Source organism: Aptenodytes patagonicus, chromosome 3 (assembly GCF_965638725.1).
Source record: "Aptenodytes patagonicus chromosome 3, bAptPat1.pri.cur, whole genome shotgun sequence".
NCBI lineage: Eukaryota > Metazoa > Chordata > Aves > Sphenisciformes > Spheniscidae > Aptenodytes > Aptenodytes patagonicus.
Window position 1 is genome coordinate 78,121,655 of NC_134951.1, and position 144,179 is coordinate 78,265,833.

Sequence of the window (144,179 nt, forward strand, 5' to 3'; positions counted from 1 at the left end):
ATTTTACAAGAGGGATGCTATCCATCCTGGTGCAAGCTTTGTGTTATCTTTGTGCCTTCTTCTGCTGTTGTCGTGGACAAAATTGCCAAGTTGTTAGAGGAGAATGGGAGTGTTGCTGCTCATCACAGATTGTGCAGCCAAAATCCTGCCTGGGCTCCAAGGGGCACTTCCAGTAGCCCCATGCCCCTGGCAGCCTTTGAACTGATTGGGAGACAAGCAGCAGACTGGGGCAGCGGAGAGCAAAGGGGAGCCCTGCTTTCCAGGAGCTTGCAGTGGAAGGGCCCGTTGAAACCCATGGGTTTGCCCTGGGCACCAGTGACAGATGGATCCTGCCCATGCAGGCAGATACACTCATGTGTGTGTGCCCTTGGGTCTGCCCTGAGGAGCCGTGGAGTCTCTCAGGGGGATCCTGCTGCCTCGGGAATCTCTCAGGGGATTGTTTCCTCGGCTACCTTCTCCTGCGCTCAGAGAGAGCAATATGAAGTGGGCTTAAAGGCACTTTCTCACCACTAAGGAAAGTGTTACCTCTTGTGATACCAACGGGCTGCTTTAACATCGATTAAACTGTGCAGCCAGGGCCAATGAAGTTAAAGGCCCCAGGCTTTGTAGAGGCGGCTGTGAGAAGTGCGTAAGGATGGTGCACGCTTGCAAGTGGCAGTCGGGAATGTCGCAGGAAAGATGTGGCTTCCAAGTATTCAGCTCTGTGTGGTGGATTTCTCTTCTGTGGTGTCCACCTCTTCTCTTCAATGGACAGTATATTTTCAATGCCTGATTTGACAGCAAAATATGCATAAAAAAGCAGTATGAGTCAGGTGACCCTGATTTTAAAGATGAGACTAACCAAAATTGTAGGTCTGTTAGCTTTGTGGCAATGTTATATTTGCTCTTTACTTTCCTGACATGGTTTTGAGGTACTGTATGCTTGATTTTAGACTGTCAGAAACACAGAAGTTACCTCACTTTTGAGTAAATAAAGAATGTGAATATGAAAACAAGAACAACTTGGAGGTGAAAATAATGTGGAGACTACAGTCATGAAAACAGCGTGGAAAGCCACAAGCTTTGAAGGGGTGTGTTTTGTTTCAGACAATGTCTTGCCACGGCAGGAGTTGCTCGGTGTGGGTTCACGTTCTGATTTTCTCAGGCAGGTTTCCTTCCCGTCACTGAACTTCTGACTAGGGCTAGAGAACAGCCTATACAAGGATTATCTAAAGGAAAACAAGCCCAGTTAACTTTATCGTGTGCTTTTGTCATGTTTGTGATGGCAGTCAGATTAAATTCAAACCTCACCACTTAAAGTGCCCTTAGGCTCTGATTTATCTCAGAAACTGGCTTAAGATGTTGTAAGTTGGTATTTGTGCTATTTCTGCAATTGAATGTCCACCGAAGCCAAGGAACGTGAGTTTCTTGCCCCCTAGGAAGGGTCGGAGCGTCACAGGAGCCGCCAGCTGAGACAGCCAGGAGTCCTGCGGGGCGGTGCAGTGTCAGCACTGGGAAACCTCAGGTGCATCTTGGGGGAGAAACACTAATATTCCCTTCTTCCTGAGGATGAGGGACTGAAGGGATGTGCGTGGAGGAATCGGTTGGGATCAATGACTTTATCAGGCCTGTTGACAGCTCATGCTATTTCTCTTTGTCATATGGACGATGTAAAAGAAGTAGGTTAGCTTTGCTATAAACTTGCTTTTCTGTTAAATCAGCCAGTCCCCCTTCTTGCAACCCAAATTTCCAGTGACAGGCATGATAAAGTAGAGGTTTCCACTGAAGCCAGGGAGGTTTGTGTCAAACCTGGAGTACCGCAGAGGTCCAGTCCCTCCTTACCCCCTTCCACTTTTAAGGTGGGAAAAGGTTAGACTTAAAGTCAGTAAACAAAGATTAAAAGTATACCTGCATATACATTTGAAAATCACTCAAATATTATAGGTTTGACATCTATTTGTTATCAAAAGCTTAAAGGCTGTAAGCCTAATTCTGCTGATGGTGCCACCTAATCCAGCTGTGCTCTCATCCTGTGACTGTTCGCTGGACTCTCGAGGAACAGCTGGAGTCAGAGTTGTGGCTCTGTCCTGCATGGAAAGACAAGTCCTTACGTTCTCAGTCATTTTGGCAGTACCTCTGGCCGATATAGTTGAGCCATGTCAAAGAGAACAATACACCAGAAATAAAATTGTTTTCGCCAGATGAAGAACTTCAAATACTTCAAATTTAAGCAAGCTAATAGTATCAGGTCCTTGAAAGGTGCATTGAAGAGAATCCCAAAAGAAAATTAGAAAGAGCAGATCTAGCAAGAAAAACAGAGTAATACCAACGTGAGTTAGTATTAGACAGCCAGGTGGAGGAGATGTATCTAGACAAAGGGATAGTTCGAGTGGCAGGTTTAAAAGCCACTTTCCAATGCTGCTTTTGAAGTAGCTGGTTTTAAAAACACTTGTGAAATGGGTCTGCCAAACGTTCAGCTTTTCCCATTTTTTGTTTATTAGGGAGTGGAGAACAATTGAAGTTTTTATGACATACAAAGTACATTCTTCACTAAATGTCGCTCCATTTTCTCTTAGCAATTGAAGATTTTGTTGTAGAAGAGTTACAGCTCTACATACTGTACCTGATTTTACAGTCTATGCTATATCCATCCATCTCCATCTCACTGCCTTATGCTTGTAAGTTTTCAGGAGGCCTGGTGCTGGAATGGGTTTCATGTTTTATTCTTCCAGAAGCGGCTGCTGAGTCAAACAGTGGGCTGTAGTTCTCCAGGAACTGAAACAGTGGCTTGATGTAAACCATGTGTTTTGGAGCCCAGGCCACACGCTTTGTGTGGGTGGCAGCAGGGAGCCCTGGGGGCTGGAGCCGTGCAGCCAGGAGAGCTCGCAAGCCTCCTGCTCGATTCTTCTGGACTGTCGGGGTGGGTTTTTTGTCATCTTGATGGACCTGAAGGAGCAATGACTTGATGCCTCTCCCTCCAGAGTGGGAGTAGGTTTCAAAATAAGCTGGAGACAGAGGGTGCTACCAAGGTTTCAGCTGGGAGTGCACCAAAGAGCTTTGGATGAAGTCTTGAATCAAAGAACTCAAATGCATGTGGTGAGGGATATTTTTAAGTGCTTGTGAGACAAACGTCAGTCTCCAAGTGACGATCATAAGTGAAAATACATGCTGTAGTGACACAATTACGTAAAATAAAGCAAAGGGGCTTTTCTTAAGGCATAGCTCTCCATAGCATCTCTTGAGAAGAGTGTGGAAAGGGAAAGATGGAAAATACAAGCTTTCCTTTTTTTAAAATTATATCAGTGGTGAATCTGGGAGCTGTATGGCTCAGAACGGATGGCTTTTGCTGTTACTGCTCTGGGCCCAGTTGGAGGAACTGTTCCCGTGAATTTTTTCTTGCTTGGTTTACGCATGCAGCAAAGCATAACTTACTGAGTCTCAATTCTCCCTGCCAACTGTCATGTTTTTACCCCCTTGTCATGCTGGCTGTTTGTGAGACATTATCAATGCCTTTTGTAGTTGTCATTCTGCGGGTAACCGGAGGTGGGCTTTAATCCATCCCTGTGTTTCTGTGCTTGGTACATCGTTGTTTTTGTCTGGGAGTCTTGGCTGACAAGCCCTTCCCAAGGGATGTGCTCCGGATGGCCACACTGATACAAATGAAGCTTTTCCATCTCCTGCAATGACAGTTCAAGCCAACCAGTCAGACCTACAAGGCAGCAGGGTTAGAGAGCGGCTCTGTCCTCATGGTGACTGACAAGAGGAGGACGTCCTGCCCTGGAATGTGCAAACCAGATACCTGTCGTCTCTTCCTCACGTGTGGTTGCAGTGACCATGCACTTCATTGTTTTGATGCTGGTGTTCTTTGTAGTGCCTGAACTTGCCTGATGAGCAATATGGCCACTGATTTATTCTTGCAGTTTGAAGTTTTTGGCTGTATAAATACACTAGCAGAGTTAATTGAGCAACATCATGATTGGGAGCAAGATACCAAGGGCACAGTCTTTAGGGAGAACAGACAGACAATTAAAACCCAATAAATCACTGGAAGGGAGTGACTTCTCTGTCACCACGTACAAGTCAGTTCCAGGTCCCTGTAGGGCATAGTATGGAAAAGCAATCTGACACTTTCTGTGCTTGTCCCTTGGGATCCAGCTTGGTTTTGCTAGCTCAGAGAGGCGCTAATTGTTAATCATGAGATAATCATGTTCAGCTTGAGAGACAGACCATCTTCGGTAAGCCTGGAACGCTATAATCTTTAAGCAGAGAATTTGCAGAGGAAAAAGGGCAAATCTCCCAAAAAATTACCGAGGAAAGAAATGAAGAGGCTTAGAGTCACCAGTACCAGATGTGGTAAAGGGCATAACTAAATAATTTGTATTTAACTACCCCTGTACAACACAAAGGAGAGGACCAACTCTTTAAGTGGACAACTGTATTTTTGGAACCCGTGAGAAGACTTAGGATTTTATATAACACATAGGGTATCTGTGGAACTTACTGTCGGTAGATAATATGGAATCGAAACAAGAGCTGTTGAAAAGGAAAGGTATTTTTGTAACTTCCTGAATACATTGCATTGCCCTAGGAGATCTAAGGAATAGGGTGTGTTGTATAGAGTAGAAGACTGCTGGTAACTCCTCAGAAAATACGTGGATTCAATAGGGAGTGCTCTTTGCAAAGATTTTGCCAGTGCTCCTTGTGGGAACTCCAGCATCCATTTGGCATTACGTTTTCAGAGACAGCCCATAGTGCCTCAGTCCCTGGGTGCTGTGATGCTTCTCCTTTCTTTGAGCTCTGAGGTCATGTTTTCTAAATCTCTTACTGTGTTTGTAAGTCTCCTCTTGACTTTCCTCAGTGGGCCTGTATCTTTCTTAAAACATAGTGACTGACTATGGGACACAGTTCTTACGGCAGTGAGTTTTCACTGCACAGTAGAGTAGAATAATCTCCAATTGATCCAGCCAGAATTATATTGATTTTTTTGGATGACATCGCATTGTTATTTTGGTTAATCTGTGAGCAACTACAACCACCAGATCCTTGTCTTGAATACTACTGCTTTGCATGATATTCTCCATTTGATTTTTACTTCTTTGTAGTGTCTTTTTTTGATTTTTCCAACATTTGTTGTCTGTTCTAAATTTCATCTGTGAGTCATAAATATGTTTTATATCCATGTATATATAACTACAGGGAAATGTTAAGCCTGCAAGCACATGCATATTACTAGAATGTCTTTATTATTATATGTATATCTTAGTTTTCACAAATGTTAGTGTTAAAAAGCCTTAAACAATAGAAATTCAGGAAACTCCAAGTTAAAGTTGCGGTCTTGTCCCCAGAGTGTTGCTGAAGTCTGTCCCAGGGGAGCTGGGAACGTCAAGTCCTCTGCCTGCATTAGAGGGAACATCCCAGTACTGTTTCTGCAGCAGAGCTCGTGGAAGCCTGTTCATGTGGTGGGTTAGTTACGTAAAAAGTCAGTTGAGGGTAAATGTTAAATTGTTATTATGATTTATGGAGCTGCTACCAGGCTCTTTTTCATGGTCTGGAATAGTATTTGGAATGATTTTTCTGGTGGATACTATCATAGTAAAAGTATGTACATCTATCATTTTGGATGCGTCAGGAAAGGCAGGGATGAAACTGTTGTCCGTACAGATGCTGTGGCATCCCACAGAGCCGTACCGCTCGCAGGTCTTCTGCCTTGTCCTCCAAGCTTACTGTTGTCAAGCCATTAGGAAAACATCTCATTTTAGGGCATGTGTTTGACAGTGGAGATGTGAAGCTTGCAGAGGAGGACGCAGACTAGTTTTGACTTTGAACATGATTGCTCTGCCAGCATGGGATGAATGAAGGTAATGACCAGGGTCGGGGTGTGAGAAGGGGATGTGTGATGGAAAGTATTTTGAAATGAACTGGTTGTGGCCCCTTTGCCCCCCTGCCCCTATAGCAGGAGTGCTTCTTAATCCCCCAGCTCAGCCCGGAGGTGAGGTCGGCCACGGTCAGTGCATCCCCGCACCTTTGCCAGCTGGTTTCGCCTGCTCTGTCCCCGGAATGAGCCCCCAAAGGTGATGTCACTCCAGTACCACCTTTCCTCCAACTCAGTGAAGAGGCAGCTGTTGGACAACAGCCCGGATGGACGCTTGCAGACCAGGGCCACAGCTGCAGTGTGCTCTCACAGCCCCTTTGAGGTTGCTGGGGATTTTTACCACCATGGTGGTTTGGTCACTGGAGAAGCCTGGACGGGAGACGTCCAAAGGCAGCGGGTGTGAGAGAGGAGGGTAGCCCAGGCTCGGTGGGCTCCCTTCAAAGGGCGCTGATGCAGAAGGAAACCTGTGCGTGGACATCAGTGGCAGAATGTGAAGCCCTCAATAACTCACTGTTGGTTGTTCTTAAGTCATAATACATGTATTAATTGTGTAGAAATACGTTCTTAAGTTTGGAAAATGCCCTAGTCCTACTGTGCTTAGCATTCAGAGGGCTCTTCAAAGGGAGCACTGGAAACTTCTGTTGACGCTGTCAATTTAAAGAATGTCCTCCGGATGCCAGGTAACTCCTCTACAGATGTATAATGAATCGCTTTGCTTAAATGAGACATTACCGTTGGATACTGGTCCTCTGCCCAAAACTCCTGGCTGGAGCCCGGTGAATTATGGCACACTTTCCATTGTGCTTTGCAGGAACTAAAGTGTTCCAGTCCCCGCTTTCTGCGCCAAGCAGAAGTGTGTGGAAATGTGCTGAGCGATTATTTTTTTTTCTGCGAGAAACAAAGGATTTATGTGTCGCTTGCCTCCACTGCTTTAACTGATTGGCTCATTTCCAGGAGGAGATCTGATGCGGAGTGTATAAATTAGTGGCATTAAAAAAGTTGATCAGCCCACATAGGGACAAGGTTTGTTGTCCCTATGTTGTGCGTTTTAAAATGCTAGGGGACCTACCAACCCGGTAAGCCTGAGGCTGGATTTGTTCTTCCATTTCAGTCCTACTTTGTCTGATCGTATACTTATGCTTTTACACGTGTTAACTGCTGCAGTGCTATGAAGAGCCCCGCTAGACCTAGTGCTGTGCTCTGTGCCACGGCTGGTCTGAAGTAAATCATTGAGCCCAGAGTCTTCTGGAGTTCGAGCAGTCAGCACATCTCGGTTCAGAGGGCCACATCAGCACTGTTTGAGCTGGCTCACCGACTGCAGGAAATGTCTTTGCAGAGTGAACCCTCCTCAGGATGGCCCCGATCCAGCCCTCGTTGAAGCTGGTGGAATTGCTCCCATTTTCTCAACAGAGCTTGGATCAAACCGTCAACTTAAAAAAAAAATAATCCAGTAATACTTTGCCAAAGTGACACGGTGCATTAATTTTTGGGTGGAAAACAAATATCCTCCTGTGGTATTTTGTCTGTCCTCTTTCTTCTTTTCTGCTGATGAGGCTTTGCGATAGCTGTATGGAGATAGGTAACAGTGAGAGCATGTGAAGGCGAGGAGCAAAGCAGCTGCCCCTGTGTGGAATGCTGGATGAGAAAGGTGGGATGTTCTCTTTCCCTTGTGCTGCTCAGTTATGGTAAAATGCCATTTTTCTTTTCCTGTTCATGAATAACAACTGGATTGAAAGCTTTAAGTTGCACAAAGGACTACAGAGCTTTAGATGCCTGGCTCTGCTAGTAAAGCTCTGCTTTCTCCTTTTTCAAATACACTCTGTTTCGTAATCTATTTAAAATCAGGTGAAAAAATAAAATGGTGTATCGGAATTGTCCCAACCCTTAAAGCCAATGCACAAAGTGATTTACCTGCTGGAAGATGGTAGAGCACCATGTGGAAAACAACGCCCATTGCGGGCATGAAGAAGGGATAGGTGATTATGTTGCAAAGTATTTTTGAAAACAAACTCTTTTTCCTGGTGAAGGGCTGGTCATGATATACCCCTTGGTACATGAACACTGCAGCCTGAGCACCGGGCTTTCTGCACCCAGCTTCCCTGGTGCCTCCTGTGGGGCTGGCGTCCCTCAGTCTTTCTGCACCCCGGGCGGATGCCTGTCTTGGTTTCACAAGTTGCCAAACAAGGGCAATTGTAGAGGTGCCCTAGGATGTGTTTGCCATGTGTGCTATGAACTTGAGTGTCACCACTCAAGCAATTGCATTTAGGAGAGGCCGATGCAATAGGTTTTAGGAGTGTGGATGTTTTACAAAGGGTCTTACCTCACAAATGGAATTAATTTTAGAGGTGCCAGCTGAAGAATCAAAATGTAGTGCCTCTTTTTTTCTGTTCACTTATTCACTATCATTTTTTGCTACAAGTACAGCTGCTATCTTCATGTGGTAGGGCTTGGACACTTATGAGAGTGCATGGTATACAGGAGTGTTATATCGCAAAGAAATAGCTCAGAGATCTAGGCACCACAGCTGGCTGAGGTACTTTTCTAGCCCTGGTGGTGGGTTTTGGGAGGGATGCTGCAGGGTGTTCGTAATCTGAGTTGCCCACCTCTGACACTGGATTGCTCTTGTAGATTGGCAGTGGTGCAAGGTTATTACCTCAGAGGACAATTGGTTGTGCTTAGGGAGCAGTTAAGGACTTCTTAAGACAGGGATCTACTCTTTGAGGAGGGTGAATGAACTGAGCAGTTTGACTTTTTTGGGTAAAAAACTGGCTGGACGGCCGGGCCCAGAGAGTTGTGGTGAACGGAGTCACATCCAGTTGGTGGCCGGTCACGAGCGGTGTTCTGCAGGGCTCAGTTTTGGGGCTGGTCTTGTTCAATATCTTTATCAATGACCTGGATGAGGGGATCGACTGCACCCTCAGTAAGTTTGCAGATGACACCAAGTTGGGCGGGAGTGTTGATCTGCTCGAGGATAGGAAGGCTCTGCAGAGGGACCTGGACAGGCTGGGTCAATGGGCCGAGGCCAACTGTATGAGGTTCAACAAGGCCAAGTGCCGGGTCCTGCACTTCGGCCACAACAACCCCATGCAGCGCTACAGGCTTGGGGAAGAGTGGCTGGAAAGCTGCCCAGCAGAGAAGGACCTGGGGGTGCTGGTTGACAGCCGGCTGAACATGAGCCGGCAGTGTGCCCAGGCGGCCAAGAAGGCCAATGGCATCCTGGCCTGTATCAGAAATGGTGTGGCCAGCAGGAGTAGGGAAGTGATCGTGCCCCTGTACTCGGCACTGGTGAGGCCGCACCTCGAATACTGTGTTCAGTTTTGGGCCCCTCATTACAAGAAGGACGTTGAGGTGCTGGAGCGTGTCCAGAGAAGGGCAACGAGGCTGGTGAGGGGTCTGGAGAACAAGTCTTCTGAGGAGCGGCTGAGGGAACTGGGACTGTTTAGCCTGGAGAAAAGGAGGCTGAGGGGAGACCTCATCGCTCTCTACAACTACCTGAAAGGAGGTTGTAGCGAGGTGGGTGTCGGTCTCTTCTCCCAAGTAACAAGCGATAGGACGAGAGGAAATGGCCTCAAGTTGCGCCAGGGGAGGTTTAGATTGGATGTGAGGAAAAATGTCTTTACTGAAAGAGTGGTTAAACATTGGAAGAGGCTGCCCAGGGAAGTGGTTGAGTCCCCATCCCTGGAGGTATTTAAAAGACGTGTAGATGAGGTGCTTAGGGACATGGTTTAGTGGGCATGGTGGTGTTGGGTCGACGGTTGGACTCGATGATCTTAGAGGTCTTTTCCAACCTCAATGATTCTATGATTCTATGATTCTATGACTCCATACCCTGGATTTGAGACTACTGCTGCTTTACCAGACAAAACAGTATGGAAGACTAAATAAAATGTGCCAATCAGTTTCATTTGATGCTTAGAACTTAATTTTTAAAATAAAAATAATAATAAAAAACAAAACACCACCCCCCCAACAAAACAAAATGAGAAAAAAATCCCACCATTTTGCTGTTGCAATGTAGACTATGATGATTTTTGGTAAAGTTGCCCATGACAGGATTTCATTTGCCAGCTGGCATTTTTGGCCTTTTCTAATGAAGGCAGTTGATCCCTTTCTGATGAGTTCGTTATCTTTAAGCAGCTACAGCTTCTCTCTTCAAGCTGTTACTTTGCCCATGGCTGTGTCATTGTGCTTAGCCTCCCAAACTTCTGCCTGAAGTGAAAAGAGGGGTTGGTAGATGTTTATAGACTATATGAATGTTGTCTACTGACTGTGCCAAATATGTGCCCTCTCTGCAGCAGAACATATTTTACAGGTCCGGTTTTCCAGTCCTGAAGTAATGGCACATAGAAAGAAAATGTAGAAAAATTTTTGCTGACTAGGGAAGGCAAAAGCAAACATTTTGTACCTAGACTTGTGGTGGTAAATTGAAGTGCCTGATATTTTGTGACCTCATATTTCAACTACTTTTTTGCACTTACATCTTAATAGGTTTGAGTTGCTTGGGATATTTTTACCCAGTTGTAGATTGATTACTAGGGGTCAGTACTTCCCTTTTCTTCTGGAGCTATTTTGTGTTTTCCTTTGCTAGATAATTGATGAGGCCCTCTGAAGAATCTGTGTGATTTGGCAAGTGCAAGCTGCCTCCTTGTGTGGTTGTTTAGAGGATGTTTTACCCTCAGCTTAGACCCCATGCTCTGGGCTTACATCATTTGCAAAATGTTCTCCCACAGTCCTGACATGCACAGAAACTTTGGCAATACTAGTGGATGTTTCAACTGTGAAAAGTCAATATCGATGCTTTAATCAGCCCTGCATTTTTGGGGCCAAGATACTATACACAAATTCCTGCAGCTGTAGGTAATGTTGGATTTCTGCACTGAAGAGAGCACAAGGGAGTGACTCTTTCTCATTTTCCAGAACATAGAAAAGGATTTGATTTGATTTTAATTGCAGGTAGCTCTTTAGATGAGGTCTGAAGATGTTTACCAGTTGATTTAGTTTGGCCAGAGCAGAGGTCCAGAAAACTGTTAAATCAGTTTTGGAACCAAAAGTGAAAAAAATCTTAGTGATATTTACAGGGGCAAATAGTGGGGAGATGGGGAAGAATCAGCCTTCAGTTCCATCAAGCACTTGGTAGCTGTTCCCAAAATTTATTAAGAAAAAAGGGGTTGGAAGTGAATGCATCTGAAGTCTTAGCTTTTTTATTGCTACTGATTTGGGACCTCATCCAGAGGTTGCTGAAATCCAGTTGAGTTCCTGGTGTGCCAGAGTAGGTGTTAAATGGGGAACAGAGAGCTGCAGTCCTGTATGCTTTCATAAAGGTCATATCTACTGTCTCTGATAGGAGAAACCACAGGCACTGTAGTAGCTGTCAGCTGTGCAGCTTTTGCGCTGATCCAAAATCTTGTCTTGGGACCCATTAGGGTCATCTTCCGCTGGGGATTCAGGCAACCTGCCCAAGTTTAGACTGTTGCAAAAGGTAGGGAGAGATGCCTGGCAGGATCAGACTGCAGCCTAGGGAAGCGGTGGAAATGTTCCCCACTGCTCAGGGGCCCTAAAAGTGAACGATGTCCTGGGCCATTTCTGGATGCCCATTTATCTGGGTTGGACTCAGCTGGCCTGGATGGAGCTGTGGTATTGATGCTGGAGTGAGCAGCAGTGCAATGTATCCCCCGCATCCTGTGATGCGGGGATGTGTTATGCCAGGTAGTGAGCAAGATACTGGGGTTTTGGTTTGTGCTTGGTCCTCCTGTTGGTAAATCTACCACTTCCTCCATCGCTGAGAGTGCGAACTCCCAGATACGGTCTGATGTGTCTTTTCTCCCTCTGGAGAGGATGAGGTTTTATTTACAGATCTCCACACCACTGTTGCTGAGATTGGTGTACTTGTATACCTAGTGGATGTTTGTGCTTAAGTGAGGCAATTTTTATTGTCACATTAATCTGTTTGGAGGAGGCTGGAGGATTTGTGCAAGGTCCTGTTGAAGGTGGATGAAGCTCAGCATCCAGTGGCTACAGCTCTGTCTCATTTCCACCCATGCTACTTCACTTTTAGCCTTTTCTCAGTCTCAGCACTACGTTTCTTCCCTGTCTGCATCAGATTTCCATGTGTGTTTCTATTTCCGTGTCACCTTTAATATTATTATAGTAGTTCTTTCACTGACTTCCATCTCCCCTGTTTCAACTCCTCCTCTCCACACCCCTTTCCTTGGACCTTTCTTGTCTCCCTTGGTCTAGGATTGAAATGATGCCTTCATTTTTCAAGAGGTTTTGCTTTCTTTAGCCCAGCATGGCAAAAAATCCGCTGCATAGTCCCTTGAGCAGGTTCAGATCTTGCCATCTCCAGGTTCACATCCAGCACCTAGATGGGCAGTGAATGGGATTCTAGTGATGAGGAAGGTGATGGGATGTGTCCTCGTAGTGCTTGACCTGTGGTGACAGCATCTTCTAATTCTTTTTTCGTTAGCTGTGAACTGTTCAAGACTATTGTTCCTGGGCAGTTCAGTGTCCCCACAGGAAGGGGCTACTTTGGGAACTGAATGACTTAAACGATGCATGGGATTTTTTTCTTCCTCCTCCCACCCCTTCCCTGATGAGTGTAGCTCGTTTAGGACAATGTTTTTGTTTGGTTTTTTGGGGTTTTTTTGAAGATGAATGAGCCTGGCCAGCAGGACCAAACTCTGGTCCTTAGGACACAGTGAGCTTTTCTTGTTGCTCAACCTCCACAGTCCCACAGTTATTCTCCCCATGGAAATCCAGACTGTTTCCTGGAGCCAAGACAAGAGGAGGAGACCAGGGCAGGAGAGTGCTCAGGTGCAGAGCCTGTGGCAGCAGGAGACAGTGACTTGCTGTCCCATGGGGGACTTAAGGAGTGGGAAATGTCCTGACTGGGGAGCGCTGGCCCTGCGGTGCGGCTGAGCCCAGCAGGACAGCAGCTCTGCAGGTGCTCGTAGGAGGTGGCGTGAGCCCAGCTTCACCTTCTTCCTCTGTGTGGCTGAGGTTAGGGCCTTCAGCCTTATCCCAGACCAGGCTGATGGCTCCCGGGCTGTGGGCAGCGGGGTGGGCAAGCTCCTTCTGCTGCTCTTTGTTTTTAATGAGAAATCCCTTTCTTGTCAAGCCTGGCACAGACTTCACACAAAAATACTGGTTTTGATGGATTAGCAGTTACCAGCAAAACCATTTAAACCATTTTCTGATAGCTCCATCCTGGATGTCTTCAGATTCCTGCTGGTCAAACTGTGACAAGGAAAGATAAATAGAAACTGCAGCTAACTAGTGAAAGGAGAACAATGGGCAGCAAAGTGTGGTGCTACTGTGAGGAAAGTAATCGAAGCCTTAGAAAGCCCTGGTCTTAAAATCTCAGCTGATCCCCTGCATTCAGCATTAGGGTCGATAAACTTCTCTTTGCGTAAAGCCACATTTGTTTTAAATTGAATACTTTCCATATGGCTCTCTGGCTGAGCTGTTTCCTTTTGTATCCTTTGTCCCTTACAACTCTCTATTTTAATTCCAGTTGGAAGCTGTGGCTTTGACTGAGGGAGCAGAGCTGATGGGCTGCAGTGTCCCTCCCAGCCACCCCGGGCCAGCAGGCTCTCAGTGCTCCGTGGCATACAGGGCCACCGAGAGGAAACCCGAACGGTGTGCTGGCGCTGCAGCCTGGCAAGCCGCGGGCACCAGGGAGAGCGTGGCTGGTCAAGGGGAGGTGTTACTCTCCTCTAGCCAGGGCTGGGCTGCTCAGGAGAGATGTTGAGATCTAGGGAGGTGGTGGCTACCTACAGCACGTGGGCTACAAGGAGAGGCTGCAGGAGCAGGTCTGGCTCAGTCTGACAAACAGGAGGATAGAGCGACATCCCACAGCAGCCAACTGCTACTTGATTGGGGCTGCAAGGAAGCCGCTTCTTGGTGGTGGTAAGCCATGTGTAACGCTGTAATGCTGGGCAGCAGCCACAAGTTGCTGTTTGGGAGGTTTGGGTTGAACATTAGGAAAATGTATCAGAAACAGTGTGGCCAGCAGGACTAGGGAAGTGATTGTCCCCCTGTACTCGGCACTGATGAGGCCACACCTCGAATACGGTGTTCAGTTTTGGGCCCCTCACTACAAGAAGTTGAGGTGCTGGAGCGTGTCCAGAGAAGGGCAACGAGGCTGGTGAGGGGTCTGGAGAACAAGTCTTCTGAGGAGCGGCTGAGGGAACTGGGGTTGTTTAGCCTGGAGAAAAGGAGGCTGAGGGGAGACCTCATCGCTCTCTACAACTACCTGAAAGGAGGTTGTAGCAAGGTGGGTGTCAGTCTCTTCTCCCAAGTAACAAGCGATAAGACAAACGGAAATGGCCTCAAGTTGTGCCAGGGAAGGTTTAGATTGGACGTGAGGAAAAATTTCTTCACCGAAAGGGTTATCAAGCATTGGAACAGGCTGCCCAGGGAAGTGATTAAGTGGCCATCCCTAGAGGTATTTAAAAGACATGTAGATGTGGTGCTCATGGACATGGTTTAGTGGTGGACTTGGCAGTGCTAGGTTGACAGTTGGACATGATGATTTTAAAGGTCTTTTCCAATCTAAACGATTCTATGATTCTATGATAAAAGCTTTCACCCTAGGCAGCTGGTGCAGCACTGGAGCAGGTCCACAGGGAGGCTGTGCCGTCTCCATCCTGGGAGGTTTTGAAGACTGAGCTGGGGAAAACCAGAGCTGGCCTCACGCATTGTTGGAGATTGTCTTTGAGCAGGAGGTTGAGAAGAGTCCTCCGGGGTCCATTCCAACTTGGATTTTGCCCTCTTTCAGTTCTCCATGGTGGTGCTGTGAATGAAGGCCATGTGGTGTGCCTACATGATCAGTGACTAATGGGCTTTTGAAATCTGTGTTGAGCAACTGCTCAGGAGAGCAAGAAAAAGAAACTGTGTGGGAGCAGGTGGATTTTTTAATAGAGTGTGTGACTGAGAACGTTCCTTGAAAAGTGGTCAGGGATCCTCATGAAAGCAACCATATTTATTGTATAGCAAAAAGCATTTATTGCTTGTGAAACACTCAGGACCAGATCCACTGCTGTGATCCAGCTAGTATACACTGCTCTGGCAACACAAAGTATCTGTAAAAACAGCTTAATTGGCTGATTAATCTGGGTTTGTAGCTGCTTCATTTTGCTGGGGTGGTGAGGAGCAGCCAGAAGAGAGAAGCTGCCAAAGTCCATGTGTTTAAACTGATGATCCATCTCTCTGTAGGCAAAATAAAAAGGCAAGGTTTACCATGCTGAGCTGCTGCCCAGTGTTTCAGTAGAAAAGCAGAGTTCCCTGGGAGTGTGCAGTTCTCTACATATGTTATACACCTCATCAGCACTGAAACCTTGCATTTCTCACAGGGATTTCAAGACAAGCTGTGCAAACAGCTTTGAGAGTTGCTATGATCCCTTCCAAAGGGTAATTTAATAGAAGAACGTTTGTTGGGAGTGTGTAAGAAGATGCAACCTTGTCAGCAGATCCAGACCTGTGAGCAGTTTGGTTATAGAAGGTGTCACTGAGCAGAAATATTGGAAAAGGAACTGCTTTCGGTATATATAGGGACATGCAGACATCAATACATACTTAAAGTAACATGTTTAAGTGCTGTCATGAATAAATATGAGCTCCTGCACTGGTGCTGGAAAGAGGATCTCACTATTGCTCTGACAGGGGGTACTTTGGTGCCTTGTCTTTCATTGTCTGTCTAGGTCTCTGGCAGCTGTTGTGGTCCCAGTCTCCTGTTCTCTTGACCTTGCTGTGATTGCAAAGACTGGCTTAGCCAGCGAGTGAGAGGGTTTGAATACAGCGTGTAACCTCTGTGCTGGCAGGTTCACGCAACCTTGTGCTTGGTGGAATGGCATTGCTAGAAGAGACTGAGAGAGACCTGCTTTGAGTGCGAAATGTAAAAGATGAGAGGCAAAAATCGCTACAAGTGTGGGAGATCTCAGTCATGGCTGGTGCTGCCAGCACCTTTCTTCCTGCTGTCTGCTCTGCTTGCAGCCTGCGCAGTAGCATGGTGCAGGTCATACGCAATGGAGAATGCCACAAAAACTGGAGATGCTGTTCAGGGCAACCAAACTGGTTGCTTGAGTAATCCTTGCATCAGTGTCACTTCTTAAAAGAACACTGCCGACTTGCCAGCAAATGTAAAAATAAACGACTTGCATAAGGTACCTGTTACAGTGCTGGATGCTCAAGGGATCGTATAATGGGAGTTTGGGAAGTCAAGAGTTGAAGCATGTGCAGAACAGACCTGTTAAATATGAGGATGTCGGAGAGCAGAGCCATTAGTGATGGGTTTAGGAGAAGAGAACCTGCTTTTAATGTGGATTGCTTTCTAAAAGAAAGTTTAAAAATAGTGAAACGGTTCCGTGCTTCATTTTACACTGACCTTTAGCACTTGCCAAAAAAATAATGTACTGGTGTGCCTAAACTAGGGAAAGGGGATTTAAAAAAAAAAAAAAAAAGGAAAAGATTAAACAGGAAAGCTACAAGACATCCCCAGTTTCTGGCAGGAGTCCTTGTATTACGATATGTTTTCACTTTCGGTGTCTTGCATGAGTCTGTCTGAAGAGCCTGGGAAAAGACACTATTGAGTATTGTACATCCCGCTTGGAAAACTTGTTGTTACTGCAGTTGGGTTTTATAGCAAAATTAAAAAATGATAAAATGATGCCCTTTAGTCTGATGTTATTTAACAGATGTGCTTGTAACAGACATATGTGGGCTGCTATACATGTCACGTGCTTCATAATAACTGTGATGGGGTTTGTGTTTGTGTGTGTTTGCTTATTTTTTAAAGAGAAGGATGTGCCAAACAAACCTCTGAGAGTGCGTACCCAGTCTCCAGACAGCAAGTTATCTTTTCGGTGGAAGCCACCTTATGGAGCAAGCTTCAGGGGTCCACGCAGCAGATCCCAAGGTTACCTCCGTGGGTATGGAGAGAGCAGCCGAAGGATGAGCTATGCTCCGCTGCTGCAAGAGCGACAAAACCAGGAAGTGAGAAAACTAGGTGAGTCAGATTTCCCTGATAGCATTTAGCTGAGCTAGCACACTTCTGTAATCCCCTGTGGCTGCTAGGTGATCACAGATCGCATGTTGTTGTAGCCATCAAAATGACTTCTTCCTATAAATGAAAATGCTTGCTATAGTTGCATTCTGTAACATGTTCTTAACAGAAAAATACGATGAGCAGGGTAGAAAGCGTAGCAGAACTTGATGCTGTGTTAAAGAGACACCATGCGCGAGTTGCTCATATTAATAGCAGAGGGAAGGGCTGGGGAGAAGAGCCATAGCTCAGATTCTCCTGGCATGCGGTGGGGCCGCTCTGAAATCCATTGTTTCTTGTCCTCTTACACTTTGTGTCCCTACATTATTTCAGGCCAGTGGAGAAAAAAATTAATGCTTTAATTACATGTATCCATGCTTACCATTAAAACTGTTTCTTGGGCTCCGTACTAGAGTGTTACACTCGTGTGTCCATGTTCTCTCCAGTTCCTTCACGAGGTCCTGATCACTAAGGGCTCTTGAGACAGTCAGGTTGGCCTCTTCTGTGCTCCCTGCCCTACCGTGCTGTGATGGTTTGCACTCGTGCCCTAGATCACCTGCCCTTGATTTAAAGGGTTTCCCATCTAACAGTATCAATGGGGTTTGCAACAGTTTTATTTCCCCAGAGGCTGAGCATTTCCCTTTGCACTATTTGTGTCACTTGCCTGTGTCGTGGCTGAGCTGTCTCTGTCCTGCTGCCTGAGCTCCTCTCGCCCAAGCGGGCGCTAGGTCTGCACTCATGAGTCTTACTTTGCTCCTGTGCTGTTCGGGTGTGTTTGCTGGAGGTTAGGCTTCTTTCTCTCAAAATCTCTCCTGTAGGCTGGAAGCCTGTCCCACGGATAGTCTGGTCTTGGGTTACAAAATTGGTAATGATTCCAAAATCAGACGTGGCTGCCAAAATTCCTGGCTTTGCAATGTAAATTTCCCCTTCTGCTTTGTGGGTTTTGTATTAAACGCACATCTTTATCTCCGTTTCTCCAAAGAGAGGGAACTCCTCAGTCACCTTTATCAGTTATTCCTCCTTTTCCTAACAGGAATCTCATACTTATTTCTCGTCCCTTTTCTAGTATTCACTTTTTCATCTTTCTATGCACTGCTTGCGCAGGGGACACTCTGGCATGTGTGCCGAGGTGACAGGGTCAAAACTTGTACGTGTCGGAGATGCTCTCCTGTTTGTTTGATGCTTAGCACATACCACTGCTCTGCAGGTTGAGAGCCTGTCCAGGCAGTACAGAAGCCAATGGAAGTCTTGTCACAGACTTAGTGGGAGTTCAGTAATGAACTTAATCTTGATGAGAAATACTGTGTAAAATGGTTTGGAGCATCTACTTCTTGTTTTCATTGCTTTTATACTATGTTTTTTTAAAGATGGAGAACAAGTGTTGTTTAAATAATCAAATTATCGGGAGAAGAACTCAATCCTAGAATATAGGACTCTTGTAATGGTCTTTTCATGTTAATAATTTGCTTTTCTGCTTCTAAAATACCAACTTTACTGTTCTTACTGCATGCATATTGAACCCTCTGACATAAATGCTGTGACTCTAAATAAATTAACTTTCAAGTAAGCTTCTCCTTTTGTATCTCAGAAAAGAATAAAACAGAGTTCTGCCTGAAAAGACTAAAATTTTTTTTCAATGAAAAAGGTTACAGGAAAGCCTCTGTTTTTTCCCTGCATGTACAGCCTCTGAGTCAGTTCATGTGGTTTCACTGCCATCAAGGAGCTCCCAAGGACGGAGCCAACCTGTCTATAGGTCATCTTTAACTAAAAGAAAAGTCACAGGTATGTTTCTTTCACATCTGCTGTCAATTCATGGAGACATTTGAACACAATGAGATAGCTTTGTGATTTTTAGACTGCAAGTCTTTTGGTGCTGGAGCTGCTAGATTTTTCTCTGTGCGTTAAAGAGCTTGATGCTCTGATTGCTTCTCTAATTCAAGCAGGGTTAATAAAATGATACAACTCTGCAACATGGTTGGTTGGGTTTCTGTTGTTGGGGTTTTTGGTTTTTTTTAATCTCCTCCTCTCTAGCTATTGGCAAACGTTATGCACTGCCATAACCACATGAGAAGACTTGATTACATCAAAGCCAGGGCCTCCACAATGGTATGCCTTCTTGTCAGATTCCATCCCCTTTTCTGAAGGGTTGATTCCCAGAAGCCTAAACCCGGTCAGCAAAAGTTTTCACTTTCTTTTGGAAAGAAGGCGTTACATACCGCTGCCAAGGCTAAAAAGGATGAGCGAGATTCTGAGTCATCTCCCTGCCAGCGCCGCTTTCTCACCCTGTTGCATTGCGATGAGAATGCCCTGGGGGTGGCAGAGCGTTTCGGATATTTTGATGGTGATGGAGAACTCCTTTGTCAGAACTGGGAACCATGGTGCATTGAAATCCCACCTCACACCTTTTCTGGGGAGGTGATGCCATCCACTTCTCATGCTCACTTTCTCTCTTCAGGTGCTCCCATTGCAAAACTTTGTGAATAGGTCCCCTAAGCCACTTGTGAGTAGTAGATGGGTCTTCTCAGCCACTATTCTGTAGTAGCTGTTTGGCTTGGAAAACCTGGAATTGTCTGCATTAAAAATCTGACTGGAAGAAGCAAAATGTGCTTCCCTGCTGCCTGCCTTCTGTGGGGGCAGTGCTGGGTTTCCGGGTAATGTACCACCCGCTGAAGAGAAGGGCAATCTTTTCCTGGACTTCAGTCATACATGAGTAAGCTCCCTAGAGAATGAAATTGTACTCCAGAGTTTACTGTCCCCTTTCCTTCCCCGAGACATCAATATTTTTCCAATGTTACTCTCTGTAAAACTTGGGTTGGAAAGTTGCACCTTGTGCATTCTGTGCCTCTGGAAGAGTTGGGAATGGTCACCCTGACACTAATAGAAAGAGTAATAAATCTTTCATGGGGCAGTAGGTAGACTACAGTGGAAAAACTCTGATGGACAGATAGAAAAAGGAGCCTCATCAAAATTAAAAACCTCAAAAAAATCAAATTTGTTTCATTTAATTTTAAAGTTTTGTAAATTATTTGCAAAAGATGTTCTGGTATGTCAAAACAGCCCACTTCAATGATTTTTTTTTTCTTTTTTTTAAATTTTTGCCTTATATACCATAAAAAATTGAGAAGCTGAATTCAAACAACCTGTTGGAAGCACTCAAAAATGTAAAATATGCAGGAATTCTCCCTTGTGAAGAATTTTTGACAGTCCCTGGTTTTATTGCCCTTCAAAATGAAACAAAATTTTAAAACCTCAAAATTTTTCATAAGGCAAAATATCTGCTCTCCAGGCAGCTCTAGCAGTGAATTTGCCAGAGACGATGAATGTCAGTATGTTAATAAGATATTTTCTGTAAGTAACAGTTTGGGGACTGATAGAATATTGAAGGACTGTAGAATGTATTAGTACTCTGGTCTTGTAAGCAGACAACTAACAGAAGAAATGATGTTTCCATGGGGTACCATCAGTCATCAATGTACTTGGTTTTCCGCTACCGCTGTATTTCTTACTCATCTGTGCTGTGTGTCTATTGTAACATCAGTTGAAGACAGTTACTGTTTTTTATGAGAACTCCAGTATTGTTATTGATGTGCTGTTTTGTTTTGCCATTTCAGAAGAGGAAGAGGTGGAGGTGGCACAAGACATAACTGTTCGAGTTATGTCCTCTCAGTCTGTGCTTGTTGCTTGGACAGACCCACTGTATGAAAAACAGAAGGTTGCAGCAAATAGGTAGTTAGCCCTGTGTTTTCTTTTCTGAATGCATACTGAAGGTGAACTGCTGCCAGCACACTACTGATTGCTTTTTCATTTATTTAATTACAGTTGGTTTTGGGAATAATTTAGTTTAGGGTGTAGGAATTTGCATATCCCTACTTGTGGCAGTGGCTGGTAGGGGATGCTTCGGAGAAGCTGTTAGAAACCTGACATGGGTGGATGTGGGGTGATGTACTCTCCTTGCCTCCCTGCGCCCTGATCTCTAGTATTTAGAGGTCTAAGTACTGGACTACAGGGGTTTAGATCCCTTCTGAATGTTGTCAGTACCAACCAGGGATATTTTTGGTATTCAAATGCTGGTATATCACCATGGTCGACAAATCCCCATGCATGCATGGGGAAAGAAGGGGTAGGGATGGGGCACAGGACAGGGCGCAGACTGCAGAGAGGCGGAGGCAAGATGTTGAGTTGGATTGTCAGAACAGACTACAGCTTCAAGATGACCATACTGTAGGTGAAGGAAGCATCGCTCTGCAACGGGAAAGACGCCCCTCAGTGCCCCCTGCATCTGCTGACCCTCCAGAAACCCGGTGCAGCTGAGGCTGAGCAGGTCGGGGTCTCCCGTGAGTGGGAGAGCTTGGCTCGCAGAAGCATGCCACAGCAGTTGGAGACCAAAATAAACAGAGAAACGGGCTGGAAACTACCAAAGGTCTGAAAGCACTGGATTGTGTTGCTCAGCCTGGGAACAGCAAAGGGCTGTGCAACCTGGGGCTGAAACGCCCCGAGTGGCACAGCAGGAGAAGTGGTAATTTTAGATGTTCTCAGTTTCGTTGTGGAAGTGGTTATCTGGGCAGACGCATGGGAACCGAGCCGCCAGCACTGCTCTGGGAGCGAGGGGCTCTCAGCTGTCCGGCCATGCTCGCAGCCGTGGGGCGGCGGGACGGTGGCGTAGAGCCCCCTGGGATGCCTGACTTGGTTCGGAAAGCCCTGTGGCTTCCCCCCGGGGCAGGAGGTGGTTTGAGTAAGGGGCTGGAAAGAGCGGTCCATCCCTTGGAGCAAAGGCAGTCAGACTCCGTTAGAGGAAGGCAGATGCTTAAAAGATGCTGTCTCTTGGTGCTGGTGGTGGTGGTACTTTGCATTTTGGTAGTTTCCCCAGTAAGCCCCAGCAGGCTAGCCGAGGGGAAAGCAGCCCTGTCTCTCTCTGATTCTGTTAATGCAAGTTTTGACAGGTGAATTTTTATTTTTGTGTGTTTCTAATCCCAGGCAATACAGTGTTCGCTATCGGGAAAAGGGGGAATCAGCAAGGTGGGATTACAAGCAGGTGTCCAACCGGCGGGTGCTGGTGGAGAATCTGCTGCCAGACACCATGTACGAGTTTGCCGTCCAAATCTTGGAGGGAGAAAAGGAAGGCAAATGGAGTGTGTCTGTTTACCAACGGACCCCGGAGGCAGGTATGCATTCAAAAGGTCCTTGGGGTGATGCATGTCTTAGGGTTTAAGCTGTGAAATAGGGCTGACTTGAGGGAAAGCCAGAATAAGTGGTTGCCTGGGGCAGCAGAGGGTTGGGAACATGGGAAAAGCCTCAGTCCTGCTGCCTGCGTCTCTGCAGCAGTGCCCTGGAGAGCACACCGGGACTGCTCTTGTGGCATGATGAGAACAGGGAGAGGTGGTTTGGGTATTTCTGGGGGACAGGTCCGCAGCTTGGACCCCTGCAGCTGGGTGTGCCCCTTCCTTTGGGAGGAGCAGCCTGGCTGCCGTCCCTCTCTGTGGGCAGCAAATTTAAATCCTGCCTCCACCACGGAGAAGCCGTGGGGCCCCTTTGGTACAGGGAGATGGTCCATAACAACCAAATTACCACATCGTTCCAGCTAAGTGACAGTAGCAGTCTCATGCAGTCAGCCTGTTCCTAAAAGTGTGGAATAAAATTTCATGACAGGAGTCTGATACAGAGATGTAATACAGGCACGCATGGACCTGAGCCATGTGTGCGCTTCACATTTATCTTTGAAATGGCCGTATAGGAATTTCTGCTATGAGAAGGAGCAAAAGGTGTATGCTGTGTAGGTCAACTTTTCTTACTTGCCTCTTCTGTGTATGGCTGTTTCACAGCTCCTGCCAGCGCACCTGAAAATTTGGATGTTTGGCCACTAAAGGGGAAACCAACCTCTGTAGCAGCATCCTGGGATGCTCTCCCAGAGAGTGAGGGAAAAGTCAAAGGTAAGTCATCACCGTTGGTTTTTAACCCCCTCAAGGAGCTGGTCTTCTCGAAGCCAGACTGCCGCTCCGCAGCAAGCTGGAACTGCTGACTGTGCCAGGATTTTTTCACTTGTTAATGGCTTATACCCAAGCAAGATTTTCTTGTTTCCAGCCCAGCGTCTCCGCACCGCTGCTGGGAAGCCATCGTCACCACGTGCCTGGGATGTCACAGAGCTTCCCGGCGTGTCACGCGTGCAAGCTTACCTCTTCTTCCTTTAATAAGCAGGTCGAAATGGAGCTCAAGAAGGAAGTTTCCCAAAGGATTTGTAACAGTTAGGTGAAGAAGGAAAAGTTGGGTAGTTGCCAAGAAAGTGAGTTGGGTTTATGTTGTGTTTTATTTCTAGTTTATCGCGGAAGGAAAGCCTCAGCTTAAGAAGCAAACGCAAATAGTGATCTCAACAGATATCATGCATAATCCTTGTGTACTATAGTGTTATTGTACATGGTCATAAAGCTAATTTATCAGTGGCTATTTACTTGCATAGGGGTTAAAAAAAAAAAAGCTTTCTGGGATTTTTTTTTTTGCCTTTTTCCCTCTGAAAATGAACAGGCTGATTTTTTGGCTGCTCCCCTTCTCCAGTGGTTGACGGGATTGTGTTCTCGAGTTACACAAGTTTCTGGAGGTGCCTTATCAGGACTGTAGCATCTCAGGATTTAAAAAACCTTTGGCCTGGAGGGAAGTGTACTGTGTCTGCATACAAGACCTACTTTATGTATTCTTCAGGGCAGTGGTGGAATTCCTTCCTCTTTGAAGTCAGTAGGAGTCTTGCCAGTTACTTCAATGGAGCTGCAATTGTGTCCAAGAATGATTATTTCTTAAAGTAGGGTTATGCAGGGACATTATCTGAAATTTCAAATCTGCTCCTAATTTTGAGCAGTCTGTAGCCCTTTGTCCATTTTTGTCTGCTGATCTTTAGATGATTCATCCAAGGCAATCATTTTAAAGATACCTGATATTCAAGGGCTGAACGTTTATACGTGTCTAGTATATCACTGTCTTTCTTGAGTATGAAGTGTTACAGGAGAGGTCTTATTTTTAAACTAAATAAATTACAAAAATTATATTTATACTAGCTAAATGAAATCACTGAATTAGCACTTCATAGTCGTTTTGATAGCACATGGTAATCAGGAATTTTTGCCTTTTGGTCCTTTTGTTTTTCAACCCTGTCCTTTTATATATTTATACCACATATTAAAGTAATGGGGGAAAATGCCCTTCAGTAGCCATCTGAGAGTTACCAGAAGTTACACCAGTGCCTCTGCAATTAAAGCAACTCTGTATCTTAAGTATCTTAAAACAAAACAAAAAACCAATCCAAAGCTTATCATGCCTTCTAATACATTGGGTTTTTTTTTTTCAACTGAGCATTAAATGCATTTGCATATAGAATATTGATGATTTTTTTTTCTTGATTTTGACGACATGGTTTATTTCTTAACACAATGAATATGGGCTCGTTTTCAGAAAAAATTAAGTTTCCTGGTTTTAAAGGTGGTGTTATGTTCTAGAGTTTTCCCATCATGGCACTGTGACTCCTCAAGTATTATTGTGTTTATCTGTGTAGAGAGAGAAAACTGGCAGCCCTTGGAATTTATTTTCAAAACCCTGTTTTGGTCTGATACCCATGCCTCTTACAGAGGATCGAAAAGAAAGGGAAGCCTGCACATGGCTGAGATCTTACCTGCACTGCTTGGGAGTGTAACGGGAAGACTCCTCTTCGTGTCTACAATTATTCCTATAGGGGTGAATTTGCTCTCAATACAGAAAGCTAATACAGAGCACAGGTACCACAGTAATCCTAAACCGAAAGGTGAGAGCAGGGTGAGTTTCTTAAGTGGCAACAAGACCTTGCTTTGCTCTGTCTGCAGTGGTGTCTGGCCCTGGCTATAGTTAAGCGCTCAGATTTTGATTTTGTTGGACAGGCGTGCTGTTGCTACCATTTGGCAATATGCAGTGCTGTTATTTCCTGGTAGAAGTGTCTTTTCTGAGTAAGAACCTCAATCATCCAGGCATAAATTTTACCTGCTGGCCTGTAGATTACAGCTAAAACCCCTCTAAAGCAAAGACTCAGCTGGAAACACTTATACTTGACTGCAGTAATATTGTTTCCAAGATTAAAGTAAGTGCTTTGGTGTTTTCATGGGGATGACCCTCAGGCTCCAGCACTGCTGAGGAATGAGTATACGGCCTTTGGAGCTGGTAGAGTTTCACCACAGTGGACTGGCAGAGCTGCTTTTGCATGACTAGGGTCTTAAAGTACAGAGCAATTATAGCTGTGTCAAGGCTCTGTTGGGAATGTAGTATACAAAAGTAATTAATAGTAATGAATAATGTCACCTGATTTTAATACTGATGTCTTGAACGATAATTATGTGAATACACCATTTTGTTCTTCTTCCAAATAATTTCTGTGGGAAAGAAAATTTTTTAACATGCTTATTTGCTGTGGACATAGCTACAGTCAGCATCATAATTGTGTGTTGTCCACCATTGTGAGCAAGTTATATTTTGGAAGAATATTCTCTGGATCATGTGTTGTTGATTGCAAATATCTTGGTAGCTAATCAGTAAGTTCAAAATTTCTCTTTCTCTTGGGAAGTCTAAAATCTGCTTGTGGTTCGTCAGCTGTAACAACACGGGTATTCTGATTGTAGCAATCCACACTGCCTAACATTAGCACAGTCTTTCAGACTAGACTTCCACAAGTAGTAGGACAGTGTGTATTCTCCTGGCAATGTTCGTACATGTTTTCTGCCTCCAGTGCATTTTATCTTTGTAGGTTTCCTCTGTTATTTCTGATTTAGGGCAGATAACTTTTTCAGAGGACTCATTTTTTTCCCTTTATTAGTTGGTGTCCAGAAACAAAAAAAGGTCTCCCGGTGCAGCACACCAAACCGCACAGTAGTTGGTGCTGTAACTTTCTTATGTCCCCACACCTTCTCTGGAAGTATGCATGGCTGTCATCTGGCTCCTCTTGGTGACACTTCACTCTGATGGGCATTGTTGCTTACATATTTTTACAAAGGTATAGCTAACATATTCTGTCTCAGTCATTAGGTCATTGACGTGATTTGGTTTTGTCTGTTAAGATGAACAAATGTTCAGCTTACCTACATATATATGTGTATATATCTCTCTCATGTCTTTGTACTTTATACTCCAGCTGTTGACTTGGCGTGCATTGCTAGTGTATTAATTTTAGTAATGCACGTTCTAATTCATCCTACCCATACAGTCTGTCCGCTGGAAACAGGACTGTTTTCAGTTTCCTCCTTCCAACCGTCTGCCAAATCATTTCAGAATACATTCTTTCATACGCCCCGGCTCTCAAGCCATTTGGAGCAAAGTCCATCACCTACTCTGGAGCTACAACATCAGCCATAATAGATGGTCTGCAGGCTGGGGAGCGCTATATTTTCAAAATTCGTGCAGCAAACAGGAGGGGACCAGGTCCTCAGTCTAAAGCCTTCAGTGTCGCCATCCCAGCAGGTGAGCACCAAGCCATACACCGATTGCGTAGTCCACCCATTCTTGCCTTGGTCCCAGTTATGTTAATTCTTACTGACTTAGCTTCCTCTGCACTCCATCTAACCCGTGGGATTTTACTTCCTTAATACTGTTTCTGTTAGCTCTTTTCATCACTATATTGTCCAAGGAGATGCTTGTAGATAAGCAGTTGTCACTCTGCAGCATGTAAAAGGACATTTTATGGACATTTTAACATATATAATATAATATAATATATGCATATAATAAATAAACATATAATAAATTAATATAATAAATGCATACCATACTCTCTTTCCTGCATGAAAACTATGTGCTCTTTTAATCCAAAGGCCAAAGAATACAATGCTTTGGGTCTTTGGTTGACTATTCCTGACAACTCCTGCTCTTGAAAGTCAGTTAGAGTGGCTTACTCAAATACTACTGCTTGTGTTTGCTTCTTGCCAAAAAGATGCTGTTGTGGGGAGGGAGGATTTGCTGAGTTAACTAAAAATGTGGGCCACAGCCTCAGATGGGATAATGCAGCACCATGCCATCAACATGACTAAGCTCTGCTGAAGATTCGGTTCCACTGATAGGATATTGCAGTCCCTGCCTTTAGATATTTGATTTTAATTGCTTTAAGTTTTACCCAAGCTACAACAATTCCACATAGGTACCTTTCTACAAACCAAAACTTACTCAGCCAGACTCCATGGACTGGTTAATACAGAAATAATTATTGTCTCATATTCTCATAAGTTGTTTTGTTCTTGCTACCTGGCTGGTTTCTTCTCTTGGTCAGTTTTTTGTGCTTCTATTGTTGTGAATAAACACTTTTTTTTTTTCCCCCCAGCTGCTCATGAGGATCCAGTTGCTCAGCAACAAACAAATCTTGAAGATAATTCAGAGGCTAAAAAAACTGGGAATGCTGGCTCATCTCCTTCTCAAACTTCTGTTTCTTCAAAAGTCCAGCCATCGCTTTCCTCTAAGCAGTCATCTGTTCGTTCACCTAATGTTAGTGATAAAAAGAGTCTTCTTTCTGAATATAAAAATAAAATCTTGACTCGAGGGGTCCTAAGTAAATCTCAGTTACCTTCTAGAAAGACAGGAGAGCTGGAACCTGATCTCCAATCCACTGAGGTGACAGATGATCGCGATTCATCCCAAGAAGTTCCAACGACACCACCAAAAGCCCAGGATCAGAGGAGGAATGTTAGACCCTTGTCCCCTAGTCGGACAGTCCACCCTGTCCTTGCCTCAAGGAGGACCTCGGTTCGAACCCATACATCAGAGGTGTCACAGCAGACAAGCACAGAGAAACGTGAGCCACCAGCACTGTTACCATCATCAGCACAACACTCTTCTGCCTCATCTGTTCCTAAACACACAGATATTGAAACAAAGCAACTGAGGCAAAGCAACACTAATGTGCCTTCTAAAACCTCTTCCCATCCTCTGCCCGCCAAAAATAATGATCTTGCGGGTAATGTGAAAGTAAAGCCAGACCCCATGCTGGTGAAAGTGTCTTCTAAAACTTCAGAGCCTAGTCGCCTGGCTTTGCCATCAAATCGGCAGTCTGCTGTCTCTCATGAGGTTGTCCCAAGCCATCCCAGTAGGTCTGGCTCTCTAGGTCGTTCACATCAACCCTCTTCCAAATCAGCAGATTCCCGTGCTCGTGATAGCCATAATGAGTTTGACAGTGAAGAAGCAGAGGACAGAGCAGGACAGCCCAGTTCTAGGTCACAGCAAACAAGGCTTCCGTCAGGCTCCAGTTCTCGCACGTGGAAGGATTCGAAATTAGCTGCGGTGGCAGTCTCATCGAGGTCTGCTGTTTCTGGTCACACTTCACCTCACTCTCGCTCCTCCACCAGTGCCAAGGATGTTGACAGGAGTTATAGGGAGGACTCACAAGATGCAAACCCCTTATTTCCTCCTGTACCCTCTTCCAGGCAGTCTTCTTCAGCAATCTATTCCAAGAGAAAAAATCCTCAGGTCGATTCTGATTCTCACCTCAGAGAGACACACGGTGAAAAGTCACCCCGCTCTGACTCAGAAGAACAACAAAGTCGAGTGGCTGCTCCAGAAAAGCATTCTCTTTTGCAGTCTTCTCTTTCCAAACATAAGCCTGAAGAGCAGGACAGTCGAGAGGTAAAAGAAATGCTTGCTCGATCACAACCAAGTGTATCTTTGCCTAAAAAGATGTTCCCCTCTCATCTTCCATTGGAGAAGACCTCCCACTCAGAGGCTCCACAGAGGGCGCAAACCAGTCCTTCCTTACTGCATTCAAGGGGCCGGCGCCTCCCGTCTCACGTCTCATCCCAGAGTAACGAAGAAGTGCAGGAAGATGATGATGAGGATGTAGCAGAAGGCAGTGACAGAGCAAGCAGCCGCTCTGTGTTTCCGAAAGAGGTGTCCTCTTCTAGGGGATTACCTGCGTCTTTCTCTCAGGCAAGCTCAAGTTCATCTTTATCAAAGCAACAGCAGCCAGGTTCTCAGATACCTTCCTACAAACCGAAACTTGCTCAGCTAGACTCCAGTTCTGCCAGTGATACAGCAAAAGACAACCAGTATAATCCAAGGTTGTCATCCACTTCTTCGAGAAAAGCTCGTCCTTCATTACCTACTCGCTCAAGGGTCGCTACAAGAACGGTGTCCCAAACAGAAAAAAAATATGGCCTGTTGCCCTCAAAAATGTCCAAAGCTGAACTTCCTCGAAAAGTTCATTCCTCCTCTTCATCTAAATCTCGTCAGTCAGTTTCTAATGAAGAGGAAGATTATTACAGTGAGTATGATCAGAAAGAAATGGAAGAGAAGCCCACATCTTTGCCGGCAAAATGGTCCCCTTCTGTTTCTAGAGGTAACAAAAACACATATGATGACACTACTAGCAATAAAAGGAAATCTATGGACACTCTCCTACCTCACAAAGTAAGCTCTGAAGAGGAAGAGAAGGAGAAAACTCCAACATTAAAAATATCTTCTCCCGAATCACCAGGAAGCTCTGCCATAACGTCACGGATTACTCAGTCCTTTAACAAGCATACCCCATCTAAACCAAGCTTTGTCTGGCCACGTTCTTCTGCATCTACCACCACACACACTGTTTCTCCAACGGTTTCTTCTTCCACTTTGTCCCCTCGCCAGCGACTATTGAACTCCAGGCTACGGAGCCTTTCCCAACGGCAATTTGTTAGACCTCCTTATAGACAAGGTATCTTCTCTTTGTTGTAGTAATCTCACTGAATTGCGTTTTTCCTAAGATCAGCAGTTAGATGAAAAGTCCTCCATCAGAATGTAGGTTCAGTTATTTAGTATAATGTATTACTTTTTATTTTGGTGGTTCTCAGGGAGCCCAGTTCTTGAGGACATTGCCTAATCGGTGTAATGCGGTGCCCCAGACGTTTGGTCCAGTGGTCTGATCTGCACAGGATCCCATGATCCACAGAGGAGATGATGGAGTTAGGTACTAAACTGGAAAAAGGGCTATGTTCCTTATTGAGCAATGACTTCACTGAATACTCATTGAAAGCACATTTGTACTCAGAATATGACAACCTCTCAGGTATATTGCTCATCATATGGATTATTAAAAGGCTTTTGTAGATCATATAGTGCTACCTTGCCCAAGCCTAGGCAGTAAGGTGTTTCCTCATGCTGTGCTGGCATTCTATGTTTTCTTTAATTAATTTTTAAGCCGTTTTCCTCTTTTTTCTAAGTGACAGCTCAGGGTTGCACATTCCTGTTGAGGACTGCTCACATCACAGTCAGGCCCTCTAATACCTTTATGGCTGTGATTTACCCCAAATGTTAGAGGCTTGCTTTCTGGCAGAATATCTGCTGATCCTGGGTAGTGGAACAAAGGGTCCACTACACGTCAAGGTGTGTCATCTATTGATTCCCCATGTCACCTATGGAGAATCCCAGACAGTCTCCGTGACTTTGCTAGGTAGAAATATGTTTTTTCCCTCCAATGCATGGACATCCAAAATAGTATTGGGTGACCTGATTGTTTTAGTAAATACCTTCTATGCTATATGTAGATAACAATGTTTTGTTTAATGTGGCCTCACTGTTATACAGTGAGGACCATGCAGCTGGGCTGTTGTATTTGCTATGCTTTAGTCAGACTCAATGTTCTGTAGAGGTCCACCAGCTTGCAGAGCTTTAAGATGGGAGTGGACCTTAAATAATACCACAGTGGATGAGATGCATGGCATGAAAGAATAACAGATTTCTCTGTGGAGGTTGTATACCAGCTTACTGCTACCCATGCAATTGGGAAGTTAATAGCCGAGGAGTGTTCAGTTAATACTTTTTTTTTTTCCAGTTAATATATGTATATATTTTCATATATATTTTTCTGGAGGCAAGTCTCTGAGCTAGGATGTGAAAATTGCTGCCCTTTCTGAGTTGGGGCGCCTGCAGCTCAGTGCCACTGCTTCTCCACTTCTGAGCTGAGTGTGCCTCTGTGTAGCAGTGTTTCTTCAGCTAGAGAAGGAGAGTCCTTCCTTTTACAGGTTAAAAAAAAAAAGGAGGTAATTCCCATCCCCTCTCCTTGCAGTTCATCACTACAGCTTTGTATAAGGATAGGATTGAACAAGTGGTTGTGTTTAATAATGGTTTCTTCCCTCACCTCACTCCTCAAATGTTTACAAAGATCACAAACATTTCAATGGTTGTAGTGCCATCTAGAAATGTTGCTCTGCTTTCTTAAAAAAACAGGAGGGAATAAAGAGACGAAATAAACATGGTAGAAACAAAACATGAGTGTTTAACCTCTTCAGAAGAAACCATTTCGGATGCTTGTGTCAGCTGCGGGGATCTGACAGTGTCACAACAGTTGCTCCAAGCGGAAATTAAATGCCTGGTTTACCGAGTGTGGTGAGGGCTCTTTCTGCTCTCGTTTATGTCCAGATTGGTCAGAAAATGCATTTCTTTGCATTTTAAAATGTGTTTTGTAGGTTGCACAGCTTTTTTCAGAATAGTGTGTTTTCTTCTCTGTTTCAGGTTACAATGGCAGACCTAATCTTACAACGAAAAATGGAAATGGAAATGGAAAAATAATACCTGGTAATAATGGAAAACCAAATGGACAGAGAGTAATCAATGGCCCTCAAGGAACAAAGTGGGTAGGGTGACCTTCTCTCCAAATTCAAGATGCTTTGGCCTTTTATTGTATGTACATTTTCATTAAGAAAAGAAAGGAGAACAGCGCCCTCAGTCAGCGAAGCTGTAAAGTGAGGCTTTACTTAGTGATCTAGTTTCCACTGTTCCATTGAAATCTAATGACAAATTCTGCACTTCATTATTTGAACATTTTAAATGTCTGATTTAAAGCCTGATGGCTTGAATTTTCAACTATAGCATTACTCCCATAAATTTAGTGAAACATTTTTTCCTCAAAGTCAATGGGACTTAGGCTCCCCAGTGACTCAGGACTTGTCTGCTGTGCAGTGTGAGTGGGGACTGCCCGGGATAGCTGGTGTGAAAGACATGTTCAGCAATGCTTCTCCCAGACTCACGCTCTAGGGAGAAGCTCATCAGCAAGGGTATCGAAACGTAAAGTTACTCCGTAAGTGTCACAATGCTTTAAATGCACATACGTAGGTATCTTTTTAAGCATTTTGCCATTTGTACAGACATGTTTCCAGCGGTATTTTCAGAAGAGCTCAGATACCATTGATAGGAAAGCCCCACTAGGTGCCTACATGCCCAGATCTTGTCTTTTAAAATCCTTTCCAGTGAGTTTATAACCAGCTAATGCAGGGAAGGAACTGGTGTTTCCTGCGTGTTTGCCCAAGTGCTGAGCAGGAGGAGACTGTGACCAGCCTCCCTGGCGTCAGTAGAGCTGCTCACACACGGCATGACACATAAGACATTTGTTTTACGGCCGCTCCAATCTTACCGTTTGCATTAGAGGAGCATAAAAAGGTGCATCAGGTGTGTCACATTCAAGGGAGGCATTTTGAAAAGCATGCCCAAAGCCCTTTAAATAGACTCCAGAAAGTGGGCTAGAAAGGTCCTTGGGAGGCTGTGGGCTGTCTCTCTCTACCCCGTGAGAGGAGGGCTTTGCTGCAAGCAGGACGAACACCTTGTAAAGCAAGAGGATCTATGTCAACGTCTGGGGCCTGGAGGGCTTCAGAGACTGATCTCATGATCTACTGTCCCTCCTTCTACAGTCTTTTCCCCAGCACCAAATGTAAGTCTGTCTTGCCAACCTGGAACTGCTGCTTACATCCTCTTCTCCGTTTCCTCCCAGCACTTAACACCTTTTGCATTTTTGTGTTCTGTGGCTCAGTGTCTGTTACCTCAGGTTAAAACAGCATACAGGTCAGCTATTTTGGATTGAAATAGCAACTAGGACTGGATTTTAATTGCAGTTACCTCTTGAATTCAATCCAAGCTCTCAGACAGATTTGTTTTATGAGACAGAGGCTTTTCTTCAGTCTCCTACCCCAATTAAAATCTTAGCTACTTTGTTTTCACTACCATTTCAATCTAAATTAACTAGTTTAATTTTTCTTTTTTTTTTTGATTAGTAGACATACTTTTAAATCCTGTCTTCAAAAGGTCTCAGGGTCATACTCAAATCAGTATTACAGGAATCCACCTTAGGAGTTGCGCAGCCCAAGAAAATCAAGGGAGTTGCTCCTTTACACGTGAGAGCTACAGTAGGCGATATGAATATGGTTGTTGTGCAACTCTGGAGCCCAGCTCCTGGGTATTTGCTTTCTTCAGCAGTGATTTTTCAGTGATTACTATACAATCAGTGACTCACTTTTAAAAGTCTGTGGGTGTTGTAGCTATTCCTGAACATCACACTTCGCATCTGAATTTCCCCAGGATTTCTGTTGCTGTGAAATTTCATTTCACCTCCTCTTATGTTAGCTAAACTTGAGTCCATCTATTGCTTTTAGATTGTAGATCTTGACCGAGGGCTAGTGTTAAATGTTGAAGGAAAATACCTCCAAGATTCCCAAGGCAACCCTCTCCGAGTGAAATTAGGAGGTGATGGACGTACAATTGTTGGTAAGTGACACCTTCTTTCTTACAGAAAAAAATCTACAGTTTTTGTGCACATGGTACAAGTCTTTGAGCTGTTGAATGCTTCAGGCATCCCCAGACCCCGTGCAAGCCATTTGGAGTTGCTTGTACCGCAGGTCTCCCTCAGGTAGTCAGCACATTGCAGGACCTGGGGAGGCTTTGGGGCATCCTGTGGGGCTCCAGAGTATGAGGCAGCAAGAATCACCCAAGTCCATCTCACTTGTATCAGCATTAGAAAGCACTGCAGAACTGAGCCAGAATAAGGATTGATGTTTGTTTTATATCTTTGTATACATAGAAATAATAATTCCCCACCACTGGCACTCTACCAGCCATATGTATGTGATTATTTTATTTTTTCTTCTGAAACTGACCACAAATAGTAAAAAACCCTGTGTGTGATCTGTGAAAACACTGCTGTTTGCATATCAGTCCACCTGTATAGATCTCTTGAATGCAAATTTAGTGCCTGCTATTAAACTGGTTACTATGAATATTTGCAGTATCCAGAATTTGGCACAAAAGTTTATCTGTAGTGGCAGCCTCTCACCAGCTCATCCCAGTTTTTCCTTGCACATGTTTGACATTAGGAAGCAGAATATGGATTCTTCATACCTTTCATCAACAGCTACGCGACTGACAGATTAAATACAGGCACTGTCTGCACGTTGTGATTCTGAAGTGAAACCTCCCTGCAGTCTTCCCAAGAAGTGTTTATCAAATAGCTGATAAAAGTGAACACCACTGTGGTTTATCTGAGGTTCTTCTGAACCATTTTCCAGCTTTGTTAGCCATGGCTCTTTCCTAGATAACAACCTTCTTCTCTGTCAGCTTAGTTACAGGGGGCTGTAATCACACTCTCAGTGTTCTTGTGGTATCTACTCTTGATAAATACCACGCTATAAGCCTGAAATGGATTAATGGTGAGATTTTTTTGGTTTTGTCTCTCTCCTAGATGAAAAGGGTGCCCCAATGGTGAGTCCTGATGGATTACCCTTGTTTGGACATGGCAGATTTAGTAAACCTGTAGCAAATGCACAAGATAAACCAATAATAAGCCTTGGAGGGAAACCTCTGATTGGTCTTGAAATGATTAAGAAAACAACCACTCCCTCAACTACTACTACAACAATACCCCCAACAACTACAACAACAACTACTACAACCACTACAACAACTGTTGCTACAACTACCACCACCACTCCTGAACCAACCACCACTGAACCACCCACTCAGAAACCACCCCCAACCTGTCCTCCAGGCACCTATGGAGAGTATGATGATGAGGGCAACTTGCTGTTGGGGTTTGATGGCCTGCCAGAGTGCAATGCAGAAGGTAACTTCCTTTTGTGCTGTTTGAACTTCTTTGGTTATGCTGTTTGTACAGCGCAGTTACACACATGTGGGAAGGAATCTGCCTCTGAAGATTTTGGTCCATGTGATAAGGGAGGAGCTGAGATTAGAGCGGCTGAAGAAGGCTTTGGGTGTTAAATGGTTTTTCACTGGAAAATGTCACCTTTCCCCAAAGCTGAAGTTTTTTGTGGAAATACGTCAATTTCAGCAAAATTCTTACCTTGTATTGGATCCAGTCTTGTCACATATACTCACGCACGTGAGCACAAGTATAGGCAGTAGTTTTATGGTAAAAGCACTCACATACAAGGAAGTCCTCACTCCAGTTCAGGCTAGGGAAGGACCTGAAGGCACTATACATTTTGTCTATTTTGTGTTCATTTGTCACAATAAATTCTGAAAAGTCTCTCTTTTGAGCCATGGTGGAACCAGCTTTTGCAAAATGAGATTCTTGTTCTCTTGCCAGCCCTCGGAGATAGAGATTGTCTAGCAGCAATGTAGCACAGCGCGGATGAAGCTGGGAAAAGACAACCCTGGCTCTGCACAGAGAAGGCAGAGAGTTGTACACTAATTTCTTTCTCATCTGAAAATATAAAACAGTGTCGGTGCATGTCATTACTTCCCTGTTGCAGTTATACAAGCTTAGGATGTGGTGCCAAACTGAAATCCAAAGTAAACAAATATAAATGCGCTAGAGTCTTTGGGCGTTGAGCCTGTTCCTACTGCGTTTTACCCTTTCATCACCTGAATGGTGCATTGCAAACCAGTTAGCTGCTTATTTTGCAAAACCAGATCAGGGAGCACCTTGGTAGTCGTTATCCATTCCATTTGTAGGTAATCCCCAACTCAGTCTACAAATGGGCAGTAGCAGCACGGCCATAACCTAAACAACAGGTTGGCAGTCAGACGTCTGCCAACTGCAGCAGCCAGTTTTAATGAGTAATGAAACCCCCTTACCTTTCCCCCATACACCTGTATTTCTGAAGCCAAAGTAGATTTACAAGTAGGTCGTGTAACCATGGCCTAGGAAGCTGAACTATCGCTTTGAAGAGTGCAGAGATATGGAAAGATGTGGCTTCAGCAACTCACAGTGAGTCTAAGGATGGCATCTTTGGAAAGGATCTCAGAAGCAGAAGACTGAAAATTCCCTTACCAGCTGCCCGGGGTAAGTAATGAGTCAGAGATGTTAGTGCCTTGTACAGGTGGAATTGCAATGATTCATAGTGTTAATATTTATCTAACAATTAGCCCCATGTTTGACAGTGTGTATTTATAGAAGCGTGCTTGCATATGTACATATGCACACACAAACATATACACACACAAACCTATGTATATAAAAATGACCATCATCGTTAAATATTTCTTTGAGGATTTTTGGTTTTCCCTTTGGTGATTTCATTGTTCTTAATTGTATTTACAAAAGTGTTACAAATATTGTTATATATGGTCACCCTGGTATTTTCAAAGTTGCCTAAAGGGAACCATGATTTTTGGTAGAGTTAGAGTCCCTCCCGCTCCCACCAGCTCCCTTTGCTTACCTTAAATGTTGCTTATATCCTGTAATGTTTCCTCTCTTTGGCCTGTGTTATTTGATATGTGAAGGACCTCTTCGGAGAATAATATTATAAGAACAGTAAGAGATCATGAAATACAACTGGGTTAATCTGAGCGTAGGCTCCAGAAGCTGAACAAGAAAAAGCTTTGCAGTATTATTTTTAGCAGAGTTGTGGGCTGGGGAATTTTCATGTGATTTTATGAACATTTAAAAACATTCTGCTTGGTTTTTTTGCCTTCTATCAGATGGGCTTGCTGAATCCTTGAACTTTGTTGGAGGCATGAATGAAAACTAGTTTTTTACACAGGCTGCGTGTTCAATGAGAATGGCCCTAAGTCACTCCTAAACTGTCTGGCATTTCAACAGTATGTCTGCAAACGCATGACAGTGGAAGACTGAAAGGACAAGATGGTGCTGGATTTCTACTTCTTACCTGCTATATAGCTTGAGCAATATTAGTCCCTACCTGGCAATTATGAAAGTTTCTCTGAAGAGTAATTATTAGGATTTTCTTGATCTTCTCTTTTTTTTTTTTTTTTTTCCCCATCCTGGTGACCTGCCTCAACATTTGACAAACGCAGCAAAACAACCTGCCTGTTCCACAGAGGAACTTGCTTGGAAAGAAAGCATCTTTGTGGTATTTATTTAATGATGGCTGCTTTTGTTTAACAAGTGCAGTGTCTATTTCAAGAGGGATAAACAACTACTACTTGAACTATCAAAAACATTTAATGCAGTTTTCCTTTGACCATTTCCAAATCATATTTTTATGTTGTCTTTCCCTTTAATCTGAGTCTTTAAAATACTCCAGATCATTTAATGAAATACTTTTCTGCCAAAGCTTGATATTTGTTGCTAAGTGCTTTGCTCACAAACAGCCAGGGGCTGCAAGCGCCAAAACCCACCACCAAATGTTCTATTTAAGCTTTAGCAAATTCGCTTACTCTCTGGCAGGATTTTTGCTCAACCCAGCAGAATTTATTGTCAACATTTCACTAGATTCAGCAGTCCTTAACTTTCAAGAAGGAGTTTGGCCACACAAGCGTGATTTATCACTGAAATCAGCTGAACTTTTTTCATGAACTCACAAGGAAAAAAAAAGGTGGAGTCTTAACCACGTGTTACGTGTGCTGAAATCCAGTGATGGTTGCACAGCCCACTGTCCTTACAGATGCCAAAAGACTATGGCAAGCGGTCACAGCAAGGCTTAGCCTCATTTAGTGCAGGCAGGGTTCACTGAAGAGCTGCAGTGAAGAGATGGAGCAAGCTGGAGAACTGCAGCTGGTGTACATACAGATAATTATAAAGTGAGAGGTCTTTTGGGAAATACCCCTATCATTGCCATGCCACAGCTAATGCTAAAGAAGCACAGACAGTGAAGTAGAAGAGACTGAACAAGTACAAAAATAGAAGATAAAATTTGTTTTTGCTGGATCATACGTAGGCCAAAGGCTGACTAGCTAATAAGTGTGAATGAGTTGAAATCTGCCCACAAAGGACTTCAAATTTCTGCATATCTGAGCCTCTTGTTTACTTGGATGTAGTCAAAGGTAAGTGCTTATATTATAGACATTGGTTGATGCTGGCCAACTGTGGTGAGAAGATCTGCAGAATTCGGCAAAGGATCTACTTTGTCACTGACTACCCTCAGAGAAGTCAAGTGGCTTCCAAGTGGATGACATCCTGAAGAGTGGCTGCAGAAGTCTACCGTGAGAAAATGTCAGATTTTGCTATATGAAAGTCTGGCAAGAATTAACCCATTTCCTGTGTTTTCAAAGCTTATTTTGGCATTAAAATCACTACTGTGTATTTAAAATAAACTTACTGTAGTAGAAAAAAAATCAGTCTTGTACAATAATTGTTGGTTCTAAATAAAATACCTGCAAAATGAAAATGTAGCATTCAGATTATATTTGTGAACTATTTGACATTGGCAGTTGAAATTTTGCATTGTTTGTATTATCAGTACTTAATCAGTACTTATCAGCCTATCAGTACTTAAAGGGGGCTTATAAAAAAGATGGGGGCAAACTTTTTAGCAGGGCCTCTTGTGACAGGACAAGGGGGAATGGCTTTAAACTACAGGGGGGTAGATTTAGACTAGATATAAGGGAGAAATTTTTTGCGCTGAGGGTGGTGAAACACTGGCACAGGTTGCCCAGAGAGGTGGTGGATGCCCCATCCCTGGAAACATTCCAGGTCAGGTTGGCCGGGGCTCTGAGCAACCTGATCTAGTTGAAGATGTCCCTGCCCATGGCAGGGGGGTTGGACTAGATGACCTTTAGAGGTCCTTTCCAACCCAAACTATTCTATGATTCTATGATTCTATTACTGGCTTAGTAGAAATAACATTGTTGCTTTCATATCAAGTGTTACAGGAACATTACCAGTTTCTGTGTAGTATCCTGAGGTCAAAGCTGTCTTTCTCTTGTCTTTGTTCACAAACTGGCCTCTCCCCAGCCCCAGCATTTCATTGAAGACTTCTGATTGTGCCTGGAGTGGGTTCCAGCACAATGCTTTTGCTTTGTTTGCATTGCTTTTCATGGCTAATCTGAGCTTTGTGTACTCTTTGGCTTCCCCGAATAATATGTGGAGGAATGCATTTCTCAGAGCGTGCAGGGAAGCCTCCAGGATTCACAAGATGAGGTACCTGATGGTTGATGTACCTATCTGGTGCTGGATACGTGACCTGCAGAGATACTGAGATAATATGTAGGGGTAGGCATCTGGGAAGTCTGTGGGTGCATTTGCATTGGTTTTTGGGGTGGATCGGGAGAGTGTTTTTGATATGCACCTCACAATCATCTCTTCTTGCTATGCTTTCATTTGCATCGTGGAGCAATCTTGGTGTGCACAAACTGAATTCCTGTTGGATGAAACTAAAGCAGAAGCAGTGCTTCAGGATGACATGTATGTGCCCCAACCTGTAATGGGCATTCAGTCCACAGGATCAGACTAGAGCTAGCACAGAGTAAAACCCTGGAAAATCCAGCACCAATTACTTCATTCTACAAACCCATTCCTTTTGGGCTGCATTACTTGCTAGCATAGACACAGTCTGTAAATGTCATGGCTCTGTGGGTTGTTTGATTTCTATTCCCTCGCAAAAATATTTGAATAGAAGTTTTCCGTTTATTTGAATTGCTTGGTTGGTTTTTTGCATATGAATTTCTCACATTTGCTGCTCCTGAGACTATAAAACGTTGTCAAACCCTGACCTGAGCGTTATGCAGTTGCTGGCAGCCTGCCTTAGCTCCAGAGCTGCTGGGGCCTGGGGCAGAGCTCCTGGAAGGTGCATTACTCTCAATTTTGAGTAGCAGCCCTGAACCCATTTTCCCCCAGCAAAACTCCTGGCTACTGCAGTTAGTTACTCATCTGTTTTTCTAAATATGCAGAGCGGACTGTCACTGTTACCTGGAAACTAAGCAGTTATCTTATTTCTTTACAAATCAACTGCTAAAGATTTTTATTTTAAACTTTATTCCAGAAGTATTTTACTTGGAGGGTAGGCATGAGACCATTGAATTCTTACAGCATTTTTTCTTTCTCCTTCAATAGATACGTTCTCAGGACTGGATTCAGATGTGACAGCAACTCCAGAGGCATATGTGATATATGATGATGGTACTGTTTAACTGTAAAAGTCTGTTGCAAGTGACATGTTTGGGGTTGGTTTTTTCCCCGTCTTCTTTCTTTGAAATTGGGTTTGAGGGGGCAGGTTGGTGAATGGGAGCTTAAGTAAGCAGTGGTGAGCTGGAAAAGCTTTCCAGAGTCCTGCGTCACATGTGAAGAGCAAGGGTGCAAAAGCAACTGTTTCTGGACATGAAAGTCCCTTTCTATCGGTTCTGCAGTCTAACAGGAACCTATTGTGGAAATAAATTACGTTCAGAGCTGGGTCATACAGTCACCGCCTCAATCCTAGGTTTATTTTCTCCGGTACAACTTCTAACTCCAGCCCAGTCAAAGTCAATGAACTCTTCTAAAACAGAAAATCCAAATAACATCTGAGCCCTGGAAACTTGAAATACCTTAGTGAGTTTTTAGCACTCTACAGCACTGTGAATATTTTTTTTTGTCTTTTTTTTTGATGTGTAGTCTGCATTTAGACTTAAACATGCTCATACTGAATGAGATACCTACATATAAAATAATTAATCTGCTGAACTCATGTGGAATTTAGATCAAAGAGATTTGAAATCAGATAAAAGGAGAAGAGGGAAAGATTTTTGCAGATTTATATTCATTCCATCTTGATATTATAATCCAGGACACACAAAACTTAGCTGAGGAGGAAGCCTCAAGTCCCAGCATTTAATTACAAGTTTGCATAGGGAATGCAAATTCTCAATTACTGGAACTAGCATTCACTTTCTGCCATCACTAACTGCTGATGTTCTGCTCCTTTTAATCCTCAGATTTCTGCTCCTACCCCCGCATATTAAAGCGGATAAGTATAGACCTCTGTAAACTGAAAGCTTTTTAGTAGAATTTATGGCTCTAGAATAATAAAAGTTTTTTCTTTGTGGATGCAGTGCTGGGAACTTAAGTCAAACCAACAACAACAACAGAAAAGCATTTAAAAAGAGTGCAGCAGCTGAGAGGAAGATATCATAGACTTTTGTGCTTTTTATTCTGATCACTTCATACTGACGCCAGCATTTAGAATGTGGGGAGGAGAGGATGAACTAAAAACTGCATAAGTCCTACATCCCATGTTCCTTACATCCCTGTGAAAGCAGAATATCCTCAGTGTGCAGGTCTTTTGCCAGGCCTCCCCTTAGGTGCAGGTCACCTGCAGAAAACAAACGCTTTAGCAGTTTAAGCAGAAAACACTCAAAGCTGTGAGCTGAGTCCCACAGCCTGTATGAGGATGCGGCAGGGATGCCAAATGCTTCTTTCCCTTCATTTTGTGTGTCAATCTGGTAGCACAGTAGCTTTTCAAAGAGCACTGGATTTAATAGGACTGAATATCAAGGAGGACTGAATATCAGGAGATTCATGTGGGCCAGTTTGCCTTCCCTCATTGCCCTAATGGGACCATGAACAGCAAGACTCCACGCCTCTTAAGTTGCAGGAAGCTTTAAGAGCAGTATGAACCAGCTCTAGCATTTTAGAATAACAACACAGAGTTTTCTTAAAAAGCCATTTTTTCACTCCCTTATCTCCTTCCTTTGGCATCTGAGGGCTGTGGCCAGGGATTCAATTACTGTGTGGTCTTCTCTTGGGGGTGAGGTGGCAGACGAAGCACGTTCAGGATATTGCTGTATGAATACATTTGTTTATTGTCGTGCTTTTTACCTGTGTGAGCGAGGTCTAAATCGGCAACACCACTTGTATTCTAAGGCAAAGACTTTGTGCTCACTGTCGTTCAGTTTGGTAGAAAACCTTGCAAAGCTGAGATGTGACCGACCCTGACTTAGAGGCCTGTAAGGAGTGTGCGGCAGCTAGGGCAGGGTGCGTGGCACTCCTTTGGGACTGTGGCTGGTGACAGAAATGTTTCCCTTCTCATAGTTAAGCCAAAATAACATGAAGCAAGCTAACATTTTCATCTTATGTTTCCTCTGAAGACTATGAGTTTTTTGAGAGCACTTTGCCACCAACCACCACCACTGTCACCACCACCACTGCTTCTACAACGACAGAATCGGAAGTTGTCTATCCGGAGACTAGTGTTGTTGGCACCGGCCCTGTGTCAGAATATGATATTGCTGGGAAGAAACGGTTCACTGGTAAGGATGTACTTTGGTTTATGTAGCTTACTACTTGTGCTGTAAAGAATTCTCGTTCTAGCAAGGTCAGCCCTTAAGCTGAGACCATTGCGCAAATATGTCCAACAGACTAGTGTGTGGTCCTTGTAAGGACTGCCACCTTGGAAACACAAACAGCAGGACTTTGTTCATAGCTTCGATGCTTCATGTGTGGACCCACACCGATTTTGTTGAAGCAGTGCAAACCTCGTTTTACTCTTTCAGTGTAAGTAAGTGCTCTGCTTTGTATTCTGTATTGTGTTCGGTTTAGCTGAAGTCGGTAAGAGAGCAAGAGTGTCTACTCTGGTGCTCAGTTCAGCTCAACTGCATCATTTTAAGTTCACACCAGTAGTTCAATCAGTGCAAGTCTCCATGTAGATATGAGTCTTCCTCTGGGGGACCTAGTTCTTTTCTACTGACCCATGCAACCCCAGTGATTTCACCCACCTTGCACAAGCATGTATGTCAAAGGTGTGTTTCAAAGTCAAGGAATGAATGGTATTTTGGATATGAACTTTCCAAAAAGTAAAACCAATAGAGGTAAATTTGACTTTGCTATTTGTATCTTTGCTCTGTAGAAGGAACTTGGTAAAGGAACCCCCAATAAATTGACATGAGCCATGAGGCTGGCTCCTGTGTATGCAAACCATTCAAGTGTGTAGGTAGGTGTTACAGCTCTGACTTCAGAGCTGCTCTACTTCTTTTTCAGAGGAGCAGCTGGGGGCCAGACCACAGGGATTTGGAGGTGGTAGGGCACTGCATTCCAGCCTCCACCCCAGACTGGTGACCTCGCCGCAGCCCTTTACAAATCTCTGGCATTTGAACTGAGGTCAGGTCAGCTGCTGGCTCACCTGGCATTTCAGATGGGAGTTCAAGGGATGGAGAGTCAGCTTTGACTCATGTCTTGCTTTCCCTTCTAATATCCACAAGCTTCACGTGGCTTAGAGTGGAGCTCTGCTGCTGGAGTAAAAGATTTGTTTTTATATATGCCAAGACTTTTTCCAGTGCATCTTCAGTTTCCCTGACCAAACAATTTCATGATGTTTCTATTCGGCTCTCTCGCTGACAGTGCTTCTTGATTCATTTAGCTGGAGAGGTTAAAATTAACTTCATTGCAAGATCTGGAAAAAATGCCTTTAGGGCATGAAATCCAATAAGATAAACCAAGAAATGTTGGTTTATGAACATTTCAAGGCACTAGGGAAATAATATTACCATTTCAATGAATTGTATTATTGCAACTGAATAAACATTTCCAAAGTGAGTTTTATAGTCCTTACTTTGAATGTTACAGTGACTTTTAAGGCAATAAAAAGATGGTTTAATCTTTTCCTGAACTGAAGTGCAATTCAAGTTAGTATAAAGCTTTTAAAAATAGAAGTTACAGGTTGGGAGCACATGCTTGGAACGTAGGGACTCACGACTCCTGGTCCCTTAGTACCCAGGGGACCACAGCAATAATCCCTTCATTTAACCCGGTTGGACTTCACCTTGGAATTACCCTTCTTGTTCCCTCTGTTGTTTCATTCCAGCTTCAAGATGTTTGTGTAAGAACCAACCACTTAGACCCTTAAAGTCTTAGACGATCTAAGGCCCTGGCAAGGATCTGTTCACATGTGTGGAAAGGCAGAGAGTTTGGGTGACATTTTCACCCCACATTCCAGAGCAGCTGGTGGTAGCATGCGGAGGGTCCTGCAGTCAGACAACTCTCTTCTGCCTCTCATAGCAAAGACGATCCTTCTGTCTTTGCATAGTTGGGTACAGTTGTGAGTGTGGGGTAGACCTGAATGCTGGCATCCCATTCCCCCGGCTCATCAATCAAATTGAGTGCGAGCCATGTTTTGTTGGCAGCAGTGAACCCTCTCTGGGCTGGAAGGGGAGGAATTTTAAAATGCATCACAAAACTTGACTCTCTTCCTTTCAGGAAATTGCCAGCCTGTGTGCTACTCTGTGGTACCTACAGACTGCTAACTAAACGCCACCCTTCCCTGTCTCTTCCAGCTCCTTATGTGACCTATCTCAACAAAGATCCAGCAGCCCCCTGCTCCTTGACAGAGGCCCTGGAGCACTTCCAAGTGGAGAGCCTCGATGAAATCATCCCTAATGACCTCAGAGAGAAAGATCTGCGTCCCCTGAAAGCCCCTCACAACATCACTGTCGTGGCAGTTGAAGGCTGTCACTCCTTTGTCATCGTGGACTGGGCCAAACCTGCTCGAGGAGACATGGTAACAGGTACTCTCCTGAGGGTTGCTCTCCTCATGGGGTAGTGGGGAAGGGGAAGGTTTTCTTAAATAACCATTTTTACCTTAAACTGAGCCAACAGCTCATAAAGTTCTCACTCCTCTGCAATTTTCTGAGGGAGGTGAGCTACTTTCTGAGGAGCGAGAAAGGTCCCTCTGTCATCCCTCAGCGCCAGACTGACCAGCCCATGTTGGTCCAGATATCTCAAGATTTTGGTGCTGTTTTTGTGCCAGTGGTTCTGAAGGCACCGCTTCTCACCTGGATGGTAGCTGTGATAGCGCTTTGTTCAGCTGAGCACTTCTGCCCCCAGGTAGTGCCCTCAACTCCACCGCAGGCACCTCCCAAGCCTGCCTTGGGAGCATCTTTCACACTCGGCTTCAGTCCACTCTGAGCAAAGGTGACTGCATGGCTGGAGGCGGTCTGGGTCCTGCCTGGCTGTGAGCATGGTTACAGGAGCGATCTGCCTGTAGCGGGGCTTCTGGCTTGGCAGTCTTCTAGTCCGCTTTGTTTGTAGGAAAAGAATGTATCAGAGTCGATTATCTCCAGTGGAGTCTGTGGCCCAGGCTATGCTTACCTTGTTTTACTGAAATTTTGTTCAAATATCAGTCTGACAAGTGAGGTTCAGGGATGGGAAATATGTTAAACAAATGTATTCAATTAGATCTTCTTTAATGTCCTTAGACCATTTGAGAGGCAGAGAGAAGCCCAACTGACTTCAAGAATGAATCTCAAAAGTTGCTGGAAAAACACTAGAGTAAATAACCACAATATTTTAGAAATTAATCAACCCCTGTTTGTCAGTGGACCCAAAAGATCTGAAGTAAGCATTGGAAAAGGCTACTGCTTTGGTGCTAACGTCCAGTTTTCAAGGAGCCTTGCCCAGCTCTGCGGGTGACAGCCATGGCAGAGGGGTGGGAGCTGGCAGAGCTGAAGCGGCAATAATGGTTGGGAAGGGAGGAGGTGGCACTCGAACAGGCTATGTGGTGTCTGTCCCACAGCGTTTCATTCTTCAAGGCTGTTGATCCAGTACCTTACCGAGTGCAGTTTGCATTACTTTTTTTTTTTTTCCCCAAAACCCCTGGTATTTCTAACTGTATTAGTTTCTGCACAGTCAGTGTATCACTTAAAACAGTGAATGGGTTGCCCCTGTCATCTTTTTGCCTTCACCGTGTTTTAAATCAGAATTCGCACCTGGATACCATCCTCTGATGTAATGCTCCATCATTATTAGCTGATGACAGGAAATTCTCGTAGCCTGGGATTTTCCAGGAGAGTTAAACATCAAATCGCTTTCATATTCAAAGATGCTTCCACTCCTTTTAACCCATAAATCTACCACGACACCTAGGGATATCATTTATTTAAAATTTATTTAGAATCCTCACAACTATTTTTCTTTCCGTTTACAGGCTATCTGGTTTACAGTGCGTCGTATGATGACTTTTTAAAGAATAAGTGGTCAACCAGGACTGCAGGGACTACTCATTTGCCAATTGAGAACCTGAAGCCCAACACACGGTAAGGATTTGATCCACTCTTTTTCAGTTCTGTTAGGGAAGTAAAACAAATTTTGAGAATTGTCAATTGTTTTTCTTGGCCTTAGTATAAACGTTTACATCTGATCTAGATTTTACTCATTCTGTTTGACAGCAAATTGTTTTATAAATCGCACAGCTACTTACATGATATCTTTACCATATTAACCCTGGAGCAGATGACTGTGTGTACGTGCATATATGTTTGTGTATATAAAACCACTTATCAGTAACAGAGAAAATCTTATTTTAAAAATGCATTTTCTAGTCTTATGCATAAGTGAATCAAATTTTGGGGGAAGAGTATACTAAAGTATACCCTTGATGTGTGATGTGGCAATTCCCATGTACTGATGTGGCCAAGATTTGATACCTAAGGGCTGGTGGGGAAAGGTGCCGCTTTCTGATCTGTTTTCGCTGTCTGTTCACATGAGTTGTGCTGGAAGAGAAGGCTTGGTGACATATAATGAGGCCGTGGCAGTTGCTCAGAAGTCAGTCTGGCAGGAACTTTACATCTTTATCTTACAAAAAATCTCACTGAAATGGCAGAACAAGAATGCATGCTTTGTGTGATATTGGAATAATTCATGGCAATTGGGTGGGAAGTAAATGGCCACAAAGGAACTACATTAAAATTACTTCTTTTGACAGATGCTCGGTGTCTCTCATACTTTTCTCTCAAATTCTGAGTCTGAAGAACTTTTGGTGCTGCCTTGGGCTAGGTGATTGCTCTTCATGTGCTGATGACTACAGTCTCTTAGGCACTGGTGGCAGGTGTTGCTCAAGTATTTGGTAATGTGGGAGATGCACTGGGATTGTGGGCTGGGACTAGCATGCCCCACTTGATGACGAGCTACAGATCAGAGCATCCACTCCTAGGACAGGCACATAGGGTTTGTGCCAGGGCAACACAGAAGAGAGAAACGGTGTCACCTCAGGTATCTTTTCTTTCCAAGGTGATTTATAGACGAAGGGAAGGTTCTGTGGGTTAAAAGCAGTTGATTGAGCACCTCAACCAAGAAAACAGAGAATTGTTTGAGCATGGCCTTCATCTACAATCTTAATAGATTAAATAATAAAATAAGATAAAATAAATAAATTACGTAAAGTCAGTGCAGTGTAGCATTTAGGTCTCAAATATGACCAGGCATATTTTTTCTGACCGCATTACAGTGCTTCTCTGCACAGCCCTGATGTTAGCATAGACTCACACACGCCTTGTCCCTGCAGTTGCTCCTGCTGGCCCTGAAACATCCAAGCACCAAGAAATCACAGAATGTGTTAAGAAGGAGGTGCTGCTCCCCTGCCTCCTCCCCGGAGATTTCCCTCCAACCAAAGAGTTCTGAGGACATGGCATCTCTTTGGGAGAGCCAGCACTGGAGCAACTTCAGCAGCAGTTCCTTAGGCAGGTGCACCAGGGACACATGCACCGGAGGACACCTGCAGCATCAAAGACCTGGGAAATTAGCAAGCAGAAGGTGTATGGAGAGGCAGGATAAGCACACACGGGACACCCAAAGAGTTAAAAAAACAGAAATAAGATGTTACAGGAAAAACTGTGTGCCATCTTATCCTTTCCTGTTCTGTCTACAGTGCTGTCAGTCACACGCTTCATGAGGCTTTTTCTTACATATCCAAGAGAGAAAAAAAGGCAACCTATTCTGAAGATTAATAATTTAGACCTCAGTGCAAGTCCTTTAGCGTGGTTCATGGTGCATTAAAGCAATATTACTTGCACAGTAGAGAGCTGCAATTGTATGCTCTGCATCTGCTAGTGCCCTTGTTATAAAACATTGTTACGAATGTATGGAGGGAGGGATGGGGCACAGTTTACCTGTGGGTTTCACCTGTTATAACAAGATGGAAGAGGTCTGAGGTCTCCTAAACTCTGTTCCTAGATAGTGAGGGAAGCAGGTGCAGACCCTCCTGTCTTTGTACGTCCACGTCCTTGTGACTTGAGGACACCCTTTCCCTAAACATCTCTCCTCCTGCCACTAGTCCCAGTTCCTGCCTCCACATCCCAGACTCCTGTATATCCACAGCCCTTTTTCCCTTCACCAGCTTTTGCTCCTCCACTCTCACCGTGTCCCCCACACAGGCCAGGGAGGCATTACCTGTATGCCCCAGCTTCCCCTGGCCAGGCTTCTCCATCTCTTGCTTCTCTGCCATTTCCACCTCCCAGCCGCAGCTCCTCACCTCTTCATTGTCTTTCAGTCAAATCTCCCTTTCCTGCTGCCCCAAGGACAGTGTTGAAGGCCAGCGATAGCTCTCTGCTTCTTGTGCCCAACATCTCAAGGGCTCCAGGTCACCAGAAAGAACGGCTGCAGTGAAAGCCCCCAGGAGCCCTGCAGCTGCTGTCCCGGGCACGCTCAGTGCAGGGGAATTGGTAGGAATTGAGCTGCCAACCTGTGATACATCTGCTGAGACGTATGTTAACTCCAGGCTTCAGAAGGTCACAATTTGGCTGTATTTGAATGGAGTTTCAGGAGTTATAGGAACAGCAAGGTTATAGGTTCATGCATCTCCATGAACCTAGTAACTCCCATGTCAAATATTAAAGTTCTGTTTCAAAGTAGGGAGGTTCAAGCAAGTGCTGTTTGTTTTAAGCATATTATTTCCCCAGCATCTTCCTGAAGAATGGTATAATCCATTGGCCCCTGTTGTACGCTTTGTGGAGTCAATAAAGGCTTCATGTGGGGTCTGTGGTGGAGAAGGAGGGTTCTTTACAACAGAGAAATTGTGTGTATTAGCCAATCTCATTTACATTCTCCAAATCCACAGACTAAATTGATTGCATATTTTTTGTCTTAAAAATAACTCCCTAACCACTGGGAAAAGACCCCATGCCTAACTAAGAAAATACGGCATGAAATCTGAAGTTAGTCTAAAAATTTAGTGTTTGCATTGTTAGTGCATTTTGTGAGAAATCTCTGATTAAGTCAGATTTACTGTATGCAGATGCTGTTGACTGCTGGGCGTCCCATGAGGGGGCTATTGGTGATGCAATCTTGTGGCGTGCACAGCGTGTCAGAAACGGGTTGCCATCTTGGCAGAAGTCAGCCCCAGAGAAGATTTGAAGCTGTCAATATGTCCTGGAAAATGTCTGCCAGGTGTTTAGGTTTTGCAAACAAAGTAGAAGTCTATGTTTAACCCATGTCATAAGTTTTCTTCCGAGGCCTGGTCTAACCTCCATTTGAGAAGTGGAAGTTTTTCCATTAGCAAAACTCTGGTCAGCTTCAGTGGGCACATGAGCTGCTTCCTTGTGACATGTGTATGTAAACGCTAAAATTACTTTAAACCTTATTAAATCTTAAAAACAGCAGTCTTGACAATGTCCCTTTCCTAACCTTAATTCTCAGCTGTCACAGAAGACAGCTCAACCACTAAATCCAGTCTCCTGCAGTCACAAACATTATAATCCTCGCCATAAACATTTCAATCTCCTTCTTGAGCATGGTTAGGCTTTCTCCTGCCTTTTTGCAGGAAAGCTGTGTCAGTGCCTGATGGGAGTGGCTAGATAGTCTCATGATTTAAAACACCATCCTTTACCACCGTATCTCCATGTCTCATCAGATCTTCTTCCCTGTCCACTTGGGTTTTGTTCCCTCCAGGGACATTTTGATCCCATAGTGCCTGCTACCAATTCCAGTGTTGTACAGAGCATTTCATAGGAGGCTCTCAAACATTTATTCAGGGCTCACAACTGCAAACAGAGCCTGGATCTTCTGACTCTGGGGGCTTTTCTGTATCTCCATTAAAGCAAAGCTGCAGTAAGTCCAACAAGCAGCATCAGCCACAGCTGGCTGCTGTGTTATCACCAGAGCAGCACAAAAGAGGTAAGATGTCAATGAAACCCTTGCCCTGTGCAAGCAGTAGACCTGTGTGGCACATACCTACCTCACACCAGCTGTGTGGGAAGCTCCTCTTCCAGCTCTGCTCTAGTGTCATCTTATGTTGTAAACATTCATGACGGATGTAGTGCTAGGCCATTTTTGATGGAGAGAGACACTTTGCACCAGCCTGTGAACCTGCAGGCAGCTGATTTATGTGTTTTTCTTCTGGAGGGATGGTATAGTTGTAGGAGGAGGGTTTCAGCCTCCGCTGCCCTCTCCACGTGCTCATGGGAGGAAACCTGCCTGTCCTTCCCGACCCCCTTCCAGCCTCTTTTCCCCCTCATCCACTGATCCTGCTGGGCAGTGGGTCTGTGGGGTGCTGTCACATCGGCTCGTCCTCTCCCCTTCCCGGGCAGCGCGTGTCTCTCCCTCCCAGACACCGGGTCAGGCACACCAGTTCCCCTCCCACAGGCAGCAGCTGCGTGCTCTGCGTGTACACTCTGCGCATCCACCCTGGCTCTCACCCAGTGCTGACGGAGGTCCAGCAGCAGCCATCCCACCGTCCCTGTGGCTGGCATGCGGTCGCGGTGCTGTGGCTCCTGCCCTGACACCTGCAGCATGTGTGGACGGTGCCGCTGTGCATCCCACGGCTGGCTGGCATCCTGCCATCTCAGCCTGCCGCTGGATGGGGCGCGGGGCTGGGGGTCCATGCAGGCATGCCTTCGGAGAGGCTGGGAAAAGGATTTTACAACTAACTGATTTTTTTAAAAAACAGCTGCTTCCCTAATTAGCATGCTGAGTGATTATCTCACTTTGTGGCTGCAAGTGCCAGCTATTTAATTCCAACAGAAGGGAGACACCTTGAATTAAGTCATAAAATCATTTTGCTCCAAGTGACAGGTATGGTGATACGATTAGTCATATAGTCTAAATGAATAAAAATATTACATATTAATTGCCCCATTACAGTTTACTATGTCCTTTCTTGACACGTCAGTAGAAGTGGTATATAAAACGTTAAAGGAGGTTTATTCTTAAGAGGAGAAGCTTTTTTCTTGTCTGTATTGAAAATGAACAACAAACGGTATTGCATGGTATTGCAGTTGTGATTCTTCTGTGCCTATTGGTAACAATTCATTGCAATTCTGCCTAAGCAAAGTGTAATCAAAGCACAATCAACATATATATTACAAATGTTGTTCATGTATTTATGTGATTAAGAACAGCTGAGTTATACTGATTTGAGATTTCCTGGCAAATTCATCAGCTGAAGGATTCTGGCTAATGAAAATGTCAGATGCCTGGACCTAGAAAAGCTTTGGCAATTTCTTTTTTATTTGTCATGTCTGAGAAAGAAATATATCCTGACTGCGTTATTTTATTGACATTTTTAATACAGCAATCACAGCATTGTCTATGTTTAAATCACAGGTCAGCGAGTCATGAGACCTGGCTTTCTTTCTGGCACAACTAGAGGCTTCTTGTGTATATAAAGGCTTAGGAACTAATTTTCCAATTTAGCGAAGAAAAATGTACTCATAACTTCATCGCTGTTTTTTCCAGTCAGGCAGGCAGGCAACTTGAACAATCATGTGTCCCAGACAGGTTTCTATGTACGTAACAGGACACCTGAATGCACAGTTGCCCTGATTGCATAGGTAATCAGTTCCTGCATTATGCATTAGATACAAAACTGCATGTTTTTCCCCACTTAAATAGGTGCATGAGGTTCTTGGGCTGCTCCCTCCTATTCAGAGTGGATCATCGCACTTAATGTATCTCATGGGAATGTTTTGAAGCTAGCATTAATACACACGTATTAAGTGCATTGAGAGGGTTGCTCAGAAGGTGCCACTGTGTTGCAAAGGTGGTATCTAATTATACCTCTTGGGAAGCAGTGGGAAGTGAGGCATCCATACGGATGTTTTCACTATGCTTTGAAGCATTACGGAAAAGATGTGGGCTGGAAAACGTTTTTCTCCTGCTCTTCTGAAGTAGTTACACCAAGTGCTGGGCTAAGTCAGTACAGCTTGGTGCTGTGTTGTGGCCGTTTCGGGAGCCAGCGTGAGGAATCACTGCCCCGTGTCCCATCCCTGTGGTCAGCCTTGTGCCACCGGCCCCTGCCCTGATCCGGGTGGAGAAGGTGCGAGTGGGTGAAGGAGGTGTGGATGGATGCAGGTGTCCCATGAGAGCATTGGCAACTCAGGGGATTAAAGCAATGGTCAGGCTGCTGTGCTCTACTTGGGTGGCCAGAAGTAGAGGAGCACACGGGAGGCTTTTTGTCTCCCCCTCTCCTCTTTCTCCAGCTATGCTAAACACTCAGAAGCTGCGGTCGAGAAATCAAGGTTAATAGTTAAAACCACAGGCAAATATTTCTGCCAGCAAGAGGATTGTGCTAGGCATGACCAAAAAGCACAGCCTTGCTAAATTTCGCTATTTAACGTGGTTTCTTTTTGCCACAGTGTGTGTGTCTTTTTAAAAGAAAGCCATGAGTCGTTTGTGAGCATCGTATAGTCATTAATTACAGGCAGAACTGGCTGGAGAAAGCAGGAGTGGAGCCGATTTCTGGTGTCAGCTGTGGGACACAGCAGGGACAGGGGGCACGTCCCCCATGCAGGGGTGGCAACGTGTCCCACAGAGGGTCTGACCATGCATGTGCTCCAGGTCTGGCACAGATAGGAGGTAAAGCTTGTGCCACGGGTGAAGCCCAGAATATTTCAATTCCTGTAGCTTCCACATTGATTTCACCTAGAGGACCTGCCTGTAATTTTTACGGAGTGAACAAGAAGATGCCCTGGCGTGTACCCTGGAGATAACCGGCTTGCTTCACGGCAAAACTCGGTATTCACATGACTGCCACCCTTCTGCTGAAGAAGTGGATGTTATTTGCACAGCTTTTCAGCCTTTTCATAGAGATCAGTGTGATTTTGAGGCAAAACAGTTCACTTTGCATGAAAAAAGGCATTCCTTTTAATGAAAAAAGATACTCACCTTTGCCAAAAGGGCTGGTTCAACCTGGTCCCCTCTGGCTTATCATTGTGAATAGTTTCATATGTACTTAGCTGGTGCTTAGGCCAGAGAGGGTCCTTTCAGGCAACCTCCAGGCCCTGCTCTGTGGCTAAGTCCTTGAGGAACAGATACATCTGATGGTACAGGAAAGTGCACACAGTAAAAATTGAGTAGCAGACTAAAACCAGCAAAGTTCCTGCAACAGGATTGTGTTGAATTTTCCTGCTGCCTGGTAGGCTGTGAAGTATGACCATCTTATGTGGCATTAAACCACGTTACACTCTTATGTTACAAGGGCTACTGTCATCTCTTGTGGACAGAAGGGAAGAAAGGGGAGTGAAGTTTTTAATGTGGATGGTGTCCACGCTTGGTGCATAAACTGCGCCAGGTGGCAATAGCTTCCAGGGACGTCAGACAGCCTTTGCTATGAACCACGCTCTCAGCCCAGCATGGGCCACGCAAGCGGAGCAGCACTGGCAGGTTTCTGTGCAGGATGGGGAGAGCTTTGCTACCGAGAGCAGCCTGATGTTTTTAATGGGGCAGGCTCACTTTCACCAGCTGAGGAGCATCAGGACTGCCACTCAGATGGGATATTGCCATGGGGGGTAATCACGCTCAGTGGCTACCATTGCCACAAGTAAGCACTTGCCCTGTTATGTGGGTCATGTATGGAGTTTTTGGAGATGTCTGCTTTTGGATGAGAGACTAAATCAAGATCCAAATGCTATGTGGATATTACAGAGGCGCAGTATTTTTTTTTTTTTAATTAATTTCTTTACAAGAATGAAATTGAGCAAGCAGGCAAGAAAGGAAAACCTAAACTCAGGCACTTTAAAAATGCTGTGCTGGAAATTTTTACAGTAATCTTCCATTCTAATTGGTTTCTGTTGGACTGGATATAAAGATAAAAGAGAAAGAAGAAAACATTAATCTGGGAAAAAATGTCAGGGTAGGCATCAACTAAAAATCATCATATTTGGAAATGAACTAAAAACGTGCCTACACATATTCATCTCTAAGGGTGAGGATAATTTTGCTTCTATCGAGCAAAGAATGGAGTTCTAGTGCAAGTCATGTGCTTTGAGTTAAGCATGTGATTTAAATACTTTGGGGGAATCAATAAGGCAACATGTGAAGCTTTCTCATAGTACTCAAGTATTGTGATCTTAATGCTGCTAGAGCTTTTACAGAAAGGTCAAAAGCTTAGCTTCTGATCTCATATAAATCTGATCCAGTTTTAGTCTGCAGTTTACACCACTGCTTTCGTAGAAGTTAATCTGGTTTAAAACTGTTCCTAAGATCAGAATTTAATTTCCTTGCAACTTTTTCTTTTAGTCTATTGCTATTGGGTGTTTTGTATGAAGTGGATGTAGTTGTGTGTGGTTTTTGGGAGGGGGATGATATAAGTAAATGATCCAAAAATATGCATGGGAGCAATTGTAAAAAGGAGAAATTTGTCTATAACAGCCAGCTCATACCCTGGCTCAGTATCCAACTCCATTTAATGCAAAGGACACCTGAACTGAGTGGAATTCTGCTGGTTTGATTCTCACCCTGTTTTAGTATTATTTCTAGTTTAGCCATTGCAGTGGAATCAATGTTTTAATCTTATTTTCCCTCTCTTTTTGTTTCAGGTATTATTTTAAAGTCCAAGCAAAGAATCCCTTTGGTTATGGACCCGTTAGCTCTTCAGTCTCATTTATCACAGAATCTGGTATGCTTTGCTTTTTATTTTCATCTCAAAACTGAATTCCAAATAACAGATGTGGCAGGGCAATGACTGAAACCAGCACAGTAATAATGGTGATTATCCTGAACTTGCTGCTTTGAGATTTTTTTTTTTAGGCTAATTATTTGTTTTCAGTAAAGCTAGGAAAATAATATGCACTCCTAATGCCACTATGAAAATATAAGTGATATTAAAGTGAGCTTCAGGGGAACAGGAAGTTGAATTTAAAATACAAAAGACTACTAATGTTCAACAATACAGAAGCAATGGGAAGTTTAATGTCTTTGATAGATTAACCAAACATTTAGTAAATTAGCTTCCTAATTGTGAACAGCTGAACAGTTGGAAGCGGTTGTCTCTGGAAGAAATATAGGAAACAATTGTTCCATCAGATGGGCAAAGTTCTCTGTTCTTTTTTTGACAAGGCATACTGCTCTTTCACAGGGCTAATAGTGCATTCAAGGGCAACACCCCCTTCTAAAAATAGTACGTTAAATGAGCTATTTTTACCCATTTCTTCTTCTTCTTCTTCCATTGAGCCAGAGGCCAGCGACTCCACTGAATAATAAAGGAGAAATTTTTCAGTCTTTTCTTGAGTGAAAGGTCTGTTGTCTCTTGCAAATTTTGCCCTTTTGATGACATGGGCTTTACGCAGTCTCTGCCTTTGCTCATTTGACTTCACCCTGTAGTGCTTGCTTCAGAAGCTCCATTAAGAACCATGGAAGTAAGTCTTCACAGAAGGGAGATAAAAATGCAAGATAAGTAAATGGTCCTGCATAACATATTCAGATTTTTTTTAAAGGAGTAAGAAGCTCAGGTATAAATCCAAGCATAATGTTTAACATTGGACAAATACGGCATGCTGTATCTTGCAGAGAGTTTTGCTGATTAGCTGGCTGCCAGTATATGGGCCTGAATGCCTAGTTTTCCTATCCAAAATCAGCTACCTTGTGAGTTTTATTTAACAGGTTAAATCCACCAAATTTAAAATTTTATTTGCAGCCCTGATCTTTCATTTGTCATATGGCCAAAGGTGGCTTTCCAGCTGGCACAAGTACAAAAGCAGTTGCTAAATCTAAAGCCAGATGGTATAGTTACAGTGATGGAATAGGTCAGAAGAGACAGAAATTGTTTGTTCAGATCGCTCTTCTAGTGCAATTGAAAGATTTGAGCTGATGAGAATATTCAATAAAGAATGCCGTCATAGGATCAAGCAGCTTATTGAAAATGTTTGACCTTACCCCTGGTAACCCACTGAAGAGAACAGAAAACTGTTGTTCTCTTTCATCGAACTGTAAAAACTCCCTGGAATTTTTCTTCCCCATTGGTAGACAAACACCCTGCTTTTTCTTCAGGTATTTTGTGCGCCATGAGGGCTAGTTAAGAGATGACAGAAACTGCAACGTAATGAATACAGACAAGCTAATGCATTAGATCATGTTGGTTTGTTATCCTTACTCCACACCTATTCCATCCTTCTTTCTTTAAAAAAGAGAGTATTTCAAGTGAGCAGAAGCTCCTGAGGTAGTGGACAGTGCACCCTGCGCTGCCCAGGGGGCTCCTGCAAAAATTTTGTCACTATGACAAAAAGAGTTAAAATTATATATTTCACATATTTATGAATACTACTAAACAACTGTACTAAACACGATGGATGTCTGAGACCGAGATTTGCATACAAGAGGTAGGTTACGTTTCCCTTTGGAAGGTAGGCCTGCAGGTGTAACTTACATGAAGAAAGGCTGAGAGAGTTGGGGTTGTTCAGCCTAGAGAAGAGAAGGCTCCAGGGAGACCTTATTGCAGCCTCTCAGTACTTAAAGGGGGCTTATAAAAAAGATGGGGGCAAACTTTTTAGCAGGGCCTCTTGCGACAGGACAAGGGGGAATGGCTTTAAACTAAAGGGGGGTAGATTTAGACTAGATATAAGGGAGAAATTTTTTATGCTGAGGGTGGTGAAACACTGGCACAGGTTGCCCAGAGAGGTGGTGGATGCCCCATCCCTGGAAACCTTCAAGGTCAGGTTGGCCGGGGCTCTGAGCAACCTGATCTAGTTGAAGATGTCCCTGCCCATGGCAGGGGGGTTGGACTAGATGGTCTTTAGAGGTCCCTTCCAACCCAAACTATTCTATGATTCTATAATATTCAGAAGCCTACGGTGAAACTGTCCTCCTGCTCTGAGGACCTTCTGAGAAGAGGAAATCTGTTTCAGAGCTGGCTTTGAACTTCGGTACTAATCTCAGTAGAGTTTTTACAGTATCAGAATAAATATACGATCCTGTGGCAAGTTTCATCAACTGAGAAAAACAGTGGAATAACAAACACTCATTAGCTCTGCAAATTGATGAGACAGATAAATCCCACATTCATAACGTAGCTAAAGGCAGTTACTCTGCAACCGGCATTCTCCTGAGTGACACTGTATGTTTCATATTATAAAACAAGGGTTGGAACAACATATTCATTTCTTTTATTTGTTTCATTCTTCTAGACAATCCCCTCCTCATTGTCAGACCACCTGGTAAGTCTTATTCTGCTGTTTCTTTTGTGAAGTGCATAAAACCTGTGCAAAACAGTTACAATATAGGTGTTAGAAGCATATTAACACGCAGTTTGAGTTATAGTTTTAAGCAGGAACAGGTGGTAATTCATTGTGCTAATTCACAAAATATTTTATGTCTTAGGACCCCTTATTTGGTCTTTGAAAAGGAATCTTGTAAAGATATGTTATAATAAGCACTTGATTTTGGCCCATCTTTTGCCTCGTACAACAGCTTTAATTGCTTAGTAATAAGCACTAAACTATATTGCTTCTGTGTCTGTGTTCTTCAGTTGCCTGAGCATACTTGAACAGTGGGATCAGGTTTTCCTATCTCTAGCTGTTATACTCATCTATACTGATCATCATGCCCTTATAAATACTAAAAAATTCAAGGATTTGTTACTGGCCTGGACGATATGCCACAAAGCTGTTGAGCTTGCTTTGCATTTCCAAATTTGCAATAAGCCAGTTCAGCCCCTAATCAGAAGAGCTGATTTTCCTGGTGCTGGGACCAAACCTTGCTGACATGTACATTGGTAGGGTAACCCCAAGCAGCACGTGGTCTTGGAAGGGATGCAGGAAAAAGACCTCATAGGACACTCTGTCAGCTTTCCTAAGCAGTTCAGATGGTTGGTTCTGGGGCTTTTTGACTACATTGTTCATGAAAACAATGTCCAGTGTCTCCCTCCCTTCTATGTTTTATTACGCTTGTTAGTCTGGTTTTTCCATGTCCTCTCAGATGTCTCTGATGATGCACAGATATTGGAGAGCACGAGCACACTATGTCTCTGGCAGTCAGTGTGGGAGACCTCTGAGAGTGGTGGCCTTCCCATGTCCCCGGTCACCTTCAGGTTTTTTGCTGTCAGTTATTTTGTGGGTCTGTTTATGGAGAGAAGGTTTTGGAAGGTGATGGCTTTTTCACTTGTAGTTTCTGCTTCGACTGGACAAAGAGAAAATATTTTTGTGTAGCTGCAGTGGTAGAGATAAGATAGACCAAAAAGAGGTAGCAGAGCTCTAGGAACCTGTGGAAATGAAGAGCTTCTGAACATCCAGCGCAACTCTTACAGGACATGCTAAGTTTATCCTTCAGGATTTTTGGAGGTGGGCAAAAGTGATGGACAAAAGCAGACTATTCACAGCAATAAAACTGCATTCAAGAAATAGAGAGTTTATTGCTTTATTCTAAAGAGAAAGCTGTGGCCAAAATCCTGCAATCGTTTCGCCATGTGACTAATTGCATAAAGTACGTTTGTGTCCAAACCGGTGGAGTTCTGAGGATTGCTGATCAGTGATTGCTTCTCACATGCAAGTGTTTGCAGGATTTGGTCCATGTGCCTAGTGACAGGGAGGAAGAATGACTAACAAAAAAAACCTTTCAGTATCTCATTTGTAAACCACCTCAGAACAGCACAGTAAAAACAGGGCTTTGTGCTGTAGCTAGAGAGAAAAATATCAATTATCACAATGGAAGCTTTTTATGTAATTATATATACATTACTACAGCAGCAATTGCAAAAGAAATTATATTGTCTTAGTTAGTATAAAGCAAACATTTAGGCAAGCCAGTAGGGATATTTAGTCTTTTGCGATACAGTTAAGTAGTCTCCTCTGCAGCAATGCTCTGGACAGAGTTCCCCAGGAAAGGTCTCGCTTGTCTGTTATTGGAACCTCATCTGTTTTGATGTAATGTGAGAAAACAAAACAGAAAAGTACGCTTCTGATTTGATCTTTTTAGCCAAATAGCAAGAATAGACTTTAATTCACATCACAGACTGTTAATCACAGCAGAATTTTTAACATCTGTTTGTTAGTAAAAGGATTAAGTTTTGTACTTAATGTTAAAATGCAAGTAACTGTATTTATACAGTGTCACTGTCAGACCTAAGATCAGGCTCTGTTTGGAAAAGAAACTGAGTATCACTAGGTAGAGAAGATGTCTTACTAAAAACAGTGAGACTATTTGTTTACTTAAAATTGTGGTTCAGTACATGAAATCATACTTTTTTATCATTTTAACAGTTACTCTTGTCCACTGTCTAGAAGAGATTTAATCAAGTCCCTTGCTTTTTAATTTTTTTATTATAATATTTGTTCTTGAAGTAGTATTTCTGGATATAGAAAACTCATGCATTAATCTGCTGCAGCATCTCTTGTAAAACATATTATCAGATGTTAACCTCAGCAAAACTCAGACTGAAATGCTAAAGTCTGTCCTTAATGTTGAATTTTTTTTTCTCCAAGGTGGTGAGCCTATCTGGATCCCATTCACTTTTAAATACGACCCCACCTATTCAGACTGCAGTGGCAAGCAGTACGTGAAACGAACTTGGTACCGCAAGTTTGTGGGAGTGGTTCTTTGCAACTCCTTAAGGTACAAGATTTACCTCAGCGATGACCTGAAAGGTAGGCACCAAGATTAATTTCCTGATATATGATTACTTGTCATCTCCATCTTCTCGCTTTCTTCACCTCGTCTGTGAAAGAATTGTGTGACGGCTGTCTGGGAGTCCTTCTCTGGAGAAGGTCCGATGTGATAGCCAAGCTGCCCTGCTTTTGTGTTACGCTCATGCCCTGGCATTAGCTTTCAAGCAGAGCTCTTTAGACAGAGGACAGGAGGAAGTTTCCCTTGAAAAGCCTCTGTGGTTTTGTATCCTGAGAAAGCAATGTGCTTTGTACTGTGAAAACAAAGTTCTGCTCCCCCCACGTCTCCCTGGGAAGTCCCACGCTTGCTCCATAAGCGGGTGAGCCCCAGCTGCATCCAGTCAGACAGAGCAATACACCCTAGAGAGCCCCAGGGAAGATCGAAGTGGGGAACGGTGGAGGAAAGACTGGTATTACAGCGACTGGGTGAGCGGTACTCCTAAGGGTTAACAGTAGCTCTTACAGGGGTGTATTTGCTGAGAGAGAACGAAGAAAACTTTCCATATTGTTGATCTGGGGTACTGGGATTATCTCAGTGGCTTTTCAGATTATGCTGATGTGTTATTTTTATTGCAATACATTTGTATAGTTTAGAGGCAGTGTTTGAATATGCCATAAGAAATAATCAGGGTGGCAGGACCCACCTCATCTGCTAGAGAGAGACCTCCACAGTTTTTAGTTTTCATTTGAGACTGCAGTCAAACTGTTGGTATTGACAAATGGAGTGTTTTTTACTTTCTCATGACATATTGAATGACTGGTTCGGTTGAAATTCCCTCCACCTGTTACCCATGGCGCAGTGTCCATGGACTTGCAAAGTGGGGAATATTCCTTACTGAGCTACAACCCATTTCTCTTTTTCCATAATTCCTCTTCCATACTACGAAGGTAGCGTTCTCCCTCTTTTCAGCCACTGTTTGTTCATTGGTAATACTGTGTTTGTCACTGTACTACTTCTCCTGCTTTCTCCCACATCTATTTTCCTGGAGGTAAAGAGCATCCCAAACAAAAATAATGCTGAGTCAAATAATCTGTCTGTATCACCCTTCAGACACCTTCTACAGCATCGGGGATAGCTGGGGAAGGGGTGAGGACCACTGCCAGTTTGTGGATTCACACCTGGACGGAAGAACGGGACCTCAGTCGTATGTTGAAGCCCTGCCCACCATCCGAGGTATAGCAATGCGGGAGTGGGGTGCTGGCCAGGTGCCACCATCCGTAGGTTTAAGGGGTAGGGAGTGGGGCACAGAGTGGGGCTCTTTGTCCATGGCTGCTGGCAGCTCTCTGAGGAGTCCTGCTGATGCAGTAGGTGATGAGATGGTCTTGTACTCAGGCCTAGCTGAACAGGTTATTAAAGTCCCAGAAGGACTTGTGGGTGTTGAGAGAGAGAGAGACAGAAAGAAAGAGAGAGGCATATGACGCGAATAATTCACAGGAACAAAATGCAAAAACAGAAAAAAAAATTGTATAGGTCTATGAAACCTTTCTTCCAATTATAAGACATGCCTCACTGAATAGAAGTGCAAACTCTTCCACATGCCACAAAGGAGCAGCCGCATGTTTGCAAATATGGCTTTTGCAAATGCTTTTTGACCAGTTGATTCAATGCAAAACACATAGGAGTGTGTCTAGTGACTTAAGGTCGGACCGCAGGACTTTTATTCTGGCCTGGTAGATATGTCCCTCCAAGTGAAAATTCTTACCTTGAAGGAGTTCCTCTGAGTAGACTGCTCAGGTCACATAGCCAAGAGGGTGATGGCTTATTCCACAAAACGAACCCAATCATGGAAGTCAGCCAATCTTTTTAATAAGTCAACTGGTTTAAATGATTCAGTTGGCTTTAATGGTTTCCATGTTAAGTTGTTTGTTGATATTCTTTTCATGGTGGCGTTGCCAGGAAGAAACTGAAATAGTCACTGATAGTTATATATAACTGGGAAGTACTGCATTTCTCAGTTCAGAAGAGGGATGATTAATCCAGATGTGTATTACTAGGTCTAGGAGACAGAGATAGAGAGCACACAGAAATTACATTATTGGCACAAGACATGAGTGTTTCAGATGTTCCAGTGCACGAGCTATGTGGATGAGAATGCTGCACCTCTCCTAATGCTTTAAGCAGTCACGTTCTTTCTGCAGATGAAGAAGAAGGGCGAGAAAGGGCTTAACTCCATATTTACTGCATAAAATGATACCTTTTTGTTTTGTGAAAAGCTGATGTTTGTTGATAGTCTCTTGAGCCCTATGAGATAATACGATTTGATGGTATTTTTTGCCCCAGAGTCCTTCGTATATTTAAACTGACTTGCAAACTTCATAAACACAGCTGAAATACAGCCACCTTTTGGAGTGAAATGCAGAAGCGCTTTGTCAGACCACAGCATTACACAATAGTTCAAGAGATTTTGAACAGTAAAACCAATCAAAACTACAAGAAATATAAAGGACCAGAGTTAAATCATTCAAGAAAGATCTAGGCCAAATACCAGGGCTAGCAAATACCCTTTTGACAAAACTCCCTACCAGACAGCTTCCAAGTTTTCGTCTGGGCTGTGTGATTGACTCTTGCTGCGTCTGTTGCTTTTGTTAAATTACTACGTCTTTGTTTTGAAATGCAAACGGGCGTTTTTCTTCCGACAGGGTATTACCGCCAGTACCGCCAGGAGCCTGTATCATTTGGACGCATTGGACACACAACACCCTACTACTATGTGGGCTGGTATGAGTGCGGCGTGCCCATCCCCGGAAAATGGTAGCAGTCTGCTTTCCTGTCTTAGGCAGACCATGCTTTTCAAATGATTTCTACCAGAGGACTGTGGGCAACTGATTCGGAAAAGAAGAGAAAAGAAAAAAAAAAAAAGAGAAATGAGGCAAACCAGTGAAGACCAGCTGCTCAAGAAACCCCCGTGAAGCCAAACACGGTCCCCACTTTACCAGTCTAAATCTGTGGTGCTGCTTGATTTCTGCTTGGAAGCAGGGACAGAATATAAGTTTGGTGTCCTACCTTCCTCCTCTGGGTCTTTAAGGCACGGAGAGGCGGTTGCAATGTGCGCAGCCTGTGAAAACTAGAACTGTATTAGCCATGAAAATTTGGAAGATTCTTATATCTTGCAGGAACGACCTAAGCATGCTGTGCTTGCTTAATGGGATGCTAAACTGTCCTTTGCTGCCCGCTGGGGCTCCCCTATGCAATTGTGCCACGTAACTGGCCGCCCACCAAAGGCAATATATTCTCCTGAAGACTTACCGTGTGGGTTTGCCCGCTCCTGGACTAATCACCAGGTCACAGTGTAAATTCACTTTGAGATATATATATATATCTATGTCTATATAAATACAGTACTGTATATCTGCAGAAGTACTGCTTAGAGATGCTGAGTTTTTCTTGTTCACTAGATAAATATGTTTGGAATTTTTATGCAAAAGGTGCTGTTAATTCTTTGAGATATTGCTGTGCACAATATATTAACCAAGGAAAGAGCTGTATTCTTCTTGTGAGTACTGGTGATGTAACATTTGAATTATTGATCAAAGACCTGTGTCCCGCTTCCTTGGCAGCCTTTGGACTGAACGTTCAATGGGAATCTACCCCTCTATCCATGTTAGAATGGCACTGTATAGTCCAGCAAAATCACATATTCAGCAGTTTATCAGCATGAGTTAAACTTTCTATCCTTCACTATTTAAAAGCTTTAGTGCAACTTTTCTTCAGTCCATTCTCATCTTATTTGGTACGTTATTTATTCCTTGTCAGTATCTTTCACTTCACTGTGCGGAGGCATGGGATGAGTAACTTGCAAATTAGAAACCACTTTTAACTTATTTGCCCTCCAAAAAGAAGCCCAAGCCACCAACACAAGAGTCAACTAGCAGGAAACTCCTTTGACTTTGATCTGTCCTGGGGACAAATTGGGATACAGTTTTTCAAGGAAAAGCTGACATGGATGGAAGGTATAATGATGATTTTTTTAGCAGGCATTTGGAAGCTTGCAATAACGTAGGATTTTAGTAGTCCTTCTGGGCAATCTAGCGTTAATGGTTTACTCAGTAACTTTCATGGTCTTACTGTTTCATGGTAACATCTCAACAGCCTTTGCTCATGTTAATAAGACTCTACCATTCTGACAGCCTGGGAGAGTAGCAGCATACCTGGGGGACAGATCTGGTCTCTGGTCCATCTCTCACTCTCATTCCAGCTTACATGTAGTGTAGGTCTAACACCTTTTCAGTTGCTTCCTGTAGTTATTGTAAATTGTATGGGGACAAAAAAAGGAACTAAAGTGATTAAAGGAGCATTTTATTTTTCATGGTGATTTGGGTTTTAACATTTTAATCGTTCTCACATACTTTTGCTTCAGTACAGTGCCAAATATATGGTCTTGAAGTATAACTTTTTTCCCTAATAAACCTATGATACATGGTTCCATTTCTGTTTCATCCTTTCTGGTCATCCGTGTCAAGTAATCTGACAAAGTGACAAATTGTTAGCTTTCAAAAAGTGGAGAGGAGTAGGTGTCAACTTTTTCTAAGGGACTGGAAGCATGTGAGTGTGGTGTTCCCTTACGAAGGTGGTTAGCAGCTAGCGTGGAGTTACCAAGGGCAAATCATGCCTGACCAGCCTGATCATATTCCTTGTTGAGATGACTGGCTCTGTGCACAAGGGGAGAAAAGTGGCTGTCGTTGACTTTGGCTTTTGTAAGGCGCTTGGCATGGTCTCCCACAGTGTGCTTGTAGGCAGACTAGTGGGATATGGCTTAGATAGTTGGACTTTAAGGTGGATGTAAAATTAGCTGAGATATGAGGCTCGAAGTGTTGTGGTAAAAAATAGCGCAAAGTCCAAATGACAGCTGGTTGCAAGTGCCACCCCCAGGGGCCAGTACTGGGGCCAATAGTGTCTAATGACCTGGGCGACGGGATGTAGTGCATGGATGGAGCGCACCATCAGCAAGCTCGTGGCTGATACTAAATTGGGGCTGGGGAGTGGTTGATGTGCTGGAGGGCAGAGCTGCCGATCAGAGGGACTTTGACGGGCTGGAGAAATGAGCTGTCAGGACCCTCATGCAGTTCAGCAAAGGGAAGTGACAAGTCCTGCACATAGGATGGAATAGTCCCTTGCAGCAATACAGGCTGGGGTGACTGTCTAAAAAGCAGCTTTGCAGAAGAGGACTTGGGAGTCCTTGTGGACAACAGATTGAATGTGAGCACTCCAGAAGTCCATTCCAACCTAAATTACTCAGTGACTTTTTATTACTCTAGAGGAGGCATCCAATAATAAAATGTATTTTTTTTTCTTTTATTGACTCAAAGTCATGACTTGGCCCAGAGCCCAGTCTTCAGCACGTGTGAGTGGGACTTGTGCCACTGCCTAAAGAACAGGGCCTGGTTTCACCAGTCGTGGTTTGGCCTAGTGTTTAAAGATGGATGTTCCCTCCCCACGGCCAATGCATTCTGCATTTTCACCTACAGAGACCACAGGTGGGTTTTGATTTGTTCATCTGCAGGGATATGGTTCCTTCATTCCCTGCTGGAAATACCCTTGGGGTGGGACTGTCCCATTCAGGAATGTCATCATGGGTGAGGAGCTAAGGCCATCATTTTTTGTGCAGCCTCAGCTGGGGAGGAACTGGGGGGTGCTGGGGGCAGGGGTGGAGGGCACTGCCCACTGTTCCCCTCCAGCGTAAATCTTCTCTGAGGCTAAACCAGCTGAGGCAGAGTCAGCAGTAGTACACAACAGGGAAACACATGAAGTGCAGTGGTATGCAGTCTGTTCCCTTCACTTTGGGGTCTGGGTAAGTCCTCTGTGCTGTTTGAGGTGATCCGATTGACACATTTGCATCCTTTGCCCCATGCACAGGGTAACACATTATCGTGATAGTAGGTAGTTTCTCGAAGAGTTTATATTATTTTTGCACACTGCTCTCTGTTTATCTAAGAAGTGGTGGGATTAAAGAGGCAGCTAAAGCCGTGTGAGTCAGGAAAGCCACTTCCCATCCAGATCCTCCCTCCAAGGCCCTGGCAGTGCCCTGACCACCAGGCCACCCTCCCCTTTCCTTCCCCCCTTCCCGCTGTCCCCGCGACACACTGGTTGTGCTGTGCCACTGTTGGAGAAGCAGTGTGCCTGCTCAGAGGTAAACCCTGTCCCCGTCGAAACAGCTGTACAGCTTTGTGACTGTGCTGCGTGTCAGGGGACATATGTCTCCGGACGGTGCTAATGGGAGAGGGACAGGTCTTTCCCTCCGTCAGCTCTCCTCCCATGCCCCCCTCGCTGTCAAAGCCACATCTGCATCTGGTCTCCAAGCACTTGGTGCCAGCTCGGAGAATGCCGTGTCCCTTCAGAGGCTCTGAGGGGTGTTGCACCAACCTTGTCTTCTTGTCTGAGCGATCCTTGAGGGAACAGGATGGAGAAGAGGGAGGATCCCCAAAGAGAGAATTCACACAGCTTGTGCCTGCATCGCCTCTGGTCCAAGTCTCTCCAGGGTGGAGAGACGCCAGGGCCCTGCCCAGTGGGGAATTGTATAGAGCTGAAAAAGAAAGGGAGAAAAACACAACGGGGGAAGGGGTGGGGAGGAAAAGACAGGCGAAGAAGTCGCTCGAAGCGTTGTCTGGCCCTGGTCAGTTCCAGATGCTAATATCTGATCACTGTACCATATTTTTGTGAGAATTGGGATTTCTGCCTCAAAGGCAGTAGGAACAACCGCCAGCATCCAGCGTGTGAGAAATGCCAAGGGCTCTTGGGGGCAGCCAAAGCCCAGCATGCGGACCTGGGATGTGAACAGAAGAGCTCTTTGGTGATGAAGGAAGCATTGGGCGTCACTTGGAAAGATAATTGAAGGCCTTGGCGGGAGGTAACCCAACCCACTGAACAATGTGAAACACTCCTTGTGGTTCCTCCCTACAAGAGACTATGCAGTTTTCTGTCCCCAAAACCCATGTCCTTTTTTCTCACCAGGCAGATAGATGTTATTCATGTGAAGAGCTGTCTTCCTCCGGCAGAAGAGAATGAGGTAAATGCAGAAGGGAATGAGGTCAACGCTGCAGCAGCCCGGCTCTGCTTCCCAAGGCAAAGCTAGCATGCATGAATGTCTAAAAAATCCTACCCCTGGAGAGCTGCCAGCGTGCCTGAGGGCCCTTAGCTGGTAACATTTGAAAACAAAGCCATGCCTTGTACTGCTGCTGCCTTTCTCATCCTGCTTCGGTGTCCCATAAAGCAGGAAGCACTCCCGCAGGACTTGTGCCACATTGCTGTGCCAGCTGCACCACAACAGTCGGTGAAAAGTACGGCCCTGGTGGGAATGAGCACTCGGAGCAGAATAATGCCAGTAGCTGAGTGCGAGAATTGTGGTGTCAACATCGGGATGTCAAGTGCCAAAGGCTATGGCAACAGCCTGGGGGCCAGTTCCTCAGGTGCTAACAGTTGCCATAATTCCTCAGTGCCAGCTGTGTCACCCAGCTCCAAACACAGCCTGACCAGCAGAAGAAGAGCTGGGGAACCTCCACATGGCACATGCCAAGGAAGCACGAACTTGCAGCAATGAAGGTCAGCCACAGACTGAGCTGCGTTAGCAAGGACACAGTCAGTGGGCTCAGTGACGTACTTCTCTCTTCAGCACAGGTTAGCCTGCACGTGGAGTACCATTGGCCCTCCAGTACAAGGCAAACTGGATTGGATCAAGGAGAGGGTAACCACAGTGATTAGGGGGCTGGTGCACAGGACATACAAGGAGAGGCTGAGCACTGGATTTGTTCAGCCTCAGGGAGGGAAGGCTTGGCTGGCGGTGGTGGATCAAATTGATCTTCAACAGCCTAATGGAGTTGTAAAGAAGATGGAACCACACTTTTCTGAGAGACGCACAGTGAAAGGATGAAGGGCAATGAACACAAACGGCAACATGGGAAATTCCAATGAAGTATTAGGAAAATAATAGTTTTATCATGGGGGTGATCAAGCACAAGAACAGCAGCCCAGAGAGGTGGGGGAAACTCCATCCCTGAAGGTGCTCATAACTGGCCTGGAGAGGGCCATGAGTAACCTGATCTAGCTTTGATGTTGGCCTTGCTTTGAGCAGTGTGTTGGACCTGACTTCCAAAGGTTCCTTCCAACCTGAAGAAGTGTACAAGTCTATGAATAATATCAACCACTACATCATAGCAGCCAGACAAAACCGTAACCAAAATTTCACAGAAGCAAAGCGCAAACTCTAGGAAATTTTTACAGTGGATTCATTTATTGGGCAAAAATGATCATAGACTCACAGAATGGCTGAGGTGGGAAGGGACCTCTGAGGATCATCTAGTCCAATCCCCTCTGCTGAAAGCAGGGTCAGCTACAGCAGGTTACTCAGGACCGTGTCCTCTGACGTTTTAAGTATCTCTGAGGATGGAAACTCCCCAGTCTCTCTCGGCAGCCTGTGCCAATGTTTAACCACCATCACACAATAAAAAGTATCTTTCTTTTGTTTAAATAGGATTTCCTGTATTTCAGTTTGTGCCAATTGGCTTTTGTCCTGTCACTGGACACCACTGAGAAGAGCCTGGCTCCATCATCTTTACTCCCCACATCAGGGATAAGATCCCACTGAGCCTTCTCTTCTCCAGGCTGAAAAGTCCCAGCTCTCTTAGCCTTTCCTTATACCAGAGATGCTCCAGTCCCTTCATCATCTTCGTTGCCCTTTGTTGGACTCTCTCCATTATCTCTCTTGTACTGGAGAGCCCAGAACTGAACAGAGAGTACTCCAGATGTGGCCTCACCAGTGCTGAATAAAGGGGAAGGATAACCTTTTTTGGAAATAAACACCTTCATTAAAAAAAAAAAAGTTTTTTTTTTTTCCTAAATGGAAGTTGCAAGCTGGCTCCCAGAGGAAAGCGTGACCATTTTTGAGGGAGTGAGGGAGGCTGTGAGGGCAAGAGAGGGAAGGAGCGTAGTGTCCTAGGGTCCCGTGAAGAATTTCTGACCTTGGTTTCTTGCTGTGAGTAGTTCCTGCACATGCTTTCCAAATGTGACTTGTGCAATTTCACAGCTGCGTCCGGGGATCAGGTCAAACGTGAGCATTGGAGATACCCTCATGCTTATGCAAAAAGCCTCTAGATGGCAGGAGATGCTATTTGGCCAGGCCTTGCAGCAGGCCCCTGCAGCAGGGGATGATTGGCTGGAGTGCAGATGGCATGTAAATTCAGCATTGCACACACATAGCAAGAAAATTGTTTTAATGAGAGCACAGTTTTGGTTCAGGAACAGCAAAGTCCATTCCCAGGTCTTAGAGAGAATCTCTAAGAAAGAGCCCATTCCTCACAAGGCAAAACTTGCAGTCTGTTATGTCTAAAGCTTTGGAAGGTTATAAGTAGAAACAGACAAAATACACGTTGTGTATTTGCTGTACTTTCTCAGGAGATACTTCTCCTAAAATTGCAGGCACTGTGATTTCCCCTGGAGTACTGTGGGCCACAAGAACCAGTTTATCTTGCAGTAGGAGTAAAAGCATTACAGACTATTTCCAGAAGGCTTTCAAACTCTGCTTGAATGTAATTGCAATGGTGTTTCTGCCCACCTAATTGCTTTCCACACTTCATCCTTCTGCGGATCTTTGTTCTGTGAGCTGCAGGTCCTCTTCATCCATTAAAAATATGGGCTGTGTTTATTTAAACTGCTAATAAAAATCCCCATTAGCTTTCGCTGATTCTCCATCATTAACCTCCATTTTTCCCCTTCATTGACCTTCTCCCTTCTGTAACTGGAGATTCTTTCTTGGAGCTGAGTGAAGCACTGACTGTGTCCTGAAAGTATGGTCTAAGTTATGTCCAAAAATGCTTCACAATGGAGCACTCAGAGGTTGGTGCTCTCTCCTGGCACCCGTGAACATGATCCATCTTGTCCCACTCGATGTCTTCTAGCAGATGTTTAACCTGCCTTGCCCACACATTCCTCTTCTGCATAAACAGAGCAGATGTTAATGCCACAACTTTGTAAGTCCCCCAAAAACACCCAGTAGCAGCATTTCCCCCTTCCCTATGGTCAGTAGCATCATGAGGGAATGAAATGGAGGCAATAAAAGACCGGAGAGGACCTGAGATCGAATCTTCTCCACTCCTCCAGCTCACCCAGAAGCTCTGTCTTCATGCTGGCCCCTGTCCTGCCTGGCCCAGGCTGCAAAACTTCTGGTGTATGAGCCCTTCTTATGCTGCCCATGGGTGTCCCTACCGAGCAGGAGTGCTGCCATCACGTCTCTTGCTTGCGGCAAGCTCGTGGGCTGGACTCAGACACTACTGAGTCACCTCTTTTCCCCAGGCTACACGTGCCATCACACTCAGTGGTGAGGATCATTTTGGCCAGCCTTGGAAGGTTAGTATTCATAGATCAGCTGTAGAGAGGAGGGAAGGGGCTGCTCCAGATGGCTCCTCAGAGGTTCCTGGCTGCCCTGCTTTTTGGTTGGGACAGCCTTGAGAAAGGCAGAGGCCATCTGCAGAGCTGCACCCCTCATCCCACCAGACCTCCTTGGGCAGACTCTGGGAGTCCCATCCCCCAGGAAAGGGCAGGGTGAGAGCCAAAACCCATGTGACATGGTCACCCGTACAGGCAGAGCTGCCTAAAAGCACCAGCATACGGATGACAGAGGTCCATAGGCTGCAAAGAGCAGATACACTATGTGTTTTTGTGTTCTCTACCCAAACAGCAGAGTATGTAAATACAAGTCAAGTGAGGTCGTGTTTAGTTTATGCTGCTAATCAGAAGTGAACAAACAAGAGAAAACAGTTCCAAGCTGTGAATATGTTACCATTTCATCTTCCTGAATGTGAGAAAAAACAAGACCTACAAAATGAATAGTATTGTCAACACTGGCTTTAGGCAGCATAACCTAAACAAAACAGAGAAGTAACTACCCAGCTTGAGGACTCGTCCGTTAATTTCAAGTAGTGCTATGGGTTATTATTATCTCTGCAGTTCATTTTTTGGTATTTTCCTGCTCTGAATGTTTACCTTTCAAGACTGCACACTGATAAGCTTGTTTGCTGCACTGCATCAGCCTGGGCTCCTGCACGGAGCATCCATGGTCATGCTGCAGCCCACCAGGTCTCCTGACAGATGCTCTACTAGTCCTCTGTCTGCACAGGCTCAGAACTGATCTTTCCGCCAAACATGACATGACTTTCAAAGTGATGGGGAATCTTCCTCTGGCGGGAAAGCTGGTGATTCCCAGCTTTCCCACTTGCTTTTTTGCACAGAAATGGTCTAGGTTAGGTTAGAGCTTCTTATAGCTGACGAGCCATTTCCCAGTTGCCTTTACTGCTGCAGCAGCTATCATTTTACATTTTAAGTTGTACTATTTTTCTGGATTTTCAGCTCTCCTGATAGAAATATGCTTTAAGATCTTTTGTTCCAAACAAAAATCTGCTTTGGTTTCTTCCTTTTGAAATTTTCTTTTGAAAAATATTCTGGAATCACATGTGCTGAGAAATCTGCTTGGACTGTTTTTCTTTAAAAGTCCAAGGGCTCATAAACAAGAAAAAACATGTTGCTCAGAGTAACTGAAATACCATTTATTCATACAGTTATTGAATTCTTGTGTGTATCTGCAGTTGTCGTGGTTTAACCTGAGCCGGCAACTGAGCACCACACAGCCGCTCACTCACCTCCCCCCCCACCGGTGGGATGGGGGAGAGAATCAGAAGAGTAAAAGTGAGAAAACTCGTGGGTTGAGATAAGAACAGTTTAATAATTGAAATAAAATAATAATAATAATAGTAATAACAATAATAAGAAGAATATACAAAGCAAGTGATGTACGATGCAGTTGCTCACCACCTGCTGACCGATGCCCAGCCAGTCCCCCAGCAGCGGCCCCTCCGGCCAACTCCCCCCAGTTTATGTACTAAGCATGACATCACATGGTATGGAATGTCCCTTTGGCCAGTTTGGGTCAGCTGTCCTGGCTGTGCCCCCTCCCAGCTTCTTGGGCACCCGCAGCCTTCTCAGTCGGTAGAGCACGGGAAGCTGAAAAGTCCTTGACTAGTGTAAGCACTGCTGAGCAACAACTAAAACATCGGTGTGTTATCAACATTATTCTCATCCTAAATCCAAACCACAGCACTGCACCAGCTACTAGGAAGAAAATTAACTCTATCCCAGCCAAAACCAGGACAGGAGTATATTATAATAATGTATACATCAATCGATATATCACATCGCATTTGATTAACCTGTACTGAAAACAGGATTGCTTCAGAAAGCCATCATATAAGATATAGAGAGAAAAAGCTTTATGAGGATGGTTTGAATTGCATCTGAGGAGAAAAATGAATGGCACTGAAGTATAGAGTGGATATACAACACATGGTACTATATAGCAAATTCTTAGTGAGTCTTAGTGATACACTAATGTTTCTAAGTGGATTATGTATATATTAGAAGAGTTATGGTGCTTACGCATTTTGCCCAAGACTGAGTTTGTGTCCCAGGACAGAGTGAAGGCATGGGGTTGCTGTCATGCTGAAGACCCACCACAATGCACTTCTGCAGACTTTGCAAGGTTATTGGACCTGCTTTAGAATCCCAGCAGTGGAAGGAAAACATCCTCCTTAGGCAAAGGAAAGATTCGCTAAGTGCCGACAGTGGGAGAGTGACTTAGTGCATGTGAAACCCATGTGCAAGCTGCAAGAACTTGGAAAATTCTGAAAACATTTGGAAATCTTTCACTGGTCCACCTGCCACAGCACTCTCAAGAGGTTGCACAATGTCCCTTGCTACTGCCAGTGACCCCAAATAGCTTGGGGTCAGTTCAGCTGAGTGATCAAAATGTGATGCGCTTCTTGTGATCCTTCAAACTTCTGAGATTCCCAGGCCTTGGCTTCCTTTGCAAAAAGGGAGGGCTGAACCATGGTCTGCCAATGCAAACATGTTTGGTTCAGGGATCTTTGCTTTGTCATCAGCAAAAGCAAGCTGCTGAAGACAGGTGTCTAGTTTCTCCATGCTGAGGGGCGTTCCTATCATCCTGGTGCCTAATTGCAGTTTTCCATTCTTGTCATCCAGATTTTCATTTATACAAACATTCTGTGCACCTGAGGGTTCACAGCTCCAAAGCAGAGCTTCAGGCTTGTGAAAAACATTTTCTTAAAATAATTGTATAATGTATCAGTTGGGAGGTAAAAATATTGTAATGTGGGTTAATCTCTGCAGCATATAGAATATTAGGATTTTTATAGCTGTTGTGTAAAACAAGCAAGGTTGGCTAATTTGCCTCTCCATTCAAGGCTTTATTTTTTGCTCCGTTATTGTGGAGGGGGGGGGTGTGCTTCTGCACGTTATGCGTTCATTTTTCTATAGCTATCAGCTGCTGTCAGCCACATCAAACACAACACATTTGTTTTCCAAACAGAAAAAAAGGCAAGAATCAGAAGATAGCCAGTTGTCCTCTGGGTTTTTGCTGACTTTGCCATCTCTCCCTCGTTCGTCCCTTTATGATGATAATATATGTCTTTGACATGCAACTAAACCTGAGCTCTTCTTACGTTCAACACCTGGCATTTCATTCAACAACAGTACACCAAACAAAGGCTGCTTTGGTCCTCTTGGATCTCACCCTGCTAAGGAATAACAGGAAAGGAGATTGCAAGAGTGTCAATGGAGCCATCTCTGAGGGTTTTCCTGTATAAGAGAATCCCCTGATAAATATTATCCTTGCCTTAATGTTGCTTTATGCAATTACAGAAGTATAAAAGGAACCTTCTGGAATCTCCACTGACTCCTGATGCTTCACAGGGCTGGACTCAGGTATCTTGGGGATCTTTCAGCATGGGTCAAAATCTGGCCATGGGTTTCTCCAAGTTTCACTGCTCCTGGGAGACTTGTGCATTGTTTAGGAAGCCTAGTTATAGGGAAAGCTCCTCAGGATGGGGCCTTCTTTTCAATCTTGTGTCTTTTCCACCACCGTTTGGTCCTGTTGTTGTCACTGAGCCTGAAAAACTTTGTGAGAAGCTACTTTGGTACAGGATCCACACTTTTCACACACATGGGTCTGTAGTCCTTTTTCAGGGCCTCAACTAACAGCTGGAATCGCAGGTTCCTCTGTAATTTGGATACCCAGGGCGTGGGTTAGCCAGCTGCTAACAGCTGCAAGGAAACAGGCTGGAGCTGGAGGCTCCAGACCAGCTGATTAATCCCCACCTCCTTCCCTAGATTGCAGTAGAAAACCTTTTCACTTCTCAAAAATGCAGAATCTGCCTTCTGAAAGCTGAGGTTTGCTATAAAAAAATGGCATTAATTAGCAGTAGTTGGTTGCCTCAGCACTGGGTTGGGGGCAAGTTATGGTTTCACCTCAGTCGTCAGCCTCAGGAGAAGAACATATAGTGGTCTTGAATTTGGATTGGTATATAAAATTGGACAACTAACTGTTTACAAATGTAATAAACTAAATGCTTGTGTTTGGGCTCACGTTGCAGTTTCTGCCTCTGTGTGCTGCCAGGAGGGCAGAGCAGCCGTGACAATATACCCATGCAGTGTGTCAGCAGAGATGTCTCTGTTGTGCCTCACCTATGAGGCTCGCTACTTTTAGGGTTGGAATGACTACAGAAAACTTAGTATTTTAGAAAGAGTGACCAGTGCCGCATAAGGGCTTGTTTGCCATTTCCCCCATTCCTGACTGATTCTAGGAGTCTGTTCTAGTCACACAGCAAATGCGGCTTTCTTTACATGCATATTATCTCTGTGTTTCTCTATTTTATGAGAAATATTTATTTGGCTACTGTTATGTTGCTTTGTGGTTTGTGATGTTGAACTGGGAAGTGGTTCTCCTCCAAGATCTGAGTAGATCTAGTGGGAAATAATACACACCAGAACACGCAGATGTGGTTTGACAGACACAGTCAAACCCCAGATGAATTGAAATTCTTCCACTTAGGTAGGAAATGGGGATCTTAATATCTGGAATAACCACAGGGAAGCCAACAGAGCAGTGCCAGGTTTACATTTGACTCCCTTGCTGTGCGGATGCTCCAGTTGTTGGCTGTGTCGACATGGACAGCTCAACCCGCTCTTGAACTCCAGAAAGCATCTCAAGGAACAGTGCGTCCACATCTGAACGTGTCTTGCTTGTTTAGACTTGTCTTCCAGAGCTTTCAGCTTTTTATATAGAGCTTAAATAGGTGACATTCAGCACATGTATTTGCTTATCCAGTTTGTCCCTGTGAAACTAGCAGGAGCTAGCCAGCTGTAGAGGGACTGGAAGCCAGCTATAGAAGAGACTTTGCTGTTTCTGAAAACAGTCAGTCAATTAGTCACATGCTTTTTGCAATGTTGTATGATGAATACGTCATATGAACTAGCTACGGGGGGAACTCCGTATAATAAACGTTGGCACGGTTACCAACATTTGATATTTTGCTCTTGCAAATGGTCTTTAAAACAAACTAGACTGTACTTCCAGAGTTTCTGAGCAAACAGGCTCAGACAGTAAGTAAGTATAATCTAGAGTTGCAGGAGAAGGAAATGGAGAGTAGAAGTAATTTCTCATCCTCCAGAAAAGAAAAGGGGAAAAAAACAAATTAAGAAGGCTAATGTGGGTGTTCAAAGAGACCTTTTGCAGGTCTGCCATCAACAGAGGAGGGATGTGAGCTAGGACAGCGCTGGGGTTGCGTCACAGGGAGATGTGGGAGTTACCTGAGACCATGGGGCTTTGTTTTACTGCAACCTCTCTGTGCTCCTGGCGCAAGGTAAAAGAGCTGCTAAATGCCAAGACCTTCACTGGAACTTTGCTCTTGGGAGCCAGAGTGTTTGTTTCTTTCTGAGTCGGTAGCATAGGTGTAGTAAGAGATATGAAGGCATATAGGTATGGGTAAGACATATGAGAAATATTTCCCATATGAGAAATCGTTGAAAGCAAGTAGATTTGAGTGTCCTTCGATGGCCAAGAAAATTGAGACAGGCCCATAGCAGACTGCAACTGTCCCAGGAGAGACCTGGAGATGAGAAAGACCCAGTAGAGCCCAAGGACAGGATGGTTAAAAATCCCTTCCCCTTCTCTTGAATTTGTGTGAAAGAAGAGTAGCAGTAAACTTGGCATTCAGTGTGTGGGAAGCTGACTTGTATGTAAGTGGGAGGAAGAAGAGTTAATTGCTGAGTGGGAGCAAGGCAGAAATTCACACTGGGAGGTTTTATTTCATGGGGCTTGCTCTGGACTGTAGAGCTTTTATGGGTCTCTGAGGAAACATCTGAGCTGGCTAAAAGTTCTGCTGAGCTGGAAAGAAGACAAAAGTACAGTGAGCTGGAGATAAGAAAAAATACTTAACCCAATTTATATTTACCCTTTTTGTAATCCGCACATTATTGATATGCCAGTATTTTCTCTCCCCCCCCCCCCCCCAAATAAAGCTTTCAAAGTGCTGAAGTGTCAGAACAATTTTTTTTCTAAAGAACACTGCAAAAATCCCTGGAAATCTTAAACTGAAAAAAAAGTTACATTCCTAAGCCCTGCCATTTCCACATTGTTGGGGACAGGGACAGAAATCCCTCAAGAAATGAAAAGTCATCAGCTTGGTTTGGGGTTTCAGTGGTTTCACTCTTTGGCCTGTGCTGAGAAGACATTCCAAAATACACAGCTCCTACTAACGCCACTGCCAGAGCACTGCTCCCTCACCCACGTTTTAAAGAGTCTTCTCAAACATATGAAGTAGAAGAAAGGGCCAAGAGTGGAAAACCTGAAGACCTAACAGAGCCAGAACATTTCCAAGGCAGGTACCTACACGTTGCATCCAGACTGTGGCTGGCCAGGATGAGTTTGTGTCTGCTCTGTACTGCCAGTACAACACAGACTGGTACGGGGCAGCTTTAACACCATGCTTTTCAAGCCCAATCACTTCCCTTCACAACTGAGACATCCTATTCCAGGTCCCCGTCTCTCTTGCCTCCTGGAAGCCACAGCTAAGTTTTCTGAAGTAAGCAGTTTCTACAACTGTAGCTCATTTTCCACTTTATAAATACAATGCAGAAACTAGAATGCCATTGAAACATAGACCCACATTAAATACCCTGTTTGGCACTTCGAGGTACTATAACAATCCCTTTAGAGCTTCATGGAGCGCAGCAACCACCAGCAGAGCCCCAGCTTTCCCATCTCTGTTAAGTCTCACTGTGAATCTACCTGAGTTCAGCATCTTCTGACAGGGAAATGCTGAGCTATCTTAAAACTTTTGAAATGTGATGTTTCCTTCAGAGCAGGGGTGAGGAACATTTTCCTTGCTGAGAGCCAAATAGGCCCAAGCACTTCGGCAGGCCAGGTCTCTTAACGATATCCAGTAATGTAATAACATGAGCATGGAGGAAAGTCAGATGGCTGGGGACCATAAGAATGACATCACAGGCTGTAGCTGTTCTCTGGCCAGCCTGGTCACCCATGCCCGCCTTCACAAATTAGACCCGAAGACTCTGCTGTTGTTGGTCCCCTAGTAATCAATATTACCCCAGCTTCCCAGCATCATATGGACCAGGCTAATCTTAAAAGCTTAGTCTATAAAGTATTTTCTGATATGTAATTATATTAAATTAATAGGGGGAAAAAACCTTTTGTGAACAGAAGGCAACATTTTTTTGTTCTGTAACTATTTGCTGGCCCAAACTTGTGTTACTCTGCACTCAAGTCTGTGTCAGAAGGCTTTGTTCCCATGGGGAGAGAAGGCATATATCATGCAAGCGCCAGATGAGAAATATCTGCAAAAGGAGCAACAAAACCACTGATGTATGTGATGTACATACGTGCCATATGTCAACTATGGGCATATGATCAGATTCAAATGGCTCATGGTACCTTCCTTTCCCCTTCCACTGAAGCTTAAGTGAAGTTGCACAGACATGAAATTCGTGTAGACACAGAGCTGGACAGTGTTTGCTTATTTACCCAGGTCATTAGAAGAACAGTGGAAGCAGCTGGCTTTTCATAATTGTTAATTAATTATCCAGCCTAATTCAGAATGACCCACCCAAAAAATAGTAATAACAAAAGCGGTGCTAATAAAGGTTTTGCTGCTGTGCCTGAGATGGGCATTGCCTCAGTGTACAGGCACTGCACAGATGTGGAATGAAGGACTTCACCTGTGTCCAAGTCTTTAGCAATATGCCTGTCTGTCAGCCCGTCAGTCTGTCAGTCCATTGACAGAATGCACTCTGTCCTCAACCTGCTTTGGACTGCACAGCATTTCTGGGCAACCTGTGCACCTCCCAGACTGTCCTCAGGGTGAAAAAGATTCTCCTTATAACCAAACTGAACCTCTTTTATTTTGACTTATGCCCATTGTCTCTCATCCTCCCACTGTGAAGAACCTGGATCCATCCTCAATGGAGGATGCCCTCCTGGTAGGTAGCAGGAGCTGCTGTCACGTCTCACTGAAACTGTCTCTTCTCCAGGCTGAGCAGGCCCGGCTCCCTCAGCCTCTCCTCACAAGGCAAGTGCTTCAGCCCTGACCATGCTGGTGGCCCTCCGCTGAACTTTCTCCAGTTTATTGATGTCTTCCTAGTATTGGGGCACCCAAAAATGGATACAGTGTTCTGGATCTGGTCTATCAAGTGCTGAGTAGAAGGAGCAGTCACTTCCCTTGATCTGCTGGCTGTGCTCCTGCTCATGCAGCCCAGGGAGCTTCTGACCTTCTCTGCTGCCTTTGGACAGAAAGGGCAGAGAGAACAGTCTAGACTTTGCTCACACTTTAATTACTCACTAATTTTATCCTGGTGGACCTGAGAGCAGAATTTGGACCAGTCTAAATACCTTTCAGCCTCAGTACTTGAGCTTAGTCTCCCATCATGAGCTGAGGAGAAGAGCAACAAAGGGATGCAGAAACCAATTTAAAAAATAACTAAAATACATTGAACCATAAAAACCAATAAATTTTTAAACTGCTAACTACTAAAACTTCAAGGGATGAAAGTAGAGGAAACTGCTATTTATCTGATCTACACAGCTAAATCCAATTCCCAGCCATACACTAAGACCTTGCTGGGCAGGCACCTCCTCCCACCTAGCACCAGACCAAAGTCCACAGTGCTCTCAGCCTGAATCTTTAACTGCTCATCCATTTTCCTACACCCATATGACTAATGAACACAACATCAGCCACGAGTTTGCTGGGGCTTAAGGGACCCGTACCACCCCTCTAGGTTTGCTCGAAAGCGCTGCCCTGTGGGGCCCTCATGCTCCCTCGTGAGTGGGTCATGTCCCCAGATGCATGACTGTACAGAGTCCCCGGTCATACTGGAGGTGTATCCACTATTGCAAAACGTGAAACTGATACGGAAATTCAGAGATGTGGTGAAATGCTAGCTTTACAAAGTCAGTGAGAGCCAAAGGAAAATGTTTGTATTCCTTCCTCAAGCTGAGCTGCCTCTTTAGATCTGTGATTCCTTCTTTACATACTTTGCACTTATGGTCACGGTACTGCCTGTGAAACATCTGCACTGGCTCGAGGTTGGCTGCCCATAGCATCCTTGAGGCCTGGGAGGACAGAGGCCACCAGCCAGCAGGACACTGACAGCGGCATTACTGTGATCAGGGGCCTGGAGCGGTGGCATGTTGCATTTCAGAAAACAAGAAGATTCAAGTTACAAATCCGCTGAAGGGTTGACTGGAATGGACCTGGAAAGGCTAGCCGTTTCTGGTAATGTCTCATATTCTTTCCATCTGCAACAAGCTTTTATTGCCATTTAGCAAAGTTTGGTTAATTTCATTTCCAGTGTTTTTTCTTCTCCATGATGCTCTCTGCTCTTCGGGGGGGGGGGTGTCTGACTAATAGTAGAAGTGATACAATTCTTTCCGCTGTCTTACTCCTTGTATTTGCAGCCAAGTGTTGCCAATCCAGAAGGTTTACATAAGTATAATAAGCATCCAGATCTCTGCACTGGACCCCTAACCATCAGGGATTTTGCTAAAAAGATCCTTTCTGGGGACCCAGTTCTGCAAACACAGATGAGCAACTTCCAAAGATTTATTGACTCATGGGCATTTACAGGATCAGATCATGAAATATGTGTTTTGCATTCAAGAAATTTCCCACTTAAGCCCAGGAGTTATGTTTTCATGGATCCAGGAAAAGGTTTTGGGTCATTCAAGATGAATATTTTGAAATCGCCAGGGATGAGAATCCATTCCTGGACAAGGAGGCAACAAGCACATGGGAGATACTGACTTAATTTAGAAGAGAAGTTGGAAAGAGAGAAGCATTTAGCTAGCCCTTAGCCTTAGAGTGTGCTGTTTAAATTATTGCAACTCACACAAAATCACCAAGTGTGACACTGTACTTCTCACCCCAAAGATAGTTGTATCAATTAAGTATTTTTTTAAACAGCAAATTTGGAGTTCTCTTCATTTCCATTCTTGAGTTGAAGCATTTTGCTCTCACAAGGTTTCCTCTGACATCACAAAAGCTGGGCTCAGGAAATAGAATACCTCTGGTACACTTCTGCTACCTTGATTTCAGAAGTTACAGGGCAAGCAGAACACCAAGAACTGCAAGAATTGCCCTCAAAGAGGGCAAATTTGCCCTTAAGAGCTGACAGTGCTGCATCTGGGCAGCACTGTGCTCTTGCAGAGCAGCTTGGTGTTGCACTGTGCTAACTGCATCTGTCACCCTTGTAGGGATAGAGGTGGGTCAGCGATCACGAAGAGGAGCAGGTTTCAGTGCTTTCCCTCTTCGCTGCCTGCTCCTCCAAGCAGGAATAATCATATAAATGACAATTAAAATGAGCCTGAACTACTGACTCCCTTCAAGCGCAGTCCAGAGATTAAGTGATTTGTGTTTTTACAGGCTGGATGAGCTGCAAGCAGCCTGGCAGGTGTTACTCACATCCCAACAGGTAGCTGTCAGCACCTGAGCGCAAGCTGAGCTGGTGCATTTAGCCCAGCTTGGTAGCGCCAGACTGGAAAAGAGCTTTCTCCCCCTCCCTTTCTTAATGATGCCGGCTTAGTGTTTAACTCCTCATTAACTGCTTCCTACACATTCATTTCTGTACCCTTAGGCACTCTGGATGGGTTGGATCAGCATGGTTTGCTGTGGTTTGTGGGAAAAATAGTTGGAGCTGCCTGAAGTTGATGTCTTGATAGCAGTCATGTCTGGCCTCGCAGGCTCACTTCCCCTCTGGTGCCACACCGGCACTGCCCGAACAGCATTGCTGTAGCTAGGAGCACCGCGGTTCAAGTCTGCTGTCATGGGGGCAAAGAGGGGAGCTATTCTGCTGTCCCTGCATTACAGCTACCTGGGGCTGTGCTGACACCAGCACTCGGTTGGAGCAGGAGCGCGCTTTTGAAGTGAGTATCTGCCTTCCCCATGCACAACCTGCAAGGATTTGTACTGCAGACTGGCCTCAGGGAGCTCAAACTGGGCTCCTGCTAGGTGAAACCAGAGTAAGAGTGGTCCCTGGGAGTGCGTGTAGCATGTGCCACCTCCTCATGTACACCTGGTCCAGGCTGGAGCTGGTCTGAAGAAAACCCCAAGGCGGTGAGTAGTGTGAGGCGGGTTCTCAGCACTGACCCACTCCGCAGATCTGCTCCAACTGTGCTGCACTGCTTGTCTGTGTAGACAAAGCCATGGCCTCCTCCAAAATCTACCTCGGTTATGAAGCGCAGAGTTTTGAAAATAGCTAAACATTCCTTGGAGTGATTACATACAGCAACAGGAAAGTTAGGAAAAAATAACTAAAAAATAGTCCTGCACACAGAGAGTGAGGCTAGGAAATCTGGTTTGGATAAATGCAGCACAGTCTTGAACTTTCACCCAGTTTCAAGCTGCACTTTCATGCACTACGAAGAAAAGTCTTCACCTTGCCTTCCTCCAACCTCCTCCCGAACCAATTCCATTCCTGACAGCCTCCTCCGGCTCTTCATTGCTCTGTTGCTTGCAAATCCCCTTGTAGCATCCCTGTGCAAGTGCGTGGCATTTGGGGGTATTTCTGCCCCACTTTGAGATCTCAGAGCTATTTGTCTGAATTTTCCCTGTGGTGGGAATCTACCCCAGCTGGGGGTCCTGTGCTAGGGAAGAACTAAAGCCCGTGGAAATACTTTGACCACAAAAATTAGGGGCAAAGTCTTGTCCTTACTGAAAGAGACTTTCCATCATTTTTGGCTGGACAAGATGTCATCCCGGAGTGCTGCTTGCCTTTAGCATCGCTGTGAGGGATCAGTGGGCAGCCACAAAGTTTTCAATAGGCTTCAAACCCGAAATAGGCAAGAAATGCATGCTAGTCAGTGTTGAAGAAATCTGTCAACCTGACATTTATTTTAGAACAAATAAAATAATTTCCCTCCTTTCCCCCAACCCCAAATTGTTAAAACATTTCATTGGAAAGAAGTCAATACAAAAAAAGGATTTTTTCACACAAACGTGAAGAGCCCCTCAATGCTCACCTGGTGTGGTGGTGGTTGTGGCATGCCCCTAGACAGGGGGTCTCCAGCATCTGCAGCACAGCTGCTGACACCTGCGCAGCTGGGCGGATTTCCCTTACAGTCAAAGAAGAGAAATAGACATGTTTATGGAAAGACTCAGCTCATCCTGAAGCAGGGGAGGGATCTAGCTCTAGGCAAACACCTGAGTGTTGGTGCCTACACGCTCTCTAGCATCAATCTCTCAGTTGCCTAAATGCAGGCCTTTCCCTAAGAGGCAATAGCATATCTTGTGTGGTCCCTAGACATGATCCTGGAAGACTGTGGGTCACCCACAGGTCTTGTGTTGTACCTGCCAGCCCCACGGGGCGCCTACCTTTAGACACCTATGTTTAGGCAAGGGGATGAAAGTGAACTGCACAGCTCTGTAGGCTCTGCTGGCTCCATGGGGTAGCTCTTCACTCAAGGCTTTTAATGTTACCACAGGCACTCACATGGGGACACAAACATTTAGGTGCCCATATCCGGAGATAAATGCCACTGTGGATGCCTAAGTTGGTCAGACGGCTTTTATCCTAAGGTTTCCTGCTGCTTTCTATTGCCCTATGCAGGGAGGTTACCTTACGCAAAATTACTTTTAGGCAGCAGTGTAGCAGATGGCTCAAGCTAGGTGACATCAGTGCCTTTTGAGGAGACCTGAGGTCAAAATCTTTCTATATCTGGTCCTGACCAGGCCTGGAGCGATGCAGACTACATGGAGAAGGTAGCTCTTCTGGGGCACCTTGCCCTCAGCCCCTTTCCACAGCTGGGGAAAGGCCCAGGATGCAGCCTCAGGGACTGGGAGCTAACCTGGGCATGGCCCCTCTTAGCAGCTGCTGCGAGATCACTGCACAGCCTGTGGCTGGCTTCCCTTCAGTCCATTTTTAATCTTAGCCATCACCTCAGAATCAGGTAAGGTCATAGCCTCCGTGCTTGGGGGTCAGAGCTTGGTGATTCGAAGTGAATGGCTTGTGGTTCCAGAGGCTGGCCACGCAGAAAGACACTCATGTTTATTATTTTAGAAGAGTTCTTGCATTCTGAGCAAAGCCAATAGCTTGTAGGGCCCTTTGAACTGTCAGGGTAGGGGACACAGGATACCTGCCTCTGGGGAGGGACGCCGGGCATTCGGTGCAGCTCTGAAACCCTACCACGTGGCACGGATTCAGAAAGTCTCGTATTATTAGCAGAGGTAAGAGAACAAGGGGTCTGAGAAGCCGAAGTTCTGCCTGGCAGCACCACTAGTGTGCAGGGAGCATCGCTGGGAATTTGGGAACCTGCACTATAGTGGGAGCAAAGCATTTGTCATGGCTTCATTGCATTTAGGATATCAGATGCACAGTGAGAATAAATGCAGGGTAAGTAAGTGAGCCTGTACTCACCGATAGCCCTATGAGTGAAACCTAGAGATGTCTCAGCCGTCTCATGCTGTTGCCTTCACAGGGTCAGAGAGAGGGCACCACCAATACCTTAGAAATCCCCACTTGTCAGAAGATAACTTTTGAAATAGAGATGTTTTAAAAATAATGCCAAGGACAACAAACATGTTAAGGCTGAAGGACAAATTGCAGGATGACTGCGGACACAGGGTTTCTCTTTTATTTCAGAATCCAAATGCCCTAAGGTTTGTTACCAGTTTCAGACTTCAATTACTTGATTTTTTCTTGACTGGGAGAGGAATGATGAAAAACAAGAAATTAGTAATAATGTTCTACATCTGTTTGGCAAAAAATTTCTCCTTCTTGCTTTAAGTGTGTTCAACAGCTCTACACCTCTGCTGATCTGAGAATATTTAGTGAGCAGAAAGGGTGAAATATATTGACTTCTAAATAACTACATTAAAATTGCAATGAGAAAAGCAGAAAGAGAGAAAAATTCAAAGTTACAATTCTTGTATGGCTTGGCACGTTCCTCTTTATTTATTATCTGTACTGGTATAGTGCCTGCATTAGGGAGCAGTAGCCCACTGTGCTCTGGAAAGTGGGTAATAAATGTATCCCTGCCCTGTGGACCTGACAAGCAAAGTCAGAGAAACTAGAGGGAGTGTAAAATTCGCAGAATTCAAGTGACACATAACTGGGAGAAAGATAAGCTTTAGGTCAAGCCTGTGGAGGAGAGAGAGCGGGATCTTTGTTTTCGAATGACAAAGCTGTAGGAAATGGGATACAGTGGAAGCTGTTTTCAACACTGATTTCCTCTATCACATTAAACAATAACTTTTGTTCTCGACATCTTTTTCTACTCTGGTGGTGGTTTCCTTTTGGAAGCAAATTGCTCAACTGGTTTACGGTCCAAGGGCCCCTTTCTCATATGAATGATGCATGCACAGAAGGGCCAAGTGGGAGAGGCTCCTCCAGCCCCACAAGGACTGTCAGGATCTGACATTCTTTTCTGACCAGAAAAGAAGAAATGTTGAAGCCCTGGAAAAAAAAAAAAATATGCACAGCAAATCCAAAGGAAATGAGCATTTCAGACAGGGTGAGCGGATTCTCTATTTTCCAAATGTTTATTTTGATTTTGACCTTTTAAAAATGTTTCCAAATGTTTTTTCTTCTCAAATAACTTACCAAACCTTTCAAAAGGAAATGCCATTTCAAATGTGAGAAAGTGAATCTTTGGGATGCCGGAGCGTCCAAATATTGCAACTATCCCCAAACTTTTCTCTTCCCACTGGGACACTGCACGGGTGTGAGAGCTTTGTGTAGTGGCAGCTCCTTGGCAAGGCGTGGGATGGCTAGAGGCAGGGAGTGACAGGGGTTTGCCCATGGCATGGCTCTGGTGGCCAGGCTGCTGCTGGCTGTTTCTGCCAAGGCCAGCCTTGAAAGGACCCACACCCGCTACCCGAGCGGTCTCCCATGCCATGCAAAAGGTATATGCGAGTGAGGTTTCAACCTAAAGCCATATGTACTCGTCTTCCTTCCAGCGGCTGTGTGTCAGCAGAGACAGCTGGAGGTACTTATGGTCCTCAACAGTCCTGTTTCGTTCCAGTTTGCTTCTGACCACATCAACCCTTCTTAAAAGATAGGTGTTGCCTCCTGTCCCTTTCAGCCATGACCCAGATATTCACTCAGCGTATAGACGGGGGCTTCTCTGCTCTCTGCTCATGTTGCCTGCCACTGTATAATTTGAGAGAAAATTGGCAAGGGATGGTCCGGCAGCCTGCAGGACCATGTGGAGCTGCCGTGGAAAGGTTCTTGGTTCTTGGGGAAAAGTAGCCACCTGATGGATTTTAATGATATGAAAGACTTTCTGAACTGATCCCAGGACAGGATTCCTTAGCTTTAGGATTGCGTCTCAGACTGATATTTAAAACAAACAGTTTCATTGGTTTTATCCACCTGCCTATCAGAAACAATGACTCTCCAGCTCTCCTCCTCTGGAGCACAATGCATGACAGCTTGAAAGCCCTCAGCTGAGTTGCATCACATTCCCAGCACCTTCCAGACATCCCAGATCTGAGTTCCCAGAACCTCTCTCCCCTAAATCCTTCCAAGCCGGGCTCCCTTACTCAGTGGTTTTGGCTGCCACAGGGAATTTATGGCTTGAACTTTGATGGAGCTTGAGTTCTGCTATCAATCAAAGGAATATTTTCCTGCCACCAAAAAAAAAAAAAAAAAAAAAAGGTATGGCATGTTAAGTCTGGAGAGTTCTGTGACTTGGAAACCAAGCCTAAGCATTTAAGGAGAGCCCACCCAGTCTTTATCACAATACCCCACCCTTCTGAACTAGAAAGGACAATAATGACAGAATGAATCTCATCAAGAGCTACTGGCTCAGAGGTGTTTATTCCCATTTCATCAAACAAGTGAAATCTTGGACTGCAGACATTTCCATGCCAGAAGGACTAAGCCTATCTCTGCAAGTTAATGGGAGAAATTCAAGTCAGCCAAAGGAGGATGAGTCCTTATGGTAATCAGCAGTTTTGTAGCTCATTATCTCTTTCTTTCAACTCATAAGACTCTTTTCCCCGTAAATATTTCAACATCCAGGAGAATGTGGTGAGAAGCCAGAAGCACAGCATGCATTCAAACCTGCTCTCATAAATATGTCTCACACTGAAATTGTCCTGAAGCCTGACCCAGCTGTGAGTATCATCTTACACAAGCTGGAAGAAGGGGAGGAGAGCTAGCCACCTTGCTCCTTCAGTTGCCCAGTGTAGCTGATCTGCCTTAATCGTGTAGTCTGATGCACAGAGATGTAGGGTAAACCTGGCTCCGATCCCTCCATCTGGGCAGCAGAAGTGAAGCCAGGCATATGCCTGTTGCTGCTGTTCATAAATGGAAATAACATCATGCCCTTTCACATTCTCTTGATGTGGCCACTGAGAAGCAACTCTCCCAAACAGACTACTTCAGATGCTTAGAAAGAAGGTCTACAGGGAAAAAGCCAGCACATTTTTGCATGGAAAGAATTGCTGTGCTTGCTTCCTTTCCCTGCAGTGGATACACTGCTCCTAATGATCACTTAGAGTTGTTAAATACATAGACTTAGGATATATCAAGAGATATTCTGTATGTCTTATAGCTCTTCAAAATATTCTCTCTTTTACTTTTTGCTCTGATATTCTTTATTATGCTTATCTTTCTTTGCACAAATATCTGAGTTTCTTCTCTGACCTTGTGATTGGCCCTGAGCTCCTATTTCCTCTGTGTATTCCTCTAAACACTTATACTCTTTGTTTATTCAGTTGCTTCTGTCTCTTCTTGCTTTTCATCTTATTTAGTAAGTCTTTCAGCCCCACTCCAATCTTTCAAAGCAGAAGGACCTACACATAGAAAAGCTCTGATACTTCTGAGCTCTTACAGAGCTCAGTGGTAGGAGGCTGTCTAGGTCTGGAAAGTGAACCTTGCAAATACTACCCTTGGAGGATGCCTTGCCTGACTTACTGGCAGTTTGGGATCCATTCTTGGGATACCTGACCCTCCACGCACTATACACTGTATGTATGGGGATTCTGAAATCCAGATCCACCTTGCGGCCTCAGATTTGGCCCCAAAATCGGGACTGATTTTCTTCACTTGTGGTAAACTGGCCTAACTGTGCTGAAGTTCGTGCAGCCATATGAACTTACATCCCTTCTTTTGTCTGTGAGTTGACTGATAACTGAATTATTTTGCACTATCACTCTATATGGCAAAAAGCCTCGTTTTCTCCAGGAAACATTGCCCCTGTTGCTCCTGCCATTTCTTTGCCACAGAACCGTAGAGACTGGTAGACTACCAGAGATGTGTAACATTGAGCAGAAACATCAAGAGAGAGGCAGCAGAGTCATCTGTTAATGGTGAGGCAGGGAAATGCAGCGTGGCTGGAGGGGGAACAACATACAGTCAGCAAAAAATGCAAAAGATACACAAGGAAGAGTCAAAGAAGATTCAAAAAAATCCCTGACATCCATGTTGACTCCACAGGGGCTTTTGGATCAGTTCCTGCACGGGCAGGAGGCAGGTAGGCTGCGCAGAGCACGTGGCACAGCACGTGGCAGCCGTGCCTTAACAGTGATTGCAGAGACAGTAAGCCGCTAATAGGCAACATAATGATAACAAACAGGTTATCATATTTCAAGCGGGATGAGAAAGGAGCACAGGCTTTGTGGGGCCCGGGTGGGGGATGCGACACCCTCACCCTGCAGCTCAGGGCAGCCGCTGGCAAAAGGCAGGGCAGAGGCAAAGCCTGAGGGTCTGGCCATGGCCGGGGAGGGTGGTGGGCAGGCTTGTGCCCTCTCGGGGGTTCGCATCCGCCTGCTGAGAGGGGCACAGCATGTGGCAGGGCTTGGGGCGGAGCCCAGCTGGACGCCGAGCAGACATGTGGACTGGTCTGGCCAGGACATTTCACACTGTCGCGTCAAACATTTTGACAACGGCCCTGCAGAGACTCAACAAGGTCAGGTTGTTTTTACAGCAGCAGCCTGTGTGTGCTGAGTAAGTTGATACTTTGCTAACCCTGTGGTATTTGGATTAAAAAGAAAGGAAAGGAGTCAAAAAACCAAACCCTGAGCATGCCTAAGTGCAGGGATTTCAGTCAGATGCTGAGCATGAAGTGGCCTGGCCCCAGCGATGGCAGCACTAACGCACTCCTGCTGGTGCAGGGGCTGTGCGTCCTACCCAGCCTGCCCCACGGACCTCGTCGAGACCCCAGCCATGTCCCACCCAGCCTGCTCCATGAACCTTGTCGAGACCCCATCCCAGAGCTGCCCACCCGCAGCATGGGGAAGCCCGGTGCTGCCCAGGCTGCGAGGATGCTTGGACTGCTCCTAGCTTCAAGTGGCCCCTGGGGAAGGCTGGTGAGCCCACAGGGGTGCAGCGGGAGCTTCTCTCAGCCAGGGCACAGGGAACCCGCATTTTGGCTCATTTTGGCTGCACGCAGCAGGCAAAGAGAGATTAAATGTGCCTCGTGGCCAAGAGACCCTGGGGCATCGGTGGCCACAAAACAGACGGCCAGCTCTCCCTGCTAGTGGTAGGAGATGCAGCTCCTCATGGCCTTCCTGCTCCTGTGCTCCAGGGAACAGGACATCAGTGAATACAAAACCTTCGGGTGAAGATTTTTGCCTGTTCAGAGTGTGGCCAGCTTCCCCAAGTCCCTCCAACCAACTGGATGGTGTGCAGCAGGCTCGGGGAAAGACAGGGGACAGGCAAATCAAGACATGAAGGCTTAAACATGGACATGGTTAGTCATCTGAATGCCACCCCTCCCAGTTTCCTGCTCCCCAGCAGTGGCAAGGCCTAAGGGTCTATGTGCCCCATGGCCACATCTACTGCGTCAGCTCAAGGAGGTACCTCGGAGGTGAGGAGCTGGTGACTGGGACAGAGATGAACCTGTGCCAACGAGGTGCCTCCATCGCTCATACCAGGCCGCATTGGCTGCCCCTATGGAGGGGACAACCCTTCTGCTCTGGGTCTGCCTTCAAAGGGGGAAGATAAATCCTGCCCCTGGTGCGCTGGGAATCAGATGGTCATCTCCAACCCAGTTTTACAGCCAGGACATCATTCTGTGCTGCTCTCCACCTTGTCCCCTGCCTTTACAGGGCAGAAAGGGGAATGCAAAGCATGAGCACCCGAGGAGGAGTGTCAGGGTTTGCCTCTGACTTTCAGAGGTGCAGGAGAATAGAAGAACAGTAGCTGTCCTAAAGCCACACAGGGCTTATTCCTGTGTCACTGCAGATCCGACGCTGCAGCTACAAACTTGTAAACAGTGTGCGGCATGGTGAGGGGCAGAGTACAGAGCTATGGTGTGCCTGTGCCCCAACACGAGCTTGCAGAATAGCCTGAAGGGCTACTAGCAAATGCAGGTAAATGAGAGCGGTCTGAAGGCTGCCTTGTTTTGACCAGTTTTAGATCAAGCCAGGCCAGCAATGGTAATGGAAGGATACAAAGGATCATACATCTGCTTTTAACCCTTTCCCATTTGATTTTATGGAGAACCTGGTTTTGCTGCATAGCAGGATGTCGGCACAGGGCACAGGGCCATGACAACACGTGGTGGTTTTAAATCAGCTTGTATCAAGCTGTCTGACCTCAGCTTGCAGCCTGCTGTCCAGTATCCTGGTTTGAAGATACACAGCACTTTGGATGCCAGGTGCTGGATTCAGCGTGGTTCCCTAGGCCAGACCAGGAGCTGAGGCTGGTTTGCATTTGTCTTTGGCTGCTTCCACGCTGTCTGAACTCATACATGTCCATGTTTATCATATATTATCAGGCTGTTTGTTTGCTCCATGCCTCTCAAGATTCATATTTATAGATCAAAAATACATCTTATATTTCATATGAGAAATGTTATTTAGAAAACTGACCAAAGTAACAGAAGGCTGTGAGGCCACAAAGGGGAAAAGCATCTCCAGAAGTAGCTGAAAAGAAGTGAAAGCCAAATCCACTTCTCCTTGAGAAGGTGATTATAGCTAGTAGAGGGGGGTTCTGTTCAGTTCAGGGTTGTTTATGACCACACCTAACCACAACAACCTTCTTCACTGCTTTTGGACAGCTCTTGTAACATCCCTGAGCGTTTTCCCATTCTTCTGGTTTACAACTACTGGTCAACAGCTTGAGGACATATTTGTATATATAACACCAGAAAATAATAAACCACTCATGGATTTGGTGGTCACACCCCAGTTACCATTACATTTTCTTCTCCTTGCTATTTTATCCAAACCTCAAGGATGAGCAAGTGTTTCCCAAGGTCTGGAAGAAATGATACTGCAACTGTGTTACCTGTTGGCACAGAACTAGGAACAGGAATTGCAGTGGATGTGGCAGTAGGGGGTGGTGTGGTAGCAATTGATGTGGATTTCTGCACACTCAGTCCAGTAAATGGAGAATAAGCTCTCAAAGTTACTCTGGAAGGCTGTTTAAGCTGTTATTCTTTAAGACCGGTGCTTCATTTTACTGGGTTGGTCCGTGCTCTCTTTTCCACATTGCAAAGTCCTTTCATGCCAAGATTTAGCTCTTATGGGAACTTAATGCCCAGAACGAGCACGCTGGGACTGTATATAGTGAGGCCATGGATACTGGGTCAGGACTTAAAGTCACAGCTTAATTTAAAGACAGGTTTGAGCCAGGCCTTAGCTGCAGCCAACAGCACCTGGCAGAGGAATTACACAGGAATATTGCAGGAGGGGAACCCAGGATTTCTTGGGCAAGGGAGAGGTGGAGGGTGTTCATACCATCCAACTTTGGGCATCTGACCCAGAAATAAGACAGGAGGCTCTTGACTGAGTTTCCAGAGGACAGTCAAGACTACCTTGATGCCTCACTTAATACCACCATCTGTCCTCACACAACATATACTTAAAGCTATGTCACTGGTATGGGAATTATCCGTGCAATAAAGGATCAGAGTAAGTGAAGGAAATCCTGGACCCCAATAGTATCATTCACCCTTTGGCACCACTTTTTACCTGGAAGAAGGCAGAGCATGCTGAGCTCAGTGTGGCTTGTGACTTGGATAAGGTAAACCCCTTTATCCAAGAGTTGTTTTCTTTGCTGTCAAGTATGGAGCAGCTCTATGGTGACCAGCACTGTGTGGGTTTGGGAGACAGTGTAAAAAACTGGCAGTCTGGACTGACTAGACCCTGCACAGGGTGTTAGAGACTAGGGTGCAAGTGCAAATGCCCAGGAGAGCTCAGGGGTGCTGGATGGTTGGGTGAGAGCCAGAGCCGAGGGGCAAGAGGGCCAGTGTTACACAGTGGGGATGTATTTGCTGTTCACTCTATTTTATATCATTCAATCACCAGTCAGAATTCAAAGTTAGCGACTGTGCTCCAGACCTCACAAAGCAGATACATGTTGAGCTTTGCACCCGTTACAGGATCAGTTCTGGCATTCTTGTTCACCACGAGCAATGCGCTCCTGCCGATGCTGAAGGGATGGTCTGCAGAGAATAGCACTGCCCAGGATGAACCAGGCAGGGAAGCCTTCTTGCGTGTCAGCTGCCTGGTGCAGGAGGGCTGCGCAGGGCACAACCTGTACTGCAGCCTTAGACAGAGCCTCACTCTTTCATTCCTTTCCAAACCTTGATTTTTCACAAATCTGTACAAGCAGTGTTAGTCCTCACATGCACCAACGGGTCAATGAGCAAAGAAACCTCGGTTATGACCAGGCGGCCTGCCAGGGAAGAAGAAAATGAACCACTGTGGCTCCAAAAGTTGGGAGGGCTATGTCGAACAGATGGCTGTGGCAAACAGAAATTTCCAAACCTTGGTAAAACACCTTCCTTCTTATAACACAGATGGAATTACGGGGAACTTGTTGTTCTTGGTAATCGATCAAGCTGTTTAAAACAGTAAGAGAAAACACCAGTTGCAGTGTCAGTGAAAAACATTTACAAAAGTGCTGATGAATATGATTTTAATCCCATATAAAATTGTGGTGAGAAAAAAGAAATTTCTATTGGATGGTCTCCATGGTAAACCTTTCTTTTTGGTTGGTATTAATCCTCCCTGAATAGCTTCTGGTCAGATTATATCTTACAATAATGTGGAAAGGCACACCAGGCCAGTCATGCACTGTGTTTTGTCCAGGTAGCTTTTCACATGAAAGGAGAACAGGAAATTAATGCTGGAAAAATAACAAAAAATTCTTGATATTGATTGGACTTTCCTGATCCTTTTAAACCTACCACAGTCCTACAGGAGAAGGTAGTAACGAGTGAGCTATCCCCTACTGGGAAACTGTTACATTTCACAAGCAAGACCTAGCCCTGCCAAACCCTTGAATAGGACAGAAATTTCGAAGGATACTTTAAGGTTCTGGTTTGGTTTCTTTTCCTTGGGGGGATGGTGGGGTATAATTGAAATTTCAACTGAGTTTTTGCAAAGCTAATGCAGAACTAAATATAGCCAGGGAGTAAATCGCAAAAAAGTTTTAGTCTGGCTTCCAGTTTTTGTTCTCCTAAGTCAGGAAATTAGATTTCCAGGGGAACATCTACATGGACCACAGTATGGTGCAGAGATACGTAAGCTTGCCTTGAATGAGGTGACCTGAGTACCAGAAATAGTACAGCCATTGCAGCACAAAGTTCCCCGTTGACTGCTTTGCGGATGCCTGGCTCAGCTGAGGTGAAGCTAGCTGAGATGTCCCCCCTTTCCCCATAGGCTGTGGGGCAAACATACTCCAGTTTGGTCCCATCAGCCTTTTCCCCAAAGGCAGAGGCCGGTATGCGGACGTCAGTCCTTTCTGTGCAAAGGTCCCTAGGGACCTTACATTGAAGTCTGCAGTTCCTGGGCAGTGTTGTAATTACAGGATGCAAAGACACAGCAGACAAGTTTCTTACTGCTAGGACTGCTCTTTTGACCGGCTCATCTGCACTAAATTCCAACTACCCTGAGCTGTTCATTCCCCTTCAAAGTGCTGTATTATTTTGGGGCCTTTCATTGGCTGGGCTGGATCTTTCTCAAGGCTCATCTGATGGCAAAGCAGGGTCCTGACATAACCGTAAAATACATGCCGGTGCCAAGGAAGTAATACAGAAAATAGGACAATAATGACAAGCTGGGATTTTGTTAATATTTGGTGAATCTTGGGGGAAGAGTCATCTCTGACAAAATATGGTGCCTTCTCACTAAGTCCATGTCCATACTCTATAGATGTCTGATTTGAAGAGCTGTCAATTGACTACAAAAACCCTGTTGTAAGACAGGCCAATGATATTAGTCAAGTTTAGTTATCCACACAGTGTTTTGCATGGATATTTTCTTACATGGCTGCCAGGAATTTTACTGGACTCAACCTGACACAAGCCAGGTTTAAACCAATGTTAGAGACTGAGCTGGGAACTACAGTCTTGGTCCCATTTAGTCTAAATGGAGCACCTTAGTGTGCAGATCAGGCCTATGGAGCAGACTGCAATGTTTCAGTCCTTTTCTCCAAACATCTGTGGCTTAACCTCTTTCTAACCTGGTTAGTAAGTAGTAGTACTTATTAAGTAGAAGTAAGCAGTAGAAGTACTCAAAGCCATTGACAAATCAAGCAGCTACCTCTAGAATATTAGGCACAAGCTGCTGGGTTTGTGCAGTATATTACTTATATCTGTCCTTTACTTTTAAATGCAGAGCAAGGAAAGGTCTCGCTCAAACTTACACCATGGTCACCCCCATCAAAAATATTTTCCGCTGTGAGAAACATTTGTCAGCAGTGACTTAAAGCTTTTTGCTGTGAAGCTGACATCACTAAGTCACTTACTTAAGCACTTTTGAATATTGGTCATCACCTCTCATTTTTTGTGGCATTCACATTACAAACAAACAGCATCGTTTAGTGCACTAGGTTATGGGTCGCACTTGTTTTAATGATGCAAGAAGCTCCATTTGCAAAGCAGTTAGGATTTGGGTCTCTAAAGCAAAGATGAGAAAGTTAAGTACACAAAATAAAAGAAACTCAGCTTTCCCAGATTTAAATCCTTCTCACTTTATGCTTTGGATATGAAAAGAAAACTTGGAGGAGATTGGATTGGAAATGACAGCGCTCTTTCGAATTACAAATTACATTTTGTTACAGGGGCACCGGAAAGACATTATCAGCAGGGTTTCTATAATTTGTTGACATGTACAACAATTTGGAATTATGCACATTTTTATATAGATACTCACTTTGATCACAGTGTGCTATCGAGGATTCTCATGCTGGGATCTGACCAATTCTGCATGAGAGCTCTGTGTTCCCTAATACCGAAATGGCTTGTAAACACTTTTAGCTGCCCCCGTGGGTGGAGCTGATGATTCTGCATGTTGGTGGGTGGAAGATCTATGAAAAGCCATGCAGCCCTGTGAAAAGCTCTTTGACTCCAGGCACCTGTTTCCCTTAGATTTGTTTCTTCACCTGTTTGTGCAAAGTTTTGGGTTTTCTTTATTCCCCATTTGCAGTGGCTTTTCTGTGGGGAAACAACAGAGTAGAAAAAAAATCTTTCATAATACCTCGTTTAATTGTGTTCTGTTCTGTCCCTCTACAACACAGTCTGTGACCACTTTAAATCCCTAGGACAAGCTGAAGTTTATCAGGTGAAACCACAGGTGTTTCTCTTATTATTTAAAAGCTTGTAATGGAAGTTGAGAGAGAGGGATGTGCAAAGCTGCATCTTAGATTTGGCCTTTTTATTAGTATACATCTGCAGGGAGCTTTTGGTTTCTGCTCTCTGTGGTTGTTTCATATTTTCACACACCACATTCAGCATTAGATCCAGTATTGGAAAGAGTACACAGTGACCCATTTGATAATTTAATATGGTTTATCTTCTGCATTTGTGTGATATCCATTAAAACGTGCATTTGGCCTAGCACTGTCCAAGCAGTAGGCACTGCGAGAGTCACAACTCCGCTCCAGGAAGAGACAGAGATTCAGAAAGTCAGGTATGTGAGGGGATCAGCGATCAGTGACATGCTGCCGATCTGGCAATTCACACTAAATGAAGGAGATGAAATACACTACCAGTCCACACGTATGGCATGGCTATGAATGATCACAAAATCAGCAGGGAAAAGCCAAGCAAAAAATTGTTTCAAGATCATCTGTCATTGAGAATATTTTCTTAGAAATAGGTAGGAGAGCAAAAGGGGGAATCTACTGGAGACAGCAAAAATCCCTGCCTTGGCTGTCTGAGTTTGGCTCAAGGCAAACCAACCTTCATCATATTCCCCCAGTGGGGCAGAAGAGTCTGAAAACAAAGAGGTGAATCTGGGTGTTTCTAAACTACTTGAAATGTGAAATTGCTTTAGAGGACATTTCTAAAGAAAGCTGTGGGAGAAAAACAATGCCCTTTATAAAATTGTCGTCTTTTTCCCAAACTGGAATGGCAATAATCAACTCGGTCTGCCTTGCTAAATCTCTGAGGGACCCTGAATCAATGAAACCCACATCTGCTGTTAGCTTGGACAATCAGGCAACATTGGGTCAGGAAAAAATCACCTGGGCTGCTGGGTCTTGTCCTCGGGGCCAGCTGGTGGCCAGGGCTGAGATGCTTGTGCTAGGAGGGCTGGCAGACCCCACATGCCGCACACCAGCCGCCACAGCATACTGCCCAACACCTTACAGCAAACTCCAGGCCTTCAGCAGGTGAAACCAGGAGCCAAAAAAATGATCATGTGCCTCAGGAAAGCAGAAGGCAAGATCAAAGGTATTGTCAGTATCCTCAGTCCATGCAACAGCAGAGAATTTATGAAGTTAAAATAGAAATGGGCACTTCCCCTTGCTCCAGAGTTGCAAGGAAACTGTCAGTAAAACAACTGGAGTTGCCCTTCTGCCATCTCTAAGTTTGAAACCTGGAGGAAACAAATCTGTGTTACCGAGCTGCCTGCCACATCGGTCTGTTCAGAAGGGGGCTTGTTTCCCTTTCTTCACTTCAGAGGTCAGAAATAGTTGGCAAGGCTGTCCTGCAGGGACCAGGAGCAAGACTTTACTCCACACTAAAGTGCCCCGGGGCAGGGTATGACACACACTATGTGTGTGCATGCGTGACAGGCTGTGGCTACCCAGGTGTGGTGCAAATTTGCCACTTGCACCTGAACCTGCCCAGAGTCCCCCAGCTGGATGAACTGGGTGGTGGAGACACGCACAGGCACAGCCCATCCCCAGCCTGCTCCCCACAGTTTTCTTCTTGCCAGAGGCATGCCCCATCTGTGTCCCTTGCTGCATTCGAGCTCTCCGGGTGCCAGAAGAGAAGTGGGAGCTGCTGCTGCCTGCACGCTGCCTGACGTCGCTGGCTGGCAGCCCTCGGCCTTCTGCTGTGTGGCCAATGGGTAAAGTCATGCAATTGTCTGCAGCGGAGAGGAATTTGAGATACCAGCCCAGTTCTAGTCTGTAAACACATTTATCTTAGTGTTGTTGTCACTAGCGTGATTAAAAGGGGAAAAATGGGGAGAGACAAAACGTCTGTGGAAGACTAACTTGATGAAAAGGGAAAAAAAGAACAAAAAAAGAGCTTGATTAATGGATTCATATTTAGGCCAAGGGGTAGATACACTGAGAAGTGCTTTGATCCATTCCTATTCACTTCCCGTTTTGATGCACATTCATTTCATTGAGGAAGGGCTTGATCAGTTTATGCCATGTGCACACCACTGCTGTGCCAGCGGTGACAAGAAGGTGGTTACACAGACACGAGTTGCCCTGCTGTATGACCTCCTTTGGCTTTCTCAAGAGGGATCTGCACAGGGATGGGAAGGGGGCCCTGATAAACCTTAGGGTTATGTCCCCATGCCCGACATACTAGTTTCCAGTTCCTTGTGTCCCTGAAGTGGCTGTGGCCCAGGATGAACAGGCAGCACTGCCACAGCAAACAATGAAATGAAAACTGCTTTGCAGTCACTGAAAACTGCTTCGCAGTCACATTTAGGCATCATATTGTGCCTTTCCCAGACTTGTCATTAGTATGAAAAAATGGCATGCCCCACAACACCTCAGCAGTGATGAAAGTGCAGAGCTCTGTGCATTGCTTGGGAAAACCTTCAACTCTGCTGTCCAAAAGGAATGTTGAGCCTTCATTTAGAGAAGCTTAGCAATAGATAATCTCTCATTGTGGGCTCTCCTGCCTACCTAGATATTAACAGCAATGGATAAGGTGTGCTCTTTCCTGTGTGAGAATCACTAAAGACTGAAAGCAATACCACTGAAAAGCTGCACGGGCAAAACTTGGCTGGATAGCGAAGGAGTGACAATCTTTGTCACAAAACTTTGACTTAGTTCCCACACAGCTGTTGAATACTTTTCTTTCCGGCCATAAAATGTAAGGTTCTAGCATTACTAGCTGGAAAATACCATTGGGGTTTTAGCCAGAGATTTTGCTTGCAGTTTTGCCTTGTTAAAAATTTGATTTGTTTTCCACGTCAGGAGACTTTGTTCTAACGCAGGTTTAAAGAGCAGCTAGGCTGTCAGCAGTATTCAAAACTATTTTTCCAACTTGCCATTTACTAGAAGGACCGACTTCTCCACTCTCTTCCCAGCACCTGGGGGAACTCTGCTGCTCAGTTTAGCACAGGAGAAGGCTGTGGTAGCCTTAGAGTGAATGGACAAGCCCTCAACCTACTCTTCTTGCAACATCTTGTCAGCAATACATTGAAGGCCCGCTTCAATAATTGACTCCAAGCCTGGAAGACATCCAGTCATTTTACAAAAAGAGCATTTCATGGCTTTTGCTTTTAAAGAAACTGCAAATGGCCTTGATGCCCAGATGGACAGATGCCGAGGCTCATCCATAGCTTGAAAGCAAGGAGCTACAACTGGCAGGCAGAGTTGTGAGAAGTTAACGTAATAGAACCCCCCCACACATTTTCCATGTAAAACTTCTCTGTTAAGTAGAACACAGCTGCATGGGTTTTTAAAGCATTAAACAGTCTTCAAATCCCATTCCATGTCCCAGAGAAGAGGAAGTATATGCAAGCCAAACGCTGGGAAGAGGGACGAGATGCAACTGGTGACTTGCAGTCTGGTGGCAAGGAGACCTTCGCACCCCGGGCCATCAGAGATATTGTGTTGAGTACACGCTGTTGAACATCTTATCTGGCAGGTGCAGGCCATGGGGCCGACTTCTGGCTGATGTGAGAGTGGCTGAACCAGAGCGTGTTCATGCCAACATGCAGAGCCATCTATTTGCACATCTCACTTATTCTTGGCATGTGATCAGTCCTGCCTTCCCCTCCCCACCCCAAGGTACATAATTGTAAGCTGAAACGCATCTAAAGGGCATTGCCTTGCATTGCCCAGCCAGAGACACTGTCCAGCTGGTATGACTAGAAGAATTCACTTGGAGGACAGTTTCCATTAGGGTGAGCACCAGTTATACGAATGGAGGCTATCTGACATGACCTTGCCATGCATCCCTAGGGAAGTATGGCAGCCCCATCTCCCAGGGAGGCAGGGGCAGCAGCAGTGCCTGCCAACTCAGCTGTTCCCAAACCTGCCAGCCCGGCAGCTTGTCAAGCTTGAGCTGCCACCCACGTTGGGTATAAATCCTCCTGGCTTTGCCTTTCCAATACACACCCCCAGCTCATCACCAGAGAAAAACCCTGCCTGTTTGCTGAGGCTGCCTGCAGCGTGGCTTGCACCAGCCTGAGCCTCCCGCTCTTTTCCTTAGATGAAAGGGCTTGACAGCTCTTCAGTCTGACAGCTCATTCTCCCATGGCTTTAATGAAACCTGTAATTGTCTTGGACTACAGTAGTTAATTTTGGACTGTAGAAGCAGCCAGTAATTGGATGGGAAAAGAAAGGGTCTTCATATTGCCTGCCAAATTGACCTCCCTTTCTCAGACAGCCTCTCTTCTCCCACAGCATCTCAATTGCAACTTTCTTCTACTTCTCTCCTCACTGGCTCCAGGCACCTCCTCATTCTCCCATGGAGGTCCACATGGCTCTCCCTTCCCCTGCCTCCCCATACTGCTTTCCCCTACTCCCTTTCCCAGGTGGTGCCAGACGCCATCTCCCTCCCTGCCTGGTCCAGTCTCCTCCCAGCACAGCCCCAGCCCAGGGCATGCAGCGGCGACAGGGTGCTGGTCCGTCACCTGCAGTCAGTCTGCAGCACCTGCTGCAGAGCCAGGTCAGTCAAATGGGAGATGTCAGTCTGAGTACATTTTCAAATTGCCTTCATTTTTAAATCTGACTGAATTATACGGGCGCAGCTCCACAGCAAAGACTCATGCTGTTAAGCAAGCAACAGCCCAAGGAAGGCCAGCAGCCTTTCCAAGTGCAGAAAACGGTTTCAGCTCAGTGAAGCCACCTACCAAGGCTCAGTACAGCACTACACAGGTACTTCGAGTTAGGGAAGCTCGAAGTTGCCTCAAACTGTGCAACTTCATGACAGCAAAGAAAGATGTCTCAGCAAAATGTAGCCAACATTCTTTTACAAAACGTGACATCTTGGATACAGTCTCAGAGAGAAGCTGCAAAATATCAGGGCATATGTGACTGCCTGTTGATATCAATGTGTTTATATGTCGAGCACATTCCCTCATGGGGTTTGCTTGCCTTGAGATGAATTTGATAAATGAAAACTCCTCACAGAAAAGACAAGTTTTGACTCTGTTTGAAGCAGGTTATCAGAGCAGAAAAGGTAATTTTGCATGCAGGGCCAGCTGTCAAGCTGTGCTTTACTCTGCTCTGGGGTGGCAAAACGAAACAGGTCTGTGCCAAGTTTGTGGCTGCCTTGCATCAAAAGCCATCAGGAAAGCAGCCGGGACAGCACCCAGGCATGGGGCGGTAGGCAAAGCTGAGCAGGGGGGTCTGCTCTGCCGTCAGAGGCTGAAAGCACCTGCAGCTTTCATGGTGTGTCGGTGGGCTACTGGTCTTGTTGCTTGTTTTAGTCTGGGAAGTGCTGGTTTCTGCTCCTTTCCCATGGGACTAGTGTTGTATTTTGCTGAGCATGGTGACATTTTAAGGGATTCTGCAGTTTCTTTGTTAAATCAGACCCTGGCAATCTCAGTGCTGAGACCCGTTGTTGGTTGGTTTGCTCAGGCACACTTAACTCATCAATAGTGATTGCAAATGCATTGAAAGGTCACTGCTCGCCACAGGCCTGCAAAGACCTCCAATGCGTCTACCAGGCTCGTCCAGGGTGCCTAATTTTGCTTTTTTCTTCTGGGCCTTTTGTATTGTAACAGTGTAATGGAAACATCCCTGTGGGGTCCAAGCCCCCGGCAAGCTCTTTGCATTACAGCTCCCACGCTTTCGGAGCAAGTGGATCCATGGGGGCTTTGAGATGAAAGGTGCCGGCTGAGCTGCCAGGTGCAGAGTTAATGCTGTTCAAGTGCCTGGGACTTCAAAGAGCGGAGACGAACTGCAAGGTGGGGAGAAAGAGGGGGTGTGGAAAGGGGCTTACAAGCTGTCTCACTTGGCAAGGCATTTTACGGGCAGCGTCACGCACAAGTCCAGCGGTACGAGGCAGACAGGATTTCTCTGCTGTCCCACACAGCACTTGTGCAAGTGACAAGGTGGTTGTTTCTGGGGTGTCCCTGGGTCCCCAGGCTGGCACTCCTGGCCATGCACAGAGGTGCCTCAGTTTGGAAGTGCCAGCCATCCCACAGACCAGGAACAGACCACACTTCTGGAAACAAACCCTTTCCACACCTGCCCTGTTCTGCTTCGGTGGGTAAGGCAAACCCTCTGTCCACATGTTAAATCCATGAGCGTGCTCTTTGCATGCACAGCAGTGGCACCGTGGGCTGGAGCTGCCCCATACCAGGCAGGGTTGGAGCAAACCCCTGGGCCCTGGTTTCGCCAGCCCCTGCAAGCAGGTTTTTTTTCAGTTCTCCAACTGAACAGCTACCTTGTTAATACTCCCAGAAAACAGAGGTGGGGGACGTACTTTGAGGGGCAGCAGAAGGTTGCCTCCAGTTTCAATTTGCTAGCCGCTGAGGTGCTCCAGGGACAGGGGTGCACAGGAGAGCAAAGCCAGCCCCGGTCAACCGGGCAGTGGGGGCTTCCTGCACTGAGCTGTGGCTGATGCTGAAACCCAGTTCAGTGAGATGCTCTGCACCTCCACTTGCCATGGCCAGCGAACACCTCGGCTCTGCAGGCTTGCACCACATGGGTGTTATGGGGGATGATCTTTCCTTCTGTTTTTAATTTGCTGACAGATATGTTGCTACCTGTCAGCAGGGCTTGTTTCAGAAAGCGTTTGAGTGACTAGTTTTGTCTCCTAGTGACAGTCATTTATCATGAAGCAGTGTTGTTTATGTGGCCTGCCACGGTGCTCACATACTCTCTCTCAGTGCTACATAACCCCATGGCCTTCAGTGGCAGTATTGGAGTCAGATCCCCAGTTTCCGAGGTAAATCTCATGCGTGGGTATGTCTGTTTAACCTGATTTCTTCTCAACAAAAGGTGGTGCATAGCAAGCACTTTCCTGCCTCCGTCATGTTCTGTCAGCAGCTTCATTGTGCTCAGCTCTGGAAAGCATAATCAGATTTGATCTGTGCATTTTTCATAGTCATTTTCCAAGTGGCCCAGAGTGGAGTAATATGACTTCTTCCCGTTCTTCTCACAAGTACGTTTTGTTGGCCACGTTCGATTATGGGCCAATAGTTATCCCAGCAAGACACACATGGATCAGAGACACAAGGCTTGGACTCCTCACTAACAAAGGACACTTGTTTTTGCAGAGGTGTTTCAGCATGGAGACAATCAATATCCTGCTCTTAACATTGAGGAATTGCTGGTTTCTGGATGAGCCTCACTTTTTCTATATGATGTATTCTCATAGCTCCCGAGCAGACAGGAAAGTTTGGACTCCAGGAGTGGAAATTCTTGCTCTGAGGAGAGAAGTGGATTTCTAGAGAGAGATGACATTGGATCGCAACATATGAAGGATAAAACATTAATTTCTATTTTTAAAATGTCCTGTTAGAAATTGCTGTCCTAGCAACAAAGCACCTTTGTTCGCCAAGTGCTGAACCTTAACAACACCATGTTTGTGCTAATTCCATCTGTTTCAGTTCAAGACAAGAGTTACTAAATGAATCAACAGCAAGCAATGTGCCAGTTTCAGAGATTTAATAAAAGTATAATATCATTGCCATGTAACCTGTCATCTCTTTGAAAAACTGAATTATAGCGATTGTTCCAAAGCTTCTGGATCACATGGAAGAAGCATGCAAAGGAGGGGAAACACTGGTATGAAGTGTTAATAACTTTATGCTGCTCACTGATACACTGTTGGACTTAATGCAGCTATAAACCTCCATTTTTAGGTATTTCCCCAAAGTCTTGGCTAATGTAAACAGAAGAAGCTGGATGGCTAGATGCACAGAATAAATGTTTTCCTCCTCTTTATATAGTGTTTCTTTAAATAACTTTGGATCTCTGCTGGCTACACGTGCTTTCCTCAAAGAGAAGAGACTGGGCTAGAGTTTCTAAAGCCTGCAGAAGTGAACGCCACTGCAATTAGCTTCACCCGTGGGCGAGGGTACATCGCCTACCTCAGTGGGACCCCCCCTGCAGCGAGGGGGATTTGGTCTGACCAGAGACAGTTCACGTTTCTGCTGGAAACTTCTTCCATCTTCTCCCAATTTCAATTGCTAGTTTCAGCTAACAACAAGCAGCTTCCTTTTCTTGCTCTGTGGTGGCTGGTGTCCCTTCTTAAACTGTGACACATATTGCTCTGAAAAGAAATGGGGCTGGCATAGGAAGTCACTTAGTAGTGCAAATTTTAATACTGGCCTGGTACCCTCTAAAGCCTTCAGTACATCTTTTAATGCCTCTCTTCAAATTTCCTGTCTGCTGGGTGGTTTCTGACACACAAAGGCCTAATGAGGAACACTGCAAAAAGTTTTGAAAAGTGCTAAAGCCTCAAGATGGATCCACTGAGGATAGCAAGTGTCTTCTTCTAGGGCTGCTCTACCCAGCTGCAGATTTTCCTCCTTGGGGTAAGCCCATGAGAGCAGAGACACATTTGTTGAGAAGGTCTTGGGAATTTAGTTTGGGGTACAACACAAAGCACCTATGGCTGCACCTCTCCCCGCAGCGAGGGAGGACCTCACTGACTTCAGCAGACTCCCTCTCGATCTCTTCTTCTGGGAGCCAGCTGCGTGGGACTGATGGGAGCACGCCGTATGCCTGGGCAGCCCATGTCAGCAACACGCAGCCAGATAAGAGAGGCAGAAAGTCTCTGAGCACTTGCAGAGCTGGGGAAGGGAGCGCATGCCTGTGGCATCTCCAGAGGAGCAGATTTCACTGATGTTGTCAATTATAAGCTTATGTTTGTTATTGTTGTTTGTTTCCTTTTAAAAGATAGTCTACAGGGTGATATTAAGAAGCAGCAGGAAATTATTATAAGCTTAAGAAGCCTCCTTTTGCAAATATCAGCCTGGCACAGACAGGTTCAAATACTGCTCCTTCCCTCTTCCCTGTCATTCCCCTTCAGGAAGAAGTGACTGTTTTCATGTACAGTTGAGCACGTGTGCATTTGGTGTGACTGGCCACATATAAGCAGTAGAAGAAGGTGCTAGAATCAACTCTGAACTCTATTCTCTTATCCTCCCAAAAATGTTACTGTTAAAATTTCCTTAAGAACTATTTGTAAAAGTACACAGAGAAAGTCATAGGTCAGGGAATTATTTTCAAATGCTCACACATTAAATAAAGTGAAGATCTTTAAAAATCCAAATGTTAAGAAGTGCCTTTTTCCATAGGAAGGCATGGTCTTGGGCTTATTTATTTATTTATATTTAGAATTGACATTTAGAAATATACACAGCTGAAAATGTCAAGAGTTATGGGACTGCGTGATCTAATGTTGGTCATGACAGAAGAATCGGTAAACGCATCTCACCCAGAAGAAACAGACTGTGACTGGCACAATGAACTAACCACTTTTAGTCTTATTCCAGATGAAGCTCAATTTAGTCATACTGTTAGCTGAGCCTTCCATCACAGGGGCACTAATGACTCCAAAAGAGTATTTGCAGAGAAATAAACAAGCAGCTGGGTGCAAGGAAATTAATTCATATGTTCTCCAGACAGTTAAACATGTGCACTCTTCACTCTCTCTGTATGTGAAGCTGTTACAGAGATGTATGCTGCTTTTGTGGCCAAAGGTCAAATTATTTTGTGTAAGGATAGGTGGACAATCAAGTACTAGCACAGGAATGATCTATGCAACGGAGCACCGAACTTCTGAGCTTGCTCAGTGAGACCTGACTGCACAGTATTCACCTGGTTTTATACCAGTATGATTACACCGATTTCCACAAGGAGTAAAACTGCATTTTGGTCCTGCTCTGACATCCGAAAGCTCTTCTGTAGTTACCTGGAATGCAACAGACTGTGACCATTTTCACTCTCTCACGTTTCAAGTAGCTTAGAGAAAGTTTTGTCAGCAGAGCAGGTCCAAATTACCTTAATTCTTTCTGCCACAGCTTATTACACAATGTATTAAGTAGAGCATATGATAGGAATAGAGATAAAATGGGTTAAAGGAACCTAACCTAAATTTATTCCCTGTCTAAACTGCTTGGTTTAGGTTCATCTCAAAGTGAGGAAGTAGAGATGGGCCACAGCTCACTTTCAGTGATGGCAGCTTGTCGTGACACACACTTGGGAGAGCATTGCTCAGCCATGAGTGTGTAACAGGCACAGCACACAGCACCACGCAGGTGGGATGCAGAGTGCTTCCAATAAAATGTTCCAGCTCTACAAGCTGGAAAACAACTCTTCTGGATATCAGAAGGGCCTCGAGGCTAGATCCAAAGGGGATTTAGGCGGAGTCACACATGGGCTAAAAAATAACACAGGATCACATGTGCCTATTAAGGAGTATTTAATTTTTGTAAGTAATGGCACCTCTTCTGAGTACCGGCCTGCACTACTGACCTGACAACTGTCTTATTCCTTCAGTACTTCTCGGATTTTAAGTCCCTGAAATAAATTTTCCCAAACCGATTTCCTACTTTTTCTCAGAGTTTTCCTATGTATTTCATGAACCTGTTCCTAAGGAATAATGCTTTCCTGTATTTTTCCTGCTTTGTATGATCACATACTGATTAATACCAGCCTCCATAAACTCCCCTTTCTAACTCACTTTATAGTCTACATGCAAAACTCCATACCAGCTGAGTTAATAGAGTATATGTTTTTTCTCTTGTGAGGCAGTTCCCAGGAGGTTATAGGCAAGTACTTGTACTTCACAGTATGAAGGCTTCATAAGCATCCTTTTAATTGCACACTGGTACTCAGCAGAGATTGTTCAAGACTGCTCATTTTGGGCTGTGTGGCATTGCAGGCATAAATTTTTCATTTACTCCCATCTGTTTTCAAAATTGTTTTTTCTGGAAAAGTGATAGGGGCTTTAACGAAGCCTGCAAAAGGTCAAAAAGCAACCTCTCTAATTGAATGCACTCTTGGGAATTTGTTTGGAAATAATACTCTTTATTTTTTGTCTCCCTGTCTGGCTGCCAGTGTTGAAGCACAGAATTATAGCAGCCCACTAAAATAAGCTGGCTTGTGTGTCAGGTCCAGCCACAGTCATCTCTAAACCTTTCCCTTTGCTGATACCAGAAGAATAATGGAGGGGAAGCATGCAGCTGGGGTGGAGTGTGAAGATGTGCTGAAGGTGGCTTAGCTGGATATGAGAAATGCCTTCCTTTTGGTAATAAGCCCCTGCAGTCCATATGCGAAGGACCAGAGAGTGAAAGGAAATGGCTAATGACAGTTGTTTCAGAAGAAAGCTATGCAATTCACTCCCTATCTAGGGCACACAGGGTACAGCTTTCTCTCCAAGTGTCCCTGTTGGTCTCAGCTTGCAAAAATCTCAGAGACTGAGGGAGACGAGCATGTGGGGCTCCAAAACCTAAAACAGCGGATGACAAGCAGTGCACAGCAACCACCGTCTCTGTCCCTGGTGGCTCTTGGCTAGGCAGGAGCAGAGGCACCACTGTGGTCTTAAAGGGAGGGGACACAAGCAGCGCTGTGACCATCTAAGACTGGCCTTACCCTGCCTCCATTAGGGGCTGCCAGCTCGCAGGGTCGTTTCAGAGCCGGCTGCCACGTTTGCCAAGAGGCTGCGTAAACAGTAATTAGCATCTCCCCTGGTAGCTTAGCTTAGAGTGAACTGAAGATGGCCAAATCCCATGCAATCTCCTGCAAACCGTCCTTTCAACATCTTTGGTGCTCCTCCAGCCAGTGACAGCTACTGAATGGTCCTCCCATAACTCTAACCTCAGTGATGAGCTGAGAGCTAGATATGATGATTTTTTGCCACCTGCTGACAAGTCCCTTGAGACATTATTCCATCACCTGCAGGCACAGCCATGGAGACGCCGGCCTCTTCAAATTTCATGGTTGCAGACCAGAAAAGAAATGCCATCAAATTAGATTCTTTTAGGGTGCTGCCAAGCTTTTTATTAAATTGAAAAGCTTAGGTCTGAATGAATGAACAAGCATCTTTAGATACCAAAATGGATTGCATAGGAGTATTTGAGACTTTCCATGTTCTAGAGAAAACTTATTTTTAACAAGTGAGATTGGCCTGATGTGCTTTCCTTCAGTCAGTTTGCTCTCATTTTTAAAAAGCCTCTTGACAATTTTGCTCATATAGAAAAACAGGGAAGGATTAATGCTAAAGGAGTGCCAGATCCATAAAAGTCCAAGACATAAATGAAGCTTTTGTTAATTGTAGGAATACAGGGATTTATGCTTCTAAAGGATGTTTTCTTGCTCTATAAACTTAACTAGATACTTGAACGTGGTCTTCACAGCCTTATCTGTGTTGCTGTAATGACTGAGTTCTATGGGATTTTATACCCTGTCACTCCTAGCAGCATGGGAATGGTTTGCCATTAAGAGTGGCAAAATTACAATGATCTGTATTCATGTGTTCTGAAATAGCCATTACAGGCACTTGGACGGGCAGAGTAGGAACCATGTCAGGGAATAAAGAAATTCGTCATTTCTACAGTGAGGTTAAAGCCATGGTGTCTCTCCTGCATGGCAGAGCTCTTGCCACCCCCCAGGACACAGGTCGCCAAAAATCTGCTGCTCCCAGGATTTCCCATTTGAGGCCACCTCACCCTACCAGTGAGGCACAGGCTGACAGCCCAATGCAGAAATGCCGTTCCTCTAGAGCGTGATACAGCACTCGAAAGTTACTCAGCCAGGCACCACATCACATGCAGGGAATCATGCTATTTAGTTCCCAGCTCCCGCAGCCAGTGTGGGCTGGGGCATCCCAGCAGGGCTCTCCTGAGAGCCAGCACTCGACACTGTAACCTGAAGTTGGGCTCTGCTCATGCAAATGCGCCAGGAAGATTTTATCAAGGTGTAATTGAAATAATTCATAATTCACTGACACAGCAAAGTAGGACAAGTATGACTCTGGGCTTGCTCTAGGGCTAATTATGGAGGGCAACAGGCACCTGATTACAGCAAAATGGCCAAGGACCCACTGCGCATTTTTTCTGTGCTGGGTCTGCCACGTCTGGAGGGATGGGATGGGAGGTATGGGAAAGTGACAGCTGTGGGGATCATCACTTGCCATTCTTTCTCCCTCCCTTTTCCTCTCCTGTGACAGGCATGGTAAGGTCTTACGGCTCCAGACCCACCCCTCCTTCTTGGGGCAGCCACTTTCAATTTTCCTCCACTGCTGGGAAGCCCAGCACGAGTTTTGGCATGACTAGTTCAGCCGGTGAAAATGCCAGCTGAGCTGATTTGCTCCAGCTCTACAGCTGTCCTGTGTGAGAAGGTCAATGGGGTGTGCAAAACGTCCAGTTTTCTTCATTGCCCTTGAAATGGCAACCAAAGGTACCTAGAGCAAAGGTACAGATATGGACATGCCTTTGAAGAGTTTCTAGGCAAATACAATCAGTCTTGAGTAGCAGAAGCTTTTCCTTTTGACCAAAGCACAGATGCAACACGACTTGTTTGCCTCTGAGCAGGGAGAGGTGGGAAATGTTGTCCTTTTCAATAAAATCCAGCTGTAGGTTTTATAAAATAGGCAATAGCTCTGGGTCTTCAAGAGACACATGTCCTTGGTGCAGCTGCGGGATCCACAGCTGCTCTCTTAAAGTTAACCATCGGAACGCGGGACTGGTTCAGCGCTGGGAGACCAGGCCTGACAGATGTTCATCACATTTGCTTTTCAGAGCTTCCAGTGGACAAAAGCCCACCGTCCCTCCGCCACTGAAGGCAGTGTTTCCTCATCCCAGCAGTCACAATCTTCCCTCATACTGATCCAAAACTTCCTTTGCTGCAAATTAGGTGGATTTCTTCTTGTCCGCCACTTTAAGCTCTGTAGGGAAACTGATAAAAGAGAAATTAAAATTGCTACAAGGCAGAAGTGAAAAGCACAGCTATAAAGATGAAAACAGTTAGCCAGACAGGAACATTACAGAGAAAAGTCAAATAGCTTTACACAATAAAAAATAAAATGAGTCAATAATGCAATTTTGGTATCGTCTCTCAGTTTTATTAAAATAATTTTAGATTTAGTGCCTGCTCTCACCTGTCTTGCCAATAAATTTTACAGGAGTTCTCTCTATGCCCAGGTCCAAATTGTAAATAGAAAAAGTTATGGAGCAGATCTTTGGATTTCTTTGCTGGACATATCTGCTGGGCTGGACAGCATGACATACAGACAACTGCTCCTTGCACATGTTTATACAACCGGTTGTGCATAGTGATTCCACAGAGACTATTTCACTTTATTTCACAAAGGAAAATCAGGCTGGATAGTGTAAAAAACCTCAAGTCAAGATAATCTTGCTTGCTTCCCCATTATTCTCCAGGTGAATTATCCCTTCAGAGGAAGAAACTAGATTGGTCTGAAGCAGTCAGTTCTTGACAAGATCATGCTGATGTTCTTTTATCCTCTCATTCTCTTTCAATCCTTATTAATTGTTTTGTTAACAGCCGTGGTGCCATGGACATCATGCTGATGTCTGAGTCATTAAAAGAGCATATGACTGTCTGCTTCCCGCTGCTCTCTTTTGATGAAGGGGTCTGGGCTGTCTGGGGCTAAGACAACAGATGCTAGTGAAACACCTGCCAAAAGAGCAGGAGGGGATGGAATGATGCATGTGGTGGTATCCAGCACCAGAAAATTAATAAAACACAAAGCCTGGCTGTTTCATCACTTCGACAGAAAGCCACAACTTAAACGGAGATCAGAGAGTATCATAACGCATTCTTGTGTGGCATCCCATGCTTACTGCAAGTGTCCTTCCAAACCAGGGACTTCTCTCCAGAATGATGCTGGTTTGGGTGGTGTCTCTCAGTAAACACAATTTTTGGTGCCACAGATGACATGTGCTCTGAGTCATCCAAGTACAGCGTACTTACCTGGCTCACCATAAAAGCCGTTGTGCTGTATGTCCTGACCTGTAGGGAAGGCTCGGCATGCTTGTGGCCCCTGCGCTGAGAAGGAAAGTGAGGAGCGGCAGGGCTGGGGCCGGGCTGCTGCCTTCTGCCTGCTCAGCCCAGGCAGGCAGGCTGTCCCTCAGGTGGCTTTCCCTTCCCATCCCACCGGGGTGCCTGGAGGAGCTGGCAGGGCAGAAGCTACTGAATACATGTGAACAGAGCTGTGAGAGCATGTGTTGCTGCCCAGGTCCCACCTGCCCCCTTCTCTCAGACCAAGGAGAGCAGAAACAGTAAATACCAGGTTTGCAGATGCCCCTTGGCAAGACCTCTTGGGGACACCCCAGACTGGAGGGGACTGCTCTCCCACTCAAGTCAGCAAAAGATGTGAGCAATCCGTAACACTTTTTTAATGCCATGCGACAAAAAGCTCTCTTGGTCCTCACAATTTCCCTGCTTTTCTGCTCTTCTTAAACTCAGCGGGCTCCCTGCCATGAGTGGTTTGGACTTCCATAGGCTTATAGGTGGAAAATGCTCTCTGACACTTGCAGTTTACTGAGCCTGAACAGCAGTGTGGAGTTAAATGCTGGCTTTCAGGCTGCCAGCAAAGCTCTTGGAGGATAAAGAACAGAAACTTTTAATAACTGAAATCCAGACTTCTCAAAATGACTCAGAGGCAACTACCATCATGCGTGTGGAGAGAATGAGAAGGGGACTAGAAAAAATAAAACCAAACCAAAACAAAAAAAGATGTCTCTAGGAGAAGTGTCAAGTTCTGCTAGTGCAGGGTTCTGGAGGCATGTCTCTGCAGAGTTCTCCAAGATTTGCTCCAGACTTATACATCCTCCAATGTAAATGCAACTGACCCAGTGTCTTTCGGAGAGGAATGCTAAAATGAGGAGAATTTTAAAAAAAAAATGCTAATGTTTCAAACAGTAATTTTACTAATGGTCACTCCTAATTACTTAGTCATGAAGAAGCTGGAGGTCCAATTTATACTCGGACCTTTTTAAAATCATTGCCCTGGAAGTGTTGCAATACCTTTCCCTCAAATGCTAACACTGGCATATACATTTTCCTGCATAACTGTAGTAGAATATTCCTAGAAGGTCCTGCCTCTATATAATTTGGGTAACAATGTTTTAAACATATAAGGTACCTTCTTCCTGAAACAGTTTGCTGAATAAGCGGATTCTGGGCCGAGTTCTTCTCTTACTTGTATCATTAACTGTCCTATTAGCTTTAATGGGTTGGAATGGGCACAGTTCTATCCCCTGTAAACCAAATTAAGCTCTTGTTTTCAGAACATAGACTTGCAAGGACAGAGAAACCCAAGCCTACAGTACTGGCAGTTCTAGGAAGTTCAAGAAAACCACCCAAAAGTCCTATCTGAATATGTATATGCCTTATTAGCACCATAAGCATGTTAAAAAGCATGTTACTATTTAAAGAAGACTGGGAATCTGGGAAAGCAGATTTCAACATGAAACTTAAAAGGTCCTTAAAGGCAACATTTAACAATGAAGAAAGTTCAACAGTTTGTTTCGTAGGTCATGAGGTCCTGACACGTGTAATTACCAAAAAGTTGTTGCATGTTTGTGGGTAAACTGGTAAATGGTAATTATTAAATTAATGTGTTTTTTTAAAATTTTATTTTTAAGTGTTTCTAAAAGAAAAGAAACAAACCTTGGCTTCTTTGTCCATGACAATTTTTAGACTACATTTTAAATTTCACTGCATTTTCCTCTGGAGGAAGGCAAGGATTCTCACTTCGGTAGTAACCTTGTTTTGCACATGGAAACAGCATTAGTTAGACTTGTGCGTGCCTCTTTTTTTCCTGTAAATCAAATAACTACTTTTATAAAATTGGTTTTTTGGGTGAGGTTTTCAAAAATACTTGGACTGGGTCTAACAGAGTTCCTTCCTGCACTGCATTGCATCTCAATGCAAGACGAGTCAGAGCCAGACAAGGCTTTTGAAAACCCCTTCATCTTTTCTCCAGCATTCAGTTTCAGTGCTCCCATGTAGGAAAATAATACACTTTCTTACCTTCAGACTATAAAATTATGTATTTCAATCATGATGATTGAAAACAAGTCTAGGTAGGCTGACAATAAAGGCTGACTTGCACCTCCTACCACAAAAAAAGATGGCATCTGCATGGAAAAAACCTCAGACATGATAATTACTCAACATTTTACTCCAAACCTTTAGCACAATTTCTGAAACATAGTTTGGTCCTACCCACACTGCAAGACCACAGTGGGTTCATAGCACCACTGTGCTCCTTCAACTTCTGCTTGCAGCACTTGAAAGGACCAGAAAGACAAATCTCTATTCTTCATAAAGGCTTTTATTACAAGGTTGTTCAAGGCGCATTGCTGAAAGCTTGTAAATGAGAGGGAGCATGTGAGATTGACAAAGGAGATTGACTAGAAAAAAACTATGTAAAGACTGCGTTGTCTTTTTTTCTTTTCAAAAAGAAAAAAAAAATCTGAAACAGAACATTTTTCCCTCTTCTAAATGAAGTCCACCAAGTTTCCACCTAGTTTGTATGCTGCAAATTCATGAGTTGGTGGGTAATAGTGTCAAGAAACCTGATCTGCTTTAAGTTGCTGAGGCTGAACCTTGGAGTTTCTGGGCTCTGATGTCTAGTAGGAGAAAGGCTATGCTGAAGTCTTTCCTTCATTGGTGGCACTAATCGGCTCAGCACCTTCTGTACAGTCATCTCTTTCCTGGAAACATGGAGCATCTTAGGAACTTAACGTCTGCGTCTCTCCTCTGTCAAATCTGAGGAAAACTGGCTAGAAGATTCAAAAGTTATTAGGGATACATATGCAAGGGTATACACCTATACACTATGATTACAGAAACCTCAATTCTTTACGAACACAGGTTAAAGGTATGGTAAATTAGGCTGAAACCCGAGCTGAGTGAAAAATTCTTCAAAGATTTTGGTCAATCCTAAATCTATTATGATTTTATTATGTTTGCAAATATTAAAGTCACTGCTTGGGGGGTGGGCTTTTCTTTTTAACAGCATTTGCTGCAAGGCAGTGGTGAATAATCATGTAAATACAGTATTTTCAACAAGCATTGTGCTGAAGCTGCTCCTGTAGGCATTCAGACGTGGCTGAAAAGACATGCAATACCATATGACTTTGGCTAACTAATCAGGTAGCTCAAATATTGGATCTCAGATATGTGAAAAATAGTTGTGGTAAATAACTCCTGAGCCAGTCAGAGACAGATGTTTACTTGTGGAAAACATTCAGCTAATAGTAAGTATTTCCGGAGAAGTCATGGTCTGTTCACAGGCAATTTCTGGCATGAAGGGACTATATTCATCAATTAAAATGTTTAGTCTGAATTGGTTTCCAACTCTAATTGAAACTAAATGAAGAACTAGCTAATCTGGGTTGTAGCACTTTTCTTTTAAAAAGCTCCAACACATATGCCTCTTCTTGATGCATTGGTAACTATGCATGAATTTATTCAACTTTGTCTTTTCTCAAGGGCGTGGTAAGCATGCTGCTTTTCTTGACCTTCTGTGCTGGTTGACAGCTTCTTGGTGAAGTCTCTCTTAAAACTTAAGAAAGAAGGAAATTAGTAAGAGCAGGGAATTGTAGCATGTCCAAATAATGCTAGTGATATCACATAGGTCTGCCAAACCATGGCAACTCATAGTCGGTTGCAAAGTGGGTACTCAGTTTAAGAAGGAACATGCCTTGTGCCTTTCCATGGAAGCTTTGCTCTAACAGGAGCCTGGCTGGGGCTCCTCGGCAGGCTGCACCGCTCGCTCTGCTGGCAGTAGCTGTCACCCAGCCAGGGAGACCCTACTTTCCCTGGCACATTTCTCCAGTCTCTGTTGCTGCGTTGTGTTGGGAAGGAGAAACCTCATGTCCCACTGCAGCTATGTAACAGAAATAATCCTCTGTAGACGTCAGGATGCTGGTTGGTTGCAAACCCACTGTAAGCCAAAAAACATTGCTGACAACAACAGCCTTGGGGTAGGAGGGCAGAAGGACTCTGCAGTTCATGTATGCTGCCAAAATTCATGGCAACCTGCGAAATGAGAAGCCCTTTGAAGGATCTGCCCCAAAAGAGAAAAGGCATTTGGCATATGGGTTAAACCTCAAATTCAGGTTAGAGGAGAGAACATCAATCACTGCTATTGCAGTCTGGGATATGCCTTGGAAACAGCGTGCTGGTCCTTCCCCAGGGATGTGAACCTAGGATCACATCAGCACACACTGCATGCCTCCCTGGATCTCAGGGGTCACCCAAAATTTCAGCCCACCATAGGGCGTTCTTCACCAGGAAAGTCCAAAAGCATTTCCCAGCTGGGGCTGGTCCATAGGCAGATACCAGACTGGGGCAAAACAAATGGGTGCCCATTCCTCCCTGCCCTTGTTTTCATGCAAGAGAAACCCAGGTCAGGTGGGAGATAAAGCATGCACTCTCAAGCAGCCACTGCTCCTCATTCCCTGCCTGTAAAACGGAGCTACCAAAGGTTCATATAGGCTGGTTCTGGTGGCCAAATGAGTAGTGTTGACGAACTAACTATTGTGGCTGCTCATCCTTGCAATTTTCCAGGCATTTGAGAACAGCTGGATCTGTCTATAAGGGAAATGCAACACACTGTCTCTTAGTTTTATTGTTGTTTTTGGCAATGTGGAAGTATCTTCAGCATGCTCCATTACCCAATACCAGAAGACACACAGCCTTCTCATAGAGAATATGGTTTCAGCTTGTATCTTACAGTGTAATGAACAAGACAGATTTGAAAAATATTACATTTAATGGCAGTTTAACTGTATATAGAGTCTTTGGAAAGCATCAACAGCTAAAGAGAAAACCAATATTGGTACTCAAATGTCTCTAAAACCACAGAGCCTGTGACTGGAGCCAAGAAATAAAGCCAGTATTCCCACTCTATGAGGATTAAAACAAGAGTCATTTGGGAACCAGGGGTGTTGACCAGGCTGCACAAGCTGTTGGAATGATAGGGTGTGCTGGAATAGTCACAGACAAGCTAACGTCTCATAAAGCGAAAACTAGTTGGTGCTTTTTGGATAAACTTGTTACTGAAATGCTGGAAACATCCTTGTCTTTTGTTTTAGCAGGAAAGTCAGATGCAGTAAATTAGATAGGTTTGCTGGGTGCAGATCTTAGAATAAACATTTTCATTTTTGCCAACTTTATTCAGGTTTTCTACTATGCTAATGATGACAAATATCAGAGGTCTCAGGTGACTAGAAGAATGTGACTAACCTTCCACAAATGTCTCCCTCAACTCCACAGTGGAAAATGAATGGAGGAAGCAGAAAGAGCAGTCATTACTTTAGTGCAGTATCCAATGTAATTTTTCAAGACACTGTTCCATGACAGTGAGGGAATGCTGGCCTTGATATTCATTAAAAAATGATCCAGAACAATGCAGGCTAGTAAAACACAGTCTTGAAGGCTCAAAAACCTGGAGGCAAGGAAAAAAAAACCCAAACCACCACATATGTTATTTTTGAAATCCCATGATTTCCTAAACTAACCTGACTTACGATTTCTGGGCAGCGGGGCTTGGCTGCACAGCAGAGTCAGAGAAGCCACAGCAGTGGGAGAAAGAGGAGAGGAATGGGTGGCAGAAAGTGGATCAGTTCCCTTGCTGGAGTTGCAGAAGTGCTGGCTCGGCTGGTAATGCAAACAGAAAGCAAACTACACCGGACTTCTGCTGGTAAACGGTGTTGACTTACGTTAGTGGAAAGAGCGGTCCTGAGCTCAGTGAGCACTTCTAGGTGAAGACGAAAGACAAAAGCTTTCCAGGCAGAACTAGTAAATGAAGGAAAGTCCAAGAGGAAATTCCCGTGGCAGTGCTGTCAGCATTACCATGACAGATACTGGTTGCGGTCCCGGGCACAGGCCCATAGAGTCTGGACACAATCACCCTTCAGCCAAATACTGTCCACGCAGTGATGCCCTGCACCCCTAGAGAGCCCTAGCAGCTGTCCGTGTGGGGGTTTGGCTCCATTGATGTCCCAGTCAAACATCTCCATATTTACTGGTTTGTGTAGCTACCAAAACACTGCTGTAACCCAGAACTGGTCAGGGGTCTGGCCAATTTGGAAGCAGGCTCTCAGGGGCTAGAAGAGCATGAGTGAAACGTCGGCTCTTGGAAAACTGATCAACATTTCTCAGCTTGTCGGCGGCTCTCTGAGAGAAATGCAAATTTCTGAGGCTCGATATCTTCTAAATGATATAAAATAATTGTGAGATTGGAGAGCCAGGCCAAAAACATAGCTGCACAGAGCTCTTTCCCAGACAGTTGGAAGTGTGTGTGCATGCATGTTAGAGACTTTCATCCCCTTCACAGCCCTGACACCTGCTTCTTCCTGGGCTCAGCAGGAGAGGAGAAGCAGGGCTGAACTCAGCTCAGGTACAGCCTGTCCCTTGAAGGTATCTGCAGACTGTGCATGCCAGGGGGGTGCTGCAAACCCTGTGCTCCCAGTGCGCTTTCCCGTCTGGCACCAAACTTCCTCATTAGCTTGAGCGACAGCAGCTGCGCTGCCAAAAGGAGATAGTTTAATTACTGTTTCCTTCCCTCCTCCCTTATGAAGTGGTTGTAAAACTGCTCACTGCTGAACCTGAGCCATCCCAAGGAACTGAGTGAGTGAACTATTTAAGAGGGCTATTTATTTAGGCATCAGACCCACAGGCTTCCTTCGTAGCTGTCTGTACAACTCTGAAGCCACCAAGTATTTCCATAGTAAATAATACGATTTATTAGGACTGTCTTGGGTTCTTATGCTCAAACTCTCTCAACCATCTCCACAGACAGATGGTGCAAAATGGAATCAAATACCAGAGGAGCTGGTTCAAATCAAGGGACACCAACATGAGGCCACCTCAAACTAGAAGGCACTCAGACCAGGGTTTCTGGAGTCCCCCATTCTTGAACATAAAAGCTTGCATGAAATCTTCAAGGGTGGGACAAGATGGGATTAGTTTATTGGGAAACAAGGAAGTCAGCTTGCGTGTACTTGCTCAGAGCGCTAGCTTGCTCATAGCATCTCCTGAAATTTTTCCTCTCAGTAAAAAGCCAGTTTGTCTGTGGCAAGATTGTAATTCCCTTGCGCTATCTGCCAGCACACAGTATATGGAACGTGCTGGTAGCCATTAGCCTGGTGAGCCCCACAGCAAGGAAGTGGGTGTGATTAATAGACAAACAAAGCAGCAGATGTGAATAGACAGCATGAGATGCTCAGACCACCAAGAAAGCTGGTTGTCCAGATAAAAAAATTCTGAAGCATGAACACAATGAAAGCAAGACTTGGGTCTACTTATTGAACTTACTTTGGGGGGTCTGGTAAAGAAAATGAAAGGAAAGAACTTTTCTATCTCCTATATGAGGTGAGTGAGGCAGGGAAGTGAATGAAGCATTGATGCTTACAGAAATGCTTGAAACACCTTGAAAGAGCAGGTAGGAGCACGGGAGTATTGTGACTCAAAACAGAATTCAGAGATTCAATACCAGAATATTCTAAAATACTTTTTTTTTTTAAACCTGAAAGCAAGAAACAGAGAGGGATCAAAAGTTCAGAAATCATCATTATACTTTGGCTATCATCTCCATGCATATTTTGAGGTATTAAAGCAGGATCATATATGGGAGTGAGATTCCAGCTTCCAGGGTGAAAGAAAATAAATCTAGCCCCATAGACAGGCTTCCAAATGGCAAGAAGAAGAATCCCAATGACGATGGCCATATCACGCACAAGGCCACAGACTCAACCTGGAGCAACCCAGGAAGCAAGACAGAGACACACCAAACTAACAGAGCCTGAGACAGACAATGTTCCTGGAGATTGAGGAAGAGCAAACACAGTGCCCTTCCTTTAGAGGAAGAGGTAAGAGAGACAGGGAATTACAGACTAACCAACATAATTTTAGTTAACCAGAGAAATATCAAAGAAGTCATCAAACAATTTATTTTTGGGCTCCTAGAAGGTGAAAAAGAGATGAAGAGCAATTAACACAGATATCTCAATGACAAACCATTTCAAAGCACTCCTCATCCCCTCAAGGACCGAGTAACAGGTCTTGAGAATGAGGTGAAGCAGAGATGCAATACGTCATGACTTTATACGGCTTTCTTCCAGTGTTTTGCACGCTATCCTTATAAAACAGCTTGGGAAACAGGAACCAAGTGGGTACAAAACTGGTTGGAAAGCCATATACAAAGAGTAGCTGTCACTGGTGCAGCATTACATTGGAAGTCAGATACTGAATAGACCTCTCCTGGGGACAGCAGTATTCACTGCTTTCCTCAATGACTGGAAAGATGAAAGAAAGAGCATGCTTATTAAATTCAGATCTGCTGCCAAGTTTCCAAAATGCTGGAAGGCAGGGTGAGAATTCAAAATGATCTTGACATGTTGGAGCAGAGGTCTGAACTGATGGAAACGGGGAAAAATTCGGGAAGCAAAATGTAAGGTGCCATGCTTGGATAGAAGAAAATCATCTGGTTCAGTACAAGATCGGATAAGCTGGCAAGATCGTAGGCATTGTATGAAGACCTGGGGTTTGCACATGATGTCAGGCTGCCTGAATCAACAGTGTCAGACTGCTGCAGAAAAAAAGCAGATATTTTACTGGGATGTGTAGGCAGAATTGTTGCAAGGCATGCAAAATTAGGCATGGTTGAAAGAAAGGAGAGAGCCTGGGAGCCTTGCCGGAAGGCTGAAAGGAGATGCTCTAGCAGTATTCAGATACGTAAAACTGCATAAAGGAAGATAATTAGCTCTTTTCTGTGCTCCCTCTAAGTGAGATAGGCAGTATTGGGTGAAACTGAAGGACAAGACGTTTGAGGTTAGTTATATATTAGGAAATGTTTTCTCAAAGCAAGGCCAGCAGCCACTGAAACAGATTCCCTAGGAGGGCTGTGAAATCTCCACCCTGATGAGAGGCCAGAAGTAGATGGAGTTGATCCTGCCCTGAGCAAAGGGGACAGATACATGGTTTTATGGAAATGCCTTTTCAGCTTTGTTTATGTTCTTCTGGGGCCAATAAAACAATGACCCAAAACAGTGGCAAAATCAGCTATCCAAGCTGAGGTGCAGTAGATATGGTGTGAGATAGCTGCAGGCTCAGGATTGTGAAACTTGTGAAGCCGAAGACAGTGGCGGTGGCGTGAAGGCAAAGAGCACGCAAGCCTGGGATTAGAGGCAGTGCTGGTAGGACTCAAAGGCTTGTGGGTGGTGGTGCAGCCCACCGCTCTGGCTCAGCGGGCACACCCTGCCCACCTCCTGGCTCAGCGCCCAGCGAGGGTCTGGGGGTGACCCAGCCCTGGTGCCCAGCCTGCCCCCAGGACGTCTGGAGGAAACCTGGGCCTGTCGGCAGGGAGGGGGCTCTGGTGTGTGGGATGGCGGAGGCTTGGGACTGCAGAGGACAGCAGGGAGCAGGGCATGACCGTCCCTTGCGGTGCCGGCAGATCTCTTAACACTTGCTTCGATGGTTTGGGTTGTCTAAGGTTGTCTAAGCTTTTCCATTCTAGAGAGGTTTTCTTCGGTGGCTTATAACTTTCTAAAGTTATCATTTGGGAAAAAAAACTTTACAGTCCTGAGCTCAGATAAGAGCAAAATCTCAGTGACCCTTTCTGAATATTGAGGGAATGAGGACAAAGAGCCTTTTCATCACTATGCAAGTTTAATAGTCTGCTTTGAACATACGTATCGATCTGCAAGGCAAGCAATAGTTTTGAAATTTGTGAGGAAGACAGGGAGTAATAGAGATCCTTGAAAGTCTACTGGGAAATGTTATTTAGTTGTCAGGCTATGATGTATGTGGTCACTTAGGATTTTAATAGCATTAAGCTTGAAAAAAATTTCCAGCACCTTAACGAAACAGCACTTATGCGCAAGTGTAACTTTGCTCAAATCAGCTTTTAACTGTCTTATTACAGGTACTGTCTTGCTCTCGAGAAACCTGTCATGGTTGACAGAGTGCTTTTGTTCATGATGAGGGGTCAGTGACACCACAGTCAAGTCAGCAGCTGGGACCGATAGAGATTTGAGCTGGCACTGAGGAGCTACAGGGCTTTTAAAAATAAACTTAGCATGAGACACCAATTAAGTTTACCAGCAGTGCCTTACACATTTCACTCTTTGTCTGTGCTTAAACTATAGGGATGGACACAAGTTTCCTGTTGCTTCAGGTTTAGCTACAATTAATCAGCACCTTTCTAAATGCCAGGCTTCCTGTAGCTCCTAAAAACATTGGCAAGGATCTGCACACATCATGTAGGGCTTGCTGTCACAGATAGCTGTATGATCAACTTCTTCTCCAACCAACTGCTGCATATAGCAAAAAGTACCTTCTGGTAAAGCAATTGCTGTAGGAAAGAAGTTGAGGTGATTTAGGTCTTCGGTACTTTGTGTTGTAAAAGCAGCACACCAGGACTCCTGAGGGAGGTCAAAGGGAAGCTGCTAATTTGTGAAAGAAGAGTCAGGGACTGAGGGGGGAAGGCAGTAAGGAATGGTTGCATGATATGGATCACTGCAACTAGGAGAGAATAAGCAGGGTTATGCTCCCCTCTGTTCCCTGCTGGCCAAGCAGCCCAGAGCAGTGCTGGCATGATCAGTGAAATCAAGTGAAAGACTTGCAGGAATTCAAGGGGTGCTGGGCCAGACCATGTGCATGTTGTTGTGGGCACCCATGTTACATGGAGTTATTAAAATGAGGAATAAGCACAAGTCATTCACGTGTGTGCAATTTCTCTGATTTCCCTTAGAAGATCCAGGAAACTTTCTGGTTTGTGTTTTAAAATTTTCTTTTCGTGGGGGTCAGATGTTCTTATCAATGTCCCTCTGCTCATGATGTTTCTCATGAAAACTGAATGAGAAGTTTCCTATCTCAGACAACCAACAGTGAGCTGGGCAGTCCCCTCCCATTCAACAACACTGGAGGGTCAGTCGGGACAAGGGCATCCAGGTGCCCCTGCCAGGGCACCCTGCCATGTCTGTGTGGTGGCATTGCAGAAATGGGGACAGACACCGGGTGATCCATGGTGATGCAATTCCCTGGGCTCTGCATGCGGCCACAGCTGCCCCCACAGCATCCCTCCTCCTCTGTTGTGCCACCGCCTGAGATGCAGCTTCCTGCTGTGAGACCTGTGTCCAAAGCATCCCTGAGAGAAGGAAGCAGAAATAGTGCAGAGAGCTACAGAAGTCAGCTGAGGGCTGGACAGTGATCCTTGTGGTGGGACATCAACGTATTCAGCCTTTCTGATGGGACATAACAAGGTCCAATGGCTGGAAGTTGGAAGCAGACAAATTCATAATTGAAAAAAAAGTCAAAAAAAGTCTCCCTGCTTTTCCAAGCAGGGAGACAACTGTACTGCAGATTCATTACTGCCTGGGCTCTTGAAGGAGAGACTGGGTATCTTTCTAAAAGACATGCTTTGATGCAGGATAAACCTCTTGCCATCTGTGTGTGCAGCTGGGTCAAGCCAGATGGCTGCACTGACCATTTCTAGTGTTGGCATTTTATACATTCCCCTTGCTCAAGGCCTTGAAGGCTACAGGATTGCTCTGTTACCTTGCTGGCCACCTCATCCTTCAGCTCTTTTTTAAGCTGATGATTGGAGTTAAAGTGCATGTTTTGGGAGGTCAGTTGATCCCACCTGGGATATTTGGGAAGGAAATTTTTACCCTACCATTTCCTTCTGTAAAAGCTGAGAAGGAGCGTGGCTGGGGGTGGTATTTAGCAGGATGTAGGGCATGGAGAACCCATCAGCGAGCTGTGTTGCGGGGCTGGCACACCTTCTGCTTGGGAGGGGTGGTCTTTACTGCTACCTGCCTCATTGGCCACGTCTCAACCCATGGACCTTTCCGCAGGACTACTTCAACTGTGGGGTGTGTGCGGAGGGCACGGTGGTGGGGTGGCATGGCTGGCAGCTCCCGATGCATGGGCAGGTGGCTGTCCCAGCCTCCCTGCAGCCCACACCATGCACCTCCTGCCACTGACAGACATTTCTGCCCATCACCTCCTCACCTTTACAGTTTCCCTTGGAATATTGACCCTGCTGAAATCGTAGCCCTTACTGTGAGATAAACGAGTGAAAAGCAACCACCCATGAAACACGCAGGGACAGAGTATGTCCCATTTTCGTTCACTGTGCTTTGGAAATTGTGCACCTGGGTTGTGGACAAGTCAAACATATAATGAGTGCCATCTGCTGGCAAATGTGAATAGGGTATTGGGGATAACGGAGTAAATGGTGTGGGGTTATTGCACCCTGCATATCTGCTCTGCTCTTTGGTGCTGCAAGGCTGTGTTTGCATCCCCTGGCTCCTGTTGCACCATGGCCATAGGTGCTGGTGACTAGACAGATGGACAGCACGAGCCTTGTGTCATCTTCTACTTTCATGAGCTGGTGCTCCCTGCATCTGCATGCTGACAGAGGCAGACAGACAGCCATGAGAGCCGGGGCCTTGGTGTGCGGGACCGGCACTGACACGGGGCAAGAGGGAGCTGAGGTGGCCTGGCCGGTGGGAGGGCATGCGGGAAGGTGTGGAGAACAGTGCTGAGCCACCACAGGAGGGAGCAGCCTTGGGCAAGTCATTCTGCCCGTGCCTCCCTTCAGAGCAGAGTCCTCATTTCTGGATAGATCTGCCACTATTGCTCATCCGGTGAGAAAGCAAGCTTCCCTTACGGTGTGTGTAGGTTTTCTGAGTCATTCTGGGAGTTTTTAACCCTGTGACTGCAGTGGTAGGTGGAAGGCACACAACACCCTAAAGCACGGAGTCCTTACAGCCTGTAATGTATGCGCAATGGGTCAGATCTTGTAACACGGCTTGAGAGCTTCTTCACAGTGCTCACTGCTCTGTTTTAAGCCAAATAGTAGGGAATTTTAGAGTGCATGTGTGGGTGTGTATGTGTTTTCTATTTACTTTATTATGTAAAAAGCAAATTACACACAGTCTAAGTAAATCCATTGTATTTATCTTTGGTGGTGAGAACCTCAAAAGATAAGAAAATAAATACCGGTCACCAAGTATCAATTTTTTGTGCAAATACAGAGGTATAATAATGCAGCAAAACTAAACCCTTTGTTGGGCAAAAGTATTTCCATGCAGGCACTTCCAAACCAAATGCCATTTGAACAAGCGTTCTGTAGGAAGTTTTTGCTAATAGATGTGAAGACTGAGCAGCACTTCAGAGAGGTCATTTTTGTTCACTGATGGGATGGTGTAAATCCCAGTAGAAAATAAGATAACCATGTATTATCTACGAGATAGTTATACTCAGTGAAGAAAAAAGCCTGATTATATATACCTTATCAGCTAAAAGAGCTGAAGTATGGTGTTGACTTGGAGGGGACTAAACTGCAAAACATTTTTTCTGTTATAACACGCACATATTACCCTTTTAATTTGGCAAAATAGTTGTTTCTTTCCTGCCAGTTTTTCAGGGACACTGCTGTACTTGGTCTGCCGGAGGATGCTGGAAACTCCCCAAAGAATAAAAACATGTGCAATCCATATGAAAAACCCTGTTCATAGTTTCCAAGTGAGCCTAAGTTAGGCATTGCTCCCTTTTCCAGAGAAAGCAATCACTAGTGGTGGTATGTGAATCCACCAGCACCATAGATCTGATCTTGAAATACATTTTTCTTACTTGAACTATGCAATGAGATGTAATTTTTAAGACCAAAGTTGAAGAAGGTTGTCGATCTCAAAGACAGTTGGTCTTGCAACAGCCTTTGGGTGTGAACATGAAAGCTGAATGAAAACCATGAGCAGTATTTCTGCTGTTTTGGCTTGAAGTCTCACTGAAATGGTTGTTCCAAATTTTCCAAACCAGAACTAGTGGAGCAAGCACTTCCTGAGTTAAGATCTGAAATGGACCTGTGAAGCCATAACACAGGCACAACAGGGAAAAGAGGTTTTTGACCAAGTTGCCCTTTGGTCATCTGCGGTGTTAATATGCTATGGGCAGTGCCTATAAAAACAGTGTTGCCACAAACATGTTTGTATACATGGCTTTTGTAAGATGTTATAAAGACAATAAAAACTTGGACAGGGAAAAGTCAAGAAAAATTTATTTAAATCAACTTCCTAGGCAGGAAGCTAACGAAGAAAAGAAAATCACATACCAAAGAATTATTTTCACAGTAAAAGCAACTCAATGCAGGCAAGCTGGAGGGTGTTTATTTGCATTCTCAGAGGTACAAGGGGCTAATCAAGGCTGAAATATCTAAGACTGACTGTATACTACCAAACTAGAGAGTAGGAAGGAAAAGCTAGAGAGAGGTCTTCAGAAATGTTTTGAGGCTTCATTTTAATAAAATTGCAATCAGAAAAGCTCCACGTCTAACCAGGGAAATGACTGACCAAGAACAGAGATGAATGATGAAGGGCAACATTTTGGAGTGCTGCTGAATTGGCTTGTTTAATGGACAAGAAGTTCCTAAGGACACTGAAGGTCCCAAGGAAAAGGTTAGGGAAGGCACCTCAGATTGAGTCTATTTCTGTATAGACTTCCAGAATTTGTTTTCTGATTTGCAATGAAGAATTCAGCCAGCTGCTTTCTATACTGAATTTCCAAAAGTCTCTGCTTTTGGCCAGGCTAGTGGGATGGGTGCATCTGTTGTCTGTGCCTGCATGGCTGTTTGCATGCCCTCATGCTTTGGCGGGTGTGCAGTGTGATCTCAGGTGAATCTGGCAAGAACAAGGCATGCTGTTGCTCCAGAAGCAACAGATCCATATGAACCAGTGCAAGCAACAAGGCCCTGGAGGTGCCTGCTTTGGGGAAGGGTTTGGATATTTCAAATTCTGGTCTACATGTGCCATTAATCTGCAAAGACAAGACTAAAGACTGGAATTACCAGGTGTCAGCTGCTGTAAAGAGACCTCCTCTGGCAGATGTAGGGACCACCTAGCAGTGAGATGATGGTGAGACGGCTTACAGCTCTGAGCTGTCGCACGGTGGCAGGATCTAGGCTGGCACCCAGACAGTCGAGGTGGCTGTAGACCTGGGGAACTGGACTCAACCCTCTGCCTTCTCACAGCACAGAGTGAGAAGTTGAGGTTTCAAGCCTTTTTCAATCTGTCCTTACTTTTGTGGCAAATGCAAATACACTAAAACCTTGATGCCTTCTCTCAGCGCCTATATGTGTACTATAACCATTTAACTATGCTCTTGCTATACCAGCCTAGCGTATTGATTTCCTTACCAGCAGCCTGTGTGGGACTGAAGGTGGATGGTGTTGCAGCGTGGTATGCCAGGTATTCAAATACATGGCTTTCCTGCTGCACTTCATCTAAATCATTCTTGTTTTGGGAACTGAGCTTAAAATGGTCGAACCACCAAATTTAGTGACGCTGGGAGGACAGTAGAGAGCTGGAAAGCTGATATGACCACTGTTGTCAGCACAGATGTCTACTGAGTGGGAAAAGACAAGTCATGTACCACCAGGCCAAGCAGAATGTATAGCTCTGACCCGAGTTGAAGTCAGTAGACCTTTTTTCACTGACTTCGGTGGGATCTGGCCTTTGCTGAAGTATCCCATGCAAGTCCAGGGAGAAGAGGAACGTGATGCAAAACATGCATATTATGCCCCAGCACAGCACCTTGGCTTTGCTCAGGGGGCCAGGTGAGAGCTGTTAATAAAATGTTCTTTACACAAGGGTTATATCCATGGGTGTACTTTTGCACATGAGATCCCAACTGAGAGAGAAAAGGCTGTCAGTGCCCCACGTCCATCCTTGCTTTGTGAGATCTGCAGTTATGGAAACATGATGGATTAAGTGAGCAGCTTGCCAGTTGCTAATATAATAGCCTCTTCCGACCCAATTTATTTCTACTTGAAAAAAATAAGAATGTAAACTTCTTCCACAAATACTTACTGTTTATTTTTACAATATGTGTTTTTAAAAAATTAATTAATCTCCAAGTGCATTTCATGATTACTTCAGTAGCTAACTATTTATGTTCATATGGTACATGCACGTGCAGCAAAGGCAGATGCATTGTGAAGGGGACTCAATTCTTTGAGATTCGTTTGTAAGCAGCTCAGAGAGAGGAACTCACAGATGCTTCTAACTGAGAAGGACAGAGAGATCCTAGCTATGTAGAGTCAATTAAATCTCTGCTAAATGGCTTTATAATCTGTTTTTTAGAGACCGCATGTAGAGAGATGCCTTGTTTATAAACAAACCTTTATTTCAGAGAAACATGCATCTAGTTGTAGACAATAGTAAGGTTTCAAGAGGTTTCTGCTGTTGATTTTGTGATCTTGTGTGCTTGAAGTGACACCCAGTTTCTTGTTCCTCCATGCTCAGAATTTTAAACAATAGCATATAAAACCTGAAGTGGTTGAGAATAAGAAAGAGCAAAGTATGTTGGACTGGGATTTTGTAACAGATTTCCTCCACTTGGAGTCTGTGCTGGTTGAAAATGGACGGACTGAATCCAGTGTAACATGGATCAATGTGTGCAAATTCCAGCTATCGTTTTAGGAAACAGATGTGAAAAGCTGGACTCCTAAAGCAGGGTTCATCTCCTCTAGCCTTAAATATCCACAGTGCATTTGCATAGAGCAAATCATCTCTGTTTTAGGAGGAGCTAAATTGTGCCCATTTGTCACTGTGTAAAGGTGGTCTGACCTACTCATTCAACTGTTGGGTGAGGTGGATCCTACCCTTACTTTGTAATGCACTGAAGACCTCATCTTCAAAAGTACCAAGCTCCATGCTTGCTTGGGACTATTGACTTTGGTCACTGGGAACTGGCTTCATCTTCCCTTCTCCATACTCCCATGGAGCCTCTCCCCAGTGTTCAAATGCGCCACGGGGCTCTGTTGACACCATAGCTATAGATTTCTATTGCACCATAGCTATAGATTTCTATTGCACACCTACCAATTTGGGGGAGCTCCAAGGTTTCTTATGTGAAGGTGTATTTTTCTGAAGACACCAGCGTGCTGCTGCCCTCTGTGGGGTTTGCAGCTCCCTTCGAGCATATTTGCAATTCAGATAGCCTCACCATTGACACTGAGAGTTGCCTGTAGGTGCCAGAAGTGAAGCTCTAGTGCAGCTGGGAAATACAGTTGTCAAAGTGTACACGTTTTCCAGATAGATAGCTTTAGCCCAGCTAACTGAAGAGCAGTGAATGAGCTGGGGGCAGAGTCTGAGGGGTCCCTCAGGAAGGCACACAGGATCCCGGCAGGCTGTTGTGTTAAATGCCACACTGCCCTTATGGCCGCCATCCCCTGCCCCATCAGAGAACCTGGAAGCCCTGGTTGTACACCCTGCCGGGGGAGGTGGGGTGTGGGGAGGCGGTCCAGCCCATACGTGGAGAACCCTGCTCTGCACTAGCATCGCACTGGAGAAGATCCTTCACAGATGGGAACACCCTGCTGTTCTTGGTCTTGGAAAGGCCTCTTTGACACATCTCTCACTGGAAGAGTGAAAAACTGTTTCCAGACATATGGCCTAAATTTCTTTCCCCGCTCCTCCATTCGCATGTAGATACCCCTACCCTACATACCCATGTAGGTCCCTGTACCCCTCACCCCGATGTTCTTATTTGTGCAGGACGAAAAATAGAAAAATAAGATGGTTTATTTAATTTTGTAATGACAATTTTACAAACATTGTTGGTTGGATGGCTGGATTTTCTGGGTGAGTGTGGAATGTGGGAAAGAAAAGATTGGTTTTGTTTTGGGATAAATTTTTTGGACTCTGTTACAGTTTCTGTCTTTTCCCTATAACTTGGCAAAAAGACTTAAACAAGATGAGGAGAAGAACACCAGATGAATAAGCCTGTGTGAAATTAAAGGATTGTTGTTTTTTGCTCAACTGAGGCTAATGAATTGGTATGTTGGAATGATCTGTTCATGGTGGACCAACTTCTGTTTTCCAGACACTCAAGTTTGGACACTGGAGAAGACCTTTGTACAGAGGTCCTTGTTTTGAGGACTCCAGTTTACTTGGATGATATGAAAACCGGGAATCATGAACATATTGTGATCATTTTCAATGCAGTTGTGCTTTTCCCAGCGGATGTCTGAACGTTTATAATGCACATATATTTATGATGCACATAAACATACTCAGCTTACAAAAGGGAAGCTGTAACAGATAAATGGAGAGTCAGCTTGCGCTGCTCCAGCAGTTCTGTGTGGAAACCTGACACATCACCTTCTGCATCAGCAGACAGGCTCTACTATACTGAACAAACTACCTTTAAATGATCCTCTTGAATATAATACCATTTCTTCACTTAGCCTGAAGAAACGTCATCCAACAAGAAATGTGGATTCTAGACCCGGACATATAAAACAGATTTTAGAACCTTAATGGAGAAGGAAAGGAGACAAAAGATAAGAAAAAATGTTTTAGATGAAGAGATAAACTCCAAGAATATTTGATAAATCAGGTAAAAATAAAGCCCACATCTAGCTTGGTACTGAAACTTGAGGAGGTCTGGCCAGCAAAACCCCTGTCCTATGTTGACTCTTGGAGATAACAAGAAGATGATGTTCATCCTTTTATCTGAACCCTTCGGATGCTGATGGGTCACATTAGCAGAACTTGCAGCTAAGTTGTCCTTTAGATAGATATAAGAAACAAGAGTGCAGTTTCTAAGCTTTAATAAAAACCTGAACTTCCTTTCCTGATCCAAGGCATGGTGCAGGAGGTGGGGGATAATTGGGGAATTGCCCCTGGTGGGACCCCTTTCCAAGAGCCCCTAAGTACCTCTGGTAACAGAGACTGCCTTAACAGCCGCCATCCCCTGCCCCATCAGAGAACCTGGAAGCCCTGGCTGTACGCCCTGCTGGGGGAGGTGGGGTGTGGGGAGGCGGTCCAGCCCACACGTGGAGAACCCTGCTCTGCACTAGCATCGCACTGGAGAAGATCCTTCACAGATGGGAACACCCCCACACGAAATTTCTTGTTTGCCCAGTTAGGGCCTCGCCATGGCTCTTGGTGGGAGTTTACAAATTGGTTGAAACAGTCCTTGCTGAGCTGCTGCTGAGCTAATGTGGTGTGTGGGTCCATCTTCCTGATAACAACCAGGAAGAGCAGCATGAAATCAACTGGCGGTGAGATGCTGGCTGCCTCCTTTCTCTGCTGACTCCAGCTCTTGGACTCACCCACACAGAGCAATGGAGAGCAGCAGAGATACCGATCCTACCCACTGGAAGTGTTAACACAAAGTTTACGTGAAGGAGTTAAAATTCCCTTACACCAGCAATTGCGAAGGTTCAAGCAGCAGTGTGGAGTCACACAGTGTGAAGATGGCAGTGCACAGCTGGTAAATGTTCGTGGTATATAAGCAGTGGAATATGGAGCTGTTTACTGAACTGGAAAGAAAAGGCAGGGATCACGCAGGATAAAATTCAGGTCTCCTTTAAATTAGCGTTATTGAGTAGGGATGCATCTGTGCACATGGTGGCTGGAACTGACCTTTTTAAGCAGCCTGGTAAATTTAACATTACTGGTTGGAGCCTTTTTTAATATTATTTTTTCAGTTTGTTCTCATTTTAACTGTGCAACTTTTATCTTAATTTCCTAATTAATCTTAAAAGTCAAATGAATCAAAAAGAGACATGTGGTTTAACAGTGTCGTTAGAGCACCGTGTTCAATGAACAGAGGAGTTAGCAGTGGGCACCTGGAATAAGATCTAGTTTCAGTGAAGGTCTGTCCATGTGCATCAGGTTTGTGAGGTCCCATTATAGCCCATGGAGTTGAATGCGTCAGCAGCACCTTGCTAGCATGTCAGCTAACCAGCCACCACCAGCAGGTTTCAGTTGCCAAAGCACAAGCATCTGATGCCACCTGAGACACCATAAGGCACGTGAGAAATCTGCACAGGGCTGACAGATACGGTGCAGAACCTACAGGAGATCCACACCTTGCTAGAGTGGCACTATGGGGGCCAGAAGGGATATATGAGGGCACATAAAATGACACAAGTTTAGACAATCCTAGATCTCCATTGACTAGCTTATATCCATACCTAGGCAAGAAAATTGCTGTGCACAGTGTGTTTCCATGAAATTAGGCAGTCTTCAGATGTCCATGAACCCATGTGTTTCCAGCAAGTTGCATTCAGGGTGTGTGCAAAACTACTCACAGACCTCTGAATTAATATTACATACAGGTACTTGAAAGCAGAACTGGGATCAAGCAGTTTCTATCTTGGGCTGGCAGTTACTGATTTTTAACTTCTCAAAGAAAGATTAAGTTGAGGATCCTGGTGGGATGAAGTCCCTGAGCAAGGAATTACCGTGGGATGCAAGTGTTCTGTACTCTCACCCTGCTTCTGTGTCCTTCCCAGCCACCTGCCATTGGACATGGGCACATAATAGTCCATCTGTGCAGGTGGACTTTGGGTCTGATCCAGCATGTCTACTCGTATTTTTCCATCACAATTCAGTAAGGGAGTTCTCTTATTAACTTCAGACACTTAAAAATACAGTGGTCTGAGACAATAAACACCCAAGCCTCTAAACACCCAAGCCTCCTTCTATACCCAGTGAAGAGAAATAGGTATCCAGGTGTCTTAAGGCAAGAAGAATTGCACCTGAAGGAAGCTTTTTCTCCCCAGGAGACTCGAGGTGACTGACCTGGGCTTAGACGACTAATTTTAGGTACTTAAGTGAGGTGATAGGACTTCCACTCATCCTATTACCAGGCATAGAGAGAGGTCTGGGGGACTTGGACAAGAGGTTTTCAAGTGCTAACAGCTTCCACTCAGATCATGAGAGCTCTTGGCACCCAATAAAAAGAATAAAGAGTATGTTTGGTTCAAAGCCTTTCCCTTCCACCCCCATTCACTTGCCTTTTGATTTTGAATTTTCCTGCCAGGATCTGAATAATCTACAACATACTGACTGGCATGGTTCCCTCCAGCTGAAAGACAAATGGGAAGGAGAGGGGAGATTACTTCTTCATCTTGCCAGCAGGCTTGCTTTAAACAAAATCACTGCATCAGTCTGTTGTTGCAGCAACGCTCCTGTAAGCTGCTGTGTGTACAGACAGGGAGGCACAACTGGTGCACAATATCAATGCCAGCCAAGCCATAATGAGATGTGGCACTAACCAGTGAGTAGCAGTGGTGGTGATGCACTGTTCCTCTCCTACCTGCTTTCTCAGCAGGCAGCACACTGCAAACTGGGCTGGACTGAGAGTCCAACTATGTGGGTTTCCACGTAGTTAGCGCCTCTGTATACACTAACCATATAGTCAATGGGATTGTTCACATGCTTAAAATTAAGCACGTGTTTAAGACCTGATGGTCCCTCCTTACCCATATGAGGCCCTGGATGCTGCTCAGGACTGCACAACTCTTGAACTCTCTGAAGAGTTCACCGCTCTGCAAACTGATGGTGCTCAGCTGCACTATCCAGGCCACTTCCCTGGAGTAAATACCCCTGCTTTGCAGTGTCCTCGTGTCTCCAGAGCCCTCAGACAGGATATTCAGTGACCCACCCCTTCCAGTGTTCAACCTGGAGCACTCCATGAATTCATTTTCCTACAACCTGTTGTGATCCCTCTCCCAGAGATCACAGCCTCCTAGCAAATCCTTAGCATAAAACTGTGCCCATGATAAGGATGCAAATCCTTATCATAAAACTGTGCCCATGAGTTAACCCAGCCTTCTGCTGGCACATCCTCTTGGGTTTTAATGAAAAGCAACACATGCAGGCTCACTGAAACAGAAATTCTCCTTCAGCTTTTTGTCTTTAAGTCATGCAGTGCTGAAGGAGGAATTAACCTCTTAATCTTCTTCTATAGACAGGCGTTTTGCATGGCTACACAGCAGGAAAAAGCTATTATCATCAATAATACGCTGCTGTTGCTTTTGGTTAGACTTCTGTTACCCCATGGAAACATGCAGCAATTCAGCATGTCTATCAAAGGTCCTAATAAGTCTGGAGCAACTGCTGTTAACAGTGTCCTCAATGAATGACAAGCCAGAAATGACAAAACAGACATATGCAATCTTAGGTCAACTCCCACCATTCCCAGGGTGCTCTTCTCTGAAAGGAGATTGTATGGGTCAAACTGGTCTTTGTCCCAGTGGAGCCAGACAGGCAGCCTTCCCGGAGGAGCAGAGGAACGTCTCTGCTCAGACCCAGCAATGTAATTCAGTGTTCAGTGGGGAGAAACATGCCCATTCAGGTAATGTTAGAGAACTTCAGGTTCTCAAGGTTTAATCCATTGTGAAGCAGATATTCAAATACGAGCACAAACTGACTTGGTTTTTTTTTATATAGTATAAACTGCGCTACCTCCTTTGCTGGTGTAAAATGCTATAGCTCCAACGTAAGCTATAGAGGTATTTGGTTTTACATCATTTGAAGGTCCAATGGTCTAAGCCAGCCTTTGTGAAAGAGACAACAGCTCATTCAGTACAAATCATGACATTATTCTATTGACTTTTTAAAATAAAGTTCAGTAGCTAAGATAGGGTTGGATTCTGTATGAAAAGTCAAAAGCTAGTTTCTCGCCCCCAAGATAAAGGCATAAATTTTTTTTTCTGTGTATAAATAATAATAAAAAAGGAATGTCTTTCTCACTGATCAGCATTTCTTAGAGGTGATATAAGAAAAAATGCTTAGCTTCAGAGAGCAGCTTAAATAGCACACAGAGCAAGATAAAATCTGAGGTGTGGGGCCACTTGAAATCTGCATAAAAAGATTTCTTTAGGCCGCTGCCTTCTCAGACTTGTGCACAATTTCACTTGGAGGGGTGAAGAGAGAAAAGGAAAAATTATCTACTCATAAATAATTTTTAAGTGCCATTTTTTAATATTTCAGGTACTTTAAAATAACAGGGAATCACAAAACTTTCTTTTTTAGGTATCACTGCCAATATTCGAACATTATATTTACCTACAAATGTCACCTACTGTGCATATTTTTGTTTCAGAAAAAAGATTCAAGTATAGCTGGCCTACATACATTTGCCTTCTTTTCTGCATGTGATAGGGCGTGCCAGGTGATTTTTTTTGACTGAGCAGTGTGAGCAGACCAAGACCATCCAGGGGGATAATCTGACTAGCATGCTCAATCCATCTGGATCACATCAGCTTTTTTTCCTCACATAAGGATATAGGAGAGAGGCAAAGGAAAAACCTGATGAATTGCTCCCTCAGATTATCTGGCCACTTATGTAAACTTCATAAAATATGGCCCCAATACTCTTCTAACCTCACCATACTTCATGATTTTCAACTCAACCCACTCAAAAGCCTATTTAGCATCTAGGATGCTTAATCAAGCATGTGAGCAAAATATCCCTGAGGATCCCATCACACAAAGTGCATTCCAGCAACTTTTAATGAATACTTACTGACTTAGCTCAGCTACTTTAAAGTTATGTTTTACAGTCATTTAAATAATCCTCTTGCTTATTCAGGACCTTTTCAGCAATGAGATCATTGATGAGAACAACACATGAAATCTCTGTCCTACTTGTTTCTGGCCAAACATGTGTTCCTCTTGCAGAAAGAGAACAGAATGACCATCCATCCACTCCATTCCCCTACTCTTGGGTAGGCACAACCGAGTAATTGCTGACTGGTGCTCGTCTAATCTCTTCCTACAGACCTGCAGTGATGGAAACTGTATGGGCTCTGCAGGAAATCTGTTCAAAAGCTTCACTGTCCATAACGCTTTAAATGTCTTCCTAAAGTCTTTTCCTAGTTAAGTACTGAACAGGTCAGTCATGAAATAGACCCAATTTCTTTTGAATCATTTCAAGAATCCCCAAAGTAACCTTCCCGGGGCAGATGGGATTAAAGCACTTTCTCCAACCATGGGTAATGTTTCCTTGATGTGCAATAGTAATGAAAACTCTTCATTCACCAAAAGCCCTATTTATCCAATTACAGCTGTACCTGTCCTCCTTTGTTTTAATGTATTGGGCTTTATTGTATCAGACTCCTGAGACACAAGCTCTCTTTTCTCACATGTTTCCCAAGAAGGGGTTAGAAAGCTCTTTCTTGCCTTTAACAAACTGGTAGAACTAATTTCTGCTCTTAAAATGTTGCCATATCGTGGGAGAATGTCAGATGCCTCAGGTTTGGACATAGACACTTAAATATATCTTACACCATGAAGACAATACTGCAACCCCAGGGACAGGTGGAGTCATCCCATCCCTATTGTTGTTGCAGTAATCCTGTGCTTTGTCACACCAACAGGATTGTACATGTGGGGAACACCGTGCAGATCACAATTTAAAACCCAGCTTTGGGATATGTCACAAAATTTGTTCTCCACTCTCCTTCCTGCACTTGCACAAAAAAGAAAAACACCCTGTTTTCTCATTATAGTGGGTAAAGCCACAATTCCCTTCAGCTCCAGCACCAAGACTTTCTGATGCAGGAACTCTTCCCTGGCAGACTGATTGCTGGCCCCTTCCTTCTCCTTCCTATCACGCACAACAGCTGGGACTGATATGGCTGAACCCATCTGTATCTGCTCCACAGGCAGCCTTTCTGTACAGAACTGAAAGGGAAAAACGAGATATAGGACTTGGCTTTCTTTAAGCAGCACAACACAGCTAACCCCGGGTCTCAACGAGACCAAGAGAGCCGATACTCCCTGTCACAGGACGCTTCAGGAATGGAGATGCTGTCTAAATTGAAGAGGTCTGTCTGGTCCAAGATGTTTCCAAGAAGGAAGAATGAAAACTGACCTGTGTAAATGTTTTCACAAGAGTTAATAAAGCTGTAGATTTCTGGCCTGTTTTTCACTTACTAAGCAATACTAAGCCCTCAACAGCATGGGATCAAAGTTCACCCTTAGGGAGATGGGGAGCTGGAATATGCCTGCTGACCTGCCAGCTCCAGCCCTTTTGGGGGAAGACAGCTGCCTCCACAAACCACTTGCCCCTCTGCTGCTTCTTCCACATTTTTTACTGCCTGCCTCCCTCTGCTCCATGGAGTAACAGCTGGGGAGCTCTGCTCTCCAAGTTGCTTAAATTACTCCCTTCCCATGGTCACCTCTATCTGAGCTCACCTCCTTCCAGAGGGAACAGAGGCAGGTTCACTCTCGTACCGCTTCCCTGCCTCTGTCTCCTCAGGACCTTGCAGCCCTGCTTGTGGCTTCTTGCTCACTGACCAGTCCATGCCTCAAAACCTGCAGCACCTAGGACCTCTTGTGCCTCTCATTTCTCCATCATGTACTGCCACACGGGATATACTGTTCCTAGTATAACTGAGGAATGGGATGTGTCTTAGTGACAGACCAAAACTGACCGAAATCTGTTGCTTTCTGAATGGCAAATGTTAGCAAGCATGTATTTGTACACAGTAACCTAAATTTCAGTTTTCTATGTCAACAGAAGGCAACAAGACAGATATCTTCACATAAATTTTTTCCCCAAAGTCCTGAATGGTCTGGAGGAAAACTACCATGCAAAAATCTTTCTTTGCAGCCCATATACAGGCTAATACAGGGTTTTGAAGCTCACTGAAGCTAAGATGACCTGCATATCACACATTCTGCCCATAGGAAGTCATTATTGATTTAAGGCACCATGAGAATGAAGTCAGGACTTTAGCACCTACCAGGGAAATAACTTTTGAAAACAGTTTTTAAGATTTAGTCCTGCCCTTTCCAAACACAGGTTGTGGGGGTCCTCACTCTTATATGGTGCAGCAGTTCCCATCGGTGTTTTAACTCAACCAGTGGCTGTCCCTCCAACAATCAGATTGCCCTCTGGTAAGAGAGAAGCAAGCCAGGTAAAATCTTTGTGAGATCCTGGCACACAGTAGGCCAAGGGCTCTATCCTGGATTGAAAACAGAAAACCTGTGCTAAGGGATGGCTGTAGATTGTTCATCACTGGCAAATCAAGGCTGGCATAACCAGGTGTGCTCCAGCAACTACAGCTCCAAGCATGCCTGCAGATGGGGAATATGGCAGATGTGTAAGCAGAGGTCTACCACTCCCCTGATTAGTGCTGGGATTGACTTTAGTCTCTGGCCAGCTCTGTGCCAGAGAGAAAAAGGTGTCACAGCACTATTTCCCATCACCTCTGAATAATTCTGTCCTTTGCAGCACTCATCTTAAGCCTAGCCTGATAAGGGTCGAGCCTTGAGCATTTCTCACAAGGAAAGCTGGTTTCCTTTAATTTGTGTATCGAACAGCAGCTCTTGCTGTGCCAAAGGCTGCTTGTAGCAGTTGATTATTTCCACATGGCTATCTACAAGTCACAGTAGCCTGTGGTGCAGATAACTTCACACCAGGACAAGAGTACGCCAGAGGTCCCAGCCGGGCCCAGAGCTGGGCTGCACAGGGAAGGTGACCAGGTCCAGAAAAGAGCGGACAGGGTCAGGGTGCCCAAACAAAGCAGGGAGTCCACAAGACTCCTTATGTTGCTTCTCTATCTGCTGAGGCTGAACCCTTTCCTACAGACAAGACCAGCATATTTTTAAGTATAATAGTACAGCTAAAGCAGTACAACCCCTTATATGGATACATTTACTCCTGTGTTATTTATTTACAGAAAGTAAGAGGTATAATTTATACCAATGTAGATACTGGTAGTCCCACCTTTGTCTGCACCCCTTCAGCCACACTGACTGTACAAGCTCAAGTCTCACATTGCAGCTGCTTGCTCTCTCTCACTCTCTTTTATTTTACAAATGTCAGCTAGTTGTGAACCACTTGGAGGTTTCCTAAGCCTGTCCTGGACAAGTTGCCTAATCTCTCTATTTTTTCTCCCCAAGGCTGTCATCAGGCAGAACCTTTCTTTACTGCTACACAGCCAAAATAGTCCACTTACAGACACCTTCTTTTGGGGAGCAGGGACCCCAAGTCATCCCCCAGCACAAAAAGGTGGAGCCATCCAAGCCCCAAAGCTCTGCCTGAAGCTACCCCTTGGGAGGAAATGCTCTAGCCCTGGTTCTCTGCTAGTCCACAGAAACCTTTGGCCAATACTGGTGTGGAAACTTTTCTGCTTCTCTCCTCTCCATGAACATGCTACGGTGCCAAACCCCAAGTTAAGAACATGCCTCTGTCAATGTGCTTTGTAAATCTATCTCAAAATAGTCATCTTGGTCAAAAGACATTTCAGTACTTTGGTTCAAATGTAGATGACCTCATAGGGGGAATTGCAACAAAATGAAGCCATTTATTAAAGACAGAAGACCTGGAAATCAGTTAAAAACCTAAAACTCAGGAAAACATATTTATATACACCCATTCAATATAGATTTTCTTTTAATTGTTCCCAAATCCCTGGTCTCTCGCTAAGACACTGCTCAAAATGCTGATGCTATCCCATCTCTATTCAACATAACAGAGGTCAAATAATAGAAAACTGTATTTTTCCAGATACTACATGGAAACTTAACCAGATAAGTGAAGATGGCCATACATATAGCCTAGGCTCTGATGTTTCATAGGATGCACGTTGCTGTCAATAATACTAACAGATTTATAAACTGTGACTTACTGCACTGGCACTTTTTGGAACACAGGCTGCACAGGTTTCATATCAGGATTTCTCAACATTCACTTTAAAGGACGACTATAACTAGTTGTGTAGAAAACTTTGGTTTTAATGCAGTTGGTTACCCTACTTCTATAAAAGAATTATAAAATCTATCAGAGTAAAACCAATACAATTCAGTCACTTTTAAAGGCTCAGGGGTTTTTTACCAACTCTCGCCCACATGAGTGGGCAAAAATAGATTAAAATTAAAGTAGCCTAAACATTTTGCTTCACATTCACCACGGTCTAAATGAAGGACTGAAAATGTTCCAGTTGATGTGGAGTTGGCAAGCAAGTAAAAACTCATGTCATACCTCTACACGTAGGCAGGCTACCTCGTGAGCGGTGTGTGCAGTAGAAGAGCCATGCTTGCTTTTCACTCACAGCAGACCTACCAGATCGTGTATACCCTACAAGGAGTTCCCAATGGCACAGGTTCATTTTTAACCTGGCTATACTCTGGCCTGCTTGGGACTTCACCCTGGCAGGGGAGCTGTGATCGGGAAGTTGCTGACATTGCCCGTGAGCGCTCCCCATGGAGGAGCAGGGCTCCGCCCAGCTGTAGACCTTTAGCCAGCACATGGTGTACCTACGAGGTAAATCCAGGAGAGCTGGGGCGCTGTCCCCCAAAGGGCGTGATGCTGGCCAGAAAGACTCCTATGGCTCCTGTGGATTTCTGTTCCTGGCTAAGTCTAGGCTCTCTCTGTGAACAGGCAGTGCCCCCCTTGTAAGAAGTGGGTCTCATGGCAATTTCGGAAGAAGTCTTGTCAGGATTGTCAATTTGGGCATCCACGCACCCAGAACTCAGATGTATGAGCTCAGAATCAAGAAAGGCTAGAAAAACGAATCACAGGCTGAGGAAATGAATTCCTGGGAATCACTTTGAAGAGAATTTTCTCTCCCTGAGGGCCAGGGAGTGCTGCCTGCCGATGAGGAAGGGTTTCTACCCCAGAACACCTGGGTTCCACTCAAACGATCTTGGTAATAAATATCATGAAAAACGATAAATTATACCTACTTGAGTTGTGTGCCTTAAGCAATTGACATTTGCAAGGCACAATGAAATCCTTGAAATGAAAGATAGCACACGTGGTGCATGAAAAGAATTACACCGTTGCCTAATTTCATTCCAGAGAAAAGCTCCTGCTCCCTGGAATTGCAGTGTGTGTGCTGCAAATCACAGATAATGTGTGGGACCTTTCCGTTTGTGGTGAACAGGTTTTTACCATAATAAAGTTCACGAAAAGATTGTTCTGCTCTCTCTGGATCTTTGAAGCAGGACTAGGGACACATCTTCCTCTCCAATAGAGAAAGCATAAATCCTAAAATTCAGGTCTGTCTACAGATCATATGTTGGTTAACATAAGGCAGCTGCTGTGATTTTCCTGAAATTCACCGGTCCTAAAACAGACTGAAAAAATGATCTTACAAGTAGGCAGTAGAGCTAAAAAATGCTCATGTTTATTTCTGTGACAGAGGTTTGAGATTCCCCAAATTGCGGGAAGTCTGGAGGCTACAGCTTCATCCCACACATGAATGTAGACACCTCAGTGAGGTGTGGGTGTCCCCATTCCCTGTAACCTCAGGGGAGGGAGCAGTTGTCTCCTTGACAAAGTCTGTCTCCTGCCCTGCATGTGAGAGCTCTGCAGTGGCATGGGAGCACACTGGGGACTGACACTCAGCTCCTTCGTCTTGCTTTTGTCCTTGGGTGGATGGAGAGTGCGTATCGGAGCTTATTCCTTTACCACTTGTCTTCCTGGTTTTCAAAATGGGCTGATCAGAGAAACTCTCTTGGAGAAGTTACCTGTAACTGTATCTGTGTGCAGTAACGATGCTATCAAGCATCTTCTGCTGACGCTGAAAGCAATGCCTGATGAGCTCTTACTATGGGATCAACTTGCCAGACAATCACAGCACTTTGCTGTTGTAAATTGGTTGCTGGCAAACAGAGGAGAAAAGCTTATCTCTATACATGCATTGTGCCAAGCCTGGGGTCAGCTCCACCTTTCCATTTGATCCAGCTGAAGACTATTTCACACGCTCTTAGTGGAGGCTCCAGACCCGGAGTGGCTGGGCTTTTGGCTTTGCAGGCAGGGAGAGGAGGGGAAGGGGGTGAGGATGGGGGACAGGGGGGAGCTTACTTCTAGGTTCACAGCTGTTTTACATCGCTATCGTTTTGCAGAGCTGCTGCAGGTTGGCACCCCTGGCAGTGAGAGCAGGGCAAAGCACGGGGGCTCACAGCAGCAGCCTTGAGGGGGGCCCCAGTCACTGCCTCACCCCACTCCAGCACCCAGGCACCACTGGCTGAATGCAGGGGCAGCCAGCTTTTCTGCCTTGCCCCATTTCCACCACTGAGTGACCTGACACAGAATTTATGCTGGAGCCAACCCCCATATCTCAGCTGCCTCTACAGCCAGATCAGTACTGTCCTGCTTAGCTGCATTGTTGAAGACACCTATTTTAGGAAGAGGTGAATTGCACCATTTCTCTCCATTATCCACTAATGGGCCAAGGATAACATGCATGGAGATGAAGTGTAGACACTCACGTTTGGTCAGATGAGTCCAAGTCTCAATCCTGAACCTTCCTAGTCTATTAGTATATGTCCGATGGTTAAGCTCCTCCAACATTAAGAATGGTAACCTGAAAACGATATCTGAATCGGTTTTTCTTTTTCAATAGGTGCCCCTAATCCTGTATATTCAAGAAGAAAAAGTTCTGATCCTCACTTGATGGTAGCTGTTGCTCTCCCGAGCCTGAAAACAACTTTCAATACTTGCCTGGAGGAATTGCAAGGCCCTTGTTCCAGTCCATGAGTCCTTCCAATAGCTACAAGAGGCTCTGAAGAAAGGCAGCAGACATACTCCGCATCCCACTGACCACATAATATTTGCCAGGAAGATGAGGGGTTCCTCTGCCTATGTGCCCTTGAGACAGGCTTCAAGGACTGAAAGCAGCAGGAAAACTCTGAGGCACTTGTATATCGTCAGTGAAAACGCCTGTGGCACACTGGAAACAGAAGGGTCATAGCTGGCATAAAATGAACATAACATTAAAGATTAGGGCTCCTAGGGGATTTGCAGAGGCTGTGCTATTCCTTTTCATAGTCCGTTCCACAGCTTTCTCAAGGATCCACCGAAGTGCTAGTGAAACCGGGGCACCTGGTCGGCACTGTTATCTGGCTCGGCAGGAAATGACACTGCTGTGGGACAGGCTTATGAGTGAGTCTAAAGCTGTTTTTGTTCCAGACTGGGAAAAAGCCAAAATGCTTTCACACAGCAGAATAAAGTCATGGCTCCTGTTTCCATATCATTCGCCTTTCTCTCAGTGCCTCAGGAGCTATCCCGTCAAAAATACTTCCGCAAACACTATATCCTTGCAAAACATTTTCAACATCAAACCAGTATCTGGACACAAAATAAAAACTGACATTAAAATGTTTAGACCAGCTCTCCACTGTAGGTTTATCTGGCTGCAGGAGCAGGATCTGCTTTATATTTCGCAAGTTTTAAACACTTTTTTCAGATTTTTCACTGAAAAATGCAGAATATTTGAAGGCTAGAAAAGCACTTGGCACCATGGACATTTGGACGCAGTGCAAAAGCACCTGACCCAAGGAAATGCTTTTCAAAAAAACCTTTTTTGGTCAAGAATGCTGTTTTGTTGAAAACCAAACAGCTTTGCAGAAGCCTGTCGGCATTGACCAACCTTGTCTTGAGTCCAGGATGGATTTTTTACTGGAGAAAAGCTGTAACCCCAGAATAGCCTGATAATTATCACATACTCTCCTGCCTCAGCCAGAGCAGACAGGAACTCGGAGCAGACAGGATCCCACTTCTTGGGGTCCTGGTAAGGACAACAATCACTTGGGAAAACATCTCTGGTTCTCTTGTGGTTTTTTTAATAAAAGTTTCAAACAGACTTGTGTTTTCAACTTTATTACTACAAAAAGTAATTTTAAACCCTTAGGTTTTCCCAAAACAGAGTTATTTTCACTGCAGTATATGAGCCATTGTCTCTAGGGAAGGTCCTGGTTTCTCACCACAGTCAATGGCTGGGACAGCAAAGACCCGGCATGTTCACACTTGTTCACAACAGCCTTTTGAAGCAGAAAGCTGCATCTCGAGACAACAAGTAAGACCCTTGAAATTTCCTTAGCAAACATACACACACTCTGTTGCCACTGCTGGAGGCGTGTTTCCAGTCCCAGCATGACTGTGTCATCTTCATTTATCTCATATGCCTTGATCAAGTTACTCTTCGATAAGCCTGTAGGGGAAATGGGGCCTCACCTATTACCTGTCAGGCTGTTGACAGCAAAACAAGATCTGTTTCCTTTGGGTTTGTGGTATTTTGGTTGGGTTCTTCTTAACTTTCACATATCAAAGAGCCAGCCTCAAACGTGATGTTCCAATAATTCAGTGCAATAAATTAAACGTCTTCTGGTGAGATGGCCTCACACTGAGGTTGAAATTGGCCCTATAGCTCTATCTTGTTTCTCTCCTGCCAAAGCAACAAAAAAGAACCTTTTAGGGGATTTATGGTCCAACTTTTGAAAGCTTGTCTGCCATTTGGTTTTAGATTGGCGAAATTATTTTGAAAAGAAAACACAGGCTCACTTGTCAGTTAAGTGCTATTAAAAATATTACACCCTGGACTTCTGAGGGGGTTCTGGCATCATGGTGCACAGAGGCATCCTGGGCAGATAATGACACCTCATTCTGGTCCGAGTCTGTGACCAGCTGTCTGTGCAAGGTGAGAAAACTTGAGCGTCATGCACACGGTGACTTTATTGCAGATCAACAAGCCTCTCTGCATGGGCTGAGCAGTGGCATTTGCCCTATGCATATCTGCAGGAATTGCAAAGTGATGACATTTATCCTAGACATTTTCCTCCTGGAACTATATAAAGATGCCTTACTTTGTCTGCCATGCTCTAAGAGCACCTGCATGGGCAGTTACCATGACACAGCTGATAGGCAAGTACCTTAGTCCTCTGCATGTATTTTCTTAAGTGGACTGGCTGGTCATAAAAGACTTATCTAATTCATTTTTCCAAGCAACCGTATTGACTGAAGAGTGAAATGAATAACCTGGTTAATCTGTTGCTGCTGCTATAGTTATTATCACTGTTTTTATTACCATTATTGCTATTATTTTTTATTTATCAAAGTGCTGCCAAGCAAGAAGGTTTCCTTGTTCCAGTCATTGATCTCAGAGAGGATACTGTCTAAATAGATAAGGCAGAAGAGAAGAGATGAGTTAAATGCACAGGCAGATTCAATAGTGTGGTGGCAGCCAGCATCACATCGACTGCAGAGTGTGATGGCTGTCCGGTTTCTGGAGGGAAGGCAGGGACCTACCTGCAAAGGGTTGAGCTGAAGGGGAGGAAAGGTGATGGGAGAGGAAAGTCGCTGAGATTTGCATTGGTAGGCTGTTACTCATACAGTCTCTCTTTCTAAGGTGATGAATGCCAATTTTAATGTGAGAAAATGTAAAGTCCCTCTTCCAATCCAAACAAAACTCGTTGAACCAAAATTTGTTAAGTGATAGTGTCAGAGCAGATAAAATTAAACTCCTTGTATGAAAAAAGAGCATTGCTAAAAATAAAACCAGATCATCTCTTATCCTTGTTTGTCACCCCTTCCTCAGCTATCAGGCACTGCTGAGGCACTGTGTTAGAGAAATTACTGGGAGCATGCGGAAACACTATCTGCTTGCATTTACTAGCTGTTCTTTTGTCTGGGTTCATTATCACTGATCCTTTATAAAGAAGTGGTGTTCCAAAAATATTTTGTGTAGCCCACCTCACCATTTCCTCATGGCTTGGCTTCGCAGCACTCGGCTGTGCACATTCCCTCCCTGCCCCTGCTGGGACAAGCTCAGTGACAGTCACTCAAGGGCTGGGCCCTTGGTTAGCAGGCAAATTAATTTTTTCAGAGAGAGACGGGAATGTGATCCTTCGGCAGGAGGTTCTTCAGTACCAAGAGAAGGGAATCCAATCTTATGTGTCAAGGTCCAATGGATCAGATAACACCCTAGCCAAATGCTTTTCAGCATCAGCTCAAGACATTTTAACGTGCCTTTATACTCAGTAGGCTATGACTTCATTAGGGCTATCCAACAGCAATCACAGCTACAGCTTCTTGGTGGGTCACAATGCTGTTATGCAGATATACCCCCCAGTAACTGGAGATTAGCTCAGTTTTGCTAGCAGAGTAGCTGTCTCCAAAACCCACTGGGAAAGCAGCCAGTATATAGCTCTGCTCTTCTCTGCCTTCCAATACTCTGTACTTGACTTCTGTAAACCCACATATGAGCATAGGCTATCATTGGCTCAGAGGCATGTCTAGGGACAGACAGCGCAATCACTCAGCACAAGGGCTCTCACATCAGCAGCAGAACATGGGATGGATCCCACCACAGACATCAAAAGATTGCCACTGATTTCAGTTGGCCCCTTAGCAACTCCTCCGAAGTTCATGGGAGTCTTTCCATGGAAGTTGCTTGCTGTTCGGTGGAGCCCAGGTGGAGAGGGGATGGTTGTATAGACAATTAACTTTTCCTGTACATGGCAATGAGCAGAGGGGAGGGGATGTTGTGCTACTGCACTTCTTTAATTCTTTTTACTTCCCAGGTCCTGAGCTCAAGGCTAGTTTTTTCCCCAGCACTTCAAGTGTCTAAAGCAATGCCCAGAAACACAAAGCTAAAGGATATGAGGCAAAGAGATCAACTTTAGATTTCTGTAATTCCCCCTGGGTAGAGAGCTTATTTATCTAGGAGAAGAGCTGCCTTTGCTTAGTTTCCCATATGACAATTCTCTGCTCAGTCTTATCTTGGAGTGACTCATAGGATGGGTCAAAAGGTGAAGAGAAACTTCATGGTGACCTCTTCATAACCCTCTTGTAAAGTCTGTTTTCTTTGGACTCTCCATTTGTATTTGTAATCAGTGGGCAATTTCCCCTCATCTCTCCATTTTCCACCCTTCTTTTTTTTAATTGAAAACTTCGTAAAGTTAAGGTTCCTTTTCTACCAAAAACCATCTCCCTTCCTGCCTTGCATGTCATGTGCATTCATCCAATTCCCCTCAGGCCATATCCTCAGCTACTGAAAAATGGCAGAACTCCATTACCTCCATAGGGATGTCCATCGGTGCTCCAGGAGGGCTGCTGCCCTGCCCCAGGGAAGAGCAGTGCCCTGGCATGGCTGGTGATGGGCTGGATGGAGTCCTTGGGGGCTCCTACCCTACCTGTGGGAGGAGTGTTTCCTAACTGCCTCCAAACACAAAATCACTCCTGCTTGAGATAACGTATTCTGATACTCTGAAATACTTCTCAGCTTGGCTTTGGGCTGGAGAGGTTTGTAGTTAACAGCAGAGCCTTTCAAGCAACGTTCTTGGAAAGATGCCAACAGCATCCCAGCAATGCCTTTGCCTCCATTTCCTCTTCAATCACAAATAAGGTCTCCCCCCAGACATCCAGCCACCAAACACAGGTCTCAGAAGCAAAGTGCTCACCCATCCCACTCTGCACATCCTTTCGTTACATGGGATTGACCACCAACCCTTCCATGTCAACAGTCATGACTCTGAATCATTGCTGCTGACCGAAGAAGACTGACTACCTGGCAAGCGGGTCACCCCCAGCTCCCAGACTCCTGAGTCCCC

The 144,179-nt window shown here is 44.8% G+C and overlaps 1 protein-coding gene across 2 annotated transcripts; it reads left to right on the forward strand.

The window, feature by feature from the left end:
• The first annotated feature begins 16,734 nt into the window (after positions 1-16,734).
• Positions 16,735-63,786, forward strand: FNDC1 (fibronectin type III domain containing 1). 2 transcript variants are annotated; one of them, XM_076333924.1, is made up of 19 exons: positions 16,735-16,856; positions 18,576-18,674; positions 20,504-20,618; positions 21,867-22,054; positions 22,712-22,819; positions 26,163-26,351; positions 27,205-29,562; positions 31,359-31,480; positions 33,269-33,380; positions 34,351-34,731; positions 39,865-39,930; positions 41,874-42,035; positions 44,055-44,285; positions 45,704-45,812; positions 54,306-54,385; positions 56,889-56,918; positions 59,181-59,342; positions 60,412-60,534; positions 62,001-63,786. In XM_076333924.1, the coding sequence occupies exons 1-19, from the start codon at positions 16,802-16,804 to the stop codon at positions 62,114-62,116; spliced, it is 4,806 nt and encodes a 1,601-aa protein (XP_076190039.1). In that variant the 5' UTR covers positions 16,735-16,801; the 3' UTR covers positions 62,117-63,786. The 2 variants fall into 2 exon arrangements, with proteins under 2 accessions (XP_076190039.1, XP_076190040.1); XM_076333925.1 differs by lacking the exon at positions 26,163-26,351.
• The last annotated feature ends 80,393 nt before the right edge of the window (positions 63,787-144,179 follow it).

What these genes read in the sequence shown, in the direction of transcription:
- FNDC1 (XM_076333924.1), top strand. Translation starts at nt 16,802, where the DNA reads ATGAGCTATGCTCCGCTGCTGCAAGAGCGACAAAACCAGGAAGTGAGA. An exon ending in CCAGGAAGTGAGAAAACTAG is followed by an intron (nt 16,857 to 18,575) that starts GTGAGTCAGATT and finishes CTGCATGTACAG; the next exon opens with CCTCTGAGTCAGTTCATGTG. An exon ending in AACCTGAAGCCCAACACACG is followed by an intron (nt 45,813 to 54,305) that starts GTAAGGATTTGA and finishes TTTTTGTTTCAG; the next exon opens with GTATTATTTTAAAGTCCAAG.